At 39.6% G+C, this 143,364-nt stretch overlaps 10 protein-coding genes across 14 annotated transcripts; 7 read left to right on the top strand and 3 right to left on the bottom strand.

Moving 5' to 3' along the window:
• Positions 1–8,526: 8,526 nt before the first annotated feature.
• On the bottom strand, positions 8,527–10,117 carry tifa (TRAF interacting protein with forkhead associated domain). The gene is made up of 2 exons (XM_057344922.1): positions 9,985–10,117; positions 8,527–9,706 (listed from the first exon to the last, which is right to left on the bottom strand). Exon 2 carries the CDS (start codon positions 9,678–9,680, stop codon positions 9,111–9,113), a length of 570 nt encoding a protein of 189 aa, XP_057200905.1. The 5' UTR covers positions 9,681–9,706; positions 9,985–10,117; the 3' UTR covers positions 8,527–9,110.
• A 663-nt stretch (positions 10,118–10,780) lies between these two features.
• rbm4.3 (RNA binding motif protein 4.3) lies at positions 10,781–13,735 on the top strand. The gene is made up of 4 exons (XM_057344407.1): positions 10,781–10,850; positions 11,558–11,995; positions 12,102–12,738; positions 13,072–13,735. Exons 2-3 carry the CDS (start codon positions 11,587–11,589, stop codon positions 12,707–12,709), a joined length of 1,017 nt encoding a protein of 338 aa, XP_057200390.1. The 5' UTR covers positions 10,781–10,850; positions 11,558–11,586; the 3' UTR covers positions 12,710–12,738; positions 13,072–13,735.
• Positions 13,736–14,932: 1,197 nt separating this feature from the next.
• On the top strand, positions 14,933–19,664 carry rbm4.2 (RNA binding motif protein 4.2). Its single transcript, XM_057344291.1, has 4 exons — positions 14,933–15,028; positions 15,622–16,052; positions 16,350–17,094; positions 17,332–19,664. Exons 2-3 carry the CDS (start codon positions 15,641–15,643, stop codon positions 17,075–17,077), a joined length of 1,140 nt encoding a protein of 379 aa, XP_057200274.1. The 5' UTR covers positions 14,933–15,028; positions 15,622–15,640; the 3' UTR covers positions 17,078–17,094; positions 17,332–19,664.
• Positions 19,665–19,797: 133 nt separating this feature from the next.
• On the top strand, positions 19,798–23,752 carry LOC130560221 (RNA-binding protein 4.1-like). Of its 2 annotated transcripts, XM_057343971.1 has the most exons (4): positions 19,798–19,907; positions 20,416–20,856; positions 22,408–23,265; positions 23,635–23,748. In XM_057343971.1, exons 2-3 carry the CDS (start codon positions 20,445–20,447, stop codon positions 23,241–23,243), a joined length of 1,248 nt encoding a protein of 415 aa, XP_057199954.1. In that variant the 5' UTR covers positions 19,798–19,907; positions 20,416–20,444; the 3' UTR covers positions 23,244–23,265; positions 23,635–23,748. The 2 variants fall into 2 exon arrangements, with proteins under 2 accessions (XP_057199954.1, XP_057199873.1); XM_057343890.1 differs by having other exon boundaries at positions 22,408–23,752.
• A 1,796-nt stretch (positions 23,753–25,548) lies between these two features.
• sf1 (splicing factor 1) lies at positions 25,549–36,859 on the top strand. 2 transcript variants are annotated; one of them, XM_057343456.1, is made up of 12 exons: positions 25,549–25,963; positions 26,207–26,332; positions 28,241–28,316; positions 33,713–33,865; positions 33,955–34,044; positions 34,121–34,304; positions 34,405–34,520; positions 34,617–34,724; positions 34,826–35,012; positions 35,206–35,428; positions 35,597–35,761; positions 35,894–36,859. In XM_057343456.1, the coding sequence occupies exons 1-12, from the start codon at positions 25,699–25,701 to the stop codon at positions 36,214–36,216; spliced, it is 2,016 nt and encodes a 671-aa protein (XP_057199439.1). In that variant the 5' UTR covers positions 25,549–25,698; the 3' UTR covers positions 36,217–36,859. The 2 variants fall into 2 exon arrangements, with proteins under 2 accessions (XP_057199439.1, XP_057199526.1); XM_057343543.1 differs by lacking the exon at positions 28,241–28,316 and having other exon boundaries at positions 25,758–25,963.
• Positions 36,860–37,246: 387 nt separating this feature from the next.
• On the top strand, positions 37,247–48,615 carry pygmb (phosphorylase, glycogen, muscle b). Its single transcript, XM_057342956.1, has 20 exons — positions 37,247–37,615; positions 38,944–39,045; positions 40,098–40,176; positions 40,262–40,365; positions 40,545–40,676; positions 40,915–41,026; positions 41,538–41,620; positions 41,709–41,852; positions 41,997–42,089; positions 42,257–42,403; positions 43,449–43,612; positions 43,797–43,911; positions 44,258–44,359; positions 44,445–44,592; positions 44,722–44,780; positions 44,993–45,134; positions 45,234–45,441; positions 45,666–45,800; positions 45,910–45,976; positions 47,337–48,615. The coding sequence occupies exons 1-20, from the start codon at positions 37,373–37,375 to the stop codon at positions 47,484–47,486; spliced, it is 2,529 nt and encodes an 842-aa protein (XP_057198939.1). The 5' UTR covers positions 37,247–37,372; the 3' UTR covers positions 47,487–48,615.
• Positions 48,616–52,700: 4,085 nt separating this feature from the next.
• clcn5b (chloride channel, voltage-sensitive 5b) lies at positions 52,701–74,002 on the top strand. Its single transcript, XM_057343066.1, has 13 exons — positions 52,701–52,934; positions 53,302–53,394; positions 57,036–57,184; positions 57,271–57,370; positions 58,223–58,410; positions 60,765–60,887; positions 62,759–62,965; positions 63,346–63,426; positions 65,846–66,412; positions 66,679–66,865; positions 68,427–68,825; positions 69,246–69,462; positions 71,318–74,002. Exons 2-13 carry the CDS (start codon positions 53,307–53,309, stop codon positions 71,406–71,408), a joined length of 2,397 nt encoding a protein of 798 aa, XP_057199049.1. The 5' UTR covers positions 52,701–52,934; positions 53,302–53,306; the 3' UTR covers positions 71,409–74,002.
• Positions 74,003–76,553: 2,551 nt separating this feature from the next.
• tnfsf10l (TNF superfamily member 10, like) lies at positions 76,554–96,781 on the bottom strand. The gene is made up of 5 exons (XM_057344652.1): positions 96,410–96,781; positions 88,879–89,028; positions 82,463–82,499; positions 81,713–81,814; positions 76,554–79,964 (listed from the first exon to the last, which is right to left on the bottom strand). Exons 1-5 carry the CDS (start codon positions 96,605–96,607, stop codon positions 79,510–79,512), a joined length of 942 nt encoding a protein of 313 aa, XP_057200635.1. The 5' UTR covers positions 96,608–96,781; the 3' UTR covers positions 76,554–79,509.
• Positions 96,782–99,062: 2,281 nt separating this feature from the next.
• si:dkey-171c9.3 (uncharacterized) lies at positions 99,063–104,585 on the bottom strand. Of its 2 annotated transcripts, XM_057344852.1 has the most exons (4): positions 104,485–104,585; positions 101,801–101,878; positions 100,065–101,702; positions 99,063–99,761 (listed from the first exon to the last, which is right to left on the bottom strand). In XM_057344852.1, the coding sequence occupies exons 2-3, from the start codon at positions 101,876–101,878 to the stop codon at positions 100,875–100,877; spliced, it is 906 nt and encodes a 301-aa protein (XP_057200835.1). In that variant the 5' UTR covers positions 104,485–104,585; the 3' UTR covers positions 99,063–99,761; positions 100,065–100,874. The 2 variants fall into 2 exon arrangements, with proteins under 2 accessions (XP_057200835.1, XP_057200753.1); XM_057344770.1 differs by lacking the exon at positions 104,485–104,585 and having other exon boundaries at positions 101,801–103,062.
• Positions 104,586–104,988: 403 nt separating this feature from the next.
• ccnb3 (cyclin B3) lies at positions 104,989–115,632 on the top strand. Of its 2 annotated transcripts, none has more exons than XM_057344085.1 (12): positions 104,989–105,103; positions 105,400–105,502; positions 105,596–105,679; positions 106,680–106,783; positions 106,897–107,017; positions 108,991–109,089; positions 109,167–109,259; positions 109,397–109,534; positions 109,935–110,090; positions 111,054–111,203; positions 114,113–114,243; positions 114,795–115,632. In XM_057344085.1, exons 2-12 carry the CDS (start codon positions 105,428–105,430, stop codon positions 114,859–114,861), a joined length of 1,218 nt encoding a protein of 405 aa, XP_057200068.1. In that variant the 5' UTR covers positions 104,989–105,103; positions 105,400–105,427; the 3' UTR covers positions 114,862–115,632. The 2 variants fall into 2 exon arrangements, with proteins under 2 accessions (XP_057200068.1, XP_057200150.1); XM_057344167.1 differs by having other exon boundaries at positions 105,403–105,502.
• The last annotated feature ends 27,732 nt before the right edge of the window (positions 115,633–143,364 follow it).

The following is a 143,364-nucleotide window of genomic DNA, read 5'->3' on the forward strand; positions in this document are numbered from 1 at the left end:
AAGGGGTCTTTAAAGAACGACACTACTGATAAACATAACAACGCAGTATTCTCACCTGTAAACAGTTTAAAATGACCTGAAAACATCAAAGGCTGGGCAACTTGATGAAAAGCTCTAATAGCACAGCTTCTCTATTAGCGTTAATACAGTGATAAGCGCCACACACTCTGATGACGTGTTTTTTACCGTAATGACGGATAGAAGCGCGCACTCAGATTTGTCCGCGCTACAAACTGCAATCGTTAGTTTCGTTTCAAACCTGTCTAGTTAAGATGTGAAGCATAATCAGAACAATGTAACACAATCCTTAAAGACAAGAGTCTTAAGAGTAGTTTTGTTGTCAGGCTGTATTTACTTTATATCAGAATATTACTCAGACATCATAAGACTACAGAGGACGGTTCGACCTGCTGAGAAGATCATTGGTGCTCCCCTGCCCACACTCCAAGAACTGTATACATCCAGAGTGAGGAAAAGGGCTCAGAAAATCACCCTGGTCCTCTCACATCCAAGCCATCAGCTCTTCACAATGCTGCCGTCTGGTCAGCGCTACAGAGCACTGAGCACCAAAACAACCAGACACAAAAACAGCTTCTTCCCTCAGGCCATCTACCTCTTGAACAGTTAAATGTTTTTTTACCCATCGTGCAATTAATAACTTAAACTAATAATTCAGTGCAATATTAATTATATCCTCCAGATAATACACTATCTATTTTATACAACTTTTTCTGTAAATTATATTTCATTCTGCTGTATATAGCACATACCTTGTACTACAATAGTCTATTCTTATTTTTAATTGTACACATTTACATACACGCATAGCTTTACTCTCTATATCTTTATCTTATGTTTATTATTATTGTATTTCTTTATTTTTTATACCCATAGGCCCTTATTTAAATCATCTGTGTACTGTATTCTATTGTGTTATGGTCTCTGTGTACTGTTGTTGCTGTTTCTGTGTTCTGGATGCTCCTGTCACCAAAACAAATTCCTTGTATGTGCAAACATACTTGGCAATAAAGATCTTTCTGATTCTAATATGTTGGTCTGTTATTTGGTGTGAGATTAATTTGGGCAGAGTAGGAGCTTGTAAACGTGCAATATTAATTGCACGTTTACTCATGCGTGTGAGTTACTCATACGCGTGTGAGTTGGCAACTCTGTTTTAATCCCAGTACGTCTGTGATCATTTGACACAAAATAATGATATTGTGTGGTTGAAAAGACTGTTTGTGACGTCGTTACATACCTTATGATAATCATGCTTTCTCTGCTTCTGCGGTAGCACCAGCACATATTGAAGCGTTATGATTTTAGTCCGAGGTGTAAGTTAATAGACACACGAGAATCGTTGATTTTCATTAATGAGATCGTGTGGGTGTTTGAATCAAGATCGCGATCTTTTAACGATTAATCGTGCAGCTCTATTAAAAATACATAACAAGTTAACAAAATATTTGAATTGTTTATAGATACAGTACGCACAGAAGACAATATTGCACAACAAAGTCAGTACAGTGAGACTTCAGATAAATAAACTGGTCTAGTAAGGTACTGTTCTATCTTTAGAACAGTCCCCTCCCCCTTCAAACGATGTCTTGGCCTAAGGGCGGGGGCGATACTGACTGTGCTGTGCAATGGCCAGGCTTTCAACTTTCAACAATTCAATTCCCAAAGGTTGAAATCAAGCACTTTATGTTGGGTGAACTATCCCTTGTATAGAGAATACAAAAAATAAAAAAGTTAAGTGAACTACTACTTTTGTCCCCTGTTGCTTTCTTGTGCTAGGGCAAATCAAGTAAAATAACACAAGCTCTCTTTTTTAGACCCACTAAAGAGTAGATTAAGCATATTAAAAACAAAAATCGTGCACCAGAACAAAAAAATATGAACAATACTTAAAAGATGTTGTACGGACAGAAAACAATATTGCACAACAAAGTCAGTACAGTGGATAAACTGGGCTAGTAAGGTCCAAAACAGCCAGGAGCCTCAGGGTCATATTTGATGAACAGCTGTCCTTCAATGATCACATAGCAAAGACAACGCGGTCATGCCGATATGCCTTATTCAACATTAGAAAGGTTAGACCCTATCTAACTGAGCATGCGGCACAACTCCTTGTCCAGACCCTGGTAATCTCAAGGTTGGACTACTGCAATGCTCTCCTTGCTGGTCTTCCTGCAAAGGCTATCAAACCACTCCAGCTGGTTCAGAACGCAGCAGACATGCCTCGTCTTCCAACAGCCCAAAAGGGCTCATGTGACACCCCTTTTCATCTCTCTCCACTGGCTACCAGTTGAAGCCCGTATCAGATTCAAGTCACTAATGCTTGCCTACAGGACTATCACTGGATCTGCACCGGCATACTTTCACACACTCCTACACCCCATCAAGAACCCTGCATTCAGCAAACGAGCGGAGTCGTGTTTTGTCTTCTCAAAGGGGCAGTAAATCGCTTTCATTCTCCTTCACAACTCCTTCCTGGTGGAACATTCTTCCCATCTCTCACAACATTCAAAATACTACTTAAAACCCATCTTTTTAAACTCTAACCCTCTCTCTTTCTCTCAACAGGTATTGGTCTGGCTTTTGTTGAAACTAGTAACTTGGTATTAGCACCTATTGTATTACTGCTCCTGTATGACATATCGCTTATTGCTCCCTGAACTCTCTGTAAGTCACTGTTAGGTTTTAGTTCCCCACACAAATACATATAGCCTATGGCATGCAAGGCCATATAGAGAAGGGGCCCGACATTCTTTGTCATGTTGTTTGTTAGATTATAAACAGACCCTTCGCATTTTTGTTCCATAAAGTTTCTATACCTTATTTGGTTATAACAAGTGTCTTATTGTGCACTATATAAAGACGTGTCTTCCCTAGAATAAATGAGCTCAAAGCTTGATGCTATACCTCTCTGTGTCTTGTCTTTGTGCTCCCAGATCTGCAGAAGAATTCTCTCACAACATCCAACCTATTATGATTCGATTTAAAGGGTGATCCAAAACACAGAAAGAAACTTAGTGTTCAAAAGGAATCTGAAGTTATCGCTTTGGATAAAAGCGTCTGCTAAATGACTAAATGTAAATGTAAGGTACTGTTCTATCATTAACATCACATAACTCCCTATTCATTCAATTAAATGTTACTGGACATACCAACATGACTGCGCCGTGTCTTGGATGTTATGACGTCATAAGCAATCGTGATCTTTATTATAGATCAGCGATTATAAATTAAAAACTCACAGATGAATACGTCGTTACCATTTGCGAAACAGTATTTAAATGAAATAATGGACTTACAGTTTGCAGGGTTCTTGTTTGAACTTGTTGTTGACTGGCACGCAAATCAGCATTGACATGGCTAGGACATTGGTTAAAGACAATCCAATTCTCTCTGACATTGCAGGCGCTTTGTTTTCCACAGCCGAAATCAGCACAACATTTGGCTGACATTGCAATCTTACTGGTATTACAAACTTAGGTGACCTTCTGCTCCACATCCACTTGCTCCTCAGGCCGGTTTCACGGCGCCCGCGACGTGTCAGTAGCGGGTGAGTTGCGCGCGTTTTTTTTTTCGGCTAACGTTAACAGATTAGAGCATGCACACGGCACGCATGTACAAAATCTGCGTTTAAGCAGAAGTGCAGCGGTCTTCTTTTTCTTATAAATTATGTGGCAGACTACTGCACACAAGTGCAGCGATCTCTTCGTCGCCAAGTACATTTTTGCTGCGCTGGTCAAGCTCACTTAAAGTGACAGTGCACTTTGGTTGGTCGTGAACTACAGCAACGAAAACTATTCAGCCATATATCTTAAATGACCAAATTACGTGAAATGACACGAAAAAGTAATCATTTTACTTGACACCACGACCTCAAAATGTACCATTCTTGTTTTTCGTGTAATACTGTGTGTGGGTAATTTTTTATTTGCCCTCATAATCTTTCAATCTGTCACGTCCCCTCCCCCTTCAAAAACGACGTCTTGGCCTATGGGCGGGGCTATACTGACTGTCCAATGGCCAGGCTTTCAACTTTCAACAACCCAAAGGTTGAAATCAAGCACACACATCTATAGGCACTTAAGGTCAGTTTATGGTTATGAGGTGCGCGTCAGGCTACGGCGTAGGGTGCGCACAGGGTACGCGGCTGTGCGTAGGCTACGCCGTAGGTTACGGCGTAGGTCCTACGCAGAAGTAAAAATCGCCCATAAGCCCAATATGCAGCAGTGTTTCGAAAGCATAATACGCAGCTAGTCTTGGTAGCGCGAATATATTTAATAAATAATATTGTTATTTGCTATACATTGTAATGCCACTTTGGTGAATTAAAGTCCCAATGTCCTGAAAATCTGTACATTGTTCCATTGTCCCCCTAATGTGAATACATACATGCAAACTATATATGTGTGTGTGTGTGTGTATGTTCATGTTTGTATATCACGGTGGGGACCTAAACCTGAATACACACCAACACATGGGGACTCGTGTCACCGTGGGGACCAAAATTGAGATCCCCAGGGGCAAAAAAGCTAATAAATTGTACAGAACAATATTTTTTACAAATCTAAAAATGCAAAAAGTGTTCTATGATCTTTAGGTTTAGGGATAGGGTTAGGGATAGGGGATAGAATATACAGTTTGTACAGTATAAAAACATTACGCCTATGGACTGTCCCCACGGGGATAGTCAACCAAAGCCTGTGGTGTGTGTGTGTGTGTGTGTGTGTGTGTGTGTGTGCGTGTGTGTGTGTGTGTGTGTGTGTGTGTGTGGTGTGTGGTGTGGTGTGTGTGTGTGTGTCCCTGTACCCCCACTTTGTGGCACGCACAACATTTACACTGTTAAAAAAATGTTAGTGATTTTTTTTCACTACATCAAAACTGAAATGTAACATTACAACAGAAAGCAGGTGCCCCTTAACTACAGTAGGCCTAATTGTTAAAAATACTTAATGGAAAGAGTTGTTTTTTGTGTTCTATTCTAAAAAGTGTCATGTTAATGTGTAATTCTTGTAAAATAGTATATTGTAATTTCTGAGTTTCATTCTTATAAATCTTTTAATATATAAATCTTTAATGAGTGATTCTTGCGTGTGGGTAGGTGGGTTGATGGGGGGACCTCTGGCAAGGTGTAAAGAGTACCTGAAAACCATACTTAAGTAAAAGTACAGATACCTTGCAGTGAAAATTACTCCATTACAAGTTACAAGTCACCAATTCCAAAACGACTTAGTAAAAGTCTTTGAGTATCTGATTTTAACAGTACTTGAGTATTTTACTCATACTGAATGTAGGCTCAAAGCAGCACTAGTCCTCAACACTTAAGAGACACATCAGTGAAAAACTAGAAACAGTTGATTTGTGAGGTGAGCAATCGCATTTATTTTCTTAAATCATAATAAGACTGAACACCTCAAAATTGCAACAAATCATGGTCGACACCATAACCTACGTCATTACAAACACCCTAAGTCTCATTTAAGCTCAAGTGCTCATAAGTAAACCAAAGTCCTTCAAAAAGGTCTCTTCAATATAACAGATAAATAAAATAATGTTAAGTAGAATTAAAAAGTCAAAGCCTTTTTGCACTGGACATGCTGGTTTGGGCCTCATGGCCAGCTGCAGTCATGTCCTCATTTCACAACACTGTTAGCCCTTACCTGCCATTTCTACAGTAATATATTGGCAACACTGTTGCCAGCTAGTTACTGTAGGTGTTTTACAGTAAACTACTGCAATGGCTGTTTGAAGATACATTATTAAAGAATCTATTAACGCACTTAAGTCACACAGTCTTAGATGAACAAGTGTAAATAACAGATGAACACAATAAATCTGTCAAGATTTCACCAAGGAGAATTAAACACAAACATCAATAACATCTTCACATATTACAGACACCACTTTCACTTTATTTCTGTCATCTGTGTAAGATCTTATTGAGATTTAACTCTAGTTCATAGTGGTTCAATTATGTTTTAAGTCACCTTATGGGATCAGTGTTGCTTTGGTTGGACTCTTTGACTTTCTTGTAGCTTTAAAATGTACACTTATACAATAACACTGAAAGGGACTTTACAGGAACCGCACTTTATGTTTGCTTAGTAACTGAAGATACATCTGAAAGAATTCAATCATTAAATAATAATAATATAGCATTTAAGATTTATTAAGATATGTTTGGTAAAGTGATTAATGTTTTAATGGAAAGATCTCTGTCAGAAAATCTTTCTTTGCAATTGAGACACAGTTAGACACTTGACATACAAACCTCATCAATGGTGACAAACAATCATGAATGAGTTTTGTACTATGTACCCAGCATGCATTGCAGCATGAAGCTGTTCAGTTGATTGTCACCATTGTTGAGATTCATATGTGGATTGTTCATTTCTCTGTGTCCGACTCATTCTATAGGTTAATATTTTGTCTATATAGGTGAGAGCACTTTTGAAAATTGAAATACTATACATTCTTTTTACTGGTTTACATCACTTCATGGCAATAGTCCCACCATATGGTCAAATTTTGAGCAAACATGTTTAGAGCACATTTAGGAAGAGTTAGTTTTAAAAACAAGAGCTTTTGTAGATGTGTGACCTACAGTAACTAGCTGGCAAAAGTGTTGCCAATATATTACTGTAGAAATAGCGGGTAAGGGCTAACCGTGTGTAAACCGCCAGCGATTGACATCTACCTGATACTGCACTCATATTCATATAAAGAAGCCATGTTGACAAGTTTTTGTTATGGCAAAATCCACAAGATTGTAGTACCTTCAATGCCCTGTGAATGGCAATATTAATTATAAGATAGGTGACATGCAAAATGTAATGTGTAATTGCATTAGTCATTACAAATGTAGTGGAGTAAAGAGTACATATACTTGTTCAAAAATGTAGTTAAGTAGAGAGTAAAAGTTGCTAATATCTTTAATACTCAGTACAACTACAAAGTAGCCAAAAAGATACTTAAGTAAAGTAACTAAGTACATTTACTTTTAGGTGGAGGGGATGGGGGTACTGTGAGGGGCCTTCAAAACAAATTTAGCCTTGACCCTCCAAATGTTTAGAACCGGCCCTAAGCACCCTTAAATCAGTTTCTGTTGCTTTCTGTTGCTTTCTTGTGCTAGGGCACTGTCAGTGCTAAAATGTAACATAAGCTCTCTTTTTTTAGACCCAGACTAAAGAGTAGATTAAGCATTAAGCATTTTAAAAACATAAAACATAAATTGTGCACCAGAACAAAAAATATGAACAATACTTAAAAAAATAAAAACATTAATTCAAGTTCTGTATTCTTCTGTATAAGCATTTTAAATATGTTAAATAATACAAAGAAATGTATTAGTATAACAAATTGTGAGAAAAAATGTCAACTTTACAGTACTAAACACCAAAATCTTATTAAATGTCTTTTAGCGAGTTTACTCTTTGTTTGGCCAAAAGTGATAACATTTTTGTATGCTTGTTCCATGGGTTTGGAGTGTAAACTAAGCTCAGATTTAAGAATTTAAGGAAGCTTGAAAAAACTGACATTAAGAGACCACAAAGCAGGATCAACAAATATTAAGGGATCATTTATAGACAGCTGATTGTTATCACAGTATCACGGCGGGTCTTGTATCACAGTAAATGGGGTTTTGTACATTGTCCCATTTATTACACAGCTCCTGAGTAAATTATTGGATATGAGATGCTGATTTGACATTTTTTAGCTCATTTGCACATTAGCTCAAGAATGCAGACTGTCCGCAAGGAAAAGTATGTACGTACAATGCACTCTTTTTACTTTTTCACTGATACCATGTTCTTTTTTAGCTGGGCGTCTCATTACCTGTAATTTCCATGTTGTGCAACATTTTGTTCCACATCTTGGGGTTTCAAGCTACACATGGACCATTACAGCACAAAATTTAGTCCAGCCTTAATCTTTAGCACTAGATAGCAGCACCCCAATGACTTCACTTTAACTGGACAGCCTTTCTGTTCCTGTAATCTTTCATTTGGCCTGTGTTTCTTTGGTTTGGTATACAGCCCACCACTGACATCATTTACTATGAATCATATATAGGTATTGATGGTTATCAGTACTACTTATTTAAATGGAAAAACAGAAACTGGTCGTATTTTGATCTAAGGTGATACCTTACTAGCCAGGATTCCTAACTATAGGCCTGCTTTTCTTTATGTAATGCCACTGGAAACTAACCAAGAAATTCCTATGATGTAAAAAATAGATTGTAATAGAAGGTTTCAGTGGTAACAACATAAATGAACGTTGTGGCCCAAACTTAACTTCTGGTAGACCTCCGCAAAGAATTCAATACCATTAATATACAATTAAATATTAATAAATTAACATCAATATAAATAAAATATTAAGTAATTTGTTATATTATAACCAAGCACAGACCTAAAGTTAACTTTGGGCCATACACGCACGATGAAACTATATGTCGAATTGAAGATTAGGTTTACTTTACAGTCAAAAATCAATAAACACCACAAGTACTATAATAGATAACATCTCTTCCATTTTTATTTATCATAGATTGTTATAAGGTTAAAGTTTTGTTACATTATACCAATAATGTTAAAAAATATATTTAAATAAAAACAAAAGAACTGTTTAATCACAGAATTAATGTAACATTTTTAAAAAGCTTGGGATTCACATTTCATCATGTAACAGTCTACATAATACAAAACACAAACAAAACACACTGATGTGATCAACACGTGCAATAACGAAAAGTGCTCATTTTCATCTGAGCATTTGTGAGAGAAATATTCAATATTCAAGAAAACAAGTATAGTGACATAACAAAAGAAAACAACAATGCATGCAATGTACACCTAAAGCATAAACTAAAGTTTAGATATAGATTCTATAGATTCTTAGATAACACTTCTATTACTTCTATTGCTATTGTTTTAATAATATTAATGTTATTAATAATGAACAAATGTATGTAAAATCTAGAATGTCTTTTCTTAATTTGTTAAAAGACAGATAAAGGTTTCATACTCTAATCATTGTTCATACTCTAACTCCAGCCTTAATCTTTATCAACCAGTGCAGCAGGAGACCAACTATACTAGTATTGTCTCATCTGACTCCAGTGGATCTTGGCTTGTAGGTTCTCCATTTTGAAAATTTCTCCATAGCCCACTACTAACCATAATGGGTTGCCTGCAAGGCACATCTACACCCATTTCCTGTGAGGGGGGTGTATTGCATGTTTGAAACAGCACATCAAATTTAGTCTGTGACTCTCCTAGCTCCTGGAAAATCAACAGTTCATATCTCCCAAACCGGAGAAGAACCTTGTCATCAAGTTCAGCTCTTTCAAGGTATCTCAGTTCAGACCCACCAACCACAAGTTTACCCTTCTGGCTCATGTTCTGGATAAAAAAGCTCAAACAGGTGCTGCCGGCTTTCTTATATGCCTGTATTGAGAGCTGTTTTCTAGAAACACATGTGTCATTTAGGACAAACGTACAGGCCTGTCCGTCACGACCAAGTCTTAAGGGATCTTCAGCATCCATAGTGTGTGGGTTATTTAGGGGCAGGCTGTGAAACAAAGGATGGGAGGCTTGATCAGGGTGGAAGAGGTTCACATGGAGACATGTGAGCAATTCTTCAGTTTCTATGCCATTCATTTTATCAGATGAAGGTGGAAAACTTTCTGTGAAAGGTAATTTAGGTATTGTTAGAACTTTAGGAAAACGTAAACAAACAACTCGTCATATTGTCAGTACTCATAACATGTTGCGGTATGTCTGCAAGGCACATCTACGTCAAAGTATAGTGAAAACAAAAGTAAATGTATAAAAATAGAGAGATGAGAAACATATCTCATTTAATTATTATTATATATAACATATTTAATTGTTTATCTAACACGTTTTATTACACCAATTAAATGTCTACGTACAGATTTAACAAAAGCAAACTAAAGCTTACCCTGAAGAGCTGTTCGCCTCGAACGTCAACTAACGGGCTGTTGCTTTGTACTGGAGATCGCTATAACACTCACACAAAGACATGATTGCATCATCGCTGATCCCACCCTTAAACGTGACTCTCAAAAACTCCCGAGTTGCGCAAGAACTTATACTCTTTCACGATTCATTTCATGTTTCAAATCTTGCCCATGATTTAACCCGAACACACGCAGTGGCGACAGTAACGCATTCTTGTGTAGATGAAGATATTTGTTACAAAACATGAACTAAGACTTCCACGATCACACTTGCTGATCTAGTAAAACCGCACAGTTTAATGACATGATGCGGGTGTAAGTGATGAAACATGACTGAGAAACCGTTTATGGTCATAATTCGTTTTATTGGTTATTTCCCATCGGTGAGATAATACTGTGTAACAGTGGACGGAAAATGTTACTCCAGATTAAATTTACGGGAAATTTATTGGAATATATGCATTCACGCGACTGATGACATTCGAATTAACTTGCTTTATTTGCGCTTCATTTATAACGTCATATAGAAGTACATTATTAGAAATAGTTTAGGTAAATACAGTATGTAAAAAAAGAAATAAAATACGGATGATTAGACTGTAATGACCCCTACAGGTAACAAACTGTAAAAGGTTTTTCACGAACTATAGTTGATTGACCGTCATTTTATCCAATCGGTAACACTGAAGTTTTACGTAAGAAAGCACAAACGTGCCTGCGTTTTACTCTGGTTCTACGTGGATAACGTTCTGATGTTGATTGGTTCAACCCGCCATGTGGGTGGAACACAGGAAGTATATTTATCAAAAGACCCATCCCTCTTCCTCATTGTGGCGAGAAGCTGGCGGTAAGTACGGTGTGCTGTTCTGTGACCTTTATAACATTTATGTTTCGTTTGTTTTGACTATACGTTTGGTGGTCTTGTAATGCTTCAAATATGAGCAAAAAATATTTTTCAACGTATGCCTTCGAATATATATATATTTTTATTCGTTTAAGTCTCATAAATCGTGCTCTTAACGACGCACAGCGCCCGTTTGGCTAGTATGCTAATGCTGTTAGCTTATTCAAACCTGGCGACGGAAACGTGCGGCGACTCGAGTAAAACAATTTAACTATGGTTCGTTGTAATAATGTTGTTCTTCTGAAGAAGTGTTTTTACAAGACATGGTTTTCTCAGAATGTGGCAGAAAAAATATATATGCAACAATAAATACACGCACGAAGCCGAAACGTTTTGAGATGACGCATGATAATCGTTTTGTTGGTTCAAAACTGTTGTGTAAATGTTACTAACAAATAGAACATCGTATATCTGCTTATTTACAAATCGCACTACAAGGACTTTAAAAATGGGTATTTGCATAAGAAACTGGTTTGACTGGATTGGCTTTTTTTAGAAATCCTACCCGTGTAATGAACGGCACAAAAAAAAACGATTTCGCTTTAAGCCGAAGTCTCATGTTCTCTCATTCCAGCGCGCACTGCATCGATTAAAAACATTTATTGTTCGACCATTAATCGTGATTAACTTATTTGTTGTGGTTTTTGCAGTGTTTCAATACAATAACACCTCAACCAACATGGTGAAGATCTTCATTGGAAACCTGCCTCAGCAGACAGAAGTAGAAGAATTGAAGGCCCTATTTACTCAATATGGGGCAGTCACCGAGTGTGCTATTATCAAAAACTTTGCTTTCGTTCACATGGATGATCGCAAAAGTGCAACAAAGGCCATCAAAAACCTTCATTTGTACAAGCTGCATGGAACACCAATCAATGTTGAAGCAAGTAGGGGCAAGAACCAGGGTCCTGTAAAGCTGCACGTGGCCAATGTGGAGAAGGGATCAGATGAGGAGCTCAGTGCGCTGTTCGAAGAGTATGGAACAGTTACTGAATGTGCCATCGTTAAGAACTTTGCATTTGTACACATGAGCAACTCTGATGAGGCAATGGATGCCCTCAGGGGCTTGGACAACTCTGAGTTTAAAGGTTGGGGACAGGCTTTACCTATGCCATAAAATGTTTTATGTTGACCTTTTTGTAGTTTTGTGTGCTCATCGCATTTTCTATTTTCTTAAATATTTTGCTCTTGCAGGAAAAAGAATTCACGTGCAGGTTTCGAAGAGTCGACCAAGAGGAGATGAAGATGATAGCTATGGTCCCCCAGACAGAGGATATTGGCAGCCCCGCTTCCCTGGTGAACGACATGAGCCCCCTGGTTATCCTAGAGGTCGCTTTGGGTACCCGCCTGGCCCCCCTCCTCCACCACCACCACCTCCCCCCAGGCGTCCCCCATACCCAGAGCGCGCACCTGGGTCCGATCGAGGTGTGGTCGACTATTATGAGAAATACCGTGCCCGCCCTTACGGCGGAGCCTCTTACGAGGACCGGCGTGCTATCCCCCCTCCCCCACCGCCCCCCGCTGCTGCCATAATGAGAGAGCGACTGGCTGGCAACGGCCTTGACCCCTATGAGCGACGCCCCCTGCCACCCCCCCCAACCTCATTCTACGGCCGGGATCGCAGTCCAATCAGACGTGCTCCTCCAGCTCCTCCGGCACCCGCAGGAAATGGTTATTCATACGAGCGTTCACGTCTGTCCCCTCTCTCCATGTCTCGTCCCCCGATGTACAGCATGCCTCGAGCCAGAGAGCCCTATACTGACAGGGTACCACCTCCACCTCCTGCGCGCTACTCTTATTAAAGCGAATCCCTGCGCTTTTGTAACCCAAGGTGAGAATAGGATGCCGTGTCTCGCAACCCCCCAAATGAGCTCTATAGGAGAATTTTTAATATTTAAAAAGTTTTGCTGCGCGTAGTGTAAGATGCGCAAGAAGCAATAGCGTGAACTTCGTATCAAAGATCGTAATATAGATGACTATATGGTCTTTTAAGCCACTTAAGCTATGCTTCGTATCGAAGCGTTTGGATTGTAAATATAAGTGCCTGACTGTGATCTTGTAAATTTACTACTTCGCATATAAAGTTTTCTAACTAGGCTTTTCGATTCAGTAGTTAAAGGTGGTACTGCAGCCGTTTGACTCATGTGGTTTGCTCTCTTTTCAGGTGTAAATTATTCAAGACCGTCGTCGTTGTCTCCAGATGCACGTGACGCGATACGTCTTTGTCTGCCAGAGCGCGTTTCGTTCGCCTGCGCATCATAGTGGAAGAATACTGTTGCTGGCTGCACATTCTATAAAACAAAAACGCTTTTACACGCATAAAATTCGTTCTCATGCTTAAATTGTTAACTTGCTTTTTCCTCCCTGTTTGTTTTTCTTATTTGATTATTTTATAGTATTTGATAGGTGAGTGAAGCACTAAACCAGCAAAAGTTACTTTTGTTTAGAACACATCCAACAATTCCACTTTACATGTAACGTTACAATGTATTTACACTGTCTCCTTTTTAATTCTGGACTGATCTTATCGTTTTGTTGACCAACTGTAACAAGCGCTATAGTAAAGAACTTTGATTTAAAACAAAGCCCACGATACATTTGTGTGAAGTTAAATTTGTTTTTTAGGCCTTTGTTAAAGCTTGAAATAAGCAGATACGCTCGTGCGGCATGCAATTACGAATATAATATCCGCAGCAATAAAAACCTGTTCGGAGACTGGCTTTGTTGAAATTGCCATTTTAATTTTAGAGCCTAGCAATTCAAGAACTGTGTACCTTTTTGTCTCTTTTCTAAAACACTGATTTTAATAAAGACTGGAACTTGGTGCATCATTTTGGTTTTCTTGCCAACCTTTTAAACTTACAGATCAACAAACTAAAGATTAAAACATTTATTATTAGCCTAAGCCGTTTAACATTTGGTTAATCTTTGTTTAGAAATGTATCGTTATTCAGATCTGGTGCTATTTGCATGACAAAATGAGCGCAATTACTTCGTCTTTGACGCTGTTCTGAAACTGCAGACGTCTCGACCCTCGTCTGTTTACAAAGCGTCCTGTTTGAATTGCCATTTTGACCTGCCAAGTGGATAGACATTCAATATTTCCTTATAGAACGATCTTGGTCCTTTAATTTTGTGCACTTAAAGGTTTGAGGAAGCCAGGTAAGTTGACAAGCATCTTAACCATTCAGCATGCATTTGCTTAAGGGTTTCACAGTAAATCTGTATACCTTTTCCTATACGTTCCTGCAGTATCATGATGCAGGTTGCATGTTGTATAGTTTGTATTTGGACCAGGAAAGTTTAAAGCAAGTTTGGCATATCGTGGTGTTCTGATGAAACTCGGGGTAAGTTGTATGCTAAAGGTGCACACAGTAATACTTTTCTTTTTTTGCTGGCTAGTGTGCCAGTGATTTTAAAGTTATGGCAAATGCTTTCAGCTAATAAAGCTGGATTTATTCTGTGAGTGTTCAGAGACTGATGGAATAGTACAGATATGGGACCCTTTTCTTCTGACATACCCATTACATTGGATTACAAGAAACGTTGCATGATTTTTTTCTTTCATTTAAGTGTACATTTGTTAACATATTCTGTTCCTTATCTTTTTTATGGGAAATTACTTTGTGCACCTTTTTAATTGAATGGAGTACTCTTCCGCCCATCTTGTTTGAAATTGACAATAAAGTTTTTTTTATTTGGCAATTATGACTCTTCGTTTTCTTATGGGACACAAAATGCGAGTGCCTTTTTCAGTAACAGTGGGTGGTCTTGGTATACACCGTAGGAGGAAAAGTACCTAAAATGGAGGTAGATCAGGAAATGTACGTCTGTCAGCTTTGTTATAATCCCATAAAGCAAAAAGATCTTTATTAAAGACATTTAAGTGTTGCATAGGTTTAACCTTATATAACATTGTTGCTTTGTGACTTGGGGTCTAGAAGAAACATTTAGTTAACACAAGGCCGCTTCAACAGCTAAATGATAAAGCAATTGCTACACGGCTCTGGATCCAAGCGTGCTTGAATGTCTTCCGGTCGTGGACCGGAAGTGCTACGACGCGAGACTCCATTTTAGCATTCACTGGTATTCGAAGTCGGTGAGACTACGGGCTTTTTACGGTAAGACAAAGCTATTCATTTACGACAACTTTTAATTTAACTTTGTACAACCGAGTGCATTTATAAGAATGGAATAGGGTATAAGAGGTAATCCGATGTAAATGATTAACGTTATGTCTTGTAATACGTCGGCGTTCAATACGGAAAACGTCACGTTATCGTGCTAACTTGTGAGATAATACGTCGTCTACCGAACGCTAATACAACACAAAAATGTATGGTTTGACGCTCACTGGCCCACTTTTTTAAAACCGGGTTACAAACATGAAGTATTTAAGTAATGAAAGAGCAAAACATGCAATGGGGAAAATATTTTAATATGACGGTGCTGCGAAGAGGCGGCTAGTCGTGGCCTAGCAAAGATTCGGCTGCGCCATTCAATCCTGTCACAGAAACTGGGCTCCGTGCCTTTCATCTCGATTTATTACAGTTTTAAAACTACGTTTAGTTGTACATGAATGAATTTGACATAAAACCAAACACTTGGTACTATACGTTCTGTTGGGATGTGTTTTTGTAGGCCAACACAGCAGTAATGTTAAGAAACGTGTTTGATATAACGTGCATTTCGAAACTATGCTCCCTCTGTCCAGGAATTAAACGGCAATAAAGATGGTTAAGATCTTTGTTGGCAACCTATCCTCAAGCACGACCACGGAAGATCTGCGCTCGCTTTTTTCCGAATACGGCAAAGTAAAAGAGTGCGACGTCCTGAAAAATTATGGGTTTGTACACATGGAAAGTAAGCAGGAGGCGGAAGAGGCTATTCGCAAACTCCACCATCACGAGTTGAAAGGTCAAGCTATAAATGTGGAGATGAGCAAAGGGAAACCCAGGGGCTCTACGAAGCTGCATGTGAGCAACATCAGCAGCGGCTGCACCAATCAGGAGCTTCGCGAAAAGTTTGAAGAGTATGGTCCTGTAGTTGAGTGTGACATAGTGAAGGACTATGCCTTTGTACACATGGAGCGAATGGAGGATGCCGTGGAGGCCATCAGTGGGCTGAATAACACAAACTTCCAAGGTGAACATTAATGGAAAATGGCGAAAACCGTGGTTGCCCGGGGTTACATTTTTAGTCCTCCAATGTATATGTTTTTCTAGAATTTCAGTTCTTAACTGTTAAATGAAAACAATTGGCAATATTAAAACTTTCATTAAGGTTTTTGCATGAGGGGTTAAGTGTGCTTTCACCACCAATATTGATAGTAGACATTAAGTGATCAGTATGTAAGTGCACTGTGGATTATTCTCTTAAATGCGTGTCGTGAGCGGAAGAAAATTTGACATTGTCTTGCGTGTGTTCTCTTCCTTCCACAAGGCAAGCTGATCAAAGCACAACTATCCACGAGTCGCCTCCGCACTGTGCCGGGCATGGGAGACCAAACTGGCTGTTATGTCTGTGGGGAGCAGGGCCACTGGTCCAAAGATTGCAGACGTGGTCAGAACGGTAGCTATGGTGGAAACATGGGGGGATTCCCTGGCAACAGAGGCCCCCCACGAGGTGGGCCGAGTTATGGCATGAGTGGCCCTGGAGGTCCTCCTAGTAGAGGTTACCCAGCAGGGCCACCTCACCCTCCCCAGCCTATGAGCCGGCGTCCCAGCTATGGGGAGTATGGCGCAGAAACTCGAGATCGGTTCCCCAGCAGGCCACCGAGTACTTATCCAGAGAGGGTGCCCGCGTATGACCGAGAACGCTACGGAAGCATCGATTACTATGAGAAGTATCGGGCTCGGCCGGTTGCCTCTAGTTATTATGAGGAAAAGCCTGTCTCTATCCCCCCTCCTCCCCCTCCCTCTTCTTTCTCAAGGATGCGGTTGGCTCCACCCAGCCTCAATCCCTACGATCGACATCCTATGGTGCCCCCGTCTCCCGCGGCATCAGCGTACTTCTCGCGGGACCGTAGCCCTATCAGACGTGTGGGCGCCGGTGCGGAAGGCTACTTGTACGAGCGCTCGCGACTTTCCCCGGTTTCAAGGAGCTCAGCATCTTACGACGCGCCGCGAGCCAGAGACGGCTACACCGAGCGGGTTCGATACACATACTAAGCCACACACATGCTAAGGTGAGCGAATGCGGGTAGTTAACATTGATAACCGAGATGAGATGTCTGCCTGATCTGTTCTATGCGAAGCGATGTGTTCTGACAAAAGCATTTGAGTGAGTGGATCAGAACAATGCAGTAAGCCGCTTCGAGTACAGATAGTAGTAAGAACAGCCGCTTTACTCGGGTTAGAAAGTGCAGTTGAAAAATGCCATTAGTCTGTGTAACATTTTTAAAAATATTTGTTGTTCTATTTAGGTGTTTTCAAGAGACCTCTTTCCTTCCACCTATATGACTTTGCCTCGATCAAAAATGGCTCAAGATGCTGCGCTGGATTTGAAAGATGCAGGATTGAAAAGACACATTGATCACAATGCTTATCAGCTCTGCACATAAATATTTTACCCATGTTACACAAACTACTGTTTAATTGCCCCTTTCCCTTTAAGTCATTTTCAGCCATCTTTGTATAAGTTAAAAAACATAGTTGTGGTGTAAAAATTGAGTTTTGCCTTCAGATGTAAGGTGCAGTATCTGATGTAAGCGTCATTTGAGTTTGTTTTCCATGGTAGTTGTGACGTACTATTATTTACTTGGATTTTTTTCCAGGTGTTATTACAATTAAGTTTTGTGAGGACAATCTGGTTATGTTTCTTTTGGTGATGAATTCTACAGCTGCAAAATGCATGCTGAAAAATAAACTCAAATCCAACATTCCAACTTATTTCATATCTGCTATAGGTGATTGGTTTTATGGTATGTATAAACTAGGGGTGCAACGGATCAAAAAACTCACGGTTCGGATCGTTTCTCGGATCAGAGTCACGGATCGGATCATTTTTCGGATCAGCAAAAAAAAAAAAAGACAAGACAAATAAACATAAGTTTTGTCTTTTTGTTTATTAACTCTTTTAAATTATTAAATTAAAATATATAAAATCAACTTCGCAATCTTTTCGCTGAAGTGGGTGCGCGACGGGATGTCGTAACGTGGCTCAAGCACTTTCAAGCATGTGTTTAAAGCCCTCGTTTTGCACAACCGAATATGGCCTCATGTCGGCACCTATAAACACACCGATAGCGTTTGTGATGGCTTTAGCCTGGTCTGATTGTGCAACAAGGGGCTGCTTAAATGCCGCGGTGATAAGCGGTTGTTGAGCAGCCTTCGTTTTCACTCCTGTCAGTGAAACACCGGGGTCGCTTCAAATGCGTGGCCATGCTTGATGTGTTTCCACTGTCATATGTCTTTCTTGTGCCACAGTGCCTACACACCGTCACGGTTTTATCCACTAACCTCTTTCCTTCATCATTATATTTGACAGGGAAGCCAAAATGCTCCCATACAGGGGATTTAAATGACGCGGGGCGTTCAAGCTCCTCCGTTCCTCCGCTCGCCATGACCACGCTGTGTGTGGACTGAACATGCCCAAAACTTTTTTTTCCATAAATCAATCCGCGGATCACGTGTGTGCCGAACCGAAGATATTGATCCGAACGGATCAATGATGATCCGTTGCACCACTAGTATAAACTGTTCAGAGCTAAATTTTGCATCTGCCCAGAGATGCTTGGTAAATTGCTTATGTTTGTGTATAGGGTACATTCAACTGAAGCTATTCTGTGAGGTCTGTGAGTTTTCGTTTTGTGTACGTTCAAGATTTGGAAGTTTGGCTAAATAAATTTGTCTTTGTTTTTTAACCCCCGGAGATGTGATTTAATATAGAATGTAAAAGTGCCGGGGCTTGGCAGTTAATGTGATATGGGTCAACATTGTGTACTGCTTTTGGATGCTAACCGATTGTTATTCTGTGTTTACCAATGACTTTATGGGAGGGGATTGTTCAATTGTAAGAGGCACCTTAAAGGGATAATTCACCCAAAAATGAAAATTATGTCATCGTTTACTCACGTTCCAGTTGTTCCAAATCTGTATAAATGTCTTTGTTCTAATGAACACAGAGAAATATATTTGGAAGAATGCTTATAACCAGACAGATTTTGCCCCCCCATTCACCATCATAGTGGTAGTCAAAAGTGCCCCAGAATTGTTTGCCATCCTTCTTCATTTTTCAAAAACAAAAACACCCCGCTAAAAGTACTTTTTCCTACTATGGGAGTCAATGGGGTTGCAAAATCTGTCTGGTTAAGCATTCTTCCAAATTTCTTTGTGTTCATCAGAACAAAGAAATGTATACAGATTTGGAACAACTGGAAGGTGAGTAAATGATGACACAATTTTCATTTCTGGGTGAAGTATCTCTTTAAAGTATAAAGGTTGGAAGTGTAACGTGTGTACATGAAAATGAAGTGTAAATTCAGATTGGAACCTATTAACCAACTCTCACTCAGGGCTTTATTCACCTTTTGAGACTGGTGGCATTTACAAGTGTTTCTTCTTTATGGGTGCCTTGGGAAGCTCTGTGAAAATGTTTATAAATTTGATTTTCTGTAGTTTGTATATTTCCTACAGAAGTCAGGAGTGTGTTTTATGAATTATCTTTTGTAATAAACCAATATTTTGGTGACAAACAGTCTTTTTTATTTGAGTCCCCATACTAGATAATTGTTTACGAGTTAACACTACACAGTTTTATTTGGTGCATAATTCATTATGTTGATGATACATGTTTTGGCATTATTATAACTTTCTATATGATTACATGCTGATTCCAAATATTTTAAATCGCCAGCAAACAGATTTGGCACGAGGCTTTCATTACAAAGAATACGGGGGTGGGCACTATTAGTGCCATTCATTTTTATTTTCCAACCAGATTTGCTTTGACGCAAGAGTGGCGCCATTTCCTCTCGCCGCTGCAAGCACCGTGAAAAAGGTACGGATTATTTTACTTCTACATTAAAATAAAAGTCCATGAATAAAGTGTTGTTTTTTCACGTAGAATGCGATGTATTGTAAACGCTTATGTTTTATTCTTAAATGTGTTACCGTGTCGCCGATTAGCTAACGTTAGCTGTTGTTGAATGGCTAACGTTATACGTTAGCTTACTTGATTAAACCGTGCATGCAATACGAGTGCTTTGCTTTGTGTAGCATTATTAAAACTCTTATGTTTGATGTGTTGTATAGTATTGCAGATTTAGAGGCTCCTGAAACATGCCGCTAATAAAACAGTGCACAGACAACGTGTCTTCTACCCATTGTCTTTCTTTCGATTACCCTGCATGCACCACACTGTTTCATAGCGTGCCTGTATATAATAGCCTAATACAACAACGATAGACGTATGTTGTGTGCATATAAATGTCCCGCTTTTGTTCTGTCATCACATACTTGCATCTAACATTGAGCAACTCGACTTGATTGTATATTTCTATCGACAGGGCCTTATAGTTGAAGTTGCATTGTTACGATGGTGAAAATCTTCGTTGGGAACCTCTCGCCGAACACTACAGCGGATGATGTTCGCTCGCTCTTTTCTCAGTATGGTAAGATCTGCGAGTGTGTCATAGTGAAAAACTTTGGCTTTGTGCACATGGATGACAAAGCGGAGGCGGATGAAGCTATCCGAAACCTTCACCATTACGTGCTTAACGGTTTGGCAATGAACGTGGAGCTGAGCAAAGGGAAACACAAGACGTCCACAAAGCTTCACGTGGGGAACATCAGCAGTAGCTGCACCAACCAAGAACTCAGGGCCAAGTTTGAGGAGTATGGCCCAGTGGTGGAGTGTGACATAGTCAAAGAATATGCTTTTGTTCATATGGAGCGGGTGGAAGACGCCATGGAGGCCATCGGTGGCTTGGACAACACAGGCTTCCAAGGTGAACCAATGAACTGTAAACCAGTATTTTGACCAGTGTAGACCCAAAATTATGTTATCATGTCATGTTGAACCAAAAAGTGAGCCTCATTACAGGTTGGTAAGTAGAACATGTGGTAAGTGAGCAGTGAAGGTTTTGTTTTCACTTTAATGTCTGCGGTTGTTTTGCTATAGACCACTTCGCAAAATGTAAGCACTGGTCCAGAATCCCTTATGGTTTCATTTCTCATTGTCATATATATTAAATGTAAGATATTTGATTAAAGGGGTCCTATGACAAGGCTAAAACGAATATTATCCTTTGTTTTAAGATGAAATGCAATGTGTATACACAATTTAATGTTCTAAAACGCTGTATTTTCCACATACCGTGCATGTTTGTATTTCCTCTTTGCACCGCCTTTCTGACACATGCAGATTTTTTGCAAAGATCATGGCTCTGAAAAGCGAGGTGTGCTATGATTGGCCAGTTAACCAGTGCATAGTGATTGGTCAAATACTGCAAGCGTGTGACGGAAATGTAACGCCTCTTACCATATTTGGAACATCAGGCTCCAAAGCAATTGTACTGACAGGTACGCCCACCTTATGTGCGTATACATTTGGGCGCTCTTAGTCAAATACCACAAACTGATGTAGATTTGTGGGGGTGCGGTTACACGAGGCGTTTCAGGCAGGTCTGGGTGAGCATTCGCTTTTAGATAGAATGCATCTTTTGTTCTGACACTTTAGTTTTTGCAATTTTACGTGTCTAATACATGCATGGGCAATTTATAACGCACCAAAGACACAGAAAAACACGTATTCGCGCTATATGACCCCTTTAACACTTTGATTTGGTTGTAAATGTTCTTTTGTTTGCATTTTATCAAATGTTTGTGCAGTGTGTGAAACAGAAATTTCTTCTGGACCAGCATTGTTTACAATTTTTGAAGTGTTCTATATGGCAGTCACTAGAGGATGCTTATTTAGTTCTTTAATAGAGTAAGTTTTGTGTAAAGTGCTCAGCATCCATTATCATTGGTTTAATCTAATAATTGTAATCTTGAAGTGGAATGGTTTTGTGCATTTTTTTCCATTGTTCATAAAATGTCTCAAGTTTAAGCTTATTTAATTTGAAAACCAGGCAATGTTATAGCCACACTTAAAGTCAACATGAAATCAAAATTGACCGTACATTTTTGAATGCACATTTATTTAGTGCAAGATTTATCTGTGCCATTATTCCAAAGTTTGATGTCACACATCCTTCATTTTAATTATCCAGTCAATGTCTCGCCCTACCTATGTTTTATTAAATTTGAAGAAGTACATTTTTTTTAGAAGTACGTCAGGTTATGAAAGCAAAATGTCTTGCGAACGTCGTTTCACGTTGACTTTAAAACACAATGGTTGAAATTTTGCGTAGCATAAGTGTGGACGTGTTTATGTTGATAGGTATGTAAACGTTTACCATGAAATCTGAATTTATGAACGTTTGCTCCGTTTTTATAAACCAAAGTAGTAAAATAGAAACATCATGGCAATTTTTTACGTCTTTCTTTTCCTTAAGGCAAACTGATGAGCGTGAAGCTTTCGACTAGCCGCCTGCGTACCGCGCCGGGAATGGGAGAGAGAACGGGTTGTTATCGGTGCGGGCAGGAAGGCCACTGGTCCAAAGAATGCCCAATGGACCAGAACGGCTCCTACCGAGAGGGCTCAGGCTCGGAAGGATATGTGCCCCACCGGTTTGGTGAGGGTGGCGATCGTGGCGGCCGGGGTTTTCATCGCGGCTTCAGTGGCGAGCAAGGCTACAGTGGCAGCTTTGTACCTTCACATGGCTTCACCAGGGGAGCAGGGTATGGTGTCCCTGGGTATGGAAGGGGCGCGGGTTTTGAGAGCGCAATGAATTACGGTTTGCCAGCGGGTTACGGCATTGGCGCGGATAATAGCATGGCCCCGGCGTACGGCAGCGAAGCGGCGTATGGGAGCAGTGGCATGGGCTACGGTGGTGCGTTGCCTGCGTACCCAATACGGCGACCGCCCTTTGAGGAAAGAGATCCGTATGGGGTGGTGGACTTCTACGAGAAGTATCGGGCACGTCCGTACGGAATCAGTTATTTCGAAGATAGACACGCGGTTCCACCTCCAGTCCCTCCTCCCCCGTCTTCCTCTGCGATCGCGAGACCGTCTTCTAACCTCGACCCATACGAGAGGCGTCCCCTTCCCCCTCCTCCAACTCCCGCCTCTTCATACTATGTCCGCGACCGAAGCCCAATCCGGCGAGTTCCCCTAGAGGTGGAGGGATACGCGTACGAGCGAACGCACATCTCCCCTTCGCATCCCAGCAGTTCTGTGTACGACGTACCGCGGGATCCATATGCCGAGCAGGCTCGCTATGCTTACTAACCTATAACCTGTACACATTCAGGTGAGATCATTTTAGGATTACAAAAGGTGAGAGCAAAATTTGATTACATTTAGAGCAGTTGCGGGAAATTGCTGTTAGAGTACTTTCATTCAGTCTATTGTGTCATCATGGACTTGACATTACGATCCTTCTCAGTGTGAACCTCAGTGGATATTTATGTTTCAGGTCCTATTTGTTAAAAACAGTAGCAGATAAATGCTTAAGATATGTTGATTTAAAAAAATTTATTGGTTAAATGAAACCACTTTCTATTACCTATAAAAGGTTTCTATACAATTCACGTTGGCAGTTTGGTGTTACGAATACATAAGTCCACAGAATTGATAAGTAACTCATTGACAATTTAATAATAGATTTTTATGTTTGCAGGTGTTTCTTGGTTGCTCATCTATTATTTTAGAAGAATGATACATTCAATCTTGGCTGGATCATGGACAGTACAGACGGCCCACCTCTTCACTGAACTACTTTCGTTATCTTAGCTAATGTGTTGTAGCCCTGTGATTTTAGTACAAATAACTGTAAATATTTTTTTCATCATTGTTGGTTAAAAGGGTTAAAAGAAATATTTTCTTTGTTTTGTAGAAATCATTGCCTGCATTTGTTTTGAACAGTGTTGTCACTGACACCTTTTTTGATTTTTAACTTGAATTCAACTTCTCTCCTAAGGAGACAAGCCCTCAACAACTTGGAATTTCATATTACACAAAGATTTTATTGAGAGGATGACACTCCATCTATTTAATTTTTAGAATCTCATGTGGTCTTCACTAAATATTTACCATCTCAATAAATCATGATGCATTTTAATAACTCATTCATTCTGTAACTTTGAAATGTTTTGTGAAAAGATGATTTTGCAGATTTACTTTGGTAATTTTCTAGTTGTGCAAATGAGTGAATATCAAATCTGCTCATTCTGTAATAAAACAACTTTTCCTAAACTGTTTCCTTCTAAGTGAATATTATACTGTGTATTGTTGAAAAATTTGCAGATCAAGTGTTTTAACTATTTACACTACACCATTATAGAGACGTTATGTCCTCAGAAAACCGTTCTAAAGTGTGTTGTCCAAAATGCAGTAGCGTGTTTTTATTTTCAATACAAAATACAGAGATATGTTTACATTACAAAACTTGCATACAATGCATAGAATGTGTCAATATGTTAAATATCATTGGAATACTAAATGGCTACATAAGAATTAGAACAGAAAAAAAGAACATGAGGCTAAGAAAAATAAATTACAGTCGTGGAAAATTAGATCCCATGGCAAATATTCTTTTAAAATCAGCGTTTCTAGATGTATTGTGGTCAAACCCTCAGGAGTGATAGTCATCCAACAGAAATGTGAAAGACTGACAGCACAACATGCCACATGAAAACTGAAAAAATAGGTTATCACACAAAGTGATTTTTGAAATTTTCCTCAATATGTGTACAAATATTACTGTTGTTATTGCATAAAAGTGAATATGAACTTTTCATATGAAAGTTTACTTTTCAGTATTTGAGGTCTAAAAAAACAGAGCATCTTTTATGTTATTTTCACCGTTTTCTCCAGTTTTCATTTTCTGCAAAGAAATGCAAATAGAAACAATATTTTATTTGAAATTTGTAAAAAAATATTGTTGACAAAATAATGAAACAAAAATGATCATTTTACATAAATAGAAATAGTACATTTTAAAAATCAGAAAAACAGTCTCTGAAATGGTCTCTTATTTTTTTCTTAATTTTTCTCTGTATATATCAGTTACAGTATATAAATATCATTACATATTGAAATCGTTTTACTTTATTTAGTGAAGATGATGATATCCAGATACTTCAGTTGTTTTAGAAAGACCATAAACATTGGTTTGTTGTTGGAAAACTTTTATGCATATAAAATTTACAATGAATAATATTGTTATAGTAGAATCAGATTCATAGTATTTTAAAATAATGTATTTAATAGTAATGGATAGTCCTGGCTGGTGTTTACTCTCATTAATAAAAGTATTAATATTTTCCAAAAGTGTTCTGTATAGTGGCACGACCAAAATAGATGACAGTTTCTGCGCACAAGGAGCCTTTATCCCAGTTGGTTTTTCCAAAACGTTTTTAACAGTCGACTTTTCTTTGAAGATAGCCTGTGAGCAACGAAGCAACCAATAAGAGATGACCAAAATGTCCTTGGCGGAAACATGTTACTCCCTAAATGATCCAATGACAAAAGCCACACGTAGATTGACAGTACAGTTAGCCAATCACACACTTGCAAAGTGACGTCAAATCACCTTTGTCGAACTAAGCGGACGCCATCTTAACTTTCCGATGACTGAAGATTGCATGCCTAGGCGACAAACGTTCATTTTCAGTCATCTTAAAAGGCTACAGACGCTTTGTTTATAGGCGCTTAAGGATTGCGAAGCTTCTTACGCCCAGAAATGGCAACGGGAGCCAACGCAACCCCTCTGGGGAAGCTACACCCGAGTATCGGCGCTAAGCGAGGCTTCGACTCCGGGCCCGGTGCGGGCTTAATGGCTCCTCCTGTGCCTGCAGTATCTTTCCCTCTGCAGAACTTTCAGCCACCTCAGTTATCGAACCCAGCCTTTCCCCAGTTCCCCGAGTTCCCAGAGTTCGCCGGAGCCGTGAGTTCTGCGCTCTCAAATCCAATCGGAGTAGGGATGCAGTCACAGGCGGGAGGCGTAGGTAAAGAACGTGGCCTAAGTGTAACGTTAGTCGTAGGACCAAAGGCCTTGTGTTTTGTGTAACTTACTGTAAGCATTTAGGTTTCCGCGCGCAAGTACAAGTTTAAAACATTAGAGTGGCGTTAAATATGATTGTAGAATAAATGTAAACGTTGAACTGTTATTTACTAACGTTATGTGAACCGAACACAAAGAGCGATGCGCTGTGTACGCAATGTGATAGCATGTAACCCATCCCTGATAGATTTCGGGAAGAAGCGGAAAAAGAGCCGTTGGAGCAGCGAGACCCCCGACCAGAAGACAGTTATCCCGGGCATGCCTACCGTCATCCCACCTGGGCTGACTCGCGACCAAGAGCGAGCTTATATAGGTGAATATCTATATTTACTCTCATACAGTTAAGTCGTTTTATGATGAAGTTTTAGAAAACTGCTTTTTAGGGGGATAATTTTCTGCACCCAAACCACTGGCCTTTTGTCCTTGAGGCTACAAACCTGTTTTTCCTCACAGTTTGCACATCACATGCAGGGTGTAATTGCTGAATTTCAGTAGTTTGATCTAGTCGAGACCATTTAAATGGACTCTCGGGGACATCAGTTAGACCTCTTACAGACGTCTAGTTAGGTTTTGGGCATGAACTACTGAAAAGTGATTGTACTATTTCTTGAGATGGAGTTGCTGAGTGGGCCTAAAGGGTAACATTTCAGACGTTTGCTAACCATTGTTATTAGACATAGAGAATAAAGAACCACACTTTGCATTGTTGCCATCTCTGTATGTTTGTAGTAACCATATAGAGATTGTGTTTCCATATGGAGATCGTCATTCCATCGAAATTCAGCATTTTGCCTGAATTCACTTAATGTACTAACTCAATTGATGTGCAATGTGAGGACTCCAAAGGTGTTAGTGGCGCTGTCAATGTTTGCATTTCATTTGGTGTACGTAAGCAATAAGCCACAGTGTTTTTCTGATGTTGCTGCATGCTGTGAATTGTCTCCAGCTGCAGGACTTCATCAATGCTCGTGTTCACAGTGCAAAATATGCCTTAAGTAAAATCTTGACCGCAAAGCGTTGCAGGATCAACATTGAAATGCGACAGTCATCTACATCCCTGGTGTCTGAAAGCATTATGTAGTAAATTGCTTCATTGCTGTCAGGCATTTGTTTTGCGACAGCATGTGGTGTAGTGTGTTTAAAGCTAATGTGACTTAGTCTATATCAACGTCACCTTTACTAAGTTTCTATTACATGTCCCCTACCTTCCATCAACCTTCACCATTTAGACATGAATTTAGGGGTCGAATTTCTTTTCAGCATGCCATAGAGAAATGCATGTGTAAACCCATTAAATGCTTCATGAGTGATGCAAAACCTTGGTTGATTACAGGTCACACTTTTGGGCTGACTTGGTTGGTGTGGCTTGAAGCCAAAGTAAACATAGTCTCATGACTCACTGCATGAAAACTATAATAATTGGGTCATTTTAAACTTTTGGATTTTAGTATTGTTCATTTTTAGGTGTAAGTTACCTGACAGTAACTCATTCTTTTTTATGTGTGTTAAAGTTTCTTATGGGTGCTCATACACAGTATGTAAATGTTTGCTTTTGTTGGCCTATTTAAATTACTTAACACCTTTTTGCCTGGCTCATTAACAAGACAAAGAAATTTCTATGATGCTTATTTTAGATAAATAGTGTAATTCACCTTTACCGCCCAAATTGTCAAGAATTAACACAGGCGTTATCCTCTGAATAACTCTCTTGCTAAAGCCACTCAGATTTAGCCGATGTAAGTTTTTTTTTATCCCCAACAGGCCTTCCTGTTTTGCCACGTTTTTATGTTATGTTTGTTTTCGAACTCCATATTTGCATAAAATTGTCACGCAGTAGTTTCCTTTCTCATGTAGGCGGCAAAAATAGAAAGCCTTTTGCAATGATCCTTTTCTGTGAAATGGTGATTTACTAAAATCCTTCTAGGATTCTAAATTTTATTTATTTGGGAATATCTGTATGGGCTCATGGGTACTTAAGTTCGTCTTTTCTAGAACTGAGAGGGGTTTCGGTAAATCCAAACATTTCAAAGGATCTGTCAAAGGAGAAATGTCTTAAATTGGCCTTGGTTCTTAGTGACCTGACAATTGCCATGGTAATTGTTTATCCTTGTGTAACCTTAGTCAGGTTAATTTTACAGTGTACTGTTTGTGATTTTTTTTAGCTGTTAACCACATTTCTCTCCATCCTTGTTTTTTTCTTTCCTAACCTGATTTCTTCCAGTCCAACTGCAGATTGAAGACCTGACACGTAAACTGCGTACAGGAGACCTGGGAATCCCTGTTAACCCTGAGGAAAGGTCGGAATAACGATTTAAACCCACCAACAGTAACATTTTCTTTACCTTTCCAATGCGTAATTTGAGGCCGGCTTGTGAAACAAGTAGCCTTACAAGTAATTGTCTAAGAAAGGGGTAAGTCTTAATACCTTACTCCTAAATAACTTTGTATCTTTGCATCTCTAGCTAAATTAATTCTAAATGCCATTTTGACTACAATATAATTGGTTTTAATACTTCTCTTACATAATTTGTATAAAAAACTTTTTAGGATTTAGTTTGGATCTGGATTATGGATAGAGAAGCAAAGATATGAGCACAGCTATTTAAGGTCATTCAACATCAGACTTTCCTTGGTTAGTGTTACCAGGAATCTGGTACTTTAGCAAGTGTTACGTACTCTTAAATACGTTTGCAAGGCATGTTCCCACAGAATGCAAGTGTTCAGTATGAGAGAACTGAAGTACTGTATGCAACGACTGCAAATAGTTGCATACCAACAAACAGACTGGCTTCTAAAGCTGTTTTACAGCCACACTAAAGCAAACAAGCAAGTTAAGCAGCATTAGGATGGAGCTGCTTGTATTTGCACATGGTTAAACAATTACTTGTTTAAAACTGAAATACTGTCATTGTAAATTTATTAGAAGACTTTAGACAAAGTAGTTTTGCTCTAGTACTTATTCATGCGCTCACAAAAAACCCAAAGTTTGGTTTATCAGTATGCTTATCTTGAGTCTCTTACGTCTGAACTGGATGACAATGGAGATGTTCATTGTGTCATCTAACTACTGCAGTGTTTCCCCTACCATTACCTTAGGAGGGCGCCCTGCCCCTCCAACGGCACCTCCCGCCACCCTTGAAGGTCAAGTTAATTAATTTTTTTATGTAGGGTTAGATCACAAGAGAAGTCATTCAAGGTTACCTTTCCTATATAACATGTCCATACCTTGTTCTCGTACTAATCAAACTAAATAGCATTATGTTATTAATCTTATTTACATGGCAGCATGTCATTTCTGTTTCTATGTGGTCGCGCCTTTTACAATTCTCCTCTGCTCTCTGTATCGAGTTCCGACCCGAAGCGTGCGCGCGCACACACACACACATATACACAGGTAAGCTCACTTTCACCAGCGGACAGAGAGCGCGTGTGAGAAAATATGTCACGTAAACCACCTGAAAAGCAGATAAAAAATTGCGTTCCCATGGTGGTGAAAATACGCATGCCCTGCCCCTGACAAGCAACAGTCCGGTTACTACCGGATGACAGGTTTTCACCCAGCTTATCCTTCGTTTCATCTGGACCGCAAGACACAATGAACCATTAAAAAAAATCAGACTATTTCTGTGGTTTAAATTGAGCAGCGCGTCGACATAACTGAGATGTACACATCACGTGCGCTCAGGGACATTTATGTTGATTATATTTTGCCGCTATATCCTCTAATATCTTTATTTAACGCCAAACGCGCTTCATTTTAACCCTTTCTGCTCCATGAGCGCTGCTTCTCCCGCCAAAGATGCGTCGCATATAAAGACCTGCAGACACCAAGAGCAGGTAAATAAATGGACACTTTTTCTGTAACGCTTAAGTAAACGAAAATGCAGCAGTAATAAAGTATTTTTAGCTGTCAGTCAGTTTACTGTTTGCTATATAGGTTTGTGACAGATTATAAAACATAACGTCTTGTATCTACATATAGCTTTTATGATATTAATATCATAAATAATCAGCATGTTAAGAGCATTTCATTGTGAATCATGTTTTAATTGGAAAGAATATTTAGAATCAGTTCTAGTATGAATGGCATGGAAAGGATGTTAGTAACTTTGTAAGTACTCCTGCTCATGATATATTTATTTCAGTTGTTACATTTTGTTGTCAGTAATTTTTTAAATATTAAAATAGACCACTGGGACTTCGCTTCAGCACCACAGCCTACAACACATTTTCTCAGTTACCAGACCTTCTATGTTTCATACAGACTGTGGCTATCAGAATATAAAGTAAATGGCCTGATAAAACATTAGATTGATTGATTTAACATTATTTATTAAAAAAAATATTGTCCGGACCTCTGCCGCAAAAAATATAGAGACCGCAGCCCCCCTCCCAAAGCTTAAACCTAGGGGAAACACTGTGTACAAGTGAAATTTGCTCGAGCCCAATAAATAATTGTTTCACAATTGGTGTGAGCATTGCCTTTTGGATATAATTTGTCTTGCATTCTGTGTAAACAGCCCTTAAAGTATAGTTTACCCAAAAATGAAATACTTAGCCTAGTGTCATTCAAACCCAGTATGGCTCTGAAACGATGTGTAATTAAAAAAAAAAGTCCTGTTTTTTCCCTTACAATAACGGTGAATAGACCTTTATGTGCTCAAGCTTAGAAAGTACACAAAATATTCATAAACTAATTCCACATTGTATGTTTGTGTTTTGAATTCATATATATGGATTTGGAAAAAACGCAAAAACATAATCCATTATTTTATGAAGTCTTGACCTGTGCCATTTTTTAACATGCTCTCAGTGACTACGTTTACATCAATAATGCGATTATTTTCAATAATCAGAGTAAGGACTTAATCGCAGTAATATGTTTACGTGACATGAGAACACCTCTTTTCTCCCGTTTACATGGAAGTTTTATTAGTCTGATTAGTTGCTATAATACAGAGCACAAACGATGCTCTCGGGTACAGTAGGTGTGTGTTACTGGCTATCGTTTTAATATATTCGCGTGAAACACTGTAATGTGGATGTATTTTATGGTTATTTGGCGCCATGACGAATATAGAAATTTGATGAAAAATGTCTCCGCAAAGGTGGTGTACGCTCATCGCGTTCGTGCTGTTTCTGTATGAAGGTAAGGAGCAGAGACTGCTGACAGAAAGTTGTGTTGACGGTTAAACTTCAGACTGTCATGTTTTCCATGAATTTGCGCTTAAAGGAACACCAACTTTTTTGGAAATGGGCTCATTCTCCAACTCCCCCAGAGTTAATAAGTTGAGTTTTACCGTTTTGGAATCTATTCAACCGATCTCCGGGCCTGGTGATGGCACGCTTAGCATAGATCATTGAATCCAATTAGGCCAGTAGCATCGTGTTCAGAAATGACCAAAGAGTTTCAATATGTTTCCTATAGAGGGTATGCATTGACGTCACTTTCCCACGTGAACACGCTGGGACACACTCCCTTGAGTGGTAAAACTAAGGCAAAATGGCTGCATTCAATAGGAGGAACAAAAACCGGGACTAAAACACGCAATTATTTGCTGAAACTACAAGCAGCTGGAAATGCGCTGTGTGATATTTCTGCGGCCATGTTACGGCAGCAAACTTTCTTGATTATTATGCCGGAATGGGAGTATAGTTCCTAATCATATCGGCCTAGAAATCGCAACTTTTCATTTTCTGCAGATATTTCGAAAAATATCGAAACTCTTTGGTCATTTTTGAACGCGATGCTACTGGTCTAATTGGATTCAATGATCTATGCTAAACTATGCTAAAAGTGCTATCGCCAGACCCGGAGATCGGTCGAATAGATTCCAAAACGGTAAAACTCAATTTATTAACTCTAGGGGAGTTGGAGAATGAGCCCATTATAAAAAAGTGGAGTGTTCGTTTAAGGTGCATGACAGAAGAACCTTGTTCAGGGCAGCATAAATGCCTTCATATTGCGATTAAAACGATGATACTTTGATTATGCTTACTGAGATTATGAGTTTAATCACATTATTTCAATCGAATGATTGCGTTTACATGAGGTAAAGTGTAATCCCAGTATTGCCAAAATCCTATTATAATCACACAATGAGGGGGAACGTAGTCAATGAGAGTTGAGATTTAGAAGCTTATGAAGATACAGGCATCATACATGGGTATTGTAAGGGCATTGAACTGTTGGACAAGCAGGACACTATTTAAAAAAATTCCAAAAGTACAAGGAAAGCCATTGGGTTTTTGAACGACATGAGGGTAAATCACCTTGTGTTATTTTGATTTTGTGAATGTTAGCTAGTCATTGTCTTTTAGCTTCACTGTTAAAGTTAGCAACATTGATCGAATATCATACACTGTTGATAGTCTTTAAATAAAACATTTCTTGCTAGACGGGAATTTTTCAACTGTTCTTGTAGATATTCTTAATGTATTCAAGCATTTTAAAAATTCTATAACTTTATAAAGTCATGTGTAGTTGTTAAATTGTATTTTTACAAGTGTAGGTTCTGTAGCCTGAGATGCTAGTTTTAATTTGTTGGGCATTTTAAAGGTATTTTGTTTTTCATTGGATTATATTTTCAATTTAATCCCCTTTGCTAACCTCCAAAATGCAGTGTGGGCAAACACTCCCAAGTCCCTAATCCTCATATCTGCATTGTTGGTTGATTGGATGGTCAATAATGATTTTCCATAATGGGGCTACCTCCATTTTTGTCCAGGAATTTCCACAGTATTCCAGATATCCACACTGGAAGACCACTCGGAGGAGACTCCTCTGACACATTTCTTTCTGATATAACCATAACCTTGATATAACACTGATTACCTTGACCGCTCATAGACATCATAGGCATTTAATATCAGGAAATGTCGTGTTTATGACATGAGTGTCTTTGTAGTAGCCACAGCCCTTGATCTCTGAACAGCCGTAGGTTCCTCGACAGAATCTTAATTCAAAGTTTTTACAGCGCGAACTCTAAAAAGGTTCTTCTTAAAGGTCTATCCAGGATTTAGGAACGATCGCTCATCAACTCCCAGCTTGCAAAAGCCTCCCAAAGCTGTGGGGGTTTCAGGTTGTCTGCGCTGGAGGTATCAAACCAAAAGAAAACCAGCAGAAAGTTCTTCCCTCTTTTTCCCCCCACTTTCTCTTCGATGAACCTGTCACACTTGTGTGGCTCTCTTGTTTGAAAGCTGGTGAAATTAACAATTAAAGATTTATCTCTCTAACCCAAATTCCCCACGTAACTTTTTTTCGAGCCTCATTGTGCCGTCTTAACAGGTTTTCAGCACCATCTGAGGGAAAGGTAACAGTTGGATGAAGATTTAGATCAGTGTTTAAGAACAGACACTCTTCAAGTGTGTTGGTTGCCCCATTTGTCTTTCATATTCGTTTACTATTAGTCCTGGATAGTGTGAACACTATTTTCCAACATTTCAAAATAAATTTGACAAGTTTTCCCCCTTTTCTGAGCTCCCTACGTTTGAGGTTTTTTTTTTCATTGGGCTAATGACTAGTGGACTTATTTTTGTCTCCGGGGCATCCCATGCACTAACCACAGGTTAGAAGCCAAGTTATATGAAGAGTAGGAAAGCATGTTAATGTTTAACACCTTGCCATGGTTGTAAAGGCTGCTGTAAGGTTTTGACCATTTGCACCTCTCTCTTCTTCCCTCCCTTTTCACAGGTCTCCATCTCCAGAGCCCATCTACAACAGTGAGGGAAAGAGGCTAAACACACGAGAATACCGCACACGCAAGAAACTGGAGGAAGAGAGACATTCTCTTATTACCGAGATGGTGGCACTCAACCCTGAATTCAAACCACCTGCTGACTACAAGTATGGCTTCACAATAGTGTTTTAGTCCTGTTTTTACCTTCTTTCTGCTCTTGTAGTAATTATTTGTTTGATGTGTTTTCCTTTTTCAGACCCCCAGCTACACGGGTTAGTGATAAGGTAATGATTCCTCAGGATGAATATCCAGAAATCAACTTTGTTGGACTTCTGATTGGGCCACGGTAAGATTTTTTTATTAACTTGATTTTTCCTCAGATCCTTTGGTTGCAACATTATAACTGGATTGCTGGATTTCAGTGGCAACACCCTGAAGAACATTGAGAAGGAGTGCTGTGCTAAGATCATGATTCGTGGAAAAGGCTCTGTGAAGGAAGGGAAGGTGGGCCGTAAGGATGGACAGATGCTCCCAGGGGAAGATGAACCTCTTCATGCGCTAGTCACTGCTAACACCATGGAGAACGTTAAAAAGGCTGTAGAGCAGGTGCGATTCTTTTAGACATGCTCATGTCTAAAGTCAAAACATATTTTATTTAATATTGTCACAGTATGACTCATTGTCTGCTTTCTGTGTCTGTCCACAGATCCGTAACATTCTCAAGCAGGGCATCGAGACCCCCGAGGACCAGAATGACCTAAGAAAAATGCAGCTGAGGGAATTGGCACGGCTCAATGGTACTCTTAGAGAGGATGACAACCGGTGAGTCTATGCGTTATCTTTGGACCCTCCTTTCGAAGTGGCATGGAATAGATGATGTGCATGTGTTCGAAACTCACGTCCCTCTGTCTGCTTCAGAATCTTGCGTCCGTGGCAGAACACAGAGCCTCGCAGCATCACAAACACAACTCTCTGCACAAAGTGCGGTGGAGCTGGTCACATCGCTTCAGACTGCAAGTTTACCAGGTAATCCCATCCACTCTCAATCTGCTTTTTACATTGTCATTTAATAAAAGCACTCTAAATACATCAGAAATAGGGCATCATTTTTTAACTCTTCTTTTCAGTTCTTTTGGTCCGCGGCCTGGTGAACCACCCCAGTCTGCTCAGGATAAGGCACGCATGGATAAAGAGTACCTGTCCCTCATGGCAGAGCTAGGAGAGGCTCCAGTTCCTGCCTCCAGTGGGGGCCACAGCAACTCTTCCCCCAGTGGACCTCGTCCAACAGGACTCAGCAACAACCAGGCACCCCAGGTATGACCAAAAATCCAGTATAATATGGAATTGCTTCTGAAAGAGATATCTTACCGTACTTTTTGCTCTGTTAATTTGGTTTGCATTTTTCCGCACTGATTGAAATTGCTGCTGCTGCATGTCTTCTATTTTTTTCATCTCGTCACAATGTATTGGGTCATTTTAAAAGATCTCTCTTAAACATGCATTTCAGAATCGACCTCCTTGGATGAATTCAGGCCCTACCGATAACAGGAACTACCATGGCATGCATGGTGGTCCTGGGGGTCCCGGTGGCCCTCATAACTTTCCACCACCGATGCCAAACATGGGTGGCCCTCCTATGCCGCCAAATCCCAATGGAATGCCTCCACCCTGGATGCAGCCGCCCCCTCCTCCAATGAGCCAAGGCCCAGCACCGCCTGGACACCCCATGGGTGAGTGTTGACATGTTATTTGTGTTGGCTAAAGCTTTTTGCAGATCTTTGTTTGAAGAATCTCTCAGCTCATATTGCAAAGTTTATTCATCATTCCAGGCTAACATCTTTTTTTTGTGATGTATTGACTGCATACTTAAATTGCTTTTCTATTCTCTGGGTGTGTAGGTATGATGCCCCCACCCATGGGTATGATGCCCCCTCCTCCTCCACCTCCCAACAACCAACCACCACCTCCACCTTCAGGACCTCTGCCACCATGGCAACAGCAGGCACCACCCCCACCACCCACCAGCAGCATGGCAACAAGTGCTCCAATGCCTTGGCAACAGAGTAAGTTGTATAGCTACACACAAAAATATACTTTAGTGTTGGAAAATCATTACAAAGTTTGTTTTACTACCATTTTCTTGTCACTTAGTGGTAGTGCAACAGTGATGTCAAATTGGGTTTCTTCTCTTACAGATACAACCACCACATCCACCCCAGCCACTGGAAATCTGCCACCCTGGCAACAGCCTCAGCAGGCAGCTGCCTCAGCCGCTCAGCCCCCTCCACCCATGGGCACCCCTTCTATGGTGCCTCCTCCACCTGGGGTCCAACCTCCACTTCCACCTGGTGCCCCACCTCCTCCACCACCCCCTCCACCTGGCTCAGCAGGCATGATGTACGCACCTCCTCCCCCACCCCCACCCATGGACCCTAACTTTGTGACCATGATGGGAATTCCTGGAATGCCACCTTACGGGATGCCCCCAGCACCTCCACCACCTCCACCCCAAAGTTAAAGTCTCTGTGTAGTGTTTAAGGCCCTGTGATCATGCAGCAATGCTATAATGTACACATTCACTGCAGGACTATACTTAGATCTGTTCATTTAACAGCTTGATGTGTTTAGTTACTAAAGGGTTTTTTCCATGCTTGATTTTTTGCTCCTTTCCCAGTTTGGACAATAGACATTGAGCCAGAGAGTATGAGATATGGTGCAGTTAGAATTTGTAAATTCATTTCTATTGTTGATGATTTTTAACTGTAGTCTTTGATCTGTTTGGTAGAATATTTGTTCATGCTGTTAAACTGTTGATGTGCAGGGAATGTGTGTGTTGATTTCTTTGTTTCTGCCAGCCTGCCTTTTTATTTTCTTACGGTCCCTCTCCATTAAGTGAAGTTTTGCATTGGCAACATTCCAACAGATAGACACAACCGTTTAAATACTTGTAACCAAAATTCTTCATCGCATTCATTTCTGCAAAGTTTAAACGAGACATTTGTTATAGCCTTTTGCGCTTATGGCATACCACCCCATCTGTTTTTATTTAACAAATGTAAGTTTCGCTTCTGTTGCCTTCCACCAAAATGTATTTCAATATTTTTGTAATGAAGCGTTCAACTAAATAAAAGTTGGCATGGCATCGGATTGTGCTGAAGGAGCTTTTCTGTATTTAGTTTTTATGTACATTGCTACAAATCTTTAGATCTTCTGGTGTGCTGGCACCGTATTACAGTTCACACAGCAGAGATAACAGAACGCTGCTAACAGTTCACTTGTTAGTGGATCATTTCGGCCTATTTTATTTAAATCTCACATTTTTTCATGTTAGGCTGTGCCTGTTGCTAGAATGGACACGTTTGTATGATCATAAGAGATGTGATAAATGGTACCCTCAAATATTTCAAGACAATTAACTCACACCCCTGGGTCCCGTTGCTTTAATAACTGTGTGGCTGCTACCATATAACACTATTACACAATTGATCTAAATGTATTATGACCCGCCTAGTTGACGTATACAGTGGTCGTGTGTATATATCTGTAGAGAGAGAGAGGGGGCGGGGTCGTGCGCGCCGCCGCTGAGCGAGCTTGACCCTGAGCATCTGCAAACACACGCAGCGGACATCACGTAGACTAATATCTCCGGTACACGGGACCTAATACTACACACGATGTCTAAGCCACTGACGGACCAAGAAAAGAGGAAGCAAATTTCCGTGCGAGGACTCGCCGGGGTTGAAAACGTCGCAGACCTCAAGACCAATTTTAATCGTCATCTACACTTTACTTTGGTGAAGGACCGTAATGTTTCAACCAAGCGCGATTATTACTTCGCCCTGGCGCACACGGTCCGTGACCATTTGGTGGGAAGATGGATCCGGACGCAGCAACATTACTACGAGAAAGACCCGAAAGTAAGTTCCGAATGCCGCATTTTCATGTGACAGTCCGGAGCCGCACGTACACCACTGACAGATGGGTAACGGGAGGAGGGGCAGGATTACAACCAGGGATACAATGTTGCGCATTTAGATCCACGACATTAAAAATATATTTATATGAAAGCATGTCAATCCCTGTTGCGGGTGTAGTTTTGTTATGTGCGTTATGCAGAAAGAATGGTCGCGGTCGTGGTTCGGTTGATGATGGCTGATCTTATTCTCCCCCAAGAATTACATAATCGCCATGTCTGATGTCAGAATCTCCCTTCATCCCCTTTAAATTCAAGATCCGACGAATGAATTAACACAAATGGAAGGGATTTTGTTATCTGCCCTTGACAAGGGTATCAACAGGTCAAATGGTTATTTTTAAACGTCGAGCTCAGTTTGGTTCGCTGACCAGACTGTCCAAAATAAGAATGAACGCAGCTTTACAATGTAGTGGAATTTGTTTTATGCATAATTTAAAACACCTCGGTGGTCACAATAAAATTAAATATCTCGGTTTGTATATTATTTGTTTTATTACGTCATTGTTTTTTGAGTTTATAAATCGCCTTTATAAAATGTGACATTTGCAACAGAAATAGAATGCTTTTACGTTTAAAATCGTTCAACAATGATGACGTCACAGTATCATTTGCATGCTGTTTTGTGATTGGTTTGCTCTAGAATTAATTACGTACTGCTTTTCATGAGTACACAGATGATTAATCAACACCTTACAATTAGGTTATATTTGTTAACATTAGTAAATACATTTGCCAACGCGAACTAACAATGAACAATACTTCTGCAGCATTTATTAATATCTTACTAAGCATTTACTAAAGAAAAAGTTAAACAAAAATAAATGTTAACCTTATTTAATGCACAGCGAACTACATTATGTTGCTGATGTGTTTATCGTTTACACTTTCCAGATGGCTGGAATCTTGTCAGAGCATGTAACCTTTAACTACTAATGCAGCTATTTATACATGCAGAACATGCCTGGGACACAGCACACATATGCTTGCACATTCTTCTGTCCTAGCCTTTGTTATCTTTTAAAGACAAAATACTTCAATGTTACAGGCTGCGAACTGGTAAGGTTTCAGTGATAGTCGTGATATTGTTTGACCACAGCCTCCATTCATTGATTATAGGTTTGCAGTGGTGTGGAGTAAGAACTCAGTTTGTATTTGTCAACTACTGTATATTTGTCACTAGGGGCTTTTATGGCTCTTAGTGCTCTAACATTAGTCTTCACCTTTATCTCATCTCTCTCTCTCTCTCTCTCTCTCTCCATGTTTGTCTAGCGTGTGTACTATCTCTCTCTGGAATTCTATATGGGACGGACCCTTCAAAACACCATGGTTAATTTAGCTTTGGAGAATGCCTGTGATGAAGCCATCTATCAGGTGAGATGAATGACAGAAGTGAATGCATTTAGCTTCTAGTATCCTCACAGTAAGAGGCGGCAATAAGATGCATAAAAAACCTTGTCCCTCTAGTGGCACCAAACAGAAATGCAATCTATTTGCTTGACTGGCCTGACCGGCCTAAACATGACAGCACTGGGTCAACCAATGGCGTTAAAGGAACAATTCACCCTACAATGACATTTTTGCCATAATTTACTCACCCTCATGCCGTCCTAGGTGTACATGTCTTACTGTCTTCTGGCGAACACATTTGGAGTAATAATAATCCAAATCCTACCTGTTCCTGGTTTTGAAATGCAAGTGGATGAAGTTTCCCACTCCAAAAAGCACATATATCCATCATAAAAGTAATCCACCAGCTTCAGGGTTCCATGTCTAAGGTTAATACATGTCTCATGTTGCGAAGCGATACATTTTTGAGCAAAAATAATTCATATTTTGAGCTAATTTAGTCACGTTTGGATGTAAACAAGATTATCACTGTTCTCACTCAAAATGGCCACATGCAGACTCAACAAATCTCATCTTTTGAATATCATTGGTTCTCACGTGTCTCGTGACCACAAGAAGCGTTGAGATACCGATGAGTACGGTACGATGATGTACAAGATATGCTAATTAGCACGTAACATCACCTTGCGCCATAGTGACGGGTAATAACAGATTATGACGGATTTTTTTCTGAGCCTGTCTGTCAAAATGATGGACAATGAGAAAGTTTGTCCTTAAGCATATTGTAAACACCACATAGACATATTAACAACATTAAAAACTTAATTTTCACCACAGGGGGACTTTAAGTATGGTTCAGGGCTATCTGTTTGCCATGATAGCAAAAGACAGAAGTCTTTATTTTTGTTTATTCTGTTGGTGCTAATGGAAATTACAGAAGGACACAAAAGAATACTGTATTTTAGTATTGTACATAACAGGGTAAATTCATGTTTCAGGTCATTTTAAAATACTTTTTAAGGTTACGTACTTCATTGAGTCCCTCCCTCCTGAATCTATTCTCTGTTTTCTCTCAGTTGGGTCTTGATATGGAGGAGCTTCAGGACATGGAAGAGGATGCTGGCCTGGGAAATGGAGGCCTTGGTCGATTGGCAGGTGGTCTAACTGGTCTGTTAGAATTAATGGCCAGTACAGATACATTAGATTGCCATTTTAATCCATTTTAATTGCTCCTCCGCAGCTTGCTTCCTTGACTCTATGGCAACCTTGGGACTTGCAGCTTATGGTTATGGAATCCGCTATGAGTTTGGAATCTTTAATCAGAAAATTGTTCAAGGCTGGCAGGTAGGAAACAGTTACAGTGTCTGTGTGTGTGTGTGTGTGTGTGTGTGTGTGTGTGTGTGTAACAACCTGCATCAAACACATAAACAGTATGTCACTAACATATCTTTCATTCTTACACGTGTATTTGTGTTTGCAGCAAATGCTGATTTATGTAATAAATGATTGACATAACCTGACAGGTGGAAGAGGCAGATGATTGGCTGCGCTATGGCAACCCTTGGGAAAAGGCTCGCCCTGAGTATATGCGTCCTGTGCATTTCTATGGTCGAGTGGAGCACCACCCTGATGGAGTCAAATGGGTGGACACACAGGTATGAGCAAAGAAAACAATGCATCTACTACACTGAAAAATTTTTTTTTTTCATATTATAAAAGACATTATTTAGTGAGATATTTACACAAGAGATATTAATATGTACCATAGATATGAAGAAAAACAAGCACAAAACAACCATTTTTCGAAATGAAACATTCACATTAGCAAAATGTATTTCTACAGCTAGATTTGTAATGTTACCCTGTTAAATCTCTCATTCTTTGGCTTGACAGGTTGTTCTTGCCCTCCCTTATGATACACCCGTCCCAGGATACAGAAACAACATTGTTAACACAATGAGGCTCTGGTCTGCCAAAGCTCCGTGTGAATTTCACCTCAAAGACTGTGAGTTCATTCAAAGGTCTTTTTGCCTATTAGTAATCATCAGCTATACTAAAAAAAGTGAACTTAATTTGTTTTCCTGGAAAATATTCAAACTCTCTCTATGTTTATTATATTTAAATGGAACATTCTGTCATCATTTACTCATGTTTGAGTTGTTCCAAATCTGTATAAATGTCTTTGTTCTGATGAACACAGATAAAGATATTTGGAAGAATGCTTGTAACCAAACAGTTCTTGGATATCTATATTTAATTTGTTCTGTTGAACACGAAAGAAGATATTTTGAAGAATTAGGAAAGCAAGCAATTCTGGGGCACTTTTGACTATGGTGGTCAATGAGGTAAAACAGTTTGGTTACAAGCATTCATCCAAAGAAATGTATAGTTTAGAACACCTAGAGAGTGAGTAATTCACGATTCATTCATTTTTTGGTGAACTATCCCTTTAAGACTGAGCTAAAAAAGGGTCTTATAAAAGATGATCATTACAGACTTTTTGTCCCCATGAACAGTTAACGTTGGTGGTTACATTCAGGCTGTACTGGACAAGAATCTGGCTGAGAACATCTCCCGTGTGCTTTACCCTAATGACAATGTGAGTCCACTTCTCTTCTGTACTAACATTAAACAGAATATTAAACAAAAGCAAAAATTAAAAAAATCATCCTGTGTGTGTGTGTCAGTTCTTTGAAGGCAAAGAGTTACGTCTTAAGCAGGAATATTTTGTGGTGGCTGCGACTCTTCAGGACATCGTCCGCAGATTCAAAGCATCAAAGTTTGGCTCGACTGAGGTGGTACGGATGGATCTGACCAAACTTCCAGATAAGGTAGGGCAGCGCTGATTTACTCTGAAGAATATGGCAGCAACCCATCAGAGCTTGTGTGGCCAATCTCCCCCCAAAAATAGTATGTAATAGGTGTGTATAATTCCTACATGACAAAGCTGTTACAGCCATCTTTTTATTTATCAGGTAGCTATTCAGTTGAATGACACCCATCCTGCAATGGCGATCCCTGAGCTGATGAGAATCCTGATGGATGATGAGAAATTGTCCTGGGAGACGGTGAGTGGAAATTCCTGTCATTTAACCTTCTAAAACATCAGAAATATCTAAATGGTATGTTTTATGCATTGTCTTTTTTTTTTTTTTAAACATGACATTTCAAGTCTCTCTGTCTTGTATTCTCTTCTTTATTCTTCCATTTTACAACATTTTGTGTTTTTTATTAGGCATGGGACATCACTGTGCGTACCTGTGCGTACACAAACCACACTGTCCTGCCAGAAGCTCTGGAGCGCTGGCCCGTCGACCTGTTCCAACACCTTCTGCCCCGCCACCTGGCTATCATCTATGAGATTAACCGGCGTCATATGGAGGTCTGGGAGTAATCATTCTCTCCATGATACATTTCAGTTGAACTTCATTTGAGGAAGGTTGGAGGTTAAAGATCCTTTCCACGTCCTTGCCGAATAGAGAATAATTTATGAGTGAGGTTATAAAAACCTCTCCTCCGCTCTGCATGAACCAACCTTCTGTGAATCTTAAAGGGATAGTTCGCCCCAAAATGAAAATTCTCTCATAATTTACTAAGCATCATACCATCACAGATGTATGTGACTTACAGTCAGTGTTGGGCAAGTTACTCTGAAAAAGTAATTAATTACTAGTTACTAATTACATATTCAATAGTATAATTAGATTACTTTACAAATTACTCTCTCCAACAAGTATTTCATTACTTATTACTAATTACTTTCTATATCCTATATGAACCTTGATTTGTTAAGTGATTCAAAGAAAGACATGAAACGGCTCTTTTCATTCATTCAAATAAATAATATAAAACTACATAAAGTAGTATTATTAACTAATACTATTATTAACCAAAGTATTACAAATGTGAGAATTATACATTAAAGCACGGATTTTAAAGTTAGACTTTGAATTTTGATGTCCATTCCTTGCACACACACATATATTACATTAAGTATTTAGTTTAATTACATCAGAAGTAACTGTAATTAAATTACAGAAAAAATTAAAGTAATCCCTTACTTTACCTCTTCAAGGGGAAAGTAATTAAATTACAGTAACTAATTACTTAGTAACTAGTTACACCCAACACTGCTTACAGTACGTATCTAAACACAAATTTTTGAATAAAAAGCAATCATGTTATCTTTATATGGGACTCAAAATGGTGAAGCTCCAAAAGCACATACAGCCATCATAAAAGTAATCCAAATGACTCCAGTGAGATGACTTCTTCGTAAAGTTTGTAAGTTTTTATATAATACATTTTTTCTTATTTAGCAAAATGTGTGCCTCCATATTCGGTGAACTATACCTTTAAATGAAGTAAACAACTTCCCATGTACTTTGTTTTTCTTACCCTTACATCTTGTGTCACATCTTTCTTAGCGTATCGCTGCACTCTACCCTGCTGATTTTGACCGTTTGAGACGCATGTCTTTGATTGAAGAGGGAGGTCAGAAGAAGATCAACATGGCTCATCTCTGCATCGTTGGCTCTCACGCAGTTAATGGAGTGGCTCAAATCCACTCCAACATCATCAAAGACACTGTGTATGTCTCCTCACATTTCCATACAGTTATATACAGTATTTGTGCATATGTCCAAATATAGGGTTTATAATAAGAGACATAATAACAAAAGTTAACATCACAGATATCACCATCTGACACTATCGTAGCCCTAGTGAGGTATCAAAGATCAAGACTGATATGGTGGTGTTTATTTTATAAACAGTTTTAAGGACTTCTATGAGGTGGACCCACAGAAGTTCCAGAACAAGACTAATGGCATCACACCCCGTCGCTGGCTTGTCATGTGTAACCCTGGACTGGCTGAAGTCATCGCTGAGGTATAGAAGATTGTATTAAAGTTGTTACGTCTACAGTAATAGGACATATCACATTATTTATTATGACTCTCTGGAATACTTCATTCTGATTTGTCATAACATTCCGATTCCCACATAAGAGAATGATAACATACTGCTTAGACTAGTACTTAGAAATAAATGAAATATAAACCTATTAATAAAACAAACATTTTAGTATGTTTATTAATATTAACAAACATCAATATATATAAGATTCTCCCGAATATTTGTTATTTTGTTATTTTCTTTAAATGGGTATTCAAAAAAGCAGACCACAACTTAAGTGTTTTTATTTTGTGTTGTGGTGCATTGTTGTTTTTGTTAGAGAATCGGTGAGGACTACATCCGTGACCTGAGTCAGCTGAAGAACCTCCTGAAGTTTTTAGATGATGACGCGTTAATTCGAGACATCGCAAAAGTCAAACAGGTGAAATATGAAATGGATATAATCCATGTTTCATTTTATATGAGCGAGCTGAGAATCTCATTTTATATTGCTTTGGCATTTTCAGGAGAATAAGATGAAATTTGCTGTGCAACTGGAAGAGCAATATAAAGTGAAGATAAACCCCAACTCAATGTTTGACGTACACGTGAAAAGGATCCATGAATACAAAAGACAACTGTTGAACTGTCTTCACATCATCGCTCTCTACAACCGTGAGTAAAAATATCCTTTTGTTTCTTGTGAACCAGATAGTTTTATTCGTAGCTTCAGAAGCATTCCATACAAAGATAGGACAAGAAATTATATCTGCTATAAAATCAGCTTTTGTTTTTCTTCATCAGGCATCAAAAAGGAGCCAAACAAGGCCTGGACTCCAAGGACAATTATGATTGGAGGAAAGGTGAGGTGGATTTACTGACCAATCAGATCACATTGATACTGAACATGACATGGTACAACATCCCAATAACTCTGCTATAGACTATATTTCTAACAATGACAAGATCACAGAAGACATATTCTGATAAATCTGTCGATCATACCATAAGTTGCTTTTAAATCAAGTGTCTTCCAAATGTATATACGTAAACATGGTTAAATGATGTCTTCAAGGCTGCCCCCGGATATCACACAGCTAAAATGATCATCAAACTGATCACAGCAATTGGAGAAGTGGTAAATAATGATAGTGTCGTGGGAGATCGTCTGAAAGTCATCTTCCTTGAAAACTACAAGGTCACGCTGGCTGAGAAAGGTATGATATGTTATTATCTATTCAACTTGTCTGTCTTCTCATTCATTCGATTAATTGATTTTTGCTTCTTTCTTTCTCTCTCTCTCTCATCTTTTACAGTCATCCCTGCGGCTGACCTGTCCGAGCAGATCTCCACTGCAGGAACAGAAGCATCTGGAACTGGTAACATGAAGTTCATGCTGAATGGAGCTCTTACCATTGGAACCATGGATGGGGCTAATGTGGAGATGGCAGAAGAAGCAGGAGAAGAGAACCTCTTCATCTTTGGCATGAGAGTGGAGGATGTTGATGCTCTGGATAAGAAAGGGTGAATTATAGATTTTGCAAAAATTTAATATAAGTCTACTGTTACATTTTTTTGTAATATATTTTTTATATTCATTGTAAGTTTATCTTAGTTTTATTTAAGGCATATTTAAGGTTAAGTAGACAAAAAAGTACAATTGTAAATTGTCAGTGTGTTATCATACTGAAGTAAAAGGAAATTTGATCAAGTGCTGCTTAACTTAGTTAATATTGGGTCGTTTCTAGATATGATGCCATGGAGTATTATAACCGAATTCCAGAGCTGAAGCAAGTAATGGATCAGATCTCTTCAGGATTCTTCAGCCCTGAAGAGCCTGACCAGTTTAAAGACATTGTCAACATGCTGATGCATCATGACAGGTAAGAAAAACTGAGAATTGTTTGTTTCTCTTATCTTTTTGTTTTTCTTTCTTACACAATCATAGTTTTAATACTAATCATATTCTTTATCAATTTTGTGCGGTTTCAGGTTCAAGGTGTTTGCTGACTATGAGGACTACATTAAATGTCAGGACAAAGTCAGTGCTCTTTATAAGGTGTGTACGAAAAACCTCTTTATATTTTCTTTAAAATGATGACTAATGTTCTGTGGAAACAGCAAATTGGGGCAGGACGTATAGAAGTGCTTCCTTTTTTTATAAATAACCAAATATCTTTTAGTTTACTTAACAATATTCTCACGTAGCCACTTTCATTGGTCAAGGCCTGCCCAAGAGGCCATATGACTGACAGCTAAAGCAACCAATCGCGTTTCGTTTTTTGCCGCGTCATCATGTTTAGAGGCATGGAAATGTCCCCGCAGTAACAGACCATTCACGAACGTGTCAAAAGTTAACCCAGATAGCACAGGTACATCTGTAAGATGTCTGCTAAAGATATGGAGATTTGGAAAACATCTGCTGTCTAAAAACATCTGCTAAACATCTTAGAAAGAGCTGTTGTACATCCATTCTAAATCATACACATCTTACAGACATCTTCTAGAGGTCTATATGACATCTGACAGCAGACGTCTCAGCAGATGAGCAAACAGCATCTGCCAGATGTCTTGCAGATGATAATGCAGATCAAATAGATGTCTGCCAGATGTATGTGTGCTATCAGGGAAAGGTCCAGTCAGTGAAATCTAGCGGCAAGGTTGTGAATTGCAACCAACCGCTCATTCCACCCCTCCATTTCGAAACACTATGACGGCTGATAGAACATGGCGAATTACATGCAAGGGGACCCGCGGTGTATGTAGATAGAAATAGCTCATTCTAAGGTGATAAAAACATAAGGTTTCATTGTGTAAGCTCTTTATACACCTCTGAAGGCATAGCTATGCATATTATATTGCATTTCTGTCAATAGATCCTCCAAAAAATTACACACTGGACCTTTAACAGCAACAACAATGTTTCTGAGTTTATGCCGTGAACCTTGCATACTTTTAAGAATTAAGCATTTAGTCGATTGTGACGAATTCTTATTGCAACCGATGTAAACACGACAGCTTAAGGGCTGGGTGTACTTGACTTACCGCGTCCGTGTCCGTCTCGTGCACAAACGTGTCTGCACAGCTTCTTGAGCATACTAAACCACGGATAAGCACGGATGGACGAGTTTGGGGCGATTCACATTTCACGTCTAAAACCGCGTGGAAAACGCAAGCCGCGCCGCTTTCTTTAGTCAAATGACACATTATTTTGGACTATTTTTTAGAGAGGAAAGAATACATTTAGCAATGAATACATTATGCATTTGCTAAGTTTATTTAATGTTTTTAATATGGATGTTCTATCAGTTACAGAGCTAATGTAAATATGAAAAAATTGCTTTACACAAAACAGAAACACAACAATCTAGGAACTGACTGCCCTTTCAGAAACTTGTCTATGCATTATTCCCAAACAGAACACTAAGGAATGGACCAAGAAGGTCATCCACAACATTGCTGGTTGTGGCAAATTCTCCAGTGACCGCACCATCAGCCAGTATGCCCGTGAGATCTGGGGCATGGAGCCCAGCCTGGAGAAAATCGCTGCACCCGATGACACCCATTAAGTCGTTTTAAAAAGTTTATCGTTGTAGCTGTTCTCGCATTCAATTTATTTACCATTGTGAAGATGTATACAAGTAAATGCTATAAGAGGTTAGTCTCTCTTACCATCAGACAGCCAGAATACCTCACACGACTTCTCTCTTTCCCTCCTCTAGCGACGAGCCGTCTTTGCATCTAGCTTTGTGGCATGTTTATGTACTTTATATGTTGGTGTAAGAATGCTACTTTTTCTGTGTTGTATTATGAAGAGCTATTATGTATTTGTCTTTAAACGTTGTCTGTCAGTTCACACTGTGAGGTCAAAGGCCAGAGCAAAAACTCTTATATAGATTTTGACACACATTTGAGCATGACTGTTACAGATACAAATTGTGAACATTTGGGAGTGATGTTTCTTGAATATTTGTTTGAATTGGGTTTTAGAAAAGCAGACTGATTTATAAAGAATAAATTTGGCTGACAGGCAGTCTATGCATCAAATAAGCAGTCTGCACATTGAGGATTTCAGATTTGGTATAAAAGTATTACAGTTTTACTGTTTCTGTTAAGAACACCTGCTCTGATTTTTTCTTTTAGGCCTTCTGACCTTTATAACTACAAAAAGCTGCCTTAAACAAGTACTGTTTTATACTGTGTATGTTTAGGTCTGTTCGTCTCTAGTTTGCTTGATGATTATGTCATATACATCCACCTGCAGAGCTCTTCCAATTAGCTCTTTAGGAATGATCTGTCACCTCTGACCTCGTAAAGCGTCGCTCAGTGTACTTATACTACTGTGAGGCTGTGTTTGAGATATTATGATGGGTGCACTGCTGAGATAACTGATATAGCAGAACTAATATAACACTGACGTTTGACACTGAAAGTATGATAGTTCTATATTCTTAGAGAATAGGAAACTGAGATTTAACAAAAATGTAAGTGCAATGCGTAATTTAAAGCAACTTTCTGGTTTCTGGGCCTGTGCAGATTTGAAGGCTGCCACCATCCCTTCAGCGTAACAATCTGGTGGAGGTCTTTGTTTTATCTGAATGTTTTTCCTGTGTTGTTGATGACAAGCAACGCACATTAAATAGTCTTGTCGAAACCCAAGAGTGACAAAATAAGAAAATAAACAATGAAAGAACCATTTTCTGCCTGTTGTTTATGCTTTTTTCAAGAATGTTTTCAATTGCTTGTCTACTGACACTGACTCTATTGGCCTAAACTCCCCAAAAGATGTTTCTAACAGTGGGTAACTGTAAATAGATTCAACTTTAGCTGCTTCAAATGAAATGCAGCTAGATATTTTAAGTTAGTTAAACCAATGTAAAATGCAAGTGTCGCAAGATTTAGATTTTTTTATTTACTACTACAGCCATGCATTTACTACTACAACCCACTCGAAGCCATGCAGAGAGGAGTCTTCGGAGGGGCTTGGCATTTTGCAGGCATGTATCTACATTTGATTTTAGAAATTAAGCACCTCTATGAGCCGTAGGTTAAACTTTTTTTTTTTACATTTTGCATGTATGCATGCATGTATAAACTTGGATCCTTACTTTACCAGGTGCCGCTGCCAACCATCGTAAAAGACCTAGATACAGCATGGGACTGGGTGCAGAGTCACAGAGACCTGTTACGTGGTGAGGTGAAAAAGCCTGCCTTTTTGGGGATGAAGAGAGATGAACAACAAAAGGCGCTCTGGAAAGTCCTCGGGGGTCAATTCTCAGCGGAGAAGGATGACTTTATGTTTATGTTTTACTTTCGAGAAGACATGGCAACATTTTTGTCTTACTGTGTTGATGAACATGGTCTAAAAGTCAATGCCATGTTTAACAATTAACAATTTCAGAACACAAATGAAGGAGTAGATGACTGAGGTAGTTAATGAGTGGAAAAATGGAAGGAGTTCAATAAATAAACTGAATTAATGAATAAATGCATTCTGTTTCTTAAATGCATCTATTTGTTAAAAGTTTGCTCACATATGTAGAACTATTAAATTGTACATATCTAATAATAAATTAGAAGCATATCTGTATTTCCCAAATAGTATATAACAAATTTAAACTATTCAGTTCAATTTAATTGTTTATCTTTATTTATTTTAATAAGCTTAATTTGTGCCACATACTAACCTTGGCATGTTTTACTAAAAATATATCGAGAATCACTGTTTAAAAACTACTTCCGGTACTGATCAAGTATAGTGACATCGCGAGAGGGGGGAGTTTTAGTTGCGCTACACAGAATTAATCAATTAAATGATGCCTCACTAAATCAATACATTGAACTATAGAGTACATAATACATTTAAGCTTTTCTTTATTCAGTATTTATCGGAATCAATACATTAAACAATAGAGTACATAATACATTTAAGCTTTTCTTTTTCAGTATTTATCATGTAAGGAGTTGTTTGTTGATGTCTGTGTTTGTTAAGGATGTCTGTTGTCGTCCAGGCAACAGTCGTCACTTCCGTTTCGCGTCAGTGTGTCCCGATCTGCATACTCTTTAGCTCTGCAATCAAAAATACTAAACTATTAGGGCATAGAATAGTAGGCGAATTGGGACGCAGCAAATGGGTTTCGCAACTCCGTTGAAACGTTGTCATGACACTGGCCCTGTCATGACACTGGCCCTGTCCCAAATGTCGCACTCCGGGCTTGAGGACCTCCTCTGAGTCCACACTTTGTGACGTCAGGAAGTGCAGACCTATAGGGCACTAGGCACGAGTCCATAAGGGTACATGGGAGTGCATTTTGGGTCAGACTTGAGGTCATCACACCGGAAAAAGCAAGCGGTGCTTTCTAATCACTCTCGCGGTACTTTGTTGTCATTCGCTGATCAGTCTGCGCAGCGCCGCGTGAAGTCGACCACTTGTTGTCCCATTGTTGTTATTTGGGACTGGAGTTGCCGGTTTTTATTGTTCTGTATTTCATATGTTTGTATTTCATATGTTGATATGCCACCCGAGCATTATGCAATAGATACTTATGTTTGTAATACATTCATTTGTCATGACGTCATGAATGTATATTTATTAATTTGTTTACACTATACTTAATGTGCATAATGTGTTCTTAATATGCAGTGGCGTAACTTTGTTTTGAAAAGTGGTGGGGACAAAGACGACACAAACAATACTTTAATAAATTGTTTCTGTAGAACTCGTTGGGAACATTCACGGACGTCACAAGCGCGAAACATGTAGGTGACTCCTCTAGAAAACAGTATAAAAACTGCGCCGCGTCAGTGATGTAACGTTAGTGCGAAAGACGCTTGACAAGTAATATTGACACTGCCGTGAAGCAGGTTCGAATCCGCCGATTTCACTAATCTAAATTTTCACATCACATATCAGATCTGCTTCCATTTGTTTTTAAACTATATCATGTTTTCATCAATATATAATTTAAAGCATGTTGTGCTTTATTATATGTAATAATGGCTGTTGCCGTACGTAATTAAACGTATTAATTCGTGATGAAACAAAAAACTACTGAAACGAATGTGTGTTTTCCCCATGTTAAGAATTTGGTGTTTGACAACCCCCTGCTAATAAGGACAAACAAACACTCAAGTATACAGGGGAAACAGATGGAAAATAATATCTTTAAAAAATGTTATTTTCACTAATTACTACGGGCATTGCCTGATAGGCTACAAATATACAACAAACTTTCAAAATTTTGTTTTGAACTCATGAAACTACAAAGTTGTGACTTTTTCCATTTATTGGAGTTTTCTATCAAGTATCAAAATGTAATTAATCTTACAATAGGAGATAGCAACCGCATGTCGAGAACAATAAGGACGAATATATAGCACCAAAGTGCAATTAAGCGCAAAATGTTTGGTACATGTATGACTTGAACAGCCATTTTCAAATATTTTCATTTTATTAAAAATAAATACCTTTACAATCTGATATGTGATAGGGAAAAAGTTCGGCAAACAGCAGTCGCGAACCCAGGACGACATGAATCAGGTAACACTTGCTTTACGCACTACGCCAACGGAGCAACTAAGTTTTATGTGCCTTTCTTTGTATATTCCAATCCGATACTGATGGGCGGAGTTAGTATAAATAGTCTCTGCTTACAAAGCGGGCTACTTGCACGGTAAATAGACGCTCCGTATTTTTTATTTCTTACAATAAGTGGTGGGGACAAAATTGACTTTGGCAAAAAGTGGTGGGGACATGACCCACCCATCCACCCGCAAATTACGCCTATGTTAATATGCATATATGTTGTTATTTAATATTTCTATATAATACAGAAGCTGTGTTGTTCAGCTTTACAGAGCCCAGAGACAACTAGATATAAATCTACAACAAAACATGGCTTATTACCTTAAGTAAAAAAATGCACTGCATTAAAAGTTTTTATTCTTGAATAGCTGGCTTAATAGAAAATAAATAAGCAATAATATGAATAAATAACTAATTAATAAATTAATTTAGAATTTTATCAAATTTAAAAATGTATCCGTCATTACGTATATGTCGGACATCCACGACACTCCTCCCATCCGTTCTGTGATTGGGCGTTCGCAAGGATTCCTGGGTAGGGGACTTCAGTGGAGTCTCAGTCAATGCGGGCTTCGCTGAAGACCGCATCGAGGGCACAAAGGAGGCGCTCGCGAGCAGACTTCTGAGCGCTAAAAAGACAAACGGGACACCCTAGACTCGTAGACTTGGCGAGAACGCGCAATTTAAGTCCACGAGACCGCAAGTGCGCCATTTGGGACAAGGCCAAATTCGGTTCCCGTGTGAATTGTGTCCGCTTAAGACCCAATTTAGTATGTAGTTGTAATGCCTGATCACAAAGTTGTTATCTCGATATCTCGAGCTAAATACGCTGGGTAAAGTAATAGCATTAAAATGACATGTTAAAATTTAAATTTACGAAAAACATATGAGCATATAAGCTTGATGCAACATACACGCCAGTATTTATGGGTCAACATCTGCTTAACAAACAAAAAACATCACTTTTGATATTCTTAAATTGCCATGGTTTTATTATAGTAAATAACTAAAACAGTAAGACCGAGATTTGTTTGATTTCAGTACCCATAGTCTAATTTTTGTACTTTTATATGTCTGCGAGCGGCCATCTTGCCGATAACATCTCGCGTGGTTCTATGTGATTTAGGCGACGTCAGTTTACTCCCCCTTCCCAGTTACGCCTCCTTCCCAGTTACGCCCCTCTCTTGCAGTCCGCAGACAGACACTATTGCCAGACCACGTCACATGAGACCGTAAGGTCCTGTGCGATGTGATTTAGAACGTCAGTGGTAAAGAGACTGTGAGATGGATGTACCGGGTAAACAGTGACGCACGAGTTGATGGAATTTACTGAAAGCCGGTGAACGTTACGTAGGTATTTCCTAAAACCGAGACTTTAAAATCCCGATCACAAGACCCGCGGAGTCCAGTACTAGGCAAAGCCTCCGGAGAGGTATGTGTTCCTATATTGTCCGTTAAGTGAGCTTCATCATAGTGCAGAAACTTTCAAAAATCTAGTTTGTTGCGGAGTTATGTTAAGTTAAAAGTTAACGTACGTATGTGGTCGTGACGACTATAGAAACAGATCAGAATGACTACTGAATGGAGACTGTGATGTATCTTTCAACGAAAGAATGTTATCATTAAATAAGCGAGTCGTTCAAGTTTGTAACCTGTCTCACACAGAGGAAGAGAAACTTTGTTTCAGTCTGATCACATTTGAAGCTGTCAATCAGTCTGACATACATAATAACAGCGTCTCCCAACACTTATTCAGTGATTTGATTTAGTAGTCATTTATGTTTTCTTTGCTCCGACAGGGCATATGATGGACAGCGATGATGAGTTGGTGGATATCTCGGATGCTTCGGTTGACTTCAGTGAAGATGTGCCTCCTCTGGACTTCAGCGCCGGTAGGGACTGCATGAGTGACGTGATATCTTGCTGCTTATTAATATAAACATGCTTGCGTGCCAGTTTTTAGATAGTAAGTTTGTAGACTCTTAAACATTTGATAAGTGAAGCGTTTTAGAGGCTGCCTTTCTTATTTCGGGTCGTAGTAACGCACACACAGCTCATCCTTGTAGTGCAAGTAATAGTAATGATCTTGTCCGTGTGGACAGATCAGGTTATCACTCTGTTTTCTGTCTGCGTAGATACAGATGATGTTGTGGTGATGTCACAAACAAGTTGTTGTTCCGGGAAGCTCCCCACATTGTATTGCACAACTTGTTCTCTGTTCCTCACTCCCCATTTCTTTGCTTCAGTAACTGAGAAAAGTCTAATGTCGACATAACATTAACTTTAAAGCAAAGAATCACAAGATCTGCTCAACATGTTCTGTGGTAGCACCATGGTACAGTGATGGTTTCAGATGGCATCATGTGTTTGTGAATAGGCGTCCCTATTACTTTAAAAAGCTTTTGATATGTTAAAAGCATAGCTAGTTGTGACAAGAATTTTTAATTTTTTTTAAATGAGTTTTCATTATTTATTAAGCATTATTTATTTATTTGTGTAATGGCACTTCCTGCCCAGCACATCTCTACCAGACTGCTTTATGCTTCCAGATAATGACAAAACAATTATAAAAGCAGTTGATCATGTGCCTGTGGCAACATATCCATTGCATGTGTTTCTGTTTGTTTTCAGAGGTGCACAAAGACAAAATAAAGGGGGAGGGGCAGATCACTGATATTGATCAAGTGTTCTGGATGGTCTGGTTGATGCAGGGAGATGTAAACAGGGTCATTTCTATCCAAGGTTAATAGCATCATACTGGGGTGTCACTGTACCAGGTAGCTCCTGCAGTCGTACCATCACACTGATAAAATGGTAAATGTTAGCTGAATGTGTCTGCCAGATAAATACATGTGAATAGAAAAGGGCATGTCACATGACCTGTTAGTCAGTATGCTAGCTGATCGTATCAGCACAGGAAACGTCTTGTCACTGTTTGACTTTTCTGAAGTTACTAGTATCGCATGGAGCTGCGGCTAAACAGACCAATTGAGGTAAACTTTTGACACATGAGTCATTTAATTTTAATAACAAAATGAAAGAAATAAAGCATTTAAATAGAAAACATAACTTCCTGGAACTATCTGAAGGCTCCATGAATCACGTGACACGAAAATGTTGAACTTCTGTCGCGACGGCTCTGGTTTGAATGCCAGTTTACAATCTGTTGTGGAGGGCTAAAATGCCTGGCCAATAGAGAGTCAGTATGGTCCCTACCCCTTTTTTGTTGCTTAAGTCATGTTGTGAAGAGTTGGGAGGGGGAAGAGAGCTTAATGTTTTTGAGTGCAAATGAATAAAAATAAATAAAGGTGTGCACGGATAAATCATTTATAATAATCTTTACACAACACTGTTTAAAACACTTTTTGATTTTTGACACTTTTTGATTTTTGACACCTTTTGATTTCATGGTGACTTTAACAAGGCACTCAGCAATGTAAAGAGGTTTTTCTGTTATATCACTGATATGTCAGTTTCTTATTTTTATCTAAAAATGCCCATATTTGCCAGCCAAAAACCCCACTTTTCCCATACAGTGTTATACGACCAGAAATAATCCTGCCCACACTCGCTGATCGGAAATCTAATATGGCGGCTACGTGCAACCAGCCCATTAGAATATCTTGCGCTAAGGCCATTTTTGGTTATTTCTGAGCTTGTATTAATTGTATAATTTTCTGACATTAACTTGCCTCGTGCCTTTTCTTGTAATTTGTTGTCACAATCCTTAAAGGGGTTCATTATGAATCCATGTGTATAGTCCAGTATAGATACAGTGTTAGAATGTTAACCTCTTGTTTTAGATATGTGTCTACAGAGATCATATTCTCAGTGTAATGCTTCTTTTGGTTAATAAAATGCTGATTTGTGAATGTTTGCCAGAACATCCTGACCCCGCCACATACAGACTTGCACAGACATACAAAGCATTCATTTAATAGGCCTGCTGGTTGATTTAAAAACACCACCACACTTTAAACATCTTTCCTCCTCTGAATCCAAAGTTCAGTTCAGACTCAAGTTTATGGGTTCAAATCTTAAGGCCATATAGTCCTTCGGCTCTTTTAAGTACTAAACTGTCCAGTATGTTCAGTATGACTTGTTGACTTTCCTTCAGAACTTACTGTTAAGAAAATGGACATGTTTACAGTACAACTCAAATTACTTTTTGTCTCTTTAAAGACAACAGCAAACATTGCCTTTCGTTGCAAATAATAACTTCAGATGCTTCAAAACTGTTCACACAAATATGAAAATTCTCTCTAAATTTACTTGCTTTAATGTAGTTCCAAACCTGTACGATTTTCTTCGTTCCATGTGATGTGAAGCAACTTTTGAAACAATGTAAGTTAACAAACAAAGAATTTAAGGGTAAAATATTGTTTTAGTTTCATTTCTGTTTGTTTTTCCTGTAATTTATTGCTACACTCCTAATTACCACCTCTCACTTTCTTAAGTATTATGTAAACACATATGCATATTTTATTTATACAACTGTATATACTGTAAATGCACAAATCTGTACATAAATCAAATTTTATACAACATTATTAGTAGTAGTATTACCTCTAGTTTTACTTATTTATACTTACTAATTGTTCTTCCAGTTTTTCATGTCACGTATATATGTATGTACCAAGTGCTAAAACCCCCCCACAACAAATTTCTTGTGTGTTTGCACACACTTGGCCAATAAAGCGAATTCTGATTCAGATTTTTGCATGGATTGTGATAGCACAAACCAGTCTTGAATTAGCATAAACAGATTTGAAGCTGGGAACATACCTGTCATACATAGCCGTTTTTATGTTAACAATATCAACATGCCCGTTTGTAGCATAGTATCCTGTACTGTGAGTGGCCTTGTTTTATGTTGAACCTGAATCTTTCTACCTGTGTTACATTTTTAAACCATTTTGAAGAACTGGTGTTTCTGCCTCTACATCTGTCAAACCAGCTGTACTTGTTGGATTAGAAGCATTTGACAGGGCTCAAAGTCATGTGCATTCATTTGTGTCATTTGATCTGACATAAAAATTTGAATAGTGCCGTTAGTTAATATGGTACCGTAGCTTTAACAACTGTTTCTTATATTATTGTTTGATAAGGAAAACCATGTACAGTATACATTTCATGAATGCATGTATTATTATATTTACTTTAAAATACTAGACTACTTTACTTACTACTAAACTGTTATCTTTTTGCTTAGAGTACAAGGCTTCTGCTATATGTGCTCCCACAATTTGTCCCCTTTGGAAATCTGACAAATCATCCATTTCACCATTACTTGTACTTACCACTGAGAAACAAAACCTTGTTCTAACCCAAGTACATGCTAACAGCTCTGAATATCAATGAATTAGGGAATTGGATATTATCTGTATTTCCTCTCAGGCCACAATGTGAATTGTTCATGATCAAATGTAATTTTATTTGCATTCTGCTCCCACAATCGAAAAATGGCGTAGACATGCAATGCTGCATAATAGTTTAAGTGAGTGACCAGTGAGTTTTTCTGTCGTCTTTGCAGGCCGCTGTAAAGTGGAGTGGGTACAGAACAGTAGTCCTAAACTGATGGATCTGCTGGATGAGAATGTTCCTGGAATTGGTACATATGAGGACTTCAACACCATCGACTGGGTTAGAGAGAAGTCCAAAGACAGAGACCGGCACAGAGAGGTGAGCGAAGAATTCATGCACATGTGCAGCCATGATCTTTGGATCTTACCACATCTTACCACTTCAACATTTTGATTTGACTTCAGATTACCAACAAGAGCAAACAGTCCACACTAGCCCTGCTGCTCAGCGTCAGTGATGCTTTCTCCGGTTGGCTTTTAATGCTCCTCATTGGACTCATGTCAGGTCTGCCCACGTCATGCCCACTTCCTGTTTACTTCCTCACTTCCTACTTACACTTCTCACTTTTTAATTGCAGTCAGACAGAATCGTTTTTCTGATGAACAACATTATCAGCTAAATTATGACTATACCTTGGATTTTGCAAGACATAAACAACACTGGTTCAGAATCACTTCCTGTTTCAGCTTTTTTTTTTATTTCACATATTTAATTAAGGCATTAAAATGTTTGATTAACATTTTTGATTTAGTTCTTAATGTTCTGTTGGTTGTATATTTTTATACTGTGTGTGTAGTGTTATAAAATGAAAAAGGAAGTGCTTCTGGAACGGTGCTGTTTGCCTTTCAAGTGATTTGACCTGAAGTACTAAATTAGTCTATAGTAGTGGTGTTCTATCATAAAAGTATAAAAAAAGAATAATTAGTGACCACTGCGGTTAGGTATTTATACAAACATAAACAAATTTAAGGTATTAGATTAAAGTATTAAATGCTATTAGGTTTTTTAACAATCATACTTAAATGCTTGCATTAAAGAAGGGACCACAGCCATCTTTATCTAAGCAAAAAAAAAAACTAAATTTGCGGGTCAGCTCTCTTGACTTTAGCGAGTATGAAACCAACAGTAACTAAATTTAGCTGCCACAAAGCAATGTGCACAAAACTTCTCAGAACACTTTAGCAACCACATAGGACTGACCTGACAACCACCACAGCATTGTTTAGCACAGGCCAGCACTACTCACACTTCTTCAGAAAATGTAAAAATGTAGTTTTATTATGAGAAGTTTGATGGATCACTGTGCATCACGGTGTGATTTGAAGGTGTTCTGTGTCCCATCTCTCCCCCCTCCAGGGGCCTTGGCTGGAGGTATAGACATTGCTGCCCATTGGATGACAGACCTGAAGGAAGGCGTGTGCCTTAATGGGTTCTGGTTTAATCATGAACACTGTTGCTGGACATCCAATGAAACCACTTTTCAGGAAAGAGACAAGTGCCCTCAGTGGAGAAGCTGGGCGGAGCTCATGGTTGGAGTCAATGAGGTGAGTTTTATGTTCCATCCGCATGGATGTACTGTATGGTACATACGGACCCTGGAGGAGAATTTTACATGTGAAGTGAATCATTCCACTTCCTCATCTTGTGATTTTTTTGCTTTAAATATCATATTTGAAATAACAACACTTGAGCTTATTTCCTTTGCATGAGAAAAGGAGGTTATTGTTCATTCATCATCAAGTTGATGGATGATATGCTGATGTATTTGTTGTGCTGTCTTTGTGGTCTGATTATGGTAATAATTATCCCAAATTCAGCCGAAGCCAAGCTTTACAGTAATTTCCAGGATTTTCAAATAAATGTTATAAGTAAGGGTTCTGAGAAGCCTGAATGAAATGGAATCCAGCTGCCTCACTTCCTGTGGATTACAGCCATGTGTGCTTGTGTAACCTTTTCATACTTCAGCAGGACTATCGCCACCTTCTGGTTTGACAAAGAAGCTGCTGTACCGATTTGAAGAAATGGCACAGCACAGGAAATGATTAGCATAATAATTATTTTATAATATTATGCTAATCATTTCAATTTGTAAAAGTACTTAGAGTAAATGTGTTAATTGAAGGATCATAATTTGATTATATGCTATTTTCAATGTGTGAATTATACAATGATGGTCTTGGGTCAATTCTTTTTTAAAGAAATTAAATATCATAATGTTCCAAATTCTTGCATATGGTTCCATTTCCATATAACTTCTGTGTTTGGAGGCAAACAAATAATTGGGTGAACTAACTTTTTAACACTTTTTAAAGTGGCCGTAACTCAGACAGTTTCTGCATATGTCATGTTAATCTTGAGTACTTGCAGTCTTTACTTGGATCACATTTATAAAAGACAGATATAGCTGTACGATTACTTACGAAAACATATGATGCTTGCGGATGGGGGGAGGGCGGAACTAAAGCACGTGCGCACCCTTTGCCAACAAAACACAGAAATATGACCGTTCATGACCGGCATCTTTTAGCACTGGGAGCGCGCCATCTATCAGTTTAAGACGATCCCCAAATCCAGCATTATATCCACCTTTTATATAACATTCCTCACCGAAATGCAGTGAACAGACAAACACAGCTGAACTTGGCGAACGCAGTGCTCTCTCTCTCTTGCTCCAGCTGGTTGACGTGTGGGCATGCTCCTTCTCCCGCTCTCCTTGGTTGACACGTGGGCGTGCTTTTCCAGGAGAATTGTCCAATAAGGGACTAAGAAAACTTGTTACGAAACGGATTTTCATGTTCGATAAAATCTTTCCGAAACCTACACGAATGCTGGGGGAGTGTATCGAGCACAGAAATACTACGTCATACGTTCAACTCGTTTTTTGACAAGTTAACCATGTCAAGCATGAGAAGACAGCACGTCTAACATGGTAAAGAAGTCAGAATGCATGAAACACCGTTGCACATCCCTTTAAAGGAATAGTTCGCCCAAAAATCATTTACTCACCCTTTTGTCATTTCAAACCTGGATGACTTTCTTTCTTCTGCGGAACACAAAAGAAGATATTTTGAAAAATGTTGTTAACTGGACCCCATTCACTTGCACTGGTTTTGTATCCTGTCCATACAATAGAAGTGAATGGGGGCCGGTGCTGTTCGGTTACCAACTTTCTTCAAAATATCTTATTTTGTGTTCTGCGGTTGAAAGAAAGTCATAAAGGTTTGAAATGACAAGAGGGTGAGTAAATGATGACAAAATTGTCATTTTTGGGTGAACTATTACTTTAAAGGTGTTTCTATAGTTATTGTTCAATGGTATTATCTGTCAATATTAATCTTCCGCAATACTTATGATCTGTTTGTACCTCCTAAATACAGCTTTACTAACAGTGATGAAGAAAACAGTAACTTTTTTGTGATATGTAAATCTATAATAAAGCAGTAATGGCAGTGCTTATATTTTGTAATGTATTACCTATAGGCGGTTTCATCGGACGCACGCACCTGGCCTGAAGTTAACTTGCAGTCTGTGTTTGGTTAAAATAAAAATTATATTTCATTTATATTAATATTCTAGTGTATAATAATTGCATTAAATTAAATTAAAACTACAGTTATTAATTCTTTGCAGAGGACTACCGGAAGTTAAGTTAGGGCCACATAACATTTGTTTATGTGGCTGCCGCTGAAACCATCTATTGTAAAGCTCTCAAGGGTTCCTGTATAACCCCCATAATTATTTTCGACACCCTGGTTAAAAGATTTAATATTTTGATCTTTTTAATGTTTTAATCCCATTATGGGCTCAGTAAAAAGGGCTTGTGTTTGAATAAGTCCTGTAGGGGGTGACAGTGTATAAGGCCTTTACCCATCCGCTTTATTCTGTGTGTGTCCTGCAGGGGACCAGTGCATATGTGGTGAATTACCTGATGTATGTGTGCTTGGCTCTTCTCTTTGCCTTCCTGGCCGTGAGTCTTGTCAGAGCGTTTGCCCCGTACGCCTGTGGTTCAGGAATACCAGAGGTGAGACACAAACACTCTCACACCTGTATCATTCGCTTTAGCCATAGTTTCTTTTCTTGACAGATTGTTTTCTGTTTATGCAGTTTCGAATGTTATCAATAAACTTTGATAATAGATCAAAGAAAATAGATCTAATTACTTTGTTGCCACTATACACGTGAGTTTGCTGTGAATTAAAATCCTTTATGGTCCACTGACATTAAAGTCACGTAGTTACAGTATAACAATTTAAAAGGTTTGCAGAAAACACAATGTACTGGCAGTACACTGTGTACAAAATGCACAGCTAAACACATGTATTATGACATTATTTACAATAAAAACATTATATAAGCAAAAAATCAACATCACATTTGTTGTCACAACAAAGTTTTTTTTTCAAAGTTATCTTAAAAACTGTGTGTGAAACAGAAAAGCTTGAAACAAAAAAGCCACAGGAAATATTGCTTTGATTTAGTTTATCGGTTTATTATTTCATTTTTTTGGGTTTATTTAAGTTAAAATAAAATCTATTCATGGAATTATTTTTTAGAACATCTAAGTAATGCCTAAAACTTCTTAGTTTCTAGGGTGGTTGTTCTAAGCGTCAATGGGGTGTCTTACCATATTTTGTCTTGTACTTTCACCGTACTGTAAATGAAATATGACATGAGGCTGATGCAAGAGTCCTTTTAATAGTTTCATGTGGGGTGTCAGTGACATAAAACAGTCACATGGTGTAATACAGTGTGTAGTACTGAAATGAACATTCATATACTATGGGTAGTCAGAATCCACTGTAGTCTAATAAAGGGTCTATTCTGTAGACAGATACAGTGCTGTGTTCAAGGTTTGTAAAGATCTGAAGTTGCACGAGGACGTGTGGCCGGGCTGTCTTAAAATGACTCAACATCCCGCCCGAAGCTCTTTACTGTGTAAATCTCTTCCTCTCTCTGGTCTGAATTTAACGGAACACACACAGACCGAAACAGACAACTTCTGTTGTTGATAGTGGAAGGTCATTGATAGTGAAAGCAGACACAGAGAGATGTCTTATTCTCTGCTGTGCTTTTAAAGGTGAAGTGTGTTGTGTTATGCCACTAGCATCACATTGTACACCATTATTTGAACTGAATAATGGTGCTTTTCGAACTCACCAAAGCCCACAGGCTATGCATCACTGTAATTTTTTTTCCGTGTGTTTTCTCAAGAGAACACTTGAACTTATTTTATAGCTTCTCTGGGCAATATTATGTTTCTTCAAAACAGTAGTTCTGAGTCGTGCTTGCTTATCAAACTCTTAGTTTTAAGTATTGAAATTCTGTTTCTGCACTGTGTGCTATGTACAGTACATCTATGATAACTCAAATCTACTTTTATTACAAAAATCACCACCTAGCAACAGTCCAGCAAACATCCAAAACACAATAGCAGCTGTGAGCCAGACATTAGTAGACATTTTTACAGTCTTCTGAGTGAAGCGAGAACAGACAGACAGTTGGAAAGATGCATATCAGTGCATTACACTTTCCATCACTTTTACGGTTTTATTTCATGTTTTCAGTTGTTTAAAATGTTTTCAGATGTTCATCCACAATGCCTTCTGCACTCCCAACTTGGCAGGGACGACAATGTAGGTCACAAGTCAGTTTGGAAAACCAACATCGTATTGATATTACTGACCTAGATTATTACAGCGTGGATGAGATGTCAGGTCAGATTTATGGCTGGTTTTAATGGGTGTTCTAAAAATGATCTATTTCCTCCAAGACATGCCAAGAATGTCTGCTTCAATGAAAAAAAAAACGGTTCCACAAGTCTGTTTCAGGGAAATGACCAGTTTTGGACCAATTTCTCGGATTCTTTAAAAACACCTCTCTATTTTCTTGCAGATCAAGACCATCCTGAGTGGTTTCATAATTCGAGGGTACCTGGGAAAGTGGACTCTGATCATAAAGACCATCACACTGGTGTTGGCCGTCTCTTCTGGCCTCAGTCTGGGAAAAGAGGGCCCGCTGGTCCATGTCGCCTGCTGCTGCGCAAATATCCTCTGCCATTTCTTCACCAAATACCGTCGAAACGAGGCCAAGAGACGAGAGGTGAGAGGAACTGGGAAAGAGATAAGGAGAGGCGGAATGGAGTGATGTAGAGATAAGGAAAATGGAGTGTGGGATAGTGTGAAGGAAAGATTACAGGGGATGCAGAGGGTATTTTGTATCTTGGATCAAAACTCGTAATGTAATACATTGATATAAGCCTCCTGGCTTGGACTCTGTTAGTTGAAGTGCTGAAAGTTACCAGTTGCCAATTGGTCGGGCCTGAGTAATTGTGGACAGAATTTTTCTAGGCTGTTCGCCTTACACAACATGACTGTATTATTTATTGTGTTCATGAGTTAGGGAGGATGAACATGCTTTTTATTATGCATTTTAGTTGACAATGACATGGATTGTAAATAAGGTAAATATGTGTGTATCAGGTTTTGTCTGCAGCGTCTGCAGTGGGTGTGTCAGTTGCATTTGGTGCTCCTATTGGAGGGGTGCTGTTCAGTCTGGAGGAGGTAAACACTTTTCATTGCATTTTCTAGCTCTTTTTTTTACAAATTCCAATAGATTTTTATAAACAATTGTTTATTTTCTGGTTCACTACCTAGTCTGATTGTGTCCATAGCATTTTATGATTTTTATTTAATGCGTTAGAAGGGTCAATGACAAATAAATGTGTCCATGAACTTGAAATGCCAAGGTTTTGAAGTATATTAAGTAAGGGATAATGTACAGGCAGCCGGTTGTTATCGCAGAAATAAGCCCCGACAGTGTGATCAGGACCTGATGCAAAGCGGAGGATCTTGTATAACACTGAATCAGAATCAGAATCAGAAAGAGCTTTATTGCCAAGTATGTTTGCACATACAAGGAATTTGTTTTGGTGACAGGAGCATCCAGAACACAGAAACAGAAACAACAGTACACAGAGACCATAACACAATAGAATACAGTACACAATGATTTAAATAAGGGCCTATAAAAAATTAATAAATACAATACAATAAACATAAGATAAAGATATAGAGCGTAAAGCTATGTATGTATGTAAATATGTACAAGTAAAAAAAAAGGGGAAGGGGCTTATTTCGTGATAACAGCTGGCTGCTTGTACATTGTCCCGCTTATTACACGGCTACTTGCCACATGAGAAAAAAACTGGACATGAAATGTGAATTTCAAATATTTTTTAGCTAGAAGGAAAAGCCGTTTAGTTTCGGTTTTAAGGTAAGAAACGATGTTCAAATGTCACGAACAGGCAATTTGGTTTAATCATTTGTAAATATAATGTCACATATGTTATTAAAAGATATATTTAATATGTAAAAAAAACCTGTCAAAATGATTTTTGAGAGGTTGTTATCTGGGAATAACGAACCTGCAAATGTCATGACCGGCCAATCAGAATCAAGCATTCCAACAAGCCGTGTAATAAATATATCTAGGGTTGGGTATCGTTTGAATTTTATCGATTCCGAATCTGATTCTGCTTATCGATTTCGATTCTCATCGACTCCCAGTTTCAATTCCACAGTTGAAGTATGAAACCTGTATAGTCATTTAGCCTATATATTTATGAGCACTGTTTTGTGTATATATACACCTAGCAACCATGTTTTCTCTGAATATTACACTTTATATTACCATAGTTGAATTACATCATGGTTAAACTGTAGTTACTCTAGTGAAACTATGGTAAATATCTGGTTCCTGTGCTTTATCACATGTTAACACAGGCACATTTCTGAAAATATGCACACAGGAATTGATAAGAGAAATGTACATGTTTATTTCAAATATCCGATTCCGGTCCGATTCTCAACCTTTCAAATCCGATTCCGAATTGGAATTGATTTTCGATTTCCAACCCTATATACTGTATATCCAAATAACCGAGCGATGCACGGTTATGCACCTTGAATGGAATAAAACTAAATGTGAGGGTCTCGAGACGATGAATACATGATTTGTATTTAGAGCTGGGTGATATGAGATATGATCAAGATAGTTGTCCTGAAGATATTATAAAATTACAGAATACTGTGAATATCAAATGTTGTTCAAAATTCATATTAATGTGCCAAAAAGGGCAATTTCACTCTCTTTTTATATCCCATAAAAAGCACGAACATAACTTGTCATTATTAAAATGGCAATAGCAAGTGGATGATGAATCAGTGCAAAAGAATGCATCTGTAATATGGGGATGGTTTTGTTTGAAAAAAACAAATAGGCTACTAAACAAAATACAACCATTTCTTTCAGCATCTCAAGCCGCATTTTTACATTAAAGTGAAGTTCATCCATAAATGAAAATTACATCATCAAGAATGTTGGTAGCTGAACAACGGAGGTACCCATTCGCTATTACATTGGACACAAAACCAATGTAAGTCAATGGGTATCGCCGTTGTTCTGTTAACAACATTCTTCAAAATATCTTCTTTTGTGTTCTGCAGAAGTAAGAAAGTGATACAGGTTTGAAATGACAAGAGGGTGCGCTTTCCTGTGGCTCAGTGGTTAAAGCATTGTGTTAACAACACCAAGGTCATGGGTTCGGTCCCAGGCGATTACACAATCAGAAACAAAATGTATAGTACAATGCAATGTAAGTCGCTTTGGATGAAAGCGACTGCCAAATGCGAAAATGTAAATGTAAGTAAACGATAACAGAATTTTCATTTTTGGGTGAACTATTCTTTAATTTAATAAAAAGTAGTTAGTAGTCACTAGATCAACGTTTTTACTTTATTTTTGCATTAAACATGTTACATTCTCTGTCAAAATCATGCCTTTTTCTTTTGTTTCTAAAATCTAGTTAATGCTTTAATGCTGCATCAATAATGCTTATGTAATTGTCTGAATTAGCATGAAATATTTGCTAAAAAAGTGTAAAACATCTTATCCCTCTCTAACTTTTATTCTTTCTTTCAGGTCAGCTACTACTTCCCTCTGAAGACTCTCTGGCGTTCGTTCTTCGCCGCTCTAGTTGCTGCGTTCACGCTTCGCTCCATCAATCCCTTCGGCAACAGTCGCTTGGTCCTCTTCTACGTGGAGTTCCACACTCCCTGGCATCTTTTAGAGCTCTTACCTTTCGTTCTTCTGGGCATCTTCGGCGGTCTCTGGGGGGCTTTCTTCATTCGAGCTAACATTGCCTGGTGTCGTAAGCGGAAGACCACTCGGCTTGGCCACTACCCTGTGCTGGAGGTTCTGGTGGTGACGCTGGTGACAGCGCTGCTAGCGTTTCCAAACGAGTACACGCGGATGAGCAGCAGTGAACTCATCTCTGAACTCTTCAATGACTGTGGACTGCTGGACTCCGCTAAGCTTTGCGACTACACCGGCAAAAGCGGAAACGTACTGGGAAATGTTACCGCTGTCAATGGCTCTAATGGCTTGGCAGACCGACCTGCGGGACCAGGGCTCTACACGGCCATGTGGCAGCTAGCGCTTGCTCTGCTCTTCAAGATGTTCATCACTGTGGTTACATTTGGCATGAAGGTAATGAACCTTTTGCTGTAGATGTACAAGTAGAGGGAGATATAAATAAACATGCTTATGACTGTAAATGAACTTTTCTGGAGCTCTCGTATGGGTTGGATTTCTAGGAAATGCATGTGCTCATAAAATGTATCGCTTGAAAATCTTTTAAAGTTTTTAAAAGTTTAAAGTGTCTGCCAACTGCAGAAATGTCCATTAAAGGCTAATGTTCATGCACCCTCTGTCATGCTCGCTTACTTTCCTTTTGTTCCCTGTTCTCTCTCCAGGTGCCATCCGGACTGTTCATACCCAGTATGGCGGTGGGTGCCATAGCTGGAAGACTTCTTGGTGTGGGCATGGAGCAGCTGGCCATCTACCACCACGACTGGCCGGTTTTCAGAGGCTGGTGCTCTCCCGGAGCAGACTGCATCACGCCAGGCCTGTACGCCATGGTGGGCGCGGCAGCCTGTCTGGGTGAGGGGTGATTCAGCCGCATTCTGTGTGTAATTGACTGATTCATTTTCCAGTTGGTTTATTGTTCAGCTCTCAATTGAACCAAACTGCCTTGTGCCGTCTTCCATGCAGAAGCATTTAGAGGGTATTTTCTGGAACGTTGATTTCCCTTTCTGTGTGTTCGGCTGTATCACACTTTTAATGAGTTGTTCTCTTTATACATCCTAATTATGTGATGGTTGGTAAGGCAAGTCACACTATCGCTCATAGGAAACACCATAGGAAGTAATGAGCGTTGGCGAGTGACTCATGCTGTAGTTTTCCCCTGGTCAGACCTGCAAAAATGAAAACTGCAGTAAAACACGCAAAAAAGTTATCTTTTAGTAAAAGAGAAGCCAAGCCATATACAGCCACGGAAAATATGAAAGGGATAGTTCATACAAAATTTAAAATATCATAAAGTTCTCACCCTCGAGTTGTTGCATACCTTGATACATTTTGTTGTTCTTATGAACTAAAAAAAAAACATTTAGAAGAAAGTTTGCGACCAAACGGTTCTGGGGCACTATTGAAAAAAATGTTTTTTTGATGCTGTTCACTTAACTTGAACAAATCACTTTCATTTAACACAAGTGTATAGGTTTCTAGCTCAAACTTGCACAAAAAAAAAAGAAGCTCTTTGGTTGACCATAATAATTCAACCATGGACAGTGGTTCCACATGTTTGAGTCATGTTTTCTTAACATGAAATTAACATGTAGAGAGAACATGAGTGAAACACATAAAGTCAAAATGAAAGTAACATGTTAAGTGAACATGACTGAATCAAGTAAACCCAACAAGATACTCTTCTGCACAACTCTTAAAACAGACGTCACAAAAACTGTTTAAAATGCCAACACAACAGAATACTCAACTCTAATAGCCTGATAGCAAGCAACCATTAAATCAATGTTAAAAAATATTGATTTGTCATTGTTAATGGCATTGAATCAAAATAACTTGCACCCGCAATTCATGTTGAAAAATGAAATTTCATCAAACCATTATTGTGATCAGTGTTTGCTTTAGTTGGGACCTTGATTCTTGACGTTGTTAAGTCAGTTCCTCCATTTCTTCTGTTCTCTTTCCATGCTTGTGAATGTGCTTAACAAAAGCACATGTAAAGCATTAAAAAGTGATGTGTCACAAGAGGACAGTTATAGTTGTTTGCTTTTATGGTGTGTTATAAAATGAAGAAGCTGCTTTAAATTTATAGTAAGATTGATGATTGATTGATGCGTTCTGGTCACAAATGCAAAATTTCTGGGGCAAAATAGGCGAAGTTTTTTTTGACAAGTTTAAACATCAACAGTCATCATACAAACCTCAATAATGGTGACAATCATCAAACTAATTCAGATAAACAGATCAACTGCAATGCATGCTGGGAGTCATGAATGAGTTTTTGTGCTATGATGTTACCCAGCGTGCATTGCAGCATGAAGCTTTCTTTTGTTGATTGTCATTAGAAGCTATAATACTGCTGCACTGTAAATCCGACAAACAGGAAACTCTTTTTTTTTCTCATTTCCCGCTCCAGGTGGTGTGACCCGGATGACCGTCTCTCTGGTGGTCATCATGTTCGAGCTGACGGGCGGTTTAGAATACATCGTGCCCCTCATGGCTGCCGCTATGACCAGCAAATGGGTTGCGGACGCTCTGGGTCGTGAGGGCATCTACGAAGCTCACATCCGTCTCAATGGTTATCCCTTCCTGGAGCCAAAAGAGGAATTCCACCACAAGACTCTTGCCGTAGATGTGATGAGGCCACGGCGGAGCGACCCGCCTCTCTCTGCGCTAAGAGAAAGTGGAATGACGGTGGAAGATGTGGAGAGGCTGATCTCAGACACCACCTACAGTGGCTTTCCTGTGGTGATCACGCAGGAGTCGCAGAGACTGGTGGGCTTTGTATTGAGGAAGGATCTGGTTATATCTTTAGGTATGTATTTGCATGCCCGGCTCCACCTTCGTCTAAAACAAATCATCAACTAAAGTTGTGTAGTTGTGATATTTTCAAAGAATTCTCACAGGATATCTTGGTAACTTGCTACTAAATGTTTCAAGCTAAACTCTTGAAAATCTATCAAAGATTTCATACCGCACATCTTGTAAACGTTGTCCGCCTGGCGCCTTTTAAATGCAACTTTGTTGTCTGGCTCGCTGATATAAACTTCCAGAATGTTTAAAAGCAGCCAGCCAATCAGATTGGAACTGTAAGCTCAGTCTGTTCTTGTCATATTTGTGTTTCATTTCCATCAGACTAGGACTAAGGTTTCAGTAATGAACAGCATTCTTTTTTTGTTCTACTTTTAAGAGTCTTGTTTATTCAACTAACTTCATTTTCTTTCTTTCTCATCAGAAAATGCTCGGAGATATCAAAACGGTGTTGTCAGTGTGTCTGCAGTACTGTTCACTGAATGTGATCCGGCCTCATCGCCAAACGCTCTCCCTGCAGTAAAACTGCGCAGCATTCTAGACCTCAGCCCCTTTACTGTAACTGTGCACACGCCCATGGAAATTGTGGTGGACATCTTCCGTAAGCTCGGCCTGCGGCAGTGTCTGGTCACACAGAATGGGTGAGTGTGTGGATCTGTGTGCGGTCTGTACAAAGCTGTGGATACGTGAGATATGTGAGCAGCAGCAGATTTTTTTGCTTTCTCTGCACCCATCAGAGGCAGGAGGCTGTAATTTATATGGTGACATCAGATTCAAATAAACGAAAGATGAAATGAGCAGCACTGACAGCCTGTAGATTTATATTTTACTGCATTTTTCTGCACATGCCATTTACTGTTTGAGACCAGTCTATTTGGGGCATAATTAGGACCCTTTACGATCTCCCAATTAAATTTTTGTGTGCGTTTTAAAGGTCACATTAAATAAAAAAACATTCAATTAATAAAAAGCACTGATACGTATCATAAAACTATACAATTGAATACCAGTCTATTAAAAGTTTACATTTAAATAGACATATCTTTGCTGTCCTTTCCAAATCCTCGGATGTCCAAATTTGCTGTTTTTCAGGAAATTACAAAAACTGTAAATGGCAAAAACACTGTCATTTTTTTATGGTTAAATAATGTGTTGTCAAAGTTGACAAGCACTTTTTAGTGCTTTTTATTGGTTAGATATTTTGAAAAAATGATTTATGGCAACAAAAAAACGAAATATGGAGATATGAGGTTTTAGAAGGACAGCAGCGATATGTTTCTTTCTATGTATCTTGCTCACACGTACATAAAATAATAATCCTGTTTGTGTAATGTGTTTATTATTATTTGCAAGTTAGTAAAACCCGGCAAATTCGGCATTGGCAAAAAATATCTGTCTAAAATGAGCATAATTCTGTTACATTCCATGCAATACAGTAAATTCCGTTTTTATGCCTGGATTTCGTGATTCTGTCTGCGTTTTCAGCATCGTGAAAATATTAGGGCCTTGCATATTATACCTCTGACAACATCCCTAAACCCTGAACGGCCCTTAAAACAAAACAAACTGTGATCACTCTGTCAGCCATGATCACTGGAGAATTTATTGTTTTAAAGCCAACTTCATATTGTACTTCATTGTTTCAAACCATCTTCACAAATAAGTACAATATAAGAAGTGCTATACAAATATAACCAACTTGACCGTGTGTAGAATTCATTGAATAAAACAGTCTCAACAGCTTTATAATGGGGATATTTTCCCTCAGTATGTTTTCTGAAAGTCCATACTGGTTTTCTGTTCTTTTGTTTTCACAAAGGTCCTGATTACAAAAGCCCTTCCTACCATATTTGTTAAAAAAACAGCTGAAGCTGATTCTCTCTACAGTTGTTTTGCTTTTCAAGTGCATGTGTGTGTGCATGTTAATCAGCTCCTTATGTTGAGCAGATCAAAATGGACTTTCTTTGTGATCCACCCTTATTCTGTCTAGCACAATAAAATTGCACAGAATAGAAAGACAAAAACTCACAAGAACATACACACACAGGTTTGTTTTAGTGTTTAAGAGCATCTCATAGACAAATATTTTCAAACCAGACTGATGCTGTTTTCTGTCCCCCAAATCCTCACACAAAACCTTATTAGATTTGAAGTAAAACATCATTTGGTTGATATATAAGGTGTGTACTATTATTGAGGACTGCTTCAAATGTTAAGGTTAGGTGTTTGTTTAAGGTATTTTTGTGAAAGTATTTTCTAGGATTTCACTGTAACTAGAGTAGCTAAACCTAAACCACACAATAAATGTTGTACACACATCATATTCATATTCTCTCTCATGCATTCATGCCAAGTAGGAAGTAGACATTTTGTTTCGTATCATATTTGTGTCAGTTGACAGATCAGTGAATTTGTATTAACTAAAACTGATATTTTTTCTCCTGTTTCCCTCTGCTCTCTCTCTCTCTCTCTCTCTCTCTCTCTCTCTCTTATTAGGCGTTTGCTGGGAATCATTACTAAAAAGGACATTCTGAAACACATGGCGCAGATGGCCAACAGAGACCCAGATTCTATCCTTTTCAACTAAAGACTGCCAGGATACTTTAGAAATAACACACACGCACACCAAGGGCTGAATCATTCTGGGATGAGGATGATGAAACATCTGTGTGTGTGTGTGTGTGTGTGTGTGTGTGTGTGTGTGTGTGTGTGTGTGTGTGTGTGTGTGTGTGTGTGTGTGTGTGTTTTATTGAGCTATTACAGAAAGGTGCGAGAGTGGCCTGAGGCAGCGTTTTGCTGCAGTACAACATAGACATGTTTCGACAGGAGCTGGAGGTTCGGTGGAACATTAGTTTATCCTGAGGCTAAAGACACAGTTAATGTGAAAATGTTGTCCTCTCACCTCTGGAAATCTCATCTGAACCCTAAAACGAACCATCAGGACTCGTGTACCTCACCTAACTTCCTGTGTACAACAAATGCTTTTTTTTGTACTCGCACGTGGACTCAAATTTGTGAGTCAACATGTCTTTAAACTGTTTATTTATTTATGGTGCACTTGTCATCCCTGGAGTGACGTCTGACCTGAAGAGGAACTTCAGAAGGGTGAGAACATTCCTGAGATGATCTGATGATGTCGTGCCCGAACCTGTGTGTGTGAAGCGATCCCTGTGGGAAGATGTGCTGGCCTTTTGTAGAAATGCATTTGATTGAGTGGCGAAATGAGTGTATCATATTAGAAAATTGCTCATTGCTGTCATACATACTAACAAAATGCACTCGGTAGACCGGTTACTCACTCTTTAAGACGTCAAAAATGGGGTTTTGAAGTTCTGGTTGTTTTCGCGTGCCGCTCTTGAAGTGTTTGTGGACATCAGCCAGTGTTCATTTTAAAGGTGCCTTAACGTCATGCATTGTATTGAAGTGACCTGCTTGCCTTTTTTGTTTCTGTCCTTCGCTTTGTGTTCTCTCACAACACTGAGCCTATTGGTCTTGACCCGTGGCACACTTTGTCCAAAATGTAACTAATATTACCAATTTCTAATCAGCCGCAGTTCTTTATTGTAACCACCAGGAGTCAGTATCTCACAGAGTGTGTCTGTTCTTTACGTGCGTCATTGACTCTTGGCCGGGTCTGCATATCGGGTTGGCTACAGCATGCTTGCACGCTTTGGGGACTCTTGACAATCCCTTGACGTCTCTGTACTGATGTCTGAGCATCCGGACCCCTCGGTGCTCTATGTGATGATGTGATGATGATGATTCTGCACCTGTTCACACTGAGATTCTGTTACCTCCACTGCATTTCCCATGATGACCGCGATGGTGTCCTCGCGCGACCTCTGTGAAGCATCTCATCACGTCATGAGGATCAGATCGTGACAAGATTCTCCCTGTACTCCCTTGATTTTTATGTACTGCAGTCCCCTTCCTTGGCATTCTTGCTCGACCCCCTCCCCCCATTCGTTTCTGACCATGTTTATGGCCTATTAAACGTCTTTTCGTGCCTGTTCTAATCACCCTCCAGCTTTCTCTTCTCCTGCTCGCCGTAATTCCCGAGAGCTGGATTCGGGGCAGGGAGGTCGTAGAGGGCTATTGTTCCCGTTCGCTACTGGTCGTCTGGGCTTCCGGTCGCCAGGATGTCTCTCTACCGCTTCCATCGGAGCGCCGTCACGCAGCCCAGACCAGGCCTTCCACTCTTAGAAAGGCAATTTCCGGTGTTTAAACAACGGCCAATTCTACGCTGTTATAATAGAGCAGGGAAAAAAGAAATTCTTGAGCTCTGATTACTGAAAGTAAAAGTGTGTGTGTACAGTATATGTGTGTATTTGTATGGGGACGGGGGGATTAGGGCATTCTTTTCAGCCTCCTAGGAAAACATGGGAATATGGAAGCAAAGGAGAAAAGGTTAATTAAACAGTGTTCAGTGGTCGGTGGAAGGGTCCTTTCACAAAGGGTCCCTTCTGTGTCACACGGGGGTTATTGGAGAGACTTGGCAGGAAGGGCTTGCACTCATTCCTGCAGTCCGGGTGGGTGCTGAGCCTATCTGCGCTGTAACCCAACACTTGATTGGTGTATAAGGAGCCGAGCCAGGACCAAATGAAATGCTGTAATGTAAAACAGGACATGCCATAGACAGCTATGTTCTTATCTACAGAAATTTTGCTTCCACCTTCTGTGTGGATTTGGGCTTTAATACTTTGTCTTTTAACCGCTGGTAAAACTTCACCTGTTAGAAGTAATTGTTGGTCACCAACAGGCTGTTTAAACTCAAGAAAGCAAACAAGTAAACGGTTGTTTAGGTGTCGTTTACTTGAGAATGTGCCTGCCATTCCTATACAAATACACAGTTTAGTAAGTACACATGCTTTTTACGGGTGTCGAGCGCGTTAACGATGTTGATCCGAAGAAACGTGAACGTTTCACGTGAAACGTGAACGAAGCAAAAAAGTGCACAGTAAGAAATATAAATATGCATAATAATTTATTCCAAAGCAGATGATGGATTTGTTTCTTTTTTTGCACAAAAGAGACGTGTTAACGTTAATATGCATTTATTTTGCACAAAGAATGTATTCTATTGCAGTATTTTTGTACATGACTGTAACATACTGTATCACATTGTCAAATGAACTTTTTCACACCTGTGTCAATTTGAATAAATGTGATTTTTGCATTCCATGAGAGGTCTTCATTTACTCGACTGTAGAAGAATAAATATTTATGTGACACATTAAATTGTGCTGAAAATCACATAATACAATATAAGACTTGAGGAGAATTAAATTCCAAAAATATGAAATTAAAACATTTATTTCCCATAACCCCAAATCACTCCTGTGGCTATAGAAGTTGGCCCATACAGACATCTGTTAATTTTGAGATTTAGAGGACATTGCTGAGGGGCTTCCAAAATATCAGAGGATTGTAGGAGTCTCATCTTAGTATTTTTAATATTTGTTCAGGCTCGCTTTTACCTTTTGAAGGAAATATATTGTTTCTTTTAACTATTACATGGATTATTTTCTTTTGTTAAAATGGTTGCTTGCAACAATAGCATTTTTACAGATGCTTTGCAATTGATACAGATGCAGGAACACTCAGACTTGATTTTGTAACACTTCATATTGTCTTAATAATAATAATTCGCTAAAGTACTATTAACACCCCTGGTTTATAACAATATGTTTGGGAAAAAAATACATAGACCTTTTATTAAACCTTTATAATTCTGTTTTAGGCATAGGTTGATTCTGCTGTATTTGTGGTGTTTTCAAAAGCAAGCATAAAAATGTATGATGCCCATAAAACAAACCGCTAACCCTAAGCATTTAACTTTGGCGCATGACTTGTCCTGCACCATTTGTGTTATGGACATGCATGATACCTCAAATTATGTAATTTTTTAATCTCTTCAGCTCTGGTGCATATTTTGCATGTTTTACCTGAACCTTTTTACCCACATACATTGAGGTTAAAAATTGTGTCATTTTAAAGAAATTACCCACCTTGTAAAATAGTTACGTGTTTGACTTGAGATTGTGTAGGAATATCATGGTATATTTTACCAATTGAACACTTTAGAGTAACACAACAGAATAATTGTCAATTTATAGTCTAATTGCTACGAATTGATCTCATTTGTACATTTTACTACGATTTGCTTTTGCACCAGTGGCGTTAGGTTTAGAGGCGGGGTTAGTATAATATAACAATAAATGACAATTAATTTATTCAATGAAGAAAATATATACTTTAGAAATGTGAAAATGTTGTAAATAACTAGTATAATTTGTACTATAGAGTGACCTTACCAGAGAAGACTGTCTTGAGCACTAAAACTAGATATTAAGGTCATGCTAGATGCAGCGTGTCTGGAAATACAAAGCCGAATACAACTCAAATGATGAAGAAATGTCATTTGAATGCAGCAGATACTGCAGATCACCCTGATTTTCTAAGGATTCACAATAATTCTGGTTATCTGAAATGATTGCGTTGACGTCAAATAATTGCGATGAGACGATTATTTAACAATTGTGACAGCACTATAGTGAGAGTTTGTTAGGTTTTGTGCCTGAGGGATATTAGAACAGCTGAAATTCTATACACTTAAAGGAAGGATGTGAGTCTGGAGATTTAGGAATGAGCCTTATTTTGATTAATCCACCTAGAAACCAACTGTGACACTGACACCATAGCACATCAAAGCCCACTCGTAACACCTCAGCAATATCAACACCATTGTCTTTGTGATAGTCGTTTTGCATAGACAAGAACTACTTGAAAATGTCAAACTTAATGGTCACAAATTGGCGTATGAGCTTTAGACAGGAGAAGAGACACTTATGAACCAGAAATATCTCAGCTTCATTGCTCCTCCAGTGCCAGCTGTCCAATTTGTTTGTTTGTATTTACTTTCCTGGCCCTGCACAAACAAATGAGATAAGCAAGGTCTGGGCGGAGATGTTAAATGGTTTAGACAGGGTCGGGACTGGATAACATTCCAGAGTATTCTGGTGGATTGTGAGAATTCAGGAGGACAAGGATGGGTTTGTGAATAGGAATGCCCGGTGGTCTTAATGAATGGTAGAAAAGGTTTAATGATGAAACATATGACTGGTGGATTGCTAGGGAGAAACGGCCAGTGGAATGTCAGATGAAGTGTTTGAATGCTTTTGAGTGAAGGTTTGTTTTTGCAGGCAGGAGACAAAGGCACTTGGGATCTCCAGACAGGTTGTTTTAATGTGGTGTTATTCGAAAAGGCTGAGTTTGTGTGTGGTTATATCAAGAGAACTGAATGGATTTGTGTGTGGTCAGAACTGATAGTCAAATGTGTGTGTGGGCTGTATGTTTCGTTCTTGTGAATGTAGGACGTTAAGAGCCTGAGCAGAAGTGAGAATGATGGCGACTCATGGATGTCTGGAAGACTTAAGTTTAAGCCTTTTCAGCCAAACCGCCATTTGAGGTGTCCTTACAGATAAAAAGTATTCCTGGATAGTCATTTTTTAATGCAGAGAATTGTCCGTTTAGGACAGGCTTAGGGTTAGTCTGTGGCACGTATATAAAAGCAAAAATACAAGAATGTTATATTGTCTTTTGAATAGGAGAAGGCATGAATGTGTGCGTGTGTGACTGGAGAAGTTGCGGTGTTGTGTGTGCAACATTAGCAAAAATGAACCAACAAAACTGCAAAGAGCTCACGAAACAACAAACAAGACGCGAGTCATGATTTAGAAAAGGCACTTTAATTTTTGCAAGTGACACCTCAAGCATATTTTAAGAACACACTGTAAAATCCTACTATAAAGAGTGAGTCATCAGTACATTCTTATCAAAAGGGAGGCACAAAGTTTGTAAACAGTGTATCTTACTTTAAATGGAAAAAATTACTCGAGGATTGGCGGTCTGAGAATTTAACAATCCCAAGAAAGAAAAAAAACGTTGAATGGCTCTCGCTAGAAAAGAAAAAAACAATAGTCTTTTTGTTTGGCCTGACAGTTCATGTTGCTCACTGAAGTTCAATATGTTCAACCCCCCTGAAGTTTTTCACAGCAGTCCTGTAAAGTCTCAGCAGAGCTCAGTGAGATTTTTGTTTAAAGTGGGCATGCAAACCATCACATCCAATGCTTTTTAAAGCAGTCAGGCATTTAATTAAGAAAACACACTCTCACGCACATACGCACCTAAAACATTTATCTTCCCTGTTCACATTGTGTTCCTCTGCGGTTCAGAGGGTAAGTCCCCCTGTAATCTATTTAGATCCACAGGAATTTAGTCATATTTCTTTTTCCTGACCCACCACGACCTCCATGTTGTGCAGATCGGTACAAATTTCAACTTGTGTGCACACGCGTGCTCAGACTTCTCATGTGTTCACAACAGTTCATATCTCAAGGTGGTCCTTTGAAAAAGAGGGAGAGCAACTGGGGTCTGTACTCTTGGGATCTCTGCAGCATCACATCTTGTGATCTGATGTTTATGGTTGTGATCGAGTCCAAAACCTCATCAGGCTGCCACATGATGCAGTGATGATGCTGTGTATGGCTTTAACACAGATCTGGGTTCAGGTCTGAACAGCTCCCTTTAAAAAGTGAAACCTAATGGGCTGATAAGAGCAATCTGAGACTAACGTTAAGACATTGCAAATGCATTCATAACAAATGTACTAAGGTATTTACATACATATCAACCAACATTAAAGGTATAGCTCACCCAAAAACAAAGATTCTTTCATCATTCCCCCCATGTCATGTCAAACCTGTATGTATGTATATCTTTCATTTTTTTACAGAACACCAAAGCTATTTAAAAAAAAAAAAGTTGGTAGACGAAAACTATTGGCCCCCATTGACTTGCATTGGTTTTCTGTCCATACAATAGAAGTGCATAGGGACCAACGGGTTTCTGTTGCCAACATTTTTTAAATGATCTTCTTTTGTGTTCTGCACAAGACTGAATATTAATGATGAATATTTTTCAGAATATTTTTGTTTTTGGCTAAACTACCCCTTTACTAAGAAAAACCTAGTGGTATCTGATGTCACATTCCCTTATAAAAACATTAAAAACATTGCACCCTGTGTAAAGAAATTTGGTGGCGTTTTGACATGTTATAACAGTCTTATGACAACATCATGTTCAACGCTAGTGTTAAATGTAACACTAAAAGAAGCTGTATCACGTCTTTCCCCTTTGGATTAAGTCTAGTTCCAAGTATCAGACAAATAGCTGATAGCTGTATAGAGACGAGAATGAAGTATCTATCATTATGTCCACTGCTAAATGCCACAAAACGCCTCGACTCCACGCTGCTCCCTGTAATGGGATGCAAGACATCGTCTTGGCAGGGGGCCTTTAGCTCGCTGCCTTTATCGAGAAAAACTGGGGCAGAGTACACAAAGAAAACCAGATTGTGGTTCTACTATGAAATCCAACAGAGTGTTTTACTCGCTCTCAGAAACGCTATTGTGACAGCACTTGATCATTTCCACTGGAACGTTATTTCTCCGCCCTCTCCTCCTCTAAACAAACACGCTTTCTGAGAAAATCTGGGCTTCTATCAAGATTGTCATTTTTCTCAATGCTGCTTCATTTGGCCATGCACATTTACAGTGGGAGGCTCGGAGTGTTTGATTTGTACGGGAGGAAAAACATAAGTAGAAAAGCCAGCATTAACACGCTTATACATTCAATTCCAAACCTCACGACTCTGAATTAAATACAATATATACACAGGCTGAACCAAACAATCACAGAAAAGATCAAATGTATGAACAAGGCATTTGGGTGTGTGTGTGTGCAACAAGGTAAAAACAAGGCATTGTACGACTGTGGGCGGGGTGTTGTGTTTATTTAACCTTTTCCCACGTGAGTTAGGGAGCATGTTTCATTTTTGCGTTCCTCCCTAAAAATACTTCCTCCTGCATCCCAAGGAGACAGCAGAGGGAGACTGTGTGTGTTTGTGCACAGGTGTGTTTGTGTGTAAAACTGAAAGAAAATTGGCCAAGGTCTCTTGTGTGATTTGTGTTGTAATTGGAGACTAAACATACGTGTGTTTGTCATTTATTTAAAGTCTGCTTTATCTTCCATAAGGCAAAAATGTTCACATGAGTGCGTGCAATCTGTGCACGAGGGGGAATTCTCCTGTGTTTGTGTGTGCGTGTCGTATGTTTTTAGGTCTTTTTGAGGGCATGCTGCTCCACTGGTTCGACTGGACAGAAATTCCACGGTTCTGCAACCCGTCAGGATGCTCCTTTGAGGCTGGTAGAGCCACATACTTCCACTCCCCTCTTTCTTTCCTCCACATTCCCGCTGTCATTGCTCTCTTGTCATATCTCTATTTTTAAAATCTGTTGTAGATCAGCTGTACACAAAAATATTCCCCTCCAGCGGACAAGAGCGTGTTTTTCTCACAGATTTTTTGGCACAGATTCACCTCGCGTGTTTCTCTCCCGTTTGTTTCAGAGAGTCACATCTATGATGTGATTAAAGAAATATACATACATTCCTCTGTCTTAAAAAAATAACCATGAACGAACGTCCCGCGGTCACGCATCCTTCACAAGTCTGTTTTATAAAAAGGAAAATGAAACAATGAAATGATTCGTCTTTTTCTTTGGGCGGCAGCCCCCAAAGTGATCCACCCAGTGCATTCTGGGTAATGTGGTCCTGGTTTAGTTCCTCTCTTACAGATCCAGACGGAAAGCTCCAAAGTAGCTAGAAGAGTCCTCGCCGTACACCATTGTGGGAGAAGAGACGGACACGAAAACCTCGTCGCCCGCTTGCAGCTCAAATAGGCCGCCCTGGTATACCGAATGAAGGGCATATTCTGCCTCTGGCGCCCAACATTTGGTCCCTACTCCCTTCAGAAGCTGAATGGGCCTCAGGTAGGACGTTTTCTTGTAGATGCACTGGACCAGCTGGTGGCTCACGCTGTGTTCATCGCCCTCGCTGGGGGAGGGATAGCGGAAGTACACCTGGGAGTACAGGTAGTAGCGGCCATGCTGGGGTACACGAAGGCGACCGTTGGTCAGCGTCATGTTGTGCAGATGGGCGCCAAAGCTCTGGTTGGCCCAGGAACGTACTGGGTGGCGGCAGGACTGGTGCAGGTCTGGTTGAGGGTTGGAATACTGAGCACCACCTGAAGCAAAGTGAGCGAGAGAAAGAATATTTAACAACAAAAAGTGGACCGGGACAGGTTTTATCCACCAGGAATTGACTGCATTGTAAAAATGACCTTTTTGACGTATAGTAACATTATTCTGTAATATTGCTGAAATCTTTATTAAAATGATTCTGACTAAAATGACTGCTTTAGTATGCATTACCTACCAAAGTAGCCTAAATCAATACTTAAATGACCCATTAACCAACACTCCATAAGATCTAGATGATGTCAGCCAAGTCATTTTAGAGGTGGAGCAAGTTATTACATTTTAATGACATATTACAAAGACAACATGTTTATGTCTTTGGAATAACTGATGAATCGTGCGCAATAACACCAGGAACGTGAACTAAGAAAATAAATAGGGTCAGTTTTCGTTTCATGTTGACTTTAAGAATGTGGAAAAGCAAATGATTCAAGAAACGGCAACAAATCAGCTTGTAAAGAGAAATAGGATCAGAGGCGAGGAGCAGGTGAAGAAAAAAAGGCATAATTCACACGGGGAGGAATGAAAGATTGGTGGATTGACTTAAAAGAACAGCAGAGATTGAAACAGGAAGGCAGAGCTGTGTAGGAGAGCTAGTCACGGGCAGTGAGAAGTCGAAGAACGGAGAGAGGGAGGTGTAGTAGAGGACATGGACAGAACAGGCGGCATGTTCCTTGAACACAACGAAGATCAATATCACGCAAAACCTGTGATTTAATGTTCAAAAAGTTTTAAGGGGGCTATGCTTCTGACAAAACAGATACAATGAAACAACACATGAACTGCAGATGTGATGTTCACTGTTATCATGGTGGTTAATGTAGATGTTCCTGAACATTAAACAGTTCTGGCTGTTCGAAGTCGGCTGCATGTGTGATCCAACATGACGTCATCATGCATTGTGCGGACAGGTTTATGAATAAAAACTGCTGTGTAGAGAAATGGTTCACATGTAAAGAAAGAAAGAGATCTGTTCACTCCCTCACTGTTAAGCGAGCAGATTTAAAACAAAGCCGGTTTGACTTGCTTTAATTTCCTTGTAGAATGCCTGACTGAAAGTAAATATGACTTTAATCCTAACACAATAGACATACAGTATAATTAAGTATATAAAAAACACCTTTAAAGTGCATTTACAACACCAGAAAAAAGTTTGGATGCACCTGACTGAATGAGTGTTTCCAGTTTAATTTAAAATGTGTAACCAAAAGGGAGCAAAACCTGACCAATCCAAACAAAACCTCCCTTTGGGGACATCCTCATTTGTAAAAACATAAGAAATTCAAAATTGTAAAAAGTTTTCGTTTAGGGTTAGGTTATAGTGTTTATAACTAGCTATAACGACAATAGAAGTCTATGGAATGTCCTCATTTGATAGATAAGCAAATGACACCCAAATGTGTGTGTAAAACAGCCTAGTAGTCCCAAGATAATGTTTGAAAAACATCCCAGAATTTGTTATCTGTAATAAAAAGCTAAAATCTAAGATCGTTTTGATTTAAACATTTCTTTTGGTCACCATTCATATCCTGTACAGCCCATTCTTTATTTTGTGTTATACTGTATATGACTTCACCAATATACGTGTTGAAAAAAGAAACAGAAAGGAATATATTTGTCCTCACCTTTGACTAATACTGTATACACACACGCACACACGCACATGGTTTATTATCTCCGCACGCACGCACGCACGCACGCACGCACGCACACACACACACACACACTCACTCACCTGGGAGGCTGCTAAGAGTCAGGTGGGCTGATGGTCGTTGTGTCACTGTGGTCATTAACTTTGACCCTGATGTATTATATGGATGAGGCATGGCTCTTGCCTCTGAGGATAAAACAGAAAGTAGATACAGTCAACAACAGCACAAATATATGATAAAAATATGAATTAAAACATGATTTATAACCAGTTTCCCGTTCTTCAGACTGTTCAGTATGTTGGTGCTAGATGCATTGTGTGTCTTGTCACACAATGCATCACAATGTCTTGTATTGCCTTCTCATAAGGGCAGTAAATCGCTTTCCCGCTCATTCTCCTTCAAAATCTCCTTCCTGGTGAAACATTCTTCCCAACTCAGTCCGGTCAACCACATGTCTCACAACATTCAAAAAACTACTTAAAACCCATCTCTTCTGTGAATACTTGACAGGCAAATGAGAGAGAAAAACCACTAACCCTCTCTCTTTCTCTCAACAGGTATTGGTCTGGCTTTTGTGGAAACTAGTAACTTTGTATTAGCACCTATTGTATTACTGCTCCTGTATGACATATCGCTTTATTGCTCCCTGAACTCTCTGTAAGTCGCTTTGGATAAAAGCGTCTGCTAAATGACTAAATGTAAATGTGTTTGTAATGTCTATTTTTGTCTCATTGTTTCAGAATATAAGTCAACCATGAATGTATGCTTTGCTCTGTCATTGTGATTCTGGAAAACTGTAATTCTTTTAGATAAATGACTATTCACATACTCACCATGAAAGGCTTGTTTGGAGATGATACTGTCTGTAACCTGCGGAAAACACAAAAAGTCCTGTCAACACATGACACTGTGACATCTGATGAGTCTTCAGATTCTAGATTCTTAACAGGAATGTGAAACTGGATGATTCAGATTCAGTCTTTCCTCCTTTGGTTTTTGTTTATTGTCTCATAGGCATTGCTGATTGTGGTGAGAAAGTTGACCTCAAGTTACGAAACAGCCCGATAAAAGTTAATTTACCATTTTATTATTACCGTAGGACTCCATTTTTTTCTTTTTTTAAAGTGATGGTTCACCCAAAATAAAAATTCTGTCATCATTGACTCACCCTCTTGTCATTTTAAACCTTTATGAATAAGATATTTTAAAGAATGTTGGTAACCGAACAGCACTGGCCCCCATTTAATTCTATTGTATGACCACAAAACCAATGCAAGTCAATGGGGAACTATCACTTTAATAAAAATTAAGCCAACAGACTCTAACAGACACTAGAGGTGGAGGGTCAGCCATAGCGTGAAACTGCTAAGAATAGTTTTAGGGTCACCTTGCTCGAGGGCAATTTTTTCAGTAATCTGTGACAGCCATATTTTAACAAGTCACCCCCCCATTCAGCCTATCAGTCCCTGCGGCCGGGCCTTGAATCAATAACACACTTCTCAATGGCATATTTCCATGGCTTATTATATGTTCCAACCCCCAAGTGATTTAGCCAAGTGAAATGAATAAAAACCGTATGATTTGTTACAAATGCAGTCAAGACATTAGTCATTCTGTTCAAACCAGACAACAGCAGACAGCACGATGAGGAGCAACAAAGAGTGTCAGTGAGGAAAAAAAGCCATTCAGGTTTCAAAAATGTACTAAGTAACAAGTCAAAGTTCAACCAAACTCCCTCAGGCTTTAATACTTGAGTACTCTCTTAAATAATTCTCGCATAAAGGTTGAACTCCACTTAAACAGAACTACAACAAATTAAATGTTGGCAGTGTTAAAAGTTTTACTCTATATTTCATATCTATAAAACGTATGGCGATTTGCCATGTTGTGTTTCGCAGTATATTTTAAAGCTGTGTCTATCTTAGTATGTCTTAAATGTGACTGGGTTTCAATGCAAGCTTTTTAATTTAGGGTACATGACATGACTGTGTTTAATATAACAACAAACGAACATGATTTAGTTCTTTTTAAGTAATAATGGATTATTCCCTTTCCTGCCTTCTCTCTCTCTCTCTCTCTCTCTCTCTCTCCTGAGTCTCTCTGTCTAGCCATCATTCAGGAGTGAGTGTGTGTGATGGAGTCGCTGTTGTTCTTGGCACTCTCTCTCTCCTCTCCATTCATCAGACAGCCGAGTGCGGGGCTGCAGGCTTTACAACATGACATAATCTCACACAGGCCACAGCAGAGATGGATTTCTGACCAGGGCTTTTTCCTTTTCGCTATATCATTTCTGGTAAATGAGCCTAAAATCAATTCCACATTTGACACATGGAGCAGATAAAAGCCAGTGGTTCGTGTAGCGAAGGAAAGAAAGAGGGAGAAGTAATTGTTTGGGTAAAATCGGACCATAACCAAGCCACCTAAATGTACACCATGAAACCTTTCCACAAAATTCAGCAAAAAACGAAACTCCTTCCTACAATCATTATTGAATAGATAATGCAAGGGAAACGTTTGTAATTTTTGGTCGGCTGTACATTTAGTGAAACCTCCAGTGAAATGTCCTTCCAACTAGTCCAGTAAGATTCTTATAAATATTAAACAATGTCCAATAGAACTGTAAGAATTAAATGAGAACGAAAAAAGTCTCATAGGAATTTCACTTTAACCAGTAACAATCCTACATTATTCCAGAGGATTATTACTTAATCCCAGAACGATCCTTTAGGATTGGTTCCTATTTGTGATATGAATTCCAGTAAGAATCCTGTACACATTCCTTTAGTATTCTTTGGCTAGGCATTGAGTGAGGTCTAGTTAAAGCAACCACAATCTGTTTAACTAAAAACATAACAGAGTTCAAAGGTGCGGGCAAAGAACAGAGCCATGCAGAGACCTCAACAATAACAATAAACACACCCAGTGTTAAACCTTTGCCCTTCCACACACATGAGCCAGAAAAGGCGTGTAGCCGAGGAACATTTTTCCTCCATTAAGGGGGTAGGAAGTGGGTGAGTGCATGCACACAGCATGCAGAGAAAGGCATCAGACTCCTCTTCAGATCAGCTTAGCCCAGACAGCAATACAATACTTTAATATGGCTGTGTGTGCCTGTGCCATGCAGAAACAAAGCATTGTGCTCTCCCTTCCTCCAGGAGACGTATTATTAATAAAAACTGTTGCTTTCCTTGAGGCACAGAACACAGCAAACAATAAATCTCAGAGCACTAGACTTTGCCCTGTGTGACTCAGCCTTGGTCAGGTACACTGTAAACCCTACTGTTGTCGATAATGAAAACAATCCTTGTTTTATGAAACCACACTTAAAATCTCAGGTTTTAAACTTTTACTTTGTGCAAAACAAAACAAAAAAGTGTTAAAGGTGGATGATCTATTGACAAAAATGCAATTTAATTTGCATAACTATGTCTTCAGACGTGTAAAAAGATCTTAACGAAGCGTTATGTTTTTATTACCTTACAGTGAGCTATTTCTATCTACACACATCGCGGGTCCCCTTACATGGAATTCACCATGTTGTTTTACAGTAGCTCTAAACGGACAAACTGCTCTACTGCTTCGGCAAAGACGCGAAAACGTGACGACGTCTTAGTTCTCTGTCAGCTACCGTAGTGCTTCAAAAGGGAGGGGTGGAGTGAGCCGTTGGTTGCAATTCGCAATCTCACCACTAGATGCTACTAAATTTCATACACTGGATCTTTAACTAAAAATGATTATGTACAAAAAATTATTCCTAGAACCTGTAATTATTTATAAGGTTATTTGATCGTTGGATTAAAAGCACATTTATAGGAGCATTTAAATATGATTAAATTGTTATAAATATATAAATATAGATAGTTTTCTTCATTGTGTCATTGTAAATACTTGGGGTGATTAGTGTTCCCTATGGTGAATGTGGACCCGGTTTCATACATTTCACTTCTTGTAATATGCACTTCTGAGGAGAGAAGTTACTCCAATTTAATTGACATGACACTTAATTTCCTTCCTGTGTTTTAAAATTTATCCAGTTAAATAGAAATTAATAAGTATAAACAAGATTTGAATCAAAAAGTTACTTAGTCTGTGAAGTCTACTTAAGGAACCAGTTAATCTAACTTAATTGGCTGAAATTTCCTTTAGAGAACAGCATATTAGCTGAACTTGTTGGCACATGTTTTTAGAGACACCATTTATTAAATTTAGGTAACAATTTAAACAGTGTAAACTGATATTAACACACACACACAATAATACACAAAATACACTTGTAAACAAACTGTTTAAGGGTAATTGACAAATAAGCTGTACCATAAACTGTATATTTGTAGGAAAAACTGTTGATATATATTATTTCATAGTATTATTCATATTTATAATATAAAATACCATAAGAGAGATTGATCTTCATTGTTAGTTTTTCATATACACTCCACACAGACAGTGGATAATATCAATGTATGCCTGTTATAGGCCTTTGAATGAATGGGATGTGTGTGTGTAATTACAAGTTGTTTCCTGCCATTTTTGGCTGCCGTCTGGGGTTGGCCCAATTCCTCTGTGCCCTGGACCCCTATTTTTGAGACCCCGCTGCTCCAATACATAGCGCAACAGAGCCCTGAATATATCCTTAAACCTTCCTCCCTCCTCTGTAAAAGTCTGCAGGTTTTTAACCTTATCATTATCTGTTCACCTAAACGTTCAAAGCAGTTGGGGTTAATGTATTTGTAATAGTGTCTTCCTCCATCATCAGGCTTTTTGACACCATGACACTTGTTATAAATGTGACAGGCTGTCTTCCATTTCTGTTTGGGGTTTATGACTTCCGAGGCTTTAAACCTGACTTAATCTCTCTATTCCTCTTCTTCTCTCTCTCTCTCTCTCTCTCTCTCTCGGTTAAAAAGAAAGTTCGCTAGAGAGCGCTCGCTGAAATTCGACTCTAAGTAATACCAGCTTTGGGAGCTCAGCACTTTTTGGGCAAGAGGGGAACCGTCTTGTACTCCACACAGTCGCAACAAGAGAATGCCAAACGGACTGGGCTGTATTACTCTTCATTACATCTCTCAATTTTCCAAGATCGTTTTTGGTTTTCACCCTAAAATCTTGTGTTTATTTGTGTTACCAGACCCCTGTATTTCTTTCTTTGTCTCACTACAAGCTGTTTGCTTTCTTGTAATCGAAAAATACATTTATCCAAACAAACCACATGTCATAAAACCCACCGCACCACCAAAATCACAGTCTTTGAGCTATGATTATACAGAAGATAAAGGTTAGAGGGCAGACAGAGATGGTCTTTGTGTTTGTTCTGAGGCTGAAAGAGTCTGTGGCTGGCGGAATGCCCCGTATGTGATGATGGCTTTCATCATAAATCTGTTTCTGACTCTGGTGTGCTGGTGGTGATGCAGCAAGGCGAATGTGAACCTGACGACGAGATGCTTCCTCATCTAATGAGTCATTCAGAGAATCCGAGACAAGTGGAGAACCAAACCTGTTGGGTTGGGGGGGGTACAAAACATCCCATTTAGTTTTGAAGGAAACTGAGCAGGGATTTGGGGATATTGAGAGGATACTCCCTGGGCCCTACTCAGGTGCCTGTTGAGCATATAATATTCCTTGGAATGCTGATATTATTCTAGGCTGGATCATATCCATTTTGGCCCGAGATTGTAGTGTCAACTCTTGATTTGTTGACTGGTGTTGGGATGTCCGCAGGCATGCCTGTGTGATTCTCAGTGGACACAAGCATCTGTTCGATGAATTTACCAAACTCTTCCAGGGTTTGACTATTGTTAGCTGAGCACAGTCAGTCTGTGTTTAACTTCATATTAAAGCCCAACAAGGGCAACAGTAAGCCAAGACGCACCAATGGTCAGCGGTTTGTGTAAACTGCACGCCTGTACGTACTGGGTCCAGCTAAAGTCGACGTAAGAGCAGTACTTTGCTTTTCTTTTTTCAAGCCCTCTTTAATAACTACCAGGTGCTCTGGCATTCTCTAGATTCTAAGGTCCACTGCTTCAGAAACATGAATTTCCTCCATCGCTTCTCACTCACTCATTCTCTGCATTTCCTTCACTCCTTCGATCCTTCTCTTTCTGTGCTTTACCTTTGCGCTGACATGAAGCTGGAAAGATGCCCAAAGCCTCTGCATGTGCTTGTTCAACCTGTATTTTTTTCTTTACATATAAATATCTTCTCTGTCTTAGAGCAAAACTCACACTTGTAATCACACATTGACACACAAACATCATTATGCAGTCTGTCATTCTCGCTTTATTTTACAAAGGCTCTCCATGTCCTAAAGCTTCATTTGTTTATTTTTCCAGTGACCGAACCCTAACATGATCAGGGAATTCTTTAGCTTGCAATAACTGCATCTCTCAGAAGTGGCGCATGTGTTTTAAATTAAGAAGCAAATGCCTCTGTCTCCAAGTGCCAATAAATTGTTTGCAGCCTCACTCAATTAGTAGTGAAAGATTTGACGGTACGCACGGACTGTTGCGTGAAGCATTGGGGGACGGAGGAAACTGGGACGGGTAGACACGCTCCATAAAATCTGATAACAGATATTCCCAGAGCTGAGGGACTTGGGTAAACAAAGTGCTTGCATGGAAAATTATTAAAAAGAAATGCCAGTGCAACGCTGCAATGCTTAACGAACAAACAAGTGAAAAAACAAAGGCTTCCTCAAGTAATTGATACTCTGCAACTTAAATTACACCTTTAAAACAACACTTGAATCAAGCCATAGACTTCCAAACAGCATGTCAGTTTTCTTCATGTAAGAGCCACTTGAGGTTGTGAGAGGAAAAGCTGGATGCTGAAGGGATAACCAGCCACGCCAGGGGAAAACCAGGTTATTTCCTTCAAATCTGAGCTCTGACTGTTGGACTGGTTCATGATCAGGACGAGTGGTGACTCATTCTCTACAATGCTGCATATACAAACATAAATGCCTGAAAACACTCCCATGACTCAACCATCCACTTTTCTTCCCTTAGGAGATTGTAATCACTTGCCTGGACACATTTATGGTAATAGCAAGTTGCTTCATGCTCATGTGGAACGTCACTAGTAACTGTTGTCTACAACTCTGCATATGTGCTGATAAGCCAGAAGACGTTTTAATAGCTGTTATTAAGATATCTCTTGCCTCAACAGGCAACCCCAACAAATGAAAAGAGGAGGCAGAATGTTTTGTACTAGCTGTTACAATACAGAAAATCAAGTCATAATGTGAACTCACCTTAGAGATATAAGCCTTGATACCCTCGGCTAGTTTGATGCAAGGTTCTCCGAACAGTTGGGCCAGGTCTTCAGGAATGTCCCTATCCTTATCCAGTGCATTGAGCAAACCCAGGCACCGCAGCTCTTCTGTAACCCCCTGATTCTTAACCTGTCAATAAGATGAAAGTTAGAACACAAGCCCGAATCTCAAAGTGTTGCTTTAGTGTGAGGCTCTGAACCAGTCATGGGGAACCAAGCCATCTCTCTGAAATCAGTAAATTATAAAGCATTTTGAAAGAAACATCAGATCTTAGAACAATGAGGAAAAGCATTTCGGTTTAGGATGAATGGAAGAAGGCTCAATAAGGAAGCAATCTACTCAAGGCTGAAGCTAGGCTGAAGATCAAAATGAGGGCACGCTTCCCTTTTGACCCTTTCCAGGAAAACAGATGAGGACATCTGCAATGGGTCTCGTAATGGAAAGTTGGTGGGGTACAGATTCGGCTTACAGACCTCAAGCCAGCTGGAGAGGTTTGTCCAACATAATGAGGGACTTTCAAATGACCTTTCTCTGAAACCAGACCTGGGTCCAACTTTCTTTAAATTGTTCTGTCTCTCTTTCTGTCCTTTCACGTCCCTGTTCTGCAACCTAAAAAGTCTCTCCAAGAAATATATGTCAGCAGTTAAGGATCTCTGCTTACAATTTTAAAGCCACAAGTCTGAAACTGCCTTAAGTCACGGTCCGCAAAAGCGCCTAACGACTCTCCAGTTACCGGTGGAGCGTGGCAGCCGAAGGTGTGGAAGAAAACGCATGTGTGCAGTTAGCTCGAACTGTTGGCAAGTAATGGGGGGCCCCCATGTTGAGGGGGCGCACTCACACGAAGAGCCTGTGACTTATCTGAGACAAATTTTGCAATTTCTTGTATAAGAGCAAATCTTCTTTTTATGAAGTCCTACTAAATTGTCTTTTAAGCACTTACAGGACTGAGACCTGAATCCTTCAAATTTGTTGATCGACAACCAGTTTGGGTTTTTTGTCTCATGGTAGTGCAGATTAGAGATGGGCTTGGGGGCTTACAGGGGGCTTGTCCTGGATCAACCCATTAAAGCTACATTAGTGCCCCAAGAAGAGTGAAGAACATGAATGTTAGTTTGTTATTAGGGCTTTGTCTGCTGCAATAAATTTCTCTGATAATGGCTATGTTTATTGAGCTAAGGTTATTTACCTTTTGAGCTACTTTTACCTGAAACACAGATACGCCCTTTGACAGATCACGGTTTTAACACAGTTTATCTGATGTGTCATAGCTTATGCTTGTACTCACATGCTCAAAGCTTCGATGATTGTAAACAACATTTATTTTAAGCATTTTCTTCCTGCTCGCTCTTACTCAGAAATGGGTCAGTTACACTTGGCCTGGAATTTGACATACTGTCCTGTATCCAGGGTGTGTTTAACATCATGCCAGCAATTGATCAGCTTGTCATCATGATTTATATTAAGCATTAGAGAATTCAGAATGAACTAATTAAGGTCAGTACTGGCATTCCACTAAATCTTGTGCAATGCCTCTAACCCAATACTCAATACCAGTAAACAAAATCCATGTATTACGTAATACACATAATCTTACGCAGATGGGCTGCCGTAGACCAACATGCAGTAAAATTACTTAAGTAAAATCAACATCGATGGTGGTATTAAGTCACTGTTAGTGAGACTAGTGGTGCTCCGGAGGGGCTGAGAGTTTCTGATCCCAGACAGGGCAGCAGGAAGTCGTAAACAATGCTTCAGTGTTAGCCCTGATTTCTCTAGCTGGGGAAAAGACGCCACCACTGAACTTTCTGCTTCACTCCACATCCATTTATTTTTTGGGAAAGGATTAAATAAGAGAAACCAGGCGTGTAACTTAAATCCATGCCAGGGGCACTCTGTCTCTGCATCTCTCTCTCTCTAGAATGTCTCACTCTCTCTCCCACCTCGTGTCCATGCAGGATCCATGTGTATATTTTTTCTATTTCCCCCCTGTGGTCTCAAAGACAGTAGACCAAAAATTGGTCATGATACAAATCATCCGTTATAGCCCCAGAGAAAGAGAGAGAGAGAGAGTGAGATCTAGAGAAAGAGATAGAGAGACAGACCCCCAAGGGCAACAGGTTGTCTAAACAGATCTTCAAAGGAATTTCCAGCCAAATATTCAATTTATGCATTTGGCAAACAAAGATCATTGATGTGGTTGCTCTCTCTCTGTTTCTCTTTCTTTGTGGAAGACCACACAGAAGTCAAAACCTGTCTTAGTACTAGAAAACAACAATGTGGCATTGGGTTTCTTTAAAGCAAAGTCACTTAAAGTAGTAAATCATGTCTCATTAAAGGGAAGCCCCTTTTTGCGCAAGTTCTCTTGTTGAGTTTTATTTAGACTGACAATGAAAGGCACGTACTGTATGTAAGCAGCTTGGTTAGGTGTTTTCCTTTCCTGGTTTTCTCAATTTTCCCGGTGAGTTTCTCTAAAATGAGTGCATGACTGCATATGAACCTTGACACAGGTGTATGATGCCAACAATGCTTCTCTGATGAGTTAATGCTTTTGGTGAAATGCATAATCGGCATGCCAATCCCGCTAGTATCCACCTGTGCACACAAACATTCTACTTTACAATGACCTGTGCCATTGTGTGTGGGCAAACCCCCAGTTGCCAACGTTATCTATCCTTTCTTTCATAATCCTCTTTGTCTTGGCTCCTCTCATTGCTTCATAAATCTCTAGTAAATGGCCAATGAAGGCAGGTATTATTAGGAAGCCATTGTAATGCATTTTGAAAGCCCTCTGGGTGTTCTAAGAAGTGTCAGGCCATGTCCATCCTGTTCCGCCTGAGTTCTGCTCTGTTTGACTGAAGGCTACACTTCCAGAATATTAACTACTTGCCTGTCAGTGGGCTCAGACTTCTTTTCTCAACCCAAATGGGGCCCCAACAGCCATGGAGCCCTGCTTAAGTGTCTAAGTATTTCGGGGAAGAAAAATCCACATATAATTAACAGAGAAATTAAACTTGACATACACAGCCTGGACTAATTATGAACTTGAGATTTCTTATTGGATAGTATGAATTAAGGATATTAATGACTTTTTTGGGGTCTAATCATGTTAGGAAGATGTACATTTATTAAAATCATTGTAAAACAAAGAGAAACACAACGCCCCTTATCCTTAAATGTCATATGAAGTCGTTCCCCACAGCTGAGGTCATTCCTATACTAATGGATCTAAATGAGGGAATACCATTGTATTAGCAGGACTGTTGATGTAAACTGGGGCCTGTGTTTGAACTTGCAGGCTCTGATAATGGAGTAAATGTGAGGTGTTTACTTGTGTTTTAGGACAATACTGCGAGCGTCCCATCTGACCAGAGCACTGAAAGGAGGCACAGGATATTTATATTAGTGCTGAAAATGTTCATTAGACAACAGCTGTGTGTATGTGTGTGTGAGAGCAGGAGTGAGCGTGTGTGTCTTTATTTTCAGCACATTTTCTCTCAATATAACTCTCTCAATTATTTTTGTTTATTTCCCGTCATTTTGATAACTGGCCCTCTGCAAAAAATGACTTTTAATCCTTCTACAAATACAACAGTGCTGTTTAATCCTTGAAAATATATTGGTAACACTTTAAAATAAGGTTGAATTTGTTAATATTAGTAAATGCATTAGCTAACATGAACTAACAATGAGCATATCGTTTTCAGCATGTATTCATCTTTTTGAATATAAGTTAATGTCAATACAGTAGTTCATGTTAGTTCACTGTGTATTAGCCTAAGTAACGGTAACAGTTTCTACTTTTGATTTAAAAATGTACCGGTGGTACCGGTGGTGTATCAGGCCAACTTACAATGATCCAAACAATTAGGAGAGGGCAACATGAAGTTCCGCCCTACTTTTTTTCAAATTTCAGAAGCCGTTTCCCTCGGATGTACGTCACGATACGGAAAAGAAGTCAATCTCAACTTCTGTTTCATGGTGAATTTAAAAAATGCTGTAGGATTGCTCATTTTTAGTTAAGTTAGTTAATGCATTAACTAATGTTAAAGGGATAGTTCACCCAAAAAAGAATTCTTTCTTTATTTACTCCCCCTTTGTTCAAAATCTGTATTAAAGCGGCCCTAACACACGCGGTTTCTGCAAATCTCATATTAATCTTGAGTACATATAGAGTAGTATTGCATACTTCGTATCTTCGAAGAGTATTTAGTTTGATCACATTTATAAAACATAGATACAGCTGTACGATTATTTCCGAAAGCATACGGCACGTGCGGGGGGAGGGGTGGGCTGAACTAAAGCACGTGCGCACCCATTGCCAACAGAACACAGACATCAGTTTCACTCACCGCATGCGGTTCATGTCCGGTATCCTTTAGCGCTGGGACGGCTCCATATATCAGTTTCAAACGACCTCCAAATCCAGCGTTGTATCCACCGTTTATATAGCGAACAAACAAGCGCCTGAACTTCGCGAACGTATGCTCTCTCTCTCTTTCTTTTGCACACAAGTGAAAGTGACGTCTGCGCATGCTCCTTCTCCTGCTCTCCTTGCTACCTCGTGGGCATGCCGCGTGCTTTTCCGGGAGAATTGTCCAATAAGGGACTAAGAAAAATTGTTACGAAACAGTTTTATATGTTCGAAAAAACCTGTACAATCGCTGGGGGAGTGTATCGAGCACAGAAATACTACATAATATGCCCAAATCGTTTTTTTGACAAGTTGACCATGTTAAGCGTGAGAAGACAGCACGTTTAACATTGTAAAGAAGTTAGAATGCATGACACACCGCTGCAGCACCCCTTTAATGTCTTTGTTCTGAACACAAAGAAAGATATTTGGAAAAATGTTAGTTAGTTAACTGACATTTCTGGGACATCATTGACTATACCATAGTAGGAAAAATTATTGTATATATTTTTTTCTGTTGAACACAAAATGAGATATTTTGAAGAATTTAGGAAAGCAAACAGTTCTAGGACACCCTTGACTACCATTTGCCATTTTTCCTATTATGGTACTAGTCAGTGATGACCCAGAAATGTCAGTTGCCAACATTTTTCCAAACATCTTTCTTTGTGTTCAACAGAACAAAGAAATGTATACAGGTTTGGAACAACTTCCACGTGAACTAAATTAGGCCTTTAAAATAGGCTAGATAATGTATTTCAAACCTTTCTCACATTTATTATAAAAAACAAAATGTATGATCTTTAAGATTTAATGAATGTGCTGGAAAAGTGGATAGGCTCAGGTTAACTTATTTAGGATGCAAAAAACTTCTCATTGCTTCCGAATGAATTCAGATGTGTTTCCCCCTACATCTACTAATTATAAAAATGTCTTAAATTGCTCAGTCACTATATATCTGTAAAATTCTAGAGCTTTGTCCTCAATTTTGCATCCATGGCTGAACCATGTGGAATAAAAACTTTGTGTAACTCTGGAATCTATCCATGACTTCACTGGACCTGGCAAACACAGTGTAACTTGAATCTTTTAAGAACTATCAGAGGAAAGGCAGCCAAAATTAGCTGTAATTGTACGTTCTGGGTAAAAAGCATATGCACAGAAGAACCGACTGAATAAGAATAAAGACAGATTGAAGAAGTGAGGAAAACAAAGGGGGTGAGAGAGTGAAGCGTTGTGGATCTTGCCAATGAAAAATGTCACAGGAGGTTTACCAAGGGGACCTTAAGAGACGAGGCAAACATGTTCTCGCAGGGTATTACTTTACAATGATTTTATCTTATAGTGTTTATGAGGGGCCTACCCAAAACTACACACATACCATGCTGATTGAGGGAGATTGGAGCTGGCATAAACTAAAAAATGTAAAACAAAACAAAAAGCGCTGTTTCAAACCAGGCACCCTGGCATGACCCAGCACCACCTTCCAGCTGAATCACACATTCTAAATGGATTTTGTCAATTGTAGTTATTTATAAATAGGTCAGCGATGGCGACTTGCATGGGAGCTTTTCTCTTTATCCACCCTGTTGTGTTTACAATCTCGCCGTGTGGCCGTGAATTAACCTTTTTTTTTCCTCATGGAGGTAGAGTGTTTATTTGAAACGATCAGTCTTATCTCACCGAGTACTATCACTTTACTGGCTATGCTGATCGAAGGGCAGTTACATGTTACCAGAGTGTTACAGATGTGTTAGTAACCTCAGATTTGTTTTCGTATTTATCTTTGTTATTTATTAAAATCCAGGGAGTCCCCAATAACCCACCTACAATGGTTTTTGACATGACTGAGCAATAAAATAACCTTCAACTATATGGGTCAGCGTAAAACTAAACAGCATTACTTCGTGACAAAGAGACAGAAGACAACAGGGACACATTACACGTTGTTGAATGTTGTAAGCCCAACTTCTTTGGAGCATCCTGTGTGCTTGACTCCCAAATCAAAACCACAGTCTGTTTAGTGATTATTATGACTAACTCTTCACAAACTGAAAAAATTATGTCCAAAATCTGAAAATCTTAATTGTGATGTTAAAAAAATGATTAAGTTCACTAAACCAAGTATGACCTTAGTATAAGTATTATGCTTATTATCTATAAACGTTTTTTTTGCACTTTAAAAGAGTGAAAGAGTCATTGACCGTATCCATCTAAAATTCTGATTCAAAGTATGTTGACGTTGTATTCCGGGAAACTGTGTGCACTTTACAGGTACCTGCTGTTATCATTTTGGCTCATGACATGCCAAACTGGAAACTGAAACATGCACAGAAACTAATATAACATATTAATATAAAAGTAAAAATAACATGACATAACATGTAATAAGTAAGTAATTATACATATTGGTAACTGACACATAACTTGTCTAAGAAACTTTCTTCCAAAAATAATTTGCATTGTGTCTAATCAGATAGTGCCTTTACTACTGTGATGTGACATCATTTTTAATCTGAAATCATTTTCAAATAATATAAAGTCATTAAAGCTGCATGTTTTAATGTTTAAAACAGTTGCATTTAACCAAACATGTGACTTTTTTCATAACTTAAGCAGTTGTGTATAACGTTAACTGATACAGAGTTAATAATGTGACAACATATGAAACAGATAAGAACTGCTATAAGTTCTTAGATATAATTAATGTATATCATATCAAATTAAATTAACGGAAATTTTCATCATCACAATCAATCTCAACATACTGTTTTAGTAACAGTTGGTTTTCATCCTAATAATCTTTTAAAATAAATTATTGTAGAAATGAAATGCCACCAATCTGCAACTGAATATTTGAATATCAAAGGCTAGTGAACCCATGCCTTACCCATGCAGATCTTTTGAGGTATCATACGCACGTGGAAATCTTTAAAAAAATGCTAACTCGACATGCCACTCTGGGTTTAAACAAGCCGGTCGAAAGTTCCTATGATGCTCAAAATTTCGTGGCAGATCAATGGGTTTTGACGCACATTTGATGTTTTTGTTTGGTAGCAAAAAGAAGGGGAAAATAAGTACAACATGAGGAAAACTTACGTGTGATAAAGACATGTTTAAGTAGACAAAAAGTCCGGTGGTCGAGGCGATTTGCAGCACGACCACCACGATCACGACCATAGCGATCCATAACTTCGACGGCGAGTCCCGAACACGGCTGTTCGCAGGAACCATCATGTATGTGGTGGACTCGCTGCTGACCGACCGAAAGTAATCCTGGTTATTCTGAGTAGCCATGGCATTCCTAAGACGTGTGTTTAATACGAGTTAGTGACAAACAAATACTAGTCTGCAACGGGACGCTGTCGCTGACTAAACTCCTTAGTGGAAAGTGACCGTGGGAGAGCCTTCGACACTCGCACGCGCTGAGTAATGCTGCACAACTAGAGTGCGTGAAGTGTGTTCGACACTGAGGGGTTGAGTCTCAAGAGTTTCTCAAGGTACCTACAAATGCTAAAGAGTTTCTCCTGTAGGCCTATCAGACCGAGACCATATGTTTTGGTATTTAAATATTTGTTCTATTTTTTTCCATAAGAAATTTACAGAAAACATTTCAAAACAAATGCCCGAAATGATAACCTCAACTATTATCAGGTTTTGAGCTAATTATAAACAGTACAACAATTATGAATCTCAAAACAGTTTATGAATCAGCAAAACATATATTAAATACGTTTTATAAACATTTTTTACATACCACATGCCCAAACTTATTCCACCTTTATTTTAAGCTTATTCTTGATTGTGGTGTTAGGACTTTATTTTAGAGTAATGATAGATTAGATTAAAACATTTTTAATATTTCACCTTTTGACAGCAATGCTAGCCTCAATCTCACATTTGATAAGACAACAAAATGCAATACAGTGAACACAATCATTTACTAATCCATAAAGCTTTGAGACTTAATATAAAAACGCAGGGTAGCTAACTGATTTCACTAACATAAACTAAAATATGTTAAGACAATATTACATTTATTGATCAGCCTAAACAAGAATCAGAGATGAAAGACTGATAAATTATGTTTATCATTTGCGCTTTTCACCAGTCTTGAACATTCCAGTCTTCTTCAGATAAATGGTCAACAGTAAATTTTAAGGGATAAGAACCTTCACTCCTCTCCATACACTGTAAATATATCTACAGCCTTTCCGTCTGTCTCAGGCATAAACAGCAGGAGATGAGCGTAGTGTGTGAGATGTTTGTCTATACAAGGGTCCAGTGGAGATGGAAGACAGATGTCTGATGTATCTTCGCAGATGTATACTCACACCTTTGTCACAGATTGTCAGTTGTGGCTGAGCAACGTAAGAGGTGAGCAATAGGACATTTAAGACAACCCCTCGGGTTTGGATATCTCATGTGCTTCTGTCTGTCATATACCATGACTAGCAATGAAATTTAGTGCTGTCGAAAGACAAGATTTTCAAAGAAGTGAATAACTTCAGTCTGTTCCTCACACAAAGTTATCATATAGCTATATTATCATATAGCTACATATTACCATATGGACTACTTATGATTCTTTGATCATATTTTGTTTGGAGCATGAGAACCCCTGGTCCTCATCTACTCAATTATTTTCATAATGCTAAACTTCTTTGGTGTTCCACAGAAGGAAGTATGGGTTTGGAACAACATGAAGGTGAGTAAACGATCTATGAACTTTAATGTAGGATGACAGAGTTTGGGCCAAGATTCACTCTTTTAAAAATCAGAGATGATCAGAGAGATGAGGTTTTAAACACGTTGACCTTATCTTCATGGTATATACAAAGAGCCTGACAAAAAACTGAATACACAATAATCCTGAATACAAAACCCTATCCTCCAGAGCAAACATGTTGAATGTATTTAAACTCATTGTATTGTAATTTATTTGGCCTTTACGCAGTTTCCCTACTTCTGTGGCTTGTTTGATCGCATGAACACAAAGAATCTCTCATCATCGCTGTTGAACAAAGTTTCGACGCTTCGCTACACTTGAATGATCTGAATAGAAAATATAAGAGTACATTTAAGTCTATGAGGCCTGTTTAATGTAAGGATGTAATCCCTTACATGTGTCTGGCACTCATTTTAGAGAATAAATCGATGCGTCATAGCTCGGGGAAAAGGGGGGATCGGAGTTGGGAGATTTTCCAGAACCCCTCTGATCCATTCGACTCTATACGTCTCAGCTCTGTTTAAATGACCTCTTTATATCTTTCCCGCCCTTTTACTGCTATCTTTTCTCCTTATGTTTTTTCACTGTCTTTCTCTTTTGGCAAAGGAGCTTCCTCAGACATTGGAACAAACACATGTCCAGATGCGTAAAACAGGGCTGGACTGAAATCCATTGTGTCTTCACTGACGCTGCAGCTGTGAAGTCAGTCCCCCTTGTGTATGAGTGTGTGCGGGAGAGAGAGTGAAAGAAAGTGCGTGTCTAGGAGAATGATAGAGAGAGGGTCAAAGAATACGTGTGAGTTTGTGTGTGTCCATGAATTCAAGCTGTGGTCGCCAAGTGTGGGAGTAAGTGGGAGGCAGGAGTCCACCAAAACGCATTCCTGCCATGTTAGGTATCACTGCTTGGGGAGTATTATGGGATGCAGTAAAATAGTCTTGCTTTTAACACACCCTGCAAAGCGCTGCGCAACCCACAGAGCAATCGGCTCAATAATAAAACAACTCCAACAATACAGCGTTCAATGTTTATCATTTGCAGAAACGTTTTTTATTGTAACTGACATTTTGAAGAAAATAAAAATACACAGAATACAAGATCTTCATTCAAGAATGCGTCAATCTGTTATGTGTGGACGGTATCCTTTTTAAAACTGATTTGTGGTCAGATTTCTTCCTCCCTAACAACGGCTGTGGTTTGGCGTGCGGATTGGGTGAGCCGGTTCCAAATCAGTATAAAAACGTTGAGCGTGTACGCAGCTGTTTCATCTTTGAGGGCTCATTTGCAACAGGTCAAAATGAGATAAATTATAACTTAATATTGTTCTGTATGACATTCTTTGTTATGGCTTGTCTCCTTTTATAAATGTTAAGGTTTGGGATGTGAGGGTGGTGAGAAATTGTGTAGCTGAAAATCATGTCAGCAGTTTGGCCCACGTCATAAAAGTTTCCTTGTATTTTTTGGAGGGGGATTATAGGCTTTCACAGCTTAATCAATGACCAGTTCTACAGTTTACACAACAGCAGTCCAGTGGGTGAAGCTGGTTAACGATCAGTTTAAAGGTGTTTTGTCAATAAGGCGTTGCAGATGCTCCAAGAGAGATTCAGAGCTCTCATAGTGCCCTCTGGTGGCCTCTTGCTGCATATCACAAAACCGGCACAATGATGCTATTAAAGTGCCTACTGTCCAGCCATTCACGTGGGCACTGCGAGAGAGTCTACAAAGCTGAAGAAAAGGGTTAGTCACATTTAAAATAAAAGTACTTTTGTTCATAATAAAACTGATGGAATTTATTATTACAATATGAGCATGTCTAACTAACATGATTTAATGTGATTATATAAAGTATTAAAATGACTGATACTAGTATTGAATAGACAACGAATGTACAGAACAATGAATGCCACTGTATAATTATAGTTCTTCTATATCCATTTGTAATGATTCAGTCAATAAAACTAAAAATCTAGATCTTTCATGCAATAATAGATGTATCATGTCTAGTCAGTAAAATCATGAACCATGTACCCTTTGTTTAAGGCTTGTGTCTGGAAGGTCAATGCATAGCTCTGAAGCTCCTTTCTGAGACGCTGCAGCCCACAGTAGAGCACACTGCAGTTCCTGAACCTCATGGCTTTCCTCAGCATGCATCTTTATTACACAAGTTAGTGAGCCATTGTTCACATGTGTTCCCAGTGTTTGCCTAACATTTACCAGTAAGCTGGAAGCATCACGCACAGCATTTTCGAGTACGCCTTCTGCGAAGTTGTTAGCATGAATGTGTACCGATGATGTCAGCTTCACTGCATCAGATTTAATGCTGTCAAATTCTGATTTATCATTACAGCAGCTAACAGTTGTGGCTTTGTTGGACTGTGTTGAGTCTTTACACAAATGCGTGTTGGAATATGTCTCTTTTTCCCATGGCTGCTGTTCTGTTGCTTGGCCCAAAAGATGTGGATGGGTTCCATGTTTAAGCCCACCCTGTTTTAGCATAGCAAAAGCATGAACCACAGCATTAATGATTAGCTCGCTAGCTAAAACTTGTATCTCTTCTGCTGCAATGCTAGGTTTTTGTTGAGAAGCTGACAGTGGGATGGCATTTCGCTCTCTTCTTTTTTCTTTCTCTCTCGCCATGGCCTCTGCTAAAGAAGTTTTGACAGTCTCATCCGCTAGTTGCTCAGCAATAGCACATACTTGTTTATTTCCTTCTATGTCATCAGTGGTAATAAAATGAAGAATATCTGCGGACAGTTGCGATGCATAGTCAAACAGCCTGGGAATCTCATTTTGAAGTCCACCATCATTAACTTCTACAGCCTTCTGTTCTTCTTGGCCTCATTGCTTACCGCACTCCAATGACAGCGAGCGCATTAGTCTCATCATGAAGTCTGATTTGTCAGTAGGGGTGTCAGTCCTTTGGTTCTCCAATAAGGGCTGCATCTGATCTTTGGGGGTTGGAGGAGGGGGTGAAGGAAGGAATTCTTTAGCCAGCCCCCCTTTTAGCTTCCTTGAGAAACTGTCTCGACTCTTTAACATTTCTGGAAGTAAAGGGGTACTTGGAGGAGCGTCAGGGTATTCAATAGAACCTAGAGTAACCATTCTCTTTAAAGAAGTGGCATATACCGAAGAACCAAATTTGTGATCATATTCCTCCATCTTTGTGTCTGTTTCCATTTCAGATGTGTCTTCATCACAGCTGTACCCTGAGGGGAAGGGTACAAAACCTCCTTCCATAGTTCTATTATCCTTAGTTGGATCAGACTGTTCACAATGTTCAGCGATTTCTTCCAAAGCTTTGTAACAAGCTTGTAATGTTAGCTCCTCAGCCAACATCTCCACGCGATTCCTTCTCATTGTGACAGTTTCTCGTGGGGCAGTTAGATTGTTGTCAGGATGGTAGTTCACACCATGTTCAGTTGATGGGGTTGCTCCTCTCATCACAGCTGAATCTAAAATAATTTTGGCTGTCATTTGCGCAAAGTGATGAATGGACTCTCTCTGCGCATTCCAATCTTCTATTATTTTTCTATTGCTATGTTTCACGTTCTGTTCAGATGTTGAATCCAATAAAAGGCTGTAAGCTTCCAGAGTGGTTTTAATAGATGAAGGGTTATAAGAAGGTTGTGGAAATGAATTTCTGTTGATTTCTAGCTGTGTGGAGTCCTGAGAAAGAGAATTGATTATTTTATTTCAAGACTTTATTACTGTGGCTGTTTTATGTGTAATATGCTGTTTGTATACTTTCGAAGGTCTGTACTTACATTATTGTGAACAGACTCTGAAACAGCGACTAGATCACACAATTTAAATGAGCTACACAACCACTCCTCATGAATCATCTGAAAAAGAGATTTATTAGCCATGCAAAAATTGATCTTGCAGTGCCGGTTAAAGGCGGTACATTGATAACTATTGGTAACTATCGCAATATATATATTTTTCGATAGTGTATCGACAGTGATACCTCTACTATCGATAATTTTTTAAAATCATGTCATATAAATACGGCCAAAAGTAATTGGAAGCGAGCGAGCATGGCAAAAAATATAAGAACGCTTCGAGCTCTCAGAGCTGATGTGTGGGTGTTATTTGGTTTTCAAAATAAGTAATGGAGTAATGAGTTATATAAAAGAAATGCTGTTTGTAGGCTTCGCAAGTCATGACACAAGTCACTTGGCTACTGCAGTGCATTAGACAAAACGTTTATTAAGAAATGTAACAATGACATTTATTGTGCTTTCACGGATGTGACACCAGCGCATTTACAGCACAGATGAACCAGGGGTTTTATACTGCCCATGTTCATTGTTTTAACTGTAATGCACCACAACAGCCAAGTGACTTGCGTGAGCCACCTTATTCCCCTGTGCTACCCACTTGAGGGGAGCAATCCACAGTTTGAGAACCCAAACCTCTGATCTAAAGGTCCATGCATCACACATCAATCATGGCCACTCTGCAGAGGTAAGGGATGTTTTTACACTTATCCGTACAGAAAACCCCAGGTGGTGCACAGCATGTTGTATTTCTAGCTCTATTTTTTACATTTTCTATTTAAAGTATTGCAATATATCGCAAATGTGTATCGTATCGAAATACATAGCAATATATTGTATCGTGACCCATCTATAGTGATATGTATCGTATCGGGAGGCACTTGCCAATAAACAGCCCTACCTGCCAATGATATTAAAGTGAACTTGAGGCCGTGATTCTTTGCTAGGAGGAAGATCTAAAATGAGGATTGTGTAATCCTCTTCTGGGGTAAAGGATATTGTTCAATTATTGATCAGTACAGAAGAAACCGTCAGAATTATCCTCTGAAATAAAGTGCCATCCAGCCTTCTCTATATACAATATTTTATCCATAGGTTTTGTCAATCAGTTTATTATAGCTATGTGTTGGATTGGTGGGCCCTGAACATTTAAAGGGATAGTTCACCCCTAAATTAAAATTCTGTCATCATTTAGCTCAGGTTGTTCCAAATCTGTATACATTTCTTTGTTCTGCTGAACACAGAGAAAGATATTTGGAAGAATGCCAGTAACCAAACAGATCTCATCCCTCATTTACTGCCATAGTAGGAAAAATAAATACCATGGGAGTCAATGGGGGATGAGATCTGTTTGGTTCCATCCAAATATCTTTCTCTGTGTTCAGCAATACAAAGAAATATATACAGATTTGGAATCTGAGGGTGAGTAAATGATGACAGATGAACTGTCCCTTTATGGGTGAACTGTCCCTTTAAGATTTTATGCTTCTAGAGGTCAGGCATGAAAATGAGCAGAGAAAAATAAGCTTAAAACCACACAGATTCAGGGCCATCTCAATAAAAAACAATGAAAGTAAAACTGATCTCAGATCAGCAGAAACTTCGAACTCTGAAAACCACAGGTGATCACCAGATGAGTTGCTCTCATGGTTCCAGGAACTAAGTCATGTGACAGACAGGAAATGATGGTGGGTGTTGATAGACTAAAAAAATCTGAACTTGATGGTGCAGTCAATGTTTCCATTTCCTTGAGAAAAGGTAGTTATACACTTGTGATTTTAGATCAATGACATGGTCCAGCATTTACCCTAAATATTAAGAGAAACGTCAGATAAGAGGCTTGTGAGGGAATGGGTTTAAGCTCTGATAAACATCATGCTATTTCGACATATATTTTCAGTTTGGCTTTGAATTATAAATCACACAGGAAGTGGGTTCAAGATTAACATTTTTTTTAAAGAGAATTGAAAATATAATGCCTACTGGGCAGAGCAGGAGAGGACATCACCTTGAAGAATATTTGGATTTGTAATCTATTACTATTATTGACATATAATTATGATTCTGTGTCTTTAATAAACCAAATATGATTGAGATGTTATGCGCAGTAATGAAATATGCGATCATATTGATTCAGGGTAATGCAATGCTGTTTGCCTGCCAGAGGAAATGATGTTATTATACCATTTCTCTGTTTTCACAACATCAAACATCTCAGAGTTAAATTAAATCTGCCCTTCCCCTGTGTCGCAATCTAGATAAAAGATTTTGGGAAGTAAAAGCACATGGCTCGTGAAACTCATTAATGCCTTTTGTTTTTACTTAAAAATCGTTTACTTAAAACCTAATGCAGAGATCACAGGCCAGACATTTTGTTTTTGAGCAGTCATGTATTAAATGTCACATTTTAGCATGGTTTCAAAATGACTTACTATGCGGTTTCACAATCATAATCCCATGACATAATTGAATTTATTTTGCACGTAATAAATAATATATTAATCTGTTAAAAAAGTATGTAGGCAAAACAGGCATGTAAGCTTTTACAGTAATTTAAGAGAAGTAAAAATTAAGTAATTTCATCCGAAAATGTGAGAAAAGTTTTTCAACATCATTGGAATAAAGGTATAGTCTGTTTAAGAATAAACATTTCATACATATTTTCATACCTTGCTCAGGAAAATCAGTCTAACAAGTTCAGCTCGTTTAACCAAAGTACGTTAGTTACGCTAGAGCTACAGTCAGTTTGCAGACTTTACTGACTTCCTCTGAATGCAGACATGCATGCGTGTGTGTGTGTGTGTGTGTGTGGTGTGTGGGCGGTGGGCGTGGCTTAATTCTCATGACGATAACAGCAGTATGGTTTAAATAAGGGAAGTTAATTCCCCATTTAAATGTGTATTAAAGCTGTTACAACTGTGTAATTTTCTAATAAATAGATCCCAGTTGGTGATATAATTCCAAAGTCACCTCTACGCTGCTCCTCCACACGTTTCCCATTCCCACCCGCGTTCACTCGCAGACAAAACAACGTGAACTCGCTTCCTATTGGTTGCCAGGGTGGGTTTGAAAATTCTATTGTTACGCCCCTTAACAACGGCATCCTGCCTCGATGCCCATTGGCCTCGAGGTCAGTGCAGTTAGCCAATCATCTTTTTGTGTGCAGTTTCGGATGCGCGCAGAGTTGCAGACTGTCTGTACTGGGATAACTGGGCTTTTGTTTGTGAATGTATGGACATATTAAAACGCCACTGTTTTGATTAAAGTTGTTAAACGCATTGGAACAAGGTAAGATCGATACAATATAGTTTTGTACTTTCGTATTGTGCACGCTGTTCTTTGCTACTAAAGAACTTATACAGTAGGCTACTGCTAGTTGCATGACCGTTTTGAAGTATTTACTAGAATCGTAGAGATACCTATTATAGAAACATTTTGTAGACATATCAGTGTGACTTTACGCAGCCTTGTCAAAAATCGCGCGCTTTTGTGTTTCTTGTGTTATTGTCACATTATTACGAGCTGTATGTTTGTATGAGTCGTTACATGTAACAGATCATCATTATATCTGTTTCCTTTTGTAGCAGCGGAGACACGTAAACCAGCTATAAGATGCCATTTTCAAGAGGAAAGAAGCCCACCACCAGCAAAATCCCAAAACTTAACACCAAAGGATTGGAGAACCAGGTAGACAACCGGAGTATATTCAGTGATGTAAATAAATTACAGCTTTACCAATCTGAATTGAAAACGTAAAGGTGTTTCTGTTGATGTTTTTAGCTGGATGGCCCCCAAACCAAGCGCTCGTCCACTTCTCCTAAAGGGGCTCCTAAGAAAAGGACTGCTTTTGTGGATATTACCAATGTGAGGCTTCCATTCAGATTTTAAATATTTGTGTGTACATACCCTTTAGCTTCAATGCTTTCATGTTGATTTACTAGCCTGTTTGTCAGTGCTTTTGGCCCCTCTGTTTGATGCTGATGTAAATCCAGTAAGTCTGAAATGTATTTGTGTCATAACCCACTAACACAGATGGGTTTACTTAAATAATGCAAATCTTCTGCGAATGGGCACATATTTTGCATGTGACCTCCTTAAAAATGCAGTTAGGTCTAGCAATAAAGTATACACAATAGCAGGAGATGTCTTTCTTTATTAACTCAGACGGGCACTCCCTTGGTGGGTCTGGGTTTCCAGGTGAGGTGCTCTCATATGTAAATTGTAATGATAGCTCCATTATCAGTTGTCTAACACTGATGACCTTTGCATCAGATCAAACCTATCTGATTGATTTAGTGTTTTACTAGATTGTTTTAACCTTAAAGTGACAGTTCACCCAAAAATGAAAATTCTGTAATCATTTACTCACCCGCAAGTTGTTCCAAACCTGTATAAATGACTTTGTTTTGCTGAACACAAAGAAATTTGGAATAATGTTAGCAATTTTCAGTTCTGGGACAGCATTGACTACCACAGTAGAAAAAAATAGTGTATAGATTTTTTTCATTCTGTTGAATTTAGGAAAGCAAACAGTTCTGGGGCACCTTTGACTACCATTTAATTTTTCCTACTATAGTAGTAAATGATATCCCAGAACTGAAAATTGCTAGCATTCTTCCAAATATCTTCCTCTGTGTTCAGCAAAACAAAGTAATTTATACAGGTTTGGAACAACTTGCGGGTGAGTAAATGATGACAGAATAAAAGTTTTGGGTGAAGACATCTTGACTGTAGGATCAAATCCATCCTTTGGTTTCTAAGTCTTGCAAATGATTGTAATAACAAAACGCGTTTAACGTGTAAAAACATTGATTTGGTCCTTTAAGAGAAATTATGCTTATTAAAAAATGCACTTCTTTTTAAGGCGCACAAGATTGAGATAAGCAACCCCATCAAGAAGAAAGATCCCACCAAGAAGGTGCAGAAGAAGACTTCAGTACTTGCAAAGAATGATGCCAATTTAAAAAAGTAATTGACAAATTGCTCCTTTTTTCAGGTTTTTGACTGATCAAGAATCTTGAAAATATGGTACATGGTCAGTATTTTGAGCACAGTTTGCAGATTACCTTTTTCACCCTCAGACAAGCCGAATTCAGTTCAGAACAGCAGTCTGAGGAACTGAAGAATGTGGAATCACCTGTTGAGAAACAGGAAGGACCTTGTTCAGAACCTTCACTTCCCAAACGCCTTCAGCCCCCACAGGTAAGTCTCTGGTGTGCTGCTCTTGTAAAATCCTTACAGATTTTCCATGAATAATGTAAAAACTAATATCCATCAGTAGGGCTGTCGCGATTGGTCGATATAATCGACTTCGTCGACACTGATAATTAGTCGACATCTATTTTTTTGATTGTTTTATATTATTTTACCTTCAAAATTTAGGAGCCAATTCCAGTCTTTGTCCGTCAAAAAGGAGCAAACACAGCTAATGACTGCGGCAGACCACTAAACCACACATTTGTCATGACTAGGGATGTAGCAATCATATTTCAATTACCGTTAAACCGTACCAGTGTTACGGCTTGAAAAACCATCCAGCATCAAACAAAGTTATCAAGAGTATAACGTAGATGCAACATGAAACGTGGGTTTTGTTCATTTAACAAGGAGAGTAAATCAGGAGTCCGGAGTATTGACATTCGGAATAAAATAACGCGAGACATACCTATTTAGTCACGTCTGCTCCTGTGAGTTTGTGATGAGAGTGCTTCACTAAATAGGACTTTAATCCAAAAATTTGCACATTTGTGGAAATGTAGATATATTGACACACGTTTACTTCAGATCTCTTTATACAGACCCATCATTTCTATTCATTTTTTCATTAAATGATGTGATATGACGAGTTTGAAACTTCGTTGAGCTTGTTTGTTCTGCTATGAGCACTGTCTTTGTAGTGATTTTTTGTGGAGGGAAAGATGTGGGCGATTTATTTCACCTCCGCCGGCATGTCCTAAACATCAACTTGGCACTATAAATCTCTATTTTTCAGCATTAAATAAGCAAATTTTGCCAAGATGTTTTCAGAGATGACAGACAAGATGTTACAGAATCATAATTTAAAGAAAACCCAATTTTGACCTAATTTTTATTTTGGAATATTACTGAAAACCTCCCTGTGCGACATCCGACGGGTTTTCCCCAGATGGCATCACCTCGACTTTCATCCGTGCATTTAGATATGATTGAATTTTATACAACAATATGAACAATATAAACACGATGATCATATGCCAAGTGTTCATGTATGTTCTCTACATTAGTTATTGTGGCCGGTCTGCTTTATTAACGGATTTTCGTTTGCTTTGCTTGAGCTTTTAATGCTTTTTGTTTTTTACCCTTTTACTCAAACTCTGCATATTTTCGATTAAGAAACTCAGGATATAACGTAGGATTGTTGCGAATGTAACTTATAAGTAATAGGCCCATGTCGACGAGTAATTCATTGCTGAAAATGCCATATCTTAGCCTAATATCCAGTGATTTTTGTTGAATTTGTTTTGCAGTCCCAGCATGCACAAATATACTGGTTAATTATATTTCATTTTGACACCGCTGTGTTCTATTGTAATTTGTACTGAGGCTTTGTTCATTTGCACTAAACAGCCCAAACAGTTAGCTATTAATTATTTTCTTTTGACAATTTATATTTAGCTTAAAATGGCTATTGCATCCTTTTTTAAAAATAAAAAACCTCATTGCTGCTCGTCATTCTGCCTTTATCAATAATTACAAATAAAAAAGATATATGTTTCTTTAAAACTGCTATCTTTGTAATTTAAATGTAAAATTGTTGATTTTTGGTTTTATTATTATTCGTTTAGATTAATCGATAGATTAGTCGATATAAAAATAGTCGTTAGTGGCAGCCCTATCCATCAGAAAATATTCAGTTGTTCCAGAGTCCTGCACTCTACTTTGAAAAACAAAATGGTTGTCTGGAGGGGTTTGAAAAAATCCCACAGGCTCATTACACCCCACCGAAAATCTTAAATCTGAATTTCAATATAAAATGCTAATTTAATTAGGAATCACTCTTCAAATCCTTCCTGCCAGGGCTCATTCCATTCTTGAGGAATTTTGAGTTTTTAGCAAGAATTAATTTTTTTCTTGTTTACACAACACGCAAGAATCTTTACTTACATTCTAATTAAATGTTATCCTCTGTCTCTCAGATCCCTCCAGAGTTTGACATCGATTCTGAGCACGTCAGCGATGCCACACACGCACCAGAGTACGCCAAAGAGATCTTCGACTACCTCAAGAATAGAGAGGTTGGTGTAGCATTTGGTATCTTACAGGTAATGAAACAAAGGTATAAAGCTACTGCTGTTCATTTCTTTGATTTTAGGAAAAGTTTGTCTTGCGTGACTTTATGGCTGATCAACCAAATATGAACAGCAATATGAGAGCCATTCTAGTTGACTGGCTGGTTGAAGTTCAGGTGAGTGATTTGCCAGTTTGACTTTGTACAAGTGATATTCTTAAATTTTAGTGAGTCTGGTGAAAGGTTCTGGTGTCATGGTTTGGTTGTGGTTTTGAGCCACTGATAGGACTGTGTTCTTGTTCTGAATTCTGTAGGAGAATTTTGAGTTGAATCATGAGACTCTGTATCTGGCTGTGAAAATCACGGATCATTATCTTGCCGCGAGTCAGACCAAACGGGAGGCTTTACAGCTCATTGGTTCAACTGCCATGCTCATTGCCTCTAAATTTGAGGTAAGGCACATGCTCTCTTGTGATAGTGTCATTCCCTTAAGTTGGTTTTGTAGGCTCAGACGTAATTGCAGTTATCATACTATATCATACATATTATCTCACTCCTAAAATATACCATAGAAACATTAATTTCTTAACAAATCTACACATACTTACAAATGAAGTAAAAATAGTTTCATTTTTTAAATTAAATATATTTATGTGTGTTCAAAATTCTGTATAATACATACTATATGTAAAAAGTACACAATAAACAGCATTGAAGGTATTCCATTGAATTTTGGCATTTAGTATCTCATGCAATTTGCTCAGGATGTACTGTATATGCACATTTAAAAAATGTAGCATCAGTAGGGATTCCTTGCATATGGAAAACCCAGCATCTCGTGTGTCCTGACAGGAGCGGGCTCCACCTTGCCTAGACGATTTCCTTTATATTTGCGATGATGCCTACAAGCGCTCCCAGCTCAACGCCATGGAGATCTGCATCCTGCAGACGCTGAACTTTGACATCAATATTCCAGTACCATACCGTTTCCTCAGGCGTTACGCCAAGGTTGGAATGAACACGCACACACACGCGCACGCACGCACGCACACACACACACACACACACACTCACACACACACACACACACACACTGGAGAGACAGGTCGAGCTCAGTCATGCGATACACACCACTGGATTAACATCCAACGTGTGTTGGTCAAAATCAGAGAGACAATGCACAGGGCTGTGTGCTAGATGGGCTCTTTGTGTTAGTTGAAACTTGTTGCTGTGAGAATGATTCTACTTATTCGCAGCTGAATTAATCAAGCTTTAATCAAGGCTCCTTGAATGAACTTTTCCCAGCTAAATGGCTGGTTTTACAAATAGCTATTTTTGCAAGAAAATTGTTTTATAATGTGCATTAACAAGCAATATCATTACAGTTAATTACAAGTATGTTAAAGGACTTAATTAAATCACTTGATGAGTACAGTTTTATTCTTGATTTTTTCTTGTTTGTGTGTCAAGGCCATGAATTGTGATTTGCTGCTGCTAGTTAGTTGCCGGGTGTAGTAAGGGGACAGCAATTGATTGGGCAAAAACCTCATTCATTAAAATTGTCAATGTTTTTTGCAGAAGAATTACTGTACTTGGTATGTGTGTGTATATGCTAAAAGGGACATGATGGATATAAATAGACCATAATGGACATTTTTTTACAACTCATAATGGCAATAGATAAAGATTTTTTTCAACAGAACCTCTGACCCCGGGTTACCAATTAAACATTCTAGGTTGTGTGTTTTATTACTATCCCATAAGCCAGTAGGGTATTCTAATTTATATTTATACTATATAGATTATATTCAACTGCTATGGCCCCCGTACACCACTAAACACACAGTCTTTGATACTAACCAGTGGGGTTTTTGTGTGTGTCTGAGTAAGTTTGATCTTTCTTCTTGAGCGTATGGAGACTGATTTTTGGCTCATGGTGTTTGTGATTGACCTTCTCTCTCCTCCCTGCAGTGTGTGAATGCAGGTATGGATACACTGACCCTTGCGCGGTTTATCTGTGAGCTGAGTTTGATGGAGATGCAGTTTGTTCCTGTGAGAGCATCTCTGCTCGCCTCTGCCTGTCTGCTCATCGCCCTGGTTACCAAGGACTTAGGAGGATGGGTATGTGTACACCTTTATGTTTACACAATAATGGATCACATGAATTATCCAGTTTATTTGCACAATATGCAGCTGTGTCTTGATTATTTTTACCTACACAAACTTTCCAGTGTATTCAGCAGTTGCAAATAAACACTGTTTAGTTTTATTTATAAGCTGTTTTCTTAAAGAGCAGGTTTCATGAATCTCATAAAATTTCAGTGTGTAACGTTAGCTTTCCTTCAAATTTTACGATCTGCAAAGTTGTTATTCCAAAAAGTCCATGATAAATTAAGATATTGGCTTCCAAAGTAAGGAGTCGACTCCGAACCGCCCAAACAAATCGTTAGGCTTTCGAATCTTTTGAGTGTAACATCGATACGTCACAGTGTAACGCATCAAGCACAATCACCGCCTTCCCGCGAAACAGGAACACTCTGACCTGCCCACTAGCACTTCAGGTAGTGTTGCGTATACAACATGTCGAGGGGACGCTGTGTTTTGTGCTGTGAACGCAAATGTACTTTGTTTTCGCTGCCAAAGGAAGACGATGTGAAGGATCAGTGGATAAATTTTTTTACCCACGATACCACTGCAGTACAATTCCAACCTTGTGTAATGTGCTCGTCATTTTACCGACGACTGCTTCTCAAATTTTGGCGAGTTCAACACGGGATTTGCCAGCCGCTAGACCCTTAAAGATAAGTCAATACCAACTTTATTTGGACTAACAAGCGTCTCAGAACCACAAGCTGTAAGTATGGTAAATACGTTATGTGTACATGTTAAATTGAGTGCTTACAATATACGTTAAAGTAATTGTGCTAATTCGTGTAGTATATTTAGTACAGCTGTAAGTTTCCAGGTAAACAACGTATAAATTAACAGTGTTACAGTTTTAATAATCCAACTCTTACCTAATAATGTGGCGGTTATTGTAGACTGTTGTCGTTCTACATGTCGTAGTATTGTACAAACTGTATCCCTTTATCGTTTAGTCACGGTAGCACTTTGCAAACGTGTCTCACATTATGGTTTTGTCAAGTGTGCAAAGTTTAGCTGTAGTCACGATCCCCTTCAAACAAAACGGTTTGCTTGACATTATTTTAAAAACGGACTGCAGCACTATATCATTTTATTATGTAAAGGTGTGCGCATTATCTTTGGAAGCTCTCGCTAACTTGCTCAGTTACTCCTCTCTGTATAATCAAAGTAATGATCAACTTTTGGATAGAGCCGTTGTTGTTCTCCCACAGCTATGACGAAAAAAGATCAACAGAAAACAATAGTCTGAATGGTTTATGAAGATAAAAACTTGTGATATGGTAATACTGATGCCATTTTTACACACAGCGTCTTTGTTTACAAAAACCTTCCTGAGATAAGAACTGTAGTAATGGGCGTTTCGTTTCTGACACGCAGTGTATGAAGAAAGACCAATCACAACTGATTGGGCCAGTTGGCCAATCGGAGCACACTGGACTCGCGGTAGGGAGGAGCTTAGAGAAGCGGAACATTTGAACAGCTTCGGAGGAATAGTTTAGGGATGTTTGAGAAATGGATAGATACTAAATGCTTATTTTAAGAAAATAGCACCGTTTTTTACCTTTGATGCATTTGAACATGTTGTTGGGGACTCTAATACAACATTAGGACACTTACAAAAACCTTGAAACCTGCTCTTTAAAAATGTCCTCTGAAGGTCAAAATGACTGGTATTAATTAGGGCTGTGACAGTGGCAGTTTTTTACCACCGGTGCCCTAGTATTAATATAGTTGGTCCTCTCGCTGTATAGGGTTTATCAGGACACACACACTTAACACAAATAATAGTGGATTAGTCTGTCATTTAAGTGACAGTGTCCTTTAAGACCGTGACAAGGGTGTTATAGGTAATGAGAGCGATGCTGGTCGGTGTTTACTGATGTTTGAGTAATTGGTTCGTGACCTGTTACCAGGGTTGCCAGGTCCAAGAAATATTTTCAGCCCAATGACCCCTCAAAACCCAGAAAAAGGAATGAAAACTAGCCCATTTTTTTCCGGTGTCAAATCAAAGTTAACAACTGCCAAAAGATGTTTTCTATTGCTATATTTACTTATGTGAAGTAATATTTACTTATGAGGTTTCCTAGGTATTGTATACATATTGTTTTCTGTTGAACACAAAATATGTTTTGAGGGATTTAGGAAAGCAAACAATTCTGAGTCACCTTTGACTACCATTTTAATTTTTTCTACAGTCAATGATGCCCCAGAATTTTCAGTTGCTAACATTCTTCCAAAATATTTTTATGTTCAACCGAACGAACGAATATACAGGTTTGGAACAACTAGAGGGTGAGTAATTCATGACAGAGTTTTCATTTTTATGAAAACATTATGAAAATATGAAAGTAGCCCAAAAAACCCACAACCCACGGCTCCATCATTTTCCCCGCATTTTGAAAATAGCCCAAATTGTGCGGAAAACCGCAACCCTGGCAACACTGCCTATTACCACAAGTTTTTTTCACGTGTTAGCATTTAAACAGACTTCTAGGATTTGCTCCCCTTCAAAAAAAAAATATTAGGCTGTAGCTACATCACAGCCATTAACCATGATTTTCTTGGTTGGTTGCAGGTGGTATTAGTGGGAGGGACTTTCTCAATAAAAAAGCATTCAATTGGACAAAATCTTAGTACAAGATGAATCATTAATATACTTTGTCTACTGTACTACCAGTAAATATAAATATGTATTTACTAAAAGTGAAGTCAAGGTTTTTAAAGCACTTTATTTGCACTTTTTTTTTTTTTTTCGCTCCGTGAAATATTTGGCACGCGTAGTAAAATCATATATGTAACACACACAACACAGATCTTCACTGATTTCTCGGATAGATGCTCAATTGCTTGTGAAGATTTTGACTCATGTCCCACCTTGTTTGTAGACACCATGTCTACAGTTTCACTCGGGATACAATGTGGAGGATCTTGCACCTGTGGTCACGAACCTCCATCAAATGCTCAACAGCCCACCGGACAGTAAACTGGCAATCATCAGGAGCAAGTATGCACACAAGTAAGTCCCAAGTTTTAGATTCTAATTCATTTTCAATTCAAGTATGATTGCATTTTAATACTAGAAGGGGGCAGTAAACCAGTAATGTGGAACTGAGCCACTGCTAAACACCTCACAAACACAAATCTCTTTATCCTGTAGACTTCTCTATAAAGACATTAAACGTGCATGGTCTTTTACCATGCTTATAGAATGATTGCTTATGCTTTGTGCATTTCTGGTTTGTTTATTGCAACAAGTTTATTTAGAGAGAGGGCTATTTCACAAACCATTTCTTCAACAATTTTACAACAAATGTAACATTTTTATGGTCTACGCTAATTAACTTTTAATGTTAGTTTTGTAAACACTTAGTTTGGTTAGTTGATTATGTTTGAATTTTTTTGTCAAACCTGATACCATATTGACATCTATTCTGTACATATATAAAGTTCCTGCTTCCTACAGCAGATGTTGAGGGTTCATAAGTGTTTAACTAATGAATAAATTTGTTTATATTTACATGTTTTAGTTATTTATGTCTTTCTTAATCTTAATGATCTTTGTTTTAGGGTTTTCTTTGAAGTTGCGTTAATCCCAACAGTGAGTCTGGAGAAGCTGGAAGGGTTTTTGAAGTAACCTGAGGAGATTATATATAATGTTTCAAATAGTGTAAATAATTATATTTAATGTTGTATTTTAAGCTTTTCAAATAGTGTTATGTGTGTATGTGACCACAATGTATATACACTTTTTCATGTCTTTTAACACAAACCATGCTATTCTGCCTGTAAATGTAAAAATCATTTGACCAGAACAGTAACTTTTTACTGTCCCATAAACGGATGAAGTATAAAACATACAGTATATGTTCATTTTAAGTGCTGTTACTTCAACTGCATTGTTGATTTTTCACCATGTACATACAATGGTTCATTTCATTGGTGTTCTACAGCATTGTAGTTAGCCGTTTCTGTGAGTTGGACATGTTTGTCCTAAAATCACTTTGACAGTGTGGACAATAAAAAAAAACTTGTGTCGAAGATTTGAGCCATCCCTTTTAAAGTAAACACATTTGTATTTATTAAATATTACATTATTGTAATAATGCAGTATTGCAGATTTACCAGTAGGAGGCAACATCCTCCCAAGTCGACTTTCACAGTATCAAAAACGTGAGACTGCATTCAACCACATTCTTCGCATGTCTCTTCAACCACCCTCAATCTTTGAACATACAGAAAATAAATAAACTACCATCACACTCCTCCACAAACTCAGTGATCTCTGAATGTAGGAAGCCACTCTTTATCTAACTAGATTTAAACGTCTGACGTCTGTTGGTCATTTTGGATGCAGCTTGAGTCACAGCTTTGAGCTGGTCCAATCCATCACGGCCAACAGCGAACAACAAACATATCCGAGCCTCCGCTGGAATTTGCTTTTTCATGTGATCCGAGAACAGTTCATCTAGCTCTGTTTCTCCTGTTTGGTTTAGATTAGGATGTGAAATGGCACAGTTTTGGATGAGCCAAAAACAGTGTAACCGCTCTGTCTCCTGTGAAATAACAGTGATCGTGGTGCATATTGAGAAGGCGGAATGCTGATTGCTCGTCCTCTGGGCTTTAAAGACTGTTGTTTTTAATCCTCATTATTACATTCCACTCATTCATGTTTGTCCGTGGTTTTCCATTCAGCGTGCTTTCCATGCACGATGCTGTGAGCAGACAGATCCTTTGATCACTGGTGGATTGGTTCCTGGGCGTTGTCTATGCGCTTTTGAATCCTGAACTCATAATTTGGTCAGTCTGACTGTGAAATCCACATGCAAATCTTATTAGAAGTGGCATTGCATTTGTTTACTGCTAAATGCATTTATAATCAGCAAAGCATCTGTGATTTTGAACATTTGAGGATAAATGTTTGTGGTTACTCCATTTATTGAGATAAAAAGGCCAACACATCAAGCTGAGGGAGTATGGAGATGTTTGTTATATAATTGGTATAATCCTGCCAGCGTTATGCCAGTTTATAAAGAGGAAGTGTAAATGTTGAAACAAAGATCATGTGGTGTCCTTGAGGGAAAAATAAAAACTTGCCATCCTACGCTGAGAACAATTAACTGAAGTTAATAGCAGACATTTTGCAGACATCTTAATGTATTCTGTGCGAATCCGCTTGTTAAAGCAGTGCTATATCAAATAATTGTGAAATTATACATGACCTTGAGCTCTTTATCTTATTGTTTTGAACTTATGCCTCTCCTATGGGGCGTTAGTTGTACTCTCATACGCATTCCGTACCAAACCTCAGGTTTATCTCTGCAAAAGCAGGGGTGCAATATTTGAATATCCTTTTCTTAACAAAATTTTCGGTAAATTTCTCTGGCGCTCCCAAGCCAGTTGACTCGTATCCACGATCGTTACGCTCCAAACAAATGCAGGAGAGCGTGAAGCGCAGAGGCAGATAAGCTATTTGAGCTGCCATCTCAGGGAACAAACGCTTCGGATAGCAAATTGCCTCAAAGAGACACGCGTTTACCTTAGCTAGCTAACTGCATTTGGAAATTCATTACAGTCAAGCTATGAAAGCAGGCTGTAGGCTGCGTGTACATGCCGCTCTGATGGGACACATAAACATGGCAACTGCATAACAGCAGGCAGCAAACGTGTTAGTAAGAGGTGAAAAGGACCACACTAAGAGCATGATCACAATGTGACTTTTGCTGTACTTCTCACTAATGGATGTATTATATGCCTCTGTCTAATGGACTCACTTGTAAATATGAAGGAAGGTCAATGATGTGTATCCAACATCATCTGCCCTGCACATCTGTCTCCATGGTCCGTGTACTTAGCGGCCAATGGATTTTCCTTTTGAAATTAGAAAACCAAAATCGGGAATCAAGCTTTTTTTCTTTTTTGCGTTGATTATAGAAACCGGGAAACGAAAAAAAAACCTGTTGTCCAATTTTTTCAAATGTGTTTGTAAATGGTAATCGGGAATAAAAAAAACACGTGTGAAAATCCTATGTCTCTATTTGTGCAGTTTGTTTGTAGTGACCCGGAAGCGGAAGCTATCGAGTAGTATGATTAACCGTTCTGTTGATGTCTTTGGAACATGTCGTTGCAGGAATATGCAGGTTTTATTACAGAAAAAAGAAAAGGTTACAACACGAACACAAAGGCCACCCCATGTTAAAGCTTGAGTGATGCAGTAGTCATTATTATCAGTGATAAGCAGCAACATCGGGGTTATTCTGAGTTATTTGAATATAAATGATCTGCATGGTGTCTTGACCCCAACATATTTGTCACCTACTTTTGCAGAATTAGCCATTCTTTTTTTTAATAATGCATGTGTTGTTTTGCAACAACAGATGGCAAAACAATACCATGGTCCAAGAAATGTTAGGCATTAAAACTACAGAACTGTGAATTACACTACAATTTGATAGTGGTATACATATTATAGAGCTGTGAATTATATTATGAGCTATTTTGTTAATACAGCATGAACTGCATTTATATGCATCTATGGCCAAATACAAAGAAGCACAGATCACTTGGACGCATATCTATGTCAACAAATGCACACTTTCCAAGTCCTATTCAAAAATGTATAGGGTCATTTGTATTGGCAACTGACATTAACAGTGCAACTACAGTATATTCACAGTAGGATTTGCTTTTACAATGCACTCCTGTTCACATGAGAATCATACCCACAACAAATATAAGTCATGGTTCAGGACCACCCCCGAACTTAGACATCCAGCTACATCAACCTTAACTTAAGTTTTAAATCAAAGACTCTGTAAGATGAATGATACAAATAGAGTTTGACAGTGAAAGGTTATAACTTAAGAATATGTCCACATGCCTCGCCCACCTTGATTGCTTCCGCTTCCGGGTCGGTACAAACTGCAGAAAATAGAGACATGATTTTCACACGTGTATTTTAATTCCCGATTACCATTTATAAACACATTTGAAAAAATCGGACAACGGGTTTTCGTTTCCCGTTTTCTATAATCAACGCAAAAAAGAAAAAAAAGCTTGATTCCCGATTTTGGTTTTCTAATTTCAAAAGGAAAATCCATTGGCCGCTAAGTACACAGACCCTCCATGATGATAATTACCAGAGCACGTGTACATAAACAGAGGACATTATTTTTCAGAGGTTGCTCTTTCATAGCTCAGGAGATTTGATGTTGTTGGAGATACAAAAAATAATTCATTGGGATAACTCAGGATTATTAGTTGCACTGACTTAAAACAAGTACTGTAATTGGAGATACAAAAAATAATTAATTGAGGTAATTTAGGATTATTAGTTTTCTTGAGGGGTACAAAAAAATTATGCTTAGCCTTAAGTCATTAGTTGTCACAACATAGTCATGTTTACATAATGAACAACATAACAAATACTTTTTGTTGGCTGAACATAAATAAAGAATATAAATTGATTATTTTAAAATAAACAAATATTTTTGTCTTTTACTACAATTTGAGTAAACTTTGATCAAACAACTGATTGAACAGTTTGAGTTACGTTGGGTCTGCACTTACACCTCAACATTGAACACACAAACCTCAACCATGGTAACAATCAAAAACCATCATTCATTAAAAAAACTCTAAACACAACATATAACAAACAGTAACAACAAGATTAAAGCATAAATTATTCCAGCAAGAACTAAAACACTAATCTTTAAAAGAAAAACAAATAAGAAACACCGAATTGAACATGCTGCAGTGCATCTTGGGAACTTTCAAACTCTTGTTTGTTCATTGTACATTGACGTAACTCAATTTTTTACATTTATAGAGGTCTTTTTGAGTGAACTTGTAAAGAATTTTTCACACAACTCATATTTTTAAGTTAATGGAGAAAATGTTTGGTTACAATGAATGAACTTATTAAAAGAAGTTCTGTGAACTTTTTCATGGACTTGTGCTCAACCAACACAACAAAATTAGTTGTTTGAACTTTTTTTGAGTTGGTTTTTTTACAGTGTAGATGTTTCTCCTAAAATTGCTTACGCCCCATTAAGATTACAAGAAACTTTGTCACTTCAAGTCGCCAGGGGTTGGCAGTTAGGCTGCTAGTGGAACGCTCACTGCAGGAACTGAGAGGAAAGAAACTAGACAGGCCCCATCCGGTAGCCAATGGTTGCTACTGCTCGTGTCACGTCATGACAAATCGAGTTCCCTCTCGAAATCGGTCACCTTTAGGAACCTGCGTGATTTTGTTGCCTAAAAGAACTTCTAATCGGTACTCTTTTTAGCACCTGATTGCAATTCTTACAAAATTACATTACGATTTATGTCGCTAGTACTTAAATTGACCATTATTGTCTTTTTCACTAAATGCTTCATATAATAGTACATAGTCGAGGCTATGGGATGTGAAATCAAACAAATCTCCTTCTTACTATTTTAGTTATTTACTATAATAAAACCATGGTAATTTTAAAATATCAAAAGTGATGTTTTTTGTTTGTTAAGCAGATGTTGACCCAGAAATACTGGCGTGTATGTTATATCAAGCTTATATGCTCATGTTTTTCCTAAACTTAAATTTTAATGTCATTTTAATGCTTTTATTTTACCAAGCGTATTTAGCTCGCTAGAAACTAACGCAGCTTCGGTTAGCCATACAACAACATATCAAGATAACAACTTTGTGATCAGGCATTACAACTACCTACTAAATTGGGTCCTAAGCGGACACAATTCACACGGGGACCGAATTTGTAATGACAGGTGTCGCCAGCTCTCCATAGAAAGGAATGGGATCATGTTGCTTTGTCGCTTGTAATCTGAATGTGACATTAGGAGAATTACAAGTAGAAACGAACAAAAAAATGATAACATATATAACATAACATATACAGTATGAAGCTCTAAAATATACAGTATGTATACTATAGGTAAAATCAAGGGTGTAACTTGGTTTTGACAAAATGGGGGAAAATGTTTTTGATTTGAATCCTGTAACAAATTCAAAATACCTAGGTTTTGCGTTGTTTTTGATTGTTTAAATTGATTAAACCATGAAACCAACATGTGTTTTTATTGTGTAGCAAAAGTTGATGTTCATGAAGGGGGAAAATGGGAGTATTGACTGAGAAAAAAAGGAAACCATGGCTTGTAAACCTGTATCTGTGGTTGAAAGGAGTCGAGCAGACTTTCTAAATTGCTTAACGAGGTTTAACATACCTAAACAACGACCAGGGAAGCCCACGTTTCTGTCAAGCCTTGTCATAAGCACTAACTCCTGTTAAAAGAACGAGTCCTTATTAATCGAAAAAAGTAATAAATCACGCGTTACATGTTTCTTCCCCATATAAGTCCATTACAAGGAAACATCTTAACATAGCCTACCGAAACAACGACCACGTAATAACAATTTTCTATTAAATTCAAATCAAAACCACTTGATTGAAAACAATCTTTCAGCGATCTATTTGTAGAGTGCACGCAACGCGTGCATCGACACAAGCAGACTCTCTGTGTCCTGCTCGGCAGTGGCATGTCCACAGGGGTGACACCGGGTGGGAGCTGCCACCCTAAAAATTAGCTTGGCCACCTCAGTTGCCACCCCAACGCTGACCATACAGACTTGGATACTAATGTAATGCACAAACAATTTTTGGATTAGGTTTGCGGAGAGCGTTATTTTGCTCAAAATCAGAAATTGCTAGTATTCTGATTGAGGCATGTGTCTGTCGGCATTTGAGCAGCCTGATCACAGTGTGTATCCTCAGGCAGGAGCGGTAATGGCAGTCGAATCGAAAGAAAAACGCACTTCTCCAGAGACATGTAGGTGAGAATGTAAATCTCCACGCATCAAATATACCAAAGCAATAATAGTTTAAAAAACCTGTTTACTGTTACAATTAAAGCCTGTGGTCCAGTATGGAACGCGCCCCCCACTGTTCAGATGCTTGTGTTGTGTGAACAGGGCCGGCCCAAGCCTTCAAGGGCCCCTAAGCAGAATTTTATTTGGGGACCTCTCTGTGCCACCAATATGACTAGTTATTGTCAATCCTTGATTATTCGCACACTATAAATCTAAAACACCCATTATCAATTTTATTTGTTGTAGCTGTGTTCATTTGCTTACATCATACCAATGTTTTTATCCTTCTACGGATTTTAATTGTAACAGTAGCAAACCCACAGAAGTGGTCAGTTGTTAATTTGCACTTTAACATTCAAAGTCTTGCAATTGGCATACTTAATGTGGTGTACTGAAAATTAGCTAAATAAACCAGTAGACAATGCATTTACTGTAAACATGTTAACCACTTTAATTACTTTTGGTTAGACCAGAGATGGGAAGTAACGAAGTACAAATACTTCGTTACTGTACTTAAGTAGATTTTTCTGGTATCTGTACTTTACTCCACTATTTATTTTTCTGACGACTTTTTACTTTCACTTCTTACATTTTTACGCAAATACCTGTACTTTCTACTTCTTACATTTTCAAACCAGACTCGTTACTTTAGTTTTAATCTGTATTTGATGCACAATCAATATTATTTCTTGTCATTGCGTGACTTTTTCAACCTAATGATAGGTCTGCCTAAAAGCCGAAGCGCTGTGTGAGGTGGCCACTAGCCAATCAAATGTAAGAAGGCGGGAGTTACTGTTTACAGAGCAAAGCGGTGACCAATCAAATCAAAGAAGACGGAGTAACTGTTCTCAGATCTCGAGCGTGATATTCTGCATCATGTGGTGACTCGTGAATGGTAGGGTTTTTTAGCGCGAAAGGACCAGATTTTAAATATGTAATTTAGCTATTTAGCTATTCGCATGTTCTACAAACATATACTTCACGAAAGATGTACTGTAGCTCTGTCAGAAGTTAAGGCAGCTCGTTAAGGTAAGCGCATTATTGTTGCTGTTGTTCATTAGTATGTATGAATTGCATGTTTTTTGCTATCGTGGTGTGTGCGTTAAGTTCATGAACGAGTGAAAAATACCTGCTCATTGCGTTGCTTTCGATGAACTAATTATAGTGGGCACTTTTGCACAAAAATGCGCTAATTTCCTGATTGCCATTTGAAGTGGTTTCTGGACATATCCTATTAGTCTTATTTTCTAATTTTCTTAATGCATTTGCCTTGTTTGATCTGTTTGATCTATTTTCCTGATTTTTATTATATTTTTTCATCTTGTCATGATTATAATTATAAGGAAATAAAAAACTATCCTTATCAACGTTGATTGACATTGCAATAAAATACTATCACATTATTTTGGCAGTTAAAATTTTGGGCTGGTTTTTGTTGGAGTGAGTAGGTTTTAGTGAGCCTTTGGGCTGGAAATCATCCACCTAATCTAGCAACACTGACATCAGTTTTAATGTTGAACGAGTGTAACGTACAATGTAAGAGGCTAAACATTTAATATTTTAAAGCGAGGCATAATTTCAAGAAATGTGTTTAACCAATCGAGAAAAACAGTAATGGTTACCAAGTAAATTGACTTGCCTAATTAATTATCTCTTTATTTCTCAGTTTTCTCTTTTTGACAAGATCTCCCAAGTGTCTACAACCTTTGTATAATGATATGTCCATGAATGGTCTGTGCTTAAAATTTAAAGGGACAGTTAATCTAAAATTGAAAGCAGTGAAATTCTGTTATAAAATGTTTTGACAATCACAGTACCAAACAGTCATTTCCTGGCTATTACGCATCGCAGACATAGGCTAGTAGTCTAAGAAGCTGCCACGGACCAAGGCGGAAGGCAACACAAAGAATAGCTAAAATTATGGTTGAGAACTTGAGACAAAGGGAATTCTGTCACAATTATTATCAATACGCTTGTCCTTTACACTCTTATCTTACATCATAATTGTATTATACATTTGTGTTTTTTTCCACTAGGTAGTGGCAAATAGATTTATTCCATCAGTCTTTTTTATGCTTGTGTTCTACATAATGGTAGTTCAGTTGTGAGGTACGAGCGTGACTCTAAAACAGGTAGTAGTATTGGCTACTTTCTACTTAAGTACATTTTAGAGCCCATACTTTATACTTTTACTTGAGTAAACAAGTTTAGTCAGTACTTCAACTTTTACTTGAGTACTTTTAAACATGAGTATCTGTACTTCTACTTAAGTAAAGGATGTGTGTACTTTTGCCATCTCTGGGTTAGACAAATTAGCAATGTGCAAATTGTGCAATACAATCAACTACAAATAAAATTACTTAAGATAAACTATCTTTTTATATAAAAATAAATTTAAATGGACAATATTAAACTAAATAATAAAATAATAACAAAATGAACAGATCAGATGGATCAAGACTAAAATATAAAGCTGAATACCAATCAACTACAAATAAAATCAAATACAAACAGGATCTTCTTATATGAAAAATAAATACAATTGTAATGAAAAAATGAAAATAGGTTTCTAAAATAAACACTTTATTTTAGACAAACTATAACTCAACCTTACATACCAACTCAATATTCCACTTTCCTCCTTAGAATTTGTGTTTCCTGGCTTTTCTGGACTCAAAGTCATTTATTATATCACTTTAAGATATCTGATGGGCAATTATGTTATTAATACTAAGTAGTGCAAGTCCAGTCAGTCTTTCTTGAGCCATGGAAGATCTCAAATAGTTGTCGATCAGTTTGAGTTTGGAAAAGCTCTGTTGTTGAATGAACAGAATGTTATTTTAACATTAAAAAAGCTATTACAACAACAAACAGCAGTTATTTTAACGTCAAACTATATAACACAGCACTGCAGCAAGCCATCTGTACACCTAAAACATTGAGGCATAATGATACTGGAATATAATAGCAAAGACCCCAAAGGTAGGCTAATGTAAGTAATGTTAAACTGTTATCAGTACCAAAGTTATGAAACAGAAGCTTATTTTTATTACAGAAATACGTATAATCCAGGAAAGTTATTTTTAAAACCAGCTAAGTAATATGTTGTGTATTATAATATATTAAGATTGCAAAGCTATTTGCGGATGTTTAATTAAACATACTTTCTTGCTTGCTTAATTAACTAGCCAGCTAACTTTAGCTTGCAATATAGTTAACTAGGCTAAGCCTAGTATTTAGTTTATATGAATTTTCTCAATTTACCTTAATCTTGCTGTTTTTTATCTTCCTTGGTTTTCTTCCTTTTTCTTTTCTCTGCACCATAAGGATATGTCTTTTTTGTGACATTATTGAGTTTAAATTCTTCAATCAACTTCAATTACGTCAACCAGTCATACTCTAGCTGTGCATGTATCCTGCTGCAGCAGCCCGTTAACATAATATTGCGTTATTTTTTTTCATTGAATAATGCATTTTGTATCATTACCCATATCCATTGAAATATTATATAAAAAACGATGTCAAGAAATGGCCCAAGAGTACATGAAATGACATTGTCATGTTTTTATAAAAAAAATGTAAGAGTCTAGCAGCCACTTAGTTTGCTTATGCCTTTGGCCGGCTCTGTGTGTGACCCTCGGATTAACTGCAAATCTTATCTATCATAGAGTGAAAGATAGGTCTAAATGCGATCTCTCTCTCTACCTCGGCGAGTTCAGTATGCAAGCGCATCATCGCATATAGCCTATTTAAATCACTGCGTAAGGCAAAGTGTAAAGTTAAAGTTGTAGTGTTGTGTAGCATTAAAGCTGTTTTAAAGCTAATTCGACACACAAATGACGCCACAAAGTGTCTTTACTAGCTGTCCAAGAAAAATATCACATGCGTTTGATATGACTAAAATGTGCGCTGCTGGACAAGACTCGTTGTGCATGCTAGAAGGTGAGGACTACATCTGTCAATCTGAACTCGATAGATAACAGCTATTTACTCAACTGCACGTCTGTGTAAGTATTCATACTGATTCTTTATACATGTGTCTGTTTTTATAAATATGATGTAGCCTGGAACGATTTCAGATCACATTCACTTTTCAAAACTGTTCTATGATCAGCAATGAACTTCAAGTGTCTGCAGTTGTCTTTCAGAAACAACAATACAAATTAGCATAAATTTGTGCTGGGAAACAGACATGAAAGAAGAATTATGTATAATTTCACATATGATTATGAGAGATTTTAAGGCACTATTTTGTGACCATTGTAAAACTGCTTTGAAACAACATGTACTTTAAAAGTTCTCTAAGGGGAGAATTCCCCTTTTCCTTAAACAATTTAAGTGAACACTATTTATTCCTTAACTATTGTTCAAAGAAAAAAGTCGTCATTGTAATCTTCACCTAAACCCTCTGTATTTTTAATGTAGGCTAAAGATTTTCCTTTTTTTGCTGATCAAAAAAAAAAGATCTGAACCAGACTAAAATAGGGATGATCAATAATTAGGAATCTATAATATTTCAAATCCTTACAATACAACTGCGAAAATGAAGATTGATACATGTAGGTTGCCACCCCTCATTGTGCTCTTGTCCCCTTTGCCACCCCATGTATAAAATCCTGGACACACCCCTGCTGCTCAGTCCTAGTACTTCTCCGTGGAGATGATGGCGTGTGGTTAAAAAATAATTACAAACAAATTCGAAAGTGAGGGGGACACGAACGGGATTTTTAATAATGAGGGGAGCATGTCCCCCCTGTCCCCAGTGGAAATTACACCCCTGGGTAAAATAATTTGGATTTGGGTTCATTTGATGACAAATGTTAGAGTTCATATTGAAATCTTCAATATCTCATTGATGTATAATTGAGACACTTGAAAGATCTCATTTGTCTGTTTTCATTCTTATGGATACAGTCAGTGGTGTAGACTAGTTTTTTGGAGTGAGTATACTTTGATCCCCCACCAGCCTACTCACGCGTCCCAGATCGACAACCCATGAGCACCACCACACTCACGAATGCATAGAGGATGCCTCAATATGTAATCAAGAGCATTCTGAAAGATTTATTGCATGCAAGATTTCAATAGACAATGACAGCTGGGGTGAGTTGCTGGTTTTGTTAATCACTGTCTAACTCAGCCAGTTAAGAGTTACATTTAGCCTTAGATGGCATATGTATACAATTATCAGATGGCAATTTTCAATGCACATTTGTGATCCATGTGAAAACCCAGCTATAAAGTATTTCTGCGTAAACATACATACTCTGCTAAAAATAGTATTACATAAATTCTAGTGGTTTCCATTAAAATACCATTATATAAAAAAATGTCTTTGGCATTAATGGGTGTTCTATTGATTCCCATATGCATCTATTGTGTTTTGGGCAGGGTTATATTATTTTTTTCAGCAGGGCAACCAACATAATGTAAAGAATATCCTGTGAAAGTATAATCTTTAGATTTTGATTTAGTTTGATTTTGACATACTAAGGCCATGTCATACAGTCCGAAATTTTCGTATGCGTTTTTTCGTATTTGCCTCCCGTTTGTACGGTGTCTCTGAATTGTTATAAAAGGCCACTCAAAATGCTTGACGGATGCGAAAAACGCAGAAAATCGAACCCGGTCCGAATTTCTTTATGACGGACGAAAATATCGGAGGCAGTGTGTAAATGTGATTGACAACAACGTGAGGTCGTATTTATTTTGTAACCTGCGGAAATTTCGGACACAAATTTCGGACTCAATGTGCAATGGGCTTTACTCTGGATTGTCAAAACGCCTCTCAAAATGCTTGCTACGGATGCAAAAAACGCAGAAAATCAAACGCATAAAATCGAACCCAGTCCGAATCTTTTTATGATGGACGAAAATATCGGAGGCAGTGTGTAAATGTGATTGACACAACGTGAGGTCGTATAAATTTTTTAACGTGCGGAAATTTCGGACGCAAATTTCGGACTCAAGGTCTTTGCACATACAAGCCGAAATTTTCGTATACGTTATTTCATATTTGTCATCCTAAAAATTTGTACACTGAGTCTGATGCGTATTTATTAATCCGTTGCGAAAAAAATCACAAAACAATACAAAATGGAGTCTTCAAGCAGTGATGACGATTTTGTTGTCCTCTCTCTTCTTAAAAAGAGAAAAATAAAGAGGAAATATTGGGTCCATCCAGTCCAGAGGTTGCGTAACGAGGAAGGAGAGTTCCACCTCCTTATCATGGAAGGGCACTCACTAAATCCTTGGTGTTTCGAGTCAGACGTGATCACCCAAACGTGTTTTTTCGTCAATTTTAACAATCATAGGTAGTTTAGATGGTTAGAGTAAGTGCCCTAGCGATACTGAAGCCACATATTAAAAAGAAGACCACCAATTGATCCTGAACAAAGACTGTCAGTATGTCTAAGGTGTGGACACACACACACACACACACACACACACACACACGCCGCAGCACGCGCGCACACACACACACGCCGCAGCACGCGCGCACACACTCGCACCAAACTGTGGCATCGGATGAGTTTTAAGGTCTTTGCACATACAATCCGAAATTTTCGTATACGTTATTTCGTATTCGTCATCCTAAAAATTTGTCACGGACAGTCTTCAAGCAGTGATGACGATTTTGTTGTCCTCTCTCTTCTTAAAAAGAGAAAAATAAAGAGGAAATATTGGGTCCATCCAGTCCTGAGGTTGCGTAACGAGGAAGGAGAGTTCCACCTCCTTATCATGGAACTGCGGAATTATCCTGACCGATTTAAAATTTACTTCAGGATGTCAGTTGCTCAGTTTGATGCTTTGCTAGCGATACTGAAGCCACATATGAAAAAGAAGACCGTCAATTTCCGTGAACCAATTGATCCTGAACAGAGACTGGCAGTATGTCTAAGGTGTGGACACACACACGCGGCGCGTGCGCACACGCTCGTCAGTTTTTGCTCGCGGAGCAGAAATGCGCCCGCGCGAGGATTCTTTTCCGCTTGCGGATACTGTTCTGCTCGCTCGCGCAGTTTAAATGCGCCCTCGCGGAGCAGCTTTCCACGCGTGGTTATCATTATACGCGTTTGCGCGCGGATTCCATGAGGGTGAGTTTTGGGTCCATTTAAACTCCATACCATCCTATCCTGACATATTGATTTTGCGGTAACAGAACAGGTTCCTTTCAAACTACCGGTCATAACAGACTTCAGAATCAACAATAACAATTTATTATGCCAGGCAGGTACAACATTAATTCAATCATAGAATGCACATACAAAGAAAATCCAAACTTAATAGACAAAGATGATCAATATAATATAATAATAATAAAAAAACACAAAGTTTATCATACCTGGCAAAATTGAGACACACCGTTGCAGTGTGAGAAGTTCTGTTTACAGATGCTTCCATATTGAGACACACACTTGCAGTGTGGATAGTTCTGGTTACAGATGCTATCAAAATTGAGACACACAATTGCAGTGTGGATAGTTCTGGTTACAGATGCTATCCTGAGTCTTTTGCCAAAGCACCTTATATACCCAGATGTAACAAAGCCAATGGTCAGTGAGAAACTTGGTTTGTTTTCTTGTGACTGAAGAGAGCATCAAATGGGATCTCAATCTATCTGTAAACAAGATTCCCTGAGAAAGTCACACCTCTTAGAGAAGTGCAGGTTATGTCCTAAAGTTAAAAAGCTCTAATACACTCTTTGTTAGGTTTGAAGGAACTAGACCTTTTACCCATCGCACCATGACCTTTAAAACAATACCAAACATGATGATCAAGTCTTCATAACATGACAATAAATGATATAACAGTATGAAATGTGTAAGGACATTTCCAGTGGTCAGGGCACCAGTGGTCAAGAAGAGGGGGTTCCCAGCCCCTAATTTAATTGTCTGTCCCAGCATCAAAAACAAACTCAGTTCTTAGTACTTTTCCAGCTGCCTTACACGATATCCTTTTGTTTCATATCTCCCGGTTGCACCAATGGTCCAAAAGTCAGTGCGTCACACTTTTCTGACACAAAACGATGTTGTTACGTATCCTCGCGCTTTTTTAAGTGGGTATACGGAAATCCTTGATCTTTTCTAGTGTGTATAGGGCGTATACCTGTGTATCACGTAGACTACACCTCTGGATACAGTTGTTCTGGGTATGTTGAAGTCATAGGGTCAAAAGTGTAATTACACACAGATATATTAAATATTAGTACAATGTAAAAATATATATGTACACAGTAGTTATGTTGTAGATATACATTTAATTAGTTTAAGATACTTAAAACCAAATAGGACCAAATTAAACATTCAGTAAAGAAAAGTGTGATTTTCTTTTCTTTTTGGTTACACTTTATTTTAAAGGGGTCATATGGCGCCAATACGTGTTTTTCTGTGTCTTTGGTGTGTTATAAGTTGCCCATGCATGTATTAGACACGTAAAATTGCAAAAACTAAAGTGTCGGAACAAAAGATGCATTCTATCTAAAAGCGAATGCTCACCTAGACCTGCATGAAATGCCTCGTTTAACCACACCCCAGAAATCTTTGTCAGTTCGTGGTATGATTTGACTAAGACCGCCCAAATGTATACGCAAGTAAGGTGGGCGTACCTGTCAGTACAATTGCTTTGGAACCTGATGTTCCAAATATGAAAAGTATATGAAAAGAACATTTCCGTCACACGCTTGCAGTTTTCAGCCAATCATAGCACACCTTGCTTTTCAGAGCGATGAGCTTTGTAAAAAATCTGCGCGTTTCAGAGAGGCGGAGCAAAGAGGAGATACAAACATTCAAAGTATGTGGAAAATACAGCGTTTTTTTAACCTTAAAGCGTGTAGACACATTGCATTACATCTAAAAAAAACGATAATATTCGTTTTAGCCGTGTCATATGACCTTTTAAAGTGTCAGTATTACAGTGTAATTTACATTTAAATACTGAGTAATAATAATTAACTACATGTACTTACTATAGGTTTATAGGGTTAAGGTGTGGTTTTATTATAGTAATACATATATAGTAATACATGTAGCGTGTAACAAGGCCATGTTATCTTATTTTATTATTTTTGAGTGTGTACGCGATGCATATATGTTCGAGTAGCATTTTTTCCCTCTCTCCGATTTTACGAATTTTCTTCAAGTTACTCTGGAAATGTAATTAAATTACTGATTACTCCTTTTAAAAGTAATCAAGTTACTGGTCTGATTACTTTATTTCAAAAGTAATTAGTTACACTACTCGTTACATTTCTCTTTACATTACTACCCCCCACCCCTCAAAAACACAAAATAACCTCTTTAGCCTTCTCAAGACTAAACTTTGATGGGAAGTGCATACTCTACTCTATCTCGTCTTTAATTATTTTAATACATTCTTTCTGCTTATTCCATACTAAATAATTAAACTCTGTGACATTTTAACTTAAAACATTTTTTCATGTTAACTAGTATTTCTAAACCTGCATATTCCATAATTTAAAAAGTCTCTCCTTAGTTTCTTATAACTTGCTTCTGCATATTTCTATGATGATTTCTTCATCATTTAACAAATATAACAGCGTTGGAGCAGCAAAAACTAGTCTGACAAAACATAACATGTTGCTAATAGCAGCCTGGCACTCGACAGTAGAAGTTGATTCATTGCTCTCCGTGCCCGGTGACGTTACTTTCTCCAGAAGTTTAACCGTGCTGTACTGCCCTTTCAGGTTGTTTTCACGGGAGAGAGGGTTTTGCTTACCTCCACATCAGGGCTGGATTATCCATAGACGGGATTGGGCGATTGCCCTGGGGAACCAGCCAATAGGGGGAACCAAGTGATTAAGATAATGACTAGACCTTTAAAATATTTTTATTACTTTGCTGGAAGAAATGCATATACAAAATGACAAAATTAATTTTACAATATAAACAGAGAGAGAATATAAAATATATACATATAAAGAATTGAGATTGGTTCACGTCACAGTGTATTTCCCCCCTCCTCCCAGTCATGGCTCACCAATTTATAATATTCAATTCAAAATAGATAGGCATCAGTTTAGCAGTTGTGCAAAACGTAAAATTTAAAAAAGAGAAGGTATCACGACACATAGCCACCCTTCGAAATTTACCTGCAATATCAAGTTTTTTTCTTTGAAATGAAGAAAAGACATCGGCATCACCAGCAGAAGGCAGCAAAACGAATGCATCAACCAGTATGACTCAAGCAGCAGCTAATCCTGTTAGCAAAAGTGGTAACGAGGTGCGCGTTGTAATTGATTTGATTGTTTCTCAGTTTGTAAATCGCTTTGGATAAAACTAAGCGTCTGCTAAATTACTACATGTTGCACTCAGACTGTTCTTAACCCTTCCCGTTACCAACTGCGAGGGCGAGAGATCTTTCTCTCAATTTAAAAGAGTAAAGAATATACTCGGGACAACCATGAGACAGAAGCGGCTGTCTGCACTCTCCCTGCTTGCTATTGAATCCGAACTATTCAAGGGAATGGACGTTGAGGATTTAATTAACGATTTTGCATCAACAAAGTCAAGAAAAAAAGATGTTCTGCTAAAGATTACCATTATTTCTGGACAAATATGTGATGCTGGTTTACAAGAAAAATATGTAAAAGTTAAATCTCTGTACCGAATGAATTTGTTGAAAGTTAATCTAAATTTAAGGTCCTGTACAACAAATATACATTAAATCTCCAGCGTGGATTTTGTTCTGCATAGGAGTCTGTACATCACCGTTTGTGTACATTGGCTATTGTTTGTTAGTTAGTTAGTTAGTTAGAAATGCTTGTAAAGTTCATTGTGTGTGTGCTTTACTGATGTGCTCTCTGTGGTGCTGAATTCAGCTGTTGGTATGTTTGCAATGTTTTTTAGACATATGGTTTTGCATGTAGTCCTCATACATGCCATTTATGATGGAAATAAACATATTTAGTATGATATGTTCATGTTACACTAACATGCGAGTGGGGGGGGGCACTTCAAATATGGTCACCCTAGGGCACTACACTGTATTAATCCGGGCCTGCTCCACATGACCGACAACTCACAATGTTCTTGCCTTTGACAGAAATAAACTCAAAATAATGATTGTATTTCCAGCTACAGAACGCATACGTTTCTCTCTCCATGCTGAGTTTGTTTTCGCTGGTAGTACCAAAGATTGTCTTGTGATAGGGAGATGTATGGGTCTGTAATACTTACAAATGGAGCATAAAGGCTAACATCGATCACGAGAGGCACCTCAGCCAATCATATCCGGTGTTTAGTCTCCTTGCCTGCGTTCCGGCGATAACATTGGCCGTTACGAGTTTTTATTTTAAGGTGGCAGGCTTTCCATGGAGTGGCTTTGGTAGTACTTTCCTCGCAGGAGCGTTTCAGTTTGATGACGTAGCGAGTGCGACAGGCAGGCATCCAGACTTTGAAAAAGCTATTTCGCTTTTTACAATTTAAATGATAAAACAATACAACGGCAACGATGTAACGCAGCTGTAACGTATAGTTAATTGGGCTTGGAACTATAATCTAATTACTATTTTAGGAATTATAACGCGTTAAATTACTCCGTTACCAAAAAAGTAATCAAACTACAGTAATGCGTTACTTAGTAACTTACTGCCCAACACTGGATATGTGAGGGAAGAGTTGTCGTAAAACCTGACCTTGATGATTAAGGAGAGATGTAGTGGAATTGTGGAGTGTTTTTGCTCTGCCGCAGGCTTTGTAGATTAAGAGGATTGAGATGAGAGCTGAGATTAACCTCTTCATTCATCTGTGACAGGAGCTCCGCTTCAGTGAACACTGGACATACGTACACAGTTCATCTGGAAAAAACAAAACAAAGGTCATACTTTTTTTTATTAAAATGAACAATAACATTAGACTGTTAGGCGTGCAGAACAATAACATGAGTTTTACAGTTGGTTTACATGTTTATGTGCTTGAGTTGGGTTCAATCTCAGGGTCATGCTTGCTTTCTGCAGGTGTCATACTGGATTTGTCTAAAACTGATTACTTGGCAGACTGGGAGCGGTGCATTCAGGGCGACTGGTAATCAGAACACCTCTCTTTCTTTCTTTCTCTCAGGTGTAGGTAGCCAAATGGAAAATGAACAAAGCAATGAAAAAATTTTCTTGTACAAGGTGGAGAAAGTGCAGACACTAAAGTTTTAGTTGTATAATCACACTCTACTTTATATGGAAACTAAACGATGAGTTTGTTTTGTAGAAAATTAGAGGCACCTGCTCAATACAGTCTTGATGTATTTTAGGGTGCAGACGGTACCCTTTCTCACCAGTCAACTGCACAATGTCTTCTAGCGGTATGTTGTTTATTTTCCTAAAACATAATTGAGAAACATAATAGGGATAGTTATTTTCTCTGCGTCCGTCTTTATTTCCAGATCATAATGTAAGTTTCTTCTCTTAATCCGTCAATCATATTCTCTTTTGCTTTCTCACATTACACACCATTTGCTTGTCTCATGATTGCATCACTGCTCATTTGTTTCTCCACACGTAAATGCTCAGAGATCCTTAAGGCTTGTCATGCACGCATGGATGCCATCTGTTAATGTTACTGCCGGAAGGTGCCGAGCTGCTAGCATGACTGTCTGGTATGTTGCAAAAGCACCATTTGAGGACATAGATACTAAAAGTGTGTTTCAAATACTCGGCAAAATGAAAATAGACTTTTTGTATGTAAGAGAGAGATGTCTTATGGTGCCACCATAGACTGGCACAAAAACACTTTCTAACCCTACCTGAACAGAAGACTCCTCACAACTAAAGAAGTAGCTCTTCTGTGAAAATTTGACTAAATCCTGTTAATGCACTTATGGTTTAAAAAAAGTCCTTTATCTTTTAGTTTGTATTTCTCTGAACAATCATGCTTTTATTGCAACACTTCTCATATTATTGCCTCCTCCATTGGAAAAGTTTTTTTTGCATTTCTCATTTGTAAGTTTTAATAAACAAATGTAAGTTTAAGTCTTGGCTTTGCGACCATATATTGAGTATGTTTAGATGCACAAAATAAACGGATATCTATCAAAAATCTGATTGAAAAGAAAGCTGTTTTCACGTGTTTACATGCATAGTAATAAACCGGCTACGCACAAAACGTCTTGGTTACGTATGTAACCTCAGTTCCCTGACGGAGGGAACATGACGTTGTGTCGAACCGACATAATGGGGTTTGAACTTGAGAACCTATCATCTCTGATTGTACTTTTAAAAGGCCAATGAACTGGGCGAATGGCATGGCATGCCAGTCTCCGCCCCATACATACGGGTATAAAAGGAAGATGGCGTGCCAATTCATTCACCTTTTGGGCTGAGGAACCTGACAAGCGTTCTCGGTCGCTGCAGCGGGCGGCAAAGAGTTGTGGCATGAAGGACACAACGTCTCGTTCCCTCCATCATGGAACTGAGATTACATACACGGTGGCCTTTGCTACTCTAGAGGCGAGATAGCTACCCGGCACCGTAAGGGACACTGGGAAGCGCTACTCCCTCGCCTGAGGGGGGAACGCTACGGAGACCACATCTGCCGTAGGGAGATAATACGTGGAGTACCTACACGGTCTCACCAGTTGGGAGATCTCATGGGAGTAGTAGTGCGGGGCCCCAACCAGGTGCACAGAAGCGGTGGAGTCCGCTGAGGGTCTCCAAAACAGACAAAGAGCTGCTCAGAGCATCTGAAGCTCTGTGTGCGGCCCAAGTAGAGGCGCAGGGCACGTACTGGACACAACACGGTAAGGATTGGGTTTCCTCCCCAGGGAGGAGCACCTGCAAGTTCACCACCTGGTCCCTGAAGGGAGTGGTGGGAACTTTGGGCACGTAGCCAGGGAACTCTAGGCAATCGTTGGCCACAAAAAGTGCATGCAGATCCCCTACCCTCTTGATGGAAGCGAGAGCCACTAGGAGAACCGTCTTCATCGTGAGATGAGGTAGAGCGGCTTCTCCTAGGGGCTCAAACGGGGCCTTCCCAGGCCCACAAGGACCACATTAAGGTCCCAAGAGGGTACAGCGGGCGGTCGGGGAGGATTCACCCTCATCGCACCCCTCAGGAACCTGATGACCAGGTTGTGCTGTCCGAGAGACTCACCTGCCACAAGTGTGTGATGTGCAGCGATGGCGGCGACATACACCTCGAGCGTGGAGCGTGTCGTGCTGTCCTTCCTGAAGGAAGGACAGCACGACACTGATTGCACAATTCTGTGGGTCTTCCCTGCTAGAAGAACCGCCAAGATGAGAAGAGGCGCCACTTGTAGGCGTACAGTCGCCTAGTGGCTGGGGCTCTTTCCTGAGTGATCGTGCTCATGACTGCGGGAGGCAGGTCACTCAGGATCTGCTCGTCCCGTCCAGGAGCCAGACGTGGGGGTTCCAGAGGTCTGGTCTCGGGTGCCAGACCGTGCCTTTCCCCTGAGAAAGAAGGTGCTTCATCAGGGAAATCGGCCAGGGGGGAGTTGTCGTCAGAAAAGTTAGCTCTGAGAACCCAGTCTGGTTGGGCCAACAGGGTGCAACTAACAGAACTCGGTGCTCCTCTTCCCTGGCCTTGCACAGGACCTGTGCAAGGAGACTCACTGAGGGGAAGGCGTACTTCCGCTTGTCCCGCGGCAAGCTGTGCGCAAAGGCAACTGTGCCGAGGGGGGCCTCGGTCAGGGAGTACAAAGTGGACAATGGGAGGTGTCCAGGGAGGGAAACAGGTCCACCTGCGCTTGCCCGAACTGCTCCCAATGAGCTGGACGGCGCGGGGATGTGCCGGTGTGCCACGCTCTCCAGGGAACTCGACTACCGTCGAGGACGCCATATGCCCCAGGAGCCCCTGAAGAAGTTCAGTGAGACCACCGACTGCTGCCTGACGAGGGTCAGACAGCGCAGCATTGACTGGGTGCGCTCTGGTAGACGCGCTGTCATAATAACAGAATCTAGTTCCATACCAAGATAAGAGGTGCTCTGCGCAGGGGAGAGCTTGCTCTTGTCCCAGTTGACCTGTAGGCCCAATCGGTCGAGGTGCCGGAGCACAAGGTCCCTGTGTGCACACAACAGATCTCGTGAGTGAGCCAAGATCAGCCAGTCGTCGAGATAGTTGAGAATATGCAAGCCCTGCTCCCTGAGGGGAGACAGGGCCAGACCAAAGGGCAGAACCTTGTACTGGTATGCTCGATCCTCGAAGGCAAACCGACGAAACAGTCTGTGCCACAGGAGAATCGAGACATGAAAGTACACTTCCTTCAGGTCGATAGCCACGAATCAATCCTGATGTCGGACAGACGTCAGGATGCACTTCTGCGTCAACATTCTGAACATGAGCCTGTGAAGGGTCTTATTCAGAGTGCGCAGCCCCCCACCTTTCTTGGGGACGATGAAGTAGGGGCTGTGTAGTGACTGGATCATTGAGAGAAAAGCCATAACCCCCCCCACTCCCTTTTCTCCTGGTTTCTTGATACCATCATCAAAAGACCAGAGTCAAAACCTAGCTCCAGGGGTCTGATTTTAGGTTTTGACTTCTCACTGAGAGTTTTGATAACCTTTTGTTTCCCCGTGGGATATTTTACGACTCCTAAGCTTCAAAGCAGAGGTGAGAAGTCTCTATGTCTCATCTGAAACTTAACATCTGAGGCTAACCAGAGAAACTTCTCTGACAAATAGGAACTTATGTGATTAAACTATCCTTTTCTATAAATGTATCTAAATGTCTAGGTTGTGTGTTGGTGCTCGTGCCATTTTAAATAGTCTGTAAGTGTTAGATATACAAGTTTAATTCAGGTTTTGTTTGTATTCTTACATCCGAATGAATCATGACTTGATGCAATTCAAACCTGTCCATTTTTTATATCTAAATGTTTCTCTTTACAATTCCTCCTTGTTAATATATATTGTGTGACCATAGAACCTTCTCTTTTCATTATGTTATAATTTGGAATGGTATTTTGTAAAGTTGCCGGGAGGTCATAAAGATGCAAATTAGCTGTTGAGTGGACAAAGAACCTCTTCCCTGCTCAACTCTGATTGGTCGATTCAAACTCAGGTGGGCATGCCCTCTTATGAAGTTAAATATCGAGCCTGCTCTGAAAAGAGTCTCTCTTCTTTTTGCTACCTGCCCTCATCAGAAACTGGTTCGTGGCGTCTCTTCGGAGACTGCCTTTTCCCCCCACTGGGGGGAAAGAAGGAACAATGGACTTCTGCTGCCATGCACACCTGGCTAAGCCACGTGGTCATGAGACCAGGAACTTTCCAGCTGGACTGCATTCTGAAATCATTTGAACATTCCCATCTCTACACACGCATACAGATACATCCAGCACAGAGCTCGCAAGTATCCATTTCTATTTATAGAATAGCTGCGTTAAGTTTGTGCCTCTTTGTTAAAGATGATTTTAAATGATGTTCAGAAATCGCTGCCATGCCCTCTCTCTCTCTCACTCACTTTATCTCTCTCTTTCTCTCTCCGCGCTCCCTAGCGCATTCATGTTACATGTATTTGTTTGTGTTTATGCGATCATCATTATTTTTACCATGTAGAGTAGAGTTTAATAAACAACCATATATATTCACCTGTGAGGGGTTTTCTGTGTTCAGCTCATATACTTGGTCACTTAAACTGTGTTTGATTATCGCTACCTTTGCTCTAAATCCTGTTTGGTAAAGTCACGTTACTTATGGCCATGAGATAATGTAAATAATATAATATCAGTGATGCATTCGCTGGACGAATGCATACAAGTATTGTTATGCTTTATATTACTAATCAGAGACCGTAAAATATGTATATTTGATCACGATTATTATACGTATTTTCCTTTGAGCTAAACTAATTCTTTGACTGAAATTGATGTTTTAAATAACTCATTTCATGGATGTGATCTTGATAGATCTGGTGGAGAACCATATTTGGTGAGCTTAGCTCATCATTATTTTAACTAGCTAAAACCGCTACAGCTGTAAAACCCCGAAGACATCTCGGCCAGAGGGACGGGCTCGATCGCTCCCTTCGCCAGAAAAGTGGCGACCTCAGCCCGAAGCACGGGAGCATTCTCGCCTGGCGAACTGGAACGCATGGCTGAGACTGATCATCCTTACTAGCCACCGCGACGGCTGGGGAGCTGATACCAGGCCAGACACCGTTGACAGAGGAACTAGCAGGGAGATCTGCAACATCGCTCCCGTGGGGGGAGGTTCTGGGGCTGGCAGAACGACTTTCTCGCCAGGGACAGAGCCCTGGGGAGGCGAGCGGGTCTGCTGACTTACCTGCCTTAAGTATTCGCTGCACGACGCACCGTCGAGTGGAGAGTGCTGAGGGCTGCGGGATTGGCATGACACAACGTTGAGTTGAGGCTGCTGCATGCTGGAACACCAAGAGAGAAAGGAAGCTCATTTAGAGACACCGTGGGCGCCAGGCCCTGAAAAGTGCCTGTCAGGCTCGAGGACGAGTTGGTCACATCCAAGATTACAGCGGTGAGACATACCTGGCGGCAAGTGCATGCTGTAAGAAATTTCAGCTCTTTTAGAAATTTGCTCTAATAGACACCTTCGGCTCGCTACTGAAACTCCCAGGGGAAGTCACACACACCAGGACGAATTCGCTGCTCTGCGTCGTAGAATCCAGTAGTACTCAGAGATAATTTGCTCAGCATTAGCGAAGAACAAAAGGTGAATGAATGGGCACGCCATCTTCCTTTTATACCCGTATGTAAGGGGCGGAGACTGGCATGCCATGCCATTCGTCAAGTTCATTGGCCTTTTAAAAGTACAATCAGAGATGATAGGTTCTCAAGTTCAGACCCCATTCTGTTGGTTCGACACAACGTCGAGAGACCGACAGAAAGGGAACCACGTTTACATGGAAGTTTGAGACTTGCCGGGTTTCTTGCGTGCAGTGACATCATCGTCGATAGTCTGTTTAGTAATTAAAAATGCAGCGTGAAAATGGTCAGAAGCTGTATTTTTATTTCCCTTGATGGGGTTCGCTCTTGAGAACCTATCAACTTCTGACTAGTTTAGAAAAGGCCAATGAAATTGGTGAATGAAATTTGCATGCCGGACTCCGCCCCCGGATATCCGGGTATAAAAGGGAGACGGCGTGCTGCATTCATTCACCTTTTGTTCTTCGGAGCCTTCACACTGATCGACTTCGAGACTTTAAACTCTACGCCGAATTACTGCTGGAATCTTACGACGTGGTGCAGTGGACGGTCCCTTCCTGCAGCGACTTCCCCTGGGCGTCTCAGCAGTGCCAGAAGTGTTCGAGCGTTTTTCTCCAAAAGAGCAAATTTCTCCAGTGTGGCATGTCCCACTGTTCTCATGGGTGCAACACACTTATCGAGGAGGGCGACGGACACGATATCTGCTTCCAGTACGCTGGGGTAGATGTTGTGGATACGTCCTGCCCGCATTGCGGGTGGTTGACGATTCAGACGTTGCGTCACGGGTGACTGTGTTCCCACGGGACTCAGCCACCACCTCGTCTACTCCCCGTTCCGTGACGGCAGGACTACGGCCCTGCCGTCCGCTACGGCAAGCAGCAAGGGTGATATGAGGGTTACTGTGAGCGTTAATCCGCCAGCCACTGGCTCACGGACCGTTCGCACCTCGTCTTGCTCGTCTGACCGTTCCCCAGGAGATGGTCCCACCGTCTTGTTCCTCAACCACGTATTCGGACACAATGCGTGATGATGAGATGTCTCTTGCAGCATCAGGGGGTGACGTACTGCCATCCAACTCCAACGATTCCTCGGGCTCCCTCCCTCGGGGGGTCGAGCCCAGGAAGAAGCAGACGTCGAAATGTCAGCCATGCTTTCCCGGGCCGCTGTGAGCATTAGGCTGCAGTGCCCGCACTGCCTTTCCCAGCGCTCGCGGCTGGCTACATGGTACCTCGGGCTTGAGCGCGGCTCCAGCTGCGCCCGCCCTCAGTGCCGTGTTTTACGGAAGTGCATGAGGAACTTAGTAAGACCTGGAATGCCCCCTGTCCGGCACGTTTCACTTTAAACAAAGTTCTGTCACCCTCTCTTCCCTCGAGGGTGAGACAGCTAGAGGATACGTCGATGTCCCCTAGCTGGAGTATGCCGCCGCGGTGAACTCGTGCCTGCAGGCGGCGGCCACCTGAGGGGCTCGACCTAGACTTCCGTCCAAAGCATATGGGGTCTCGGCATCTCTGGTGTCGAGAGCTTACATTGCGGCGGACCAAGCTACCTCCTCTCTCCTCGCTATGGCTCCTGCCAGGCCAAGGCGTTGAGAGAGCTCCACGAGGGTAAGACCGACCCAGCGCTTATGCAGGAACTCCGCGCCGCCACCGACCTCGCTCTACGGGCGACCAAGGTGACCATGCGGGCCCTGGGTCGGGCGGTGTCCACACTTGTGGTCCACGAGAGACACCTCTGGCCGAACCTTGCACAGATGAGTAACGCCGAGAAGGTCCGCTGTCTCGACGCACCCATCTCGCAAGAGGGGGCTGTTTGGTGATACTGTCGAGCCGCAGTTCTCGACAGTAAAGAAGCAGACAGAGGATATCAAGCATATCCTCACCCGCCGCGACTCGTCCGCCCACGGCCGTTGAGTCCCGTGCACCGTTTGCTTCCCAGCAGCCCTGGTCCTCTTCGACGCCCTCCGGCTCTGGCACCCCCCACTCAGGCGGCCCCCCCCGGAAGAGACATTGAAGAGGAGACCATCGCCCCGTCAGCAGCTGCGGCGAAAGCAGAAGCGGTCCTCATGGGAAGACCCCAGGGAGATTGAGGCTACCATCGGGCCCGACCCTAGCCACATCGCTGGGGGATCGGATAGGGACGGTTCCTGCCCTGTCTCACCATCTGCTGGCCCCCTCCGGGGGGCTAGCGCCCACTTACTCACAAAAAGAGTTTCCTCTCTCTCTGGGTCATTACAGCTGCTCCCACTCTCGGCACGACAGTGGACGGCAACTCGACGTTGCGCCATGGCGAAGTGCAACGTTGAGTATAAACACCCAGCCCTCAGACTCTCAGTTTTTCCTGCCAGCGTAAACGCCAGGCAGGAAAAACAGCACAGCCGATCTCCTCCCCGGGGGCCCTCCCCCGGCAAGGGATCCGTATTGCTGGCCATCGAACCACCCCCCGCGAGGATGATGAAGCAGATCAAACCCCTAGTCCCCCTGTCTCGGTTCCTGGGAGCCTGGCTTCGGCTTCCCAGGCCGTCAGGTTGGCTAGGGAGGACGATCCGTCTCGGCTACGCGATCCAGTTCGCCAGACGGCCGCCCAAGTTTCTGGCGAAGGGAGCGATTGAGCCCATCCCACCATCCGAGATGTTCAACGGGTTCTACAGCCCGTACTTCATTGTCCCAAAGAAAGGCCTGGTCGGTTGGGGCTACAGGTCAACTGGGAAAAGGGCAAGCTCTTCCCTGTGCAGAGCATCATCTTTTTCGGTATGGAACTTGACTCTCCATGACAGCGCGACTGACTACAGAGCGCGCCCAGTCAGTGTTGAACTGCCTGCCAGCTTTTCAGGCAGTCAGCGGTCCCCCTGAAACAATTTCAGAGGCTCCTGGGACACATGGCATCCTCGGCGGGGGTGGTCCCCCTCGGGTCGATGCACATGCGACCGCTCCAACACTGGCTACAGAGTCGGGTTCCATGGAGAGCGTGGCACACCGGCAGCAGGTGTATGGTCATCACGCCTTTCTGCCGACGCACCCTAACCCCCTGGTCTCCCATGACCTTCTTGCGGACAGGGGTTCTCACGCTATCCTGAGACCCCGGCCTGGCTACATGCCCAAAGTTCCCACCACTCCCCCTAGAGACTAGGTGGTGAACCTGCAGGCGCTCCCCCACCGGGGAGGAAGACCCAACCCCATCCGTGTTGTGTCCAGTACGCGCACTGCGCCTCCACTTGGACCGCACGCAGAGCTTCAGATGCTCTGAGCAGCTCTTTGTCTGTTTTGGAGGTCAGCAGAAGGGGAGGGCTGTCTCCAAACAGAGGCTGGCGCACTAAATCGTGGTTGCCTTTGCTACGGCAAACCGATCTCAAGATCGCCCCTGCCCGTTAGGAGTGAGGCACACTCCTCATGGACACTGGCTCAGGGCGCCTCTCTGGCAGACATCTGCAGAGCTGCTGGTTGGGCTACGGCCATCACCTTCGCGAGGTTCTACAACCTACGCGTGGAACCGGTGTCAGCCCGCGTCCTGCAGGGCAACATGTAGGACCGGCAGCCGGTAGGGCGTACGCCTGCGAAAGCACTTCCCCCTTCCTCTAGGGGGATCGGGGGCTATTTACGCCTCCCTTCTTTCCCCACTGGGTAAAGAACAGGCATTCCATCCATCACTAAGCACCTCCTGGGGGCAGGCTGGGCAGAGCAGCCCTGCCCCCTTAGGCCGGGTAACAGTTGAGTTATCTACCACATAGCTCTAACCGGACCTAGTGCTCCAGACGTGGTAACCCCCCCATGGGCGGTTCCGTCTGATGTATCCTCATGAATGGGTCCCACCTCGGCAACCCATGACCTCCCTAGGTGGACCTCCACCTTGCGGTTAACTGCTTCAGTCCGCACGTTTTCCCATGAGTTCTCCCCTGATGGTGAGACCATGTGGTGTCTCCACTATATCCTCCCTATGGTAGGTAGTGGTCTCTGTAGCGTTTTCCCCCAGGGGGGAATAATGCTTACCCAGTGGCCCTTACGGTGCCGGGCGGCTTCTCGCTGTTAGAGAATCAAGGCCTCCACCCGTGACGGCCGGTGGCAGGGGCTTCCCACCTTTTCTTCAAAAGCTCTGGGACCCCCTACCTCTCCACTGGACGGTTACAATTTCGCGCTAGCGCTCACGTCTGACTCGCCCAGGCCAGTCAGCGTCGCTCCGCTAGAGATTGTGACGCGGCACAGCGCTGTGGCGTTTTCCATAGGAACCCCATCTGTCGGCTCGACACAACGTCGAGAGACCGGATGTAACCTCAGTTCCCTGATGGAGGGAACAAGACGTTGTGTCCTTCTTGCCTCAACGCTGGCTGTCCGCCCACACCAAAAAGGTGAATGAATGCTGCACGCTGTCTCCCTTTTATACCCGGATATCTGGGGGCGGAGTCCGGCATGCAAATTTCATTCGCCAATTTCATTGGCCTTTTCTAAACTAGTCAGAAGTTGATAGGTTCTCAAGAGCGAACCCCATCTGTCGGCTCAACACAACGTCTCGTTCCCTCCATCAGGGAACTGAGGTTACATCCGTAACCAAGACGATCTCTTCTCATACCTGCATATGCAACAATAGTTCTTCATTTTGATGTTTTTACATCAACTGCATGATTCTAGAGCGGACTTT

Source organism: Triplophysa rosa, linkage group LG1 (genome assembly GCF_024868665.1).
Source record: "Triplophysa rosa linkage group LG1, Trosa_1v2, whole genome shotgun sequence".
Classification (NCBI taxonomy): domain Eukaryota; kingdom Metazoa; phylum Chordata; class Actinopteri; order Cypriniformes; family Nemacheilidae; genus Triplophysa; species Triplophysa rosa.

Coding starts and splice junctions, on each gene's coding strand:
- pygmb (XM_057342956.1), top strand. CDS start 37,373: ATGTCTAAGCCACTGACGGACCAAGAAAAGAGGAAGCAAATTTCCGTG. Junction 45,135..45,233: donor GGTCACGCTGGCTGAGAAAG/GTATGATATGTT, acceptor CATCTTTTACAG/TCATCCCTGCGGCTGACCTG. Junction 45,801..45,909: donor ATGCTGATGCATCATGACAG/GTAAGAAAAACT, acceptor GTGCGGTTTCAG/GTTCAAGGTGTTTGCTGACT.
- si:dkey-171c9.3 (XM_057344770.1), bottom strand. CDS start 101,902: ATGGCTAATAAATCTCTTTTTCAGATGATTCATGAGGAGTGGTTGTGT. Junction 101,703..101,800: donor CAGAGTCTGTTCACAATAAT/GTAAGTACAGAC, acceptor TCTCTTTCTCAG/GACTCCACACAGCTAGAAAT.
- tifa (XM_057344922.1), bottom strand. CDS start 9,680: ATGAATGGCATAGAAACTGAAGAATTGCTCACATGTCTCCATGTGAAC.
- LOC130560221 (XM_057343890.1), top strand. CDS start 20,445: ATGGTGAAAATCTTCGTTGGGAACCTCTCGCCGAACACTACAGCGGAT. Junction 20,857..22,407: donor GGACAACACAGGCTTCCAAG/GTGAACCAATGA, acceptor CTTTTCCTTAAG/GCAAACTGATGAGCGTGAAG.
- sf1 (XM_057343456.1), top strand. CDS start 25,699: ATGGCAACGGGAGCCAACGCAACCCCTCTGGGGAAGCTACACCCGAGT. Junction 33,866..33,954: donor AAACCACCTGCTGACTACAA/GTATGGCTTCAC, acceptor TTCCTTTTTCAG/ACCCCCAGCTACACGGGTTA. Junction 34,725..34,825: donor TCAGACTGCAAGTTTACCAG/GTAATCCCATCC, acceptor TCTTCTTTTCAG/TTCTTTTGGTCCGCGGCCTG.
- rbm4.3 (XM_057344407.1), top strand. CDS start 11,587: ATGGTGAAGATCTTCATTGGAAACCTGCCTCAGCAGACAGAAGTAGAA. Junction 11,996..12,101: donor GGACAACTCTGAGTTTAAAG/GTTGGGGACAGG, acceptor TTGCTCTTGCAG/GAAAAAGAATTCACGTGCAG.
- clcn5b (XM_057343066.1), top strand. CDS start 53,307: ATGATGGACAGCGATGATGAGTTGGTGGATATCTCGGATGCTTCGGTT. Junction 62,966..63,345: donor ACGAGGCCAAGAGACGAGAG/GTGAGAGGAACT, acceptor TGTGTGTATCAG/GTTTTGTCTGCAGCGTCTGC. Junction 68,826..69,245: donor GGATCTGGTTATATCTTTAG/GTATGTATTTGC, acceptor CTTTCTCATCAG/AAAATGCTCGGAGATATCAA.
- rbm4.2 (XM_057344291.1), top strand. CDS start 15,641: ATGGTTAAGATCTTTGTTGGCAACCTATCCTCAAGCACGACCACGGAA. Junction 16,053..16,349: donor GAATAACACAAACTTCCAAG/GTGAACATTAAT, acceptor TCCTTCCACAAG/GCAAGCTGATCAAAGCACAA.
- ccnb3 (XM_057344085.1), top strand. CDS start 105,428: ATGCCATTTTCAAGAGGAAAGAAGCCCACCACCAGCAAAATCCCAAAA. Junction 109,535..109,934: donor TCATTGCCTCTAAATTTGAG/GTAAGGCACATG, acceptor GTGTCCTGACAG/GAGCGGGCTCCACCTTGCCT. Junction 110,091..111,053: donor TCCTCAGGCGTTACGCCAAG/GTTGGAATGAAC, acceptor TCCTCCCTGCAG/TGTGTGAATGCAGGTATGGA.
- tnfsf10l (XM_057344652.1), bottom strand. CDS start 96,607: ATGGCTACTCAGAATAACCAGGATTACTTTCGGTCGGTCAGCAGCGAG. Junction 89,029..96,409: donor TAAACATGTCTTTATCACAC/GTAAGTTTTCCT, acceptor TCTTATTGACAG/GTTAAGAATCAGGGGGTTAC. Junction 81,815..82,462: donor CTCCAAACAAGCCTTTCATG/GTGAGTATGTGA, acceptor TTTTATCCTCAG/AGGCAAGAGCCATGCCTCAT.